The 144,179-nt window shown below is 45.4% G+C and overlaps 2 protein-coding genes across 3 annotated transcripts; one reads left to right on the forward strand and one right to left on the reverse strand.

Moving 5' to 3' along the window:
• The first annotated feature begins 1,282 nt into the window (after positions 1 to 1,282).
• Positions 1,283 to 24,703, forward strand: LOC133340433 (beta-1,4-galactosyltransferase 5-like). Its single transcript, XM_061548656.1, has 8 exons — positions 1,283 to 1,556; positions 10,205 to 10,327; positions 12,479 to 12,595; positions 13,808 to 13,932; positions 17,755 to 18,059; positions 19,800 to 19,922; positions 20,394 to 20,495; positions 22,235 to 24,703. Exons 1-8 carry the CDS (start codon positions 1,463 to 1,465, stop codon positions 22,380 to 22,382), a joined length of 1,137 nt encoding a protein of 378 aa, XP_061404640.1. The 5' UTR covers positions 1,283 to 1,462; the 3' UTR covers positions 22,383 to 24,703.
• A 2,348-nt stretch (positions 24,704 to 27,051) lies between these two features.
• On the reverse strand, positions 27,052 to 65,823 carry SNX16 (sorting nexin 16). Of its 2 annotated transcripts, none has more exons than XM_061548657.1 (7): positions 64,939 to 65,823; positions 60,377 to 60,836; positions 46,484 to 46,570; positions 42,519 to 42,667; positions 39,567 to 39,636; positions 33,803 to 33,960; positions 27,052 to 30,364 (listed from the first exon to the last, which is right to left on the reverse strand). In XM_061548657.1, exons 2-7 carry the CDS (start codon positions 60,797 to 60,799, stop codon positions 30,325 to 30,327), a joined length of 927 nt encoding a protein of 308 aa, XP_061404641.1. In that variant the 5' UTR covers positions 60,800 to 60,836; positions 64,939 to 65,823; the 3' UTR covers positions 27,052 to 30,324. The 2 variants fall into 2 exon arrangements, with proteins under 2 accessions (XP_061404641.1, XP_061404642.1); XM_061548658.1 differs by lacking the exon at positions 64,939 to 65,823 and adding an exon at positions 64,680 to 64,842.
• Between the last annotated feature and the right edge of the window lie 78,356 nt (positions 65,824 to 144,179).

Raw genomic sequence — 144,179 nt, forward strand, 5'->3', positions numbered from 1 at the left:
GAGTCAGCAAAATAATTATCGGTGTATCTCGATGATCAGCCCACTGTTGGATGAAGGGTTTCCCAAGCCTTTGCAGATGCAGTTAGCTGTAAGTCAGCTGGAGTAATTTATAATAATGAGGAATGGGATATTGAGTGCCATCATATTCAGGATTTATAATAATAGAAATGATGGATTAAATATGATCGCAAAGCTGAAAGGGGTTGACAATGCTGTCAATACACATAATTGCTTCAGCAGAGCCTTGGCGTGCTGTTGAAACGCCATTGGTGCGACTATGTACAGGAAATCGACTGAACAATGAAGTGTTGATTTAAAACCAAATAATGGTTAAAAATTTAAAAATTGTGATTTCCCCCCCAAAAGTTTTAATGTCAAACGGTTGTAATAAACCGTTTATTATTTTCCCAAAAATCATAAATCAGTCGTGCTTTCATGAAAACTGTTGCACTAAGCTGGTCAATCTCATGTCAAATGTAATATAAAACAATGCAGTGATGTTACAGTAGTACAATCTTCTGCGGTGACATGGCTTAGAGGTTGTTGCAGGGGGGCGGGTGGGGGCGCGGTTCGAATCCAGCGGCCGACCCGGTCATTAGTGCGGCCGCATCAACCACAAAACACTACACGCCGCCTGCTTCACATCGGATGTTAAATGTCCCCTTGACGTCATGCACAAGAGCGGGCTCAATGTGCGTCGTTGCCACATTTGTAAAGTCCCCGCTGGCAAGCGAATGGTCCATGTCACTTTTGCATGAGACAAATCCTAGTTTTCATGTAGCTAAGCAGAGCCGTCCCGACGGTACGGCGAATCGGGGCGACCGCCCCGGACCCCGCGCTTTGGGGGGGGGGGGTGGCGCTTCACTTTAGTTTGAAGGCGTCGAGGGGGGCCCAATGAGGTGGGATTTGTCCCGTGCCCCCCACTATGGACGGCCCCGATTTTCAGTTACCCATTTTTATTGTGATTCTGCATTGTCAGTGGCGCACAAATAATACAACTCAAACACATTCGTCAATAACACTGCCCTAAACGAAAGGGCCATTGCCCGAAACGTCGCATTATAATATCCCTTTGAGGAGTATGGGTGTTATTATTGCTCATCAGCCAATCGGGCTGCGTATACTTATCCGCGCTACGAAATACACCAACGCGTGCAATCGCATTTCATAACACGCACGCGCATAGGGCGCTCCGATTTGGTAGTGCGCGTAAGCGGTGGCGCCGGTCTGTGATTGGCTCACGCGGGCCGTGGTGCCGCCTATGCGCGCGATGAAATGTAGTCGTTCTGGGCGACTTCCCCCTTCATGGCAACGGCGGGAAGGCGGCGGCGGTGGCGGCGGACGAGCTATCGTCGCTTGCGCTGAAGAGAAATACATTTGTACTAAAAGCATTAAATTAAAAAAAATTACAAACAGTGGCGAACGTTCAAAAATATATACGCAAGATCAAATTGCAACTAAGATGAAGAAATCGTCCCGCCGTTTGTTGGCGTTGCTTTTCCTCTTCAGTTTTTCATCGTCTTTTATGTACTTCATTTACGTCGCACCGGGCATAGGTGAGACGAAGGGGGATGGGGGGGCCCGGCCCGCATCACGGCTCACATTTAAATATAAATTAGCACGAAATTATTATTTGCAAAAAAAAATACGTGCGTGTTGAAAGCTTTGCGAGGTTGTTTTTATATTTTTTGTACGTTAACGCGTCGTCAATAACGGTCGTGGTTTTTTTTTTTACATATGAATGCATTATATTTTTTTTGCGGAGAAATATTCCAAAGATTGTATTAACAAAAATGTGTTTGGTCCTCGTCCGCATGTGTGTGGGTGCGTGATGGGGGTGGAGAATTGCAGCCACCCTCGTTTGCCAATGAATGGGGAGGGGATTCTTTAGGGTTTTTGTGGAGAAGGGGGCACGTTTGTCAATTAATGAGGGGGGCTCTGGTTTATTTTAGAGGGGTCGTTAAATTGACGAGGTTGTATTTCGTTGCTTGTGAATTCTGTTAAATTTTCTCGTTTTGTGCGATTTTTAACGTTTTGCAGATTGTCTTGCCAGCAGCAACCTTTTAACGTTTTTCCACAGGTTTTTTTAATTGTAATTTAGCAAGCATGTTTTTGTTTATGTATGAATGCTGATGGTTGATCGTTTTTGGCTTATTCCATAAATACATTATCGAGATATAAAAAAAAGATTTAAAAAATGATTTCATGAAATCGAAATGTGCACCAATGCTCTCCTGTGCAAATGTTGATCTGTTTTGCACCATCAATATTATCACCCCAGGGCAGAGATAAGGTTTATTGAAGACAGGTCCACCCAATATGCTCATAAGAATATATATGAAAAAATCTATTTTAAAGCAGACGTAATACAGGTACAATGGAAATAGGCCTCAAAACCAATTACATCTCGGCTAATTATATATATCTGATTTGTTATTTACCAGCGTTTGATATATTTCCAACTTGGTTTTACCCCCCTTCCATGCTAACACCAATAACTGTCAGAGCTGCTTTCTAAGCGCCTACCAGATTCTATTCCCCAATGTCTCGTATTGGCTGACAGCGACCGAGCTGTGCACACACTGATAACAAAATGCTTGTCTGCTTTGTGGGTGGTAGGCAACCTTTCTATGTGGTGGGCCACGTGCTTTAAATAGGTTTGATTTCCGGCAGCACCCAGCACCCATCCATTGATTCCTGCTGGGGGAGTATGATTGAATGACACAATTCATAGTGTTAAAAAATGGTCTTCACCTGCTAATCTTTCATTGGAAGTTGCATCTGCACAAGTCAGTCGTGTACAAGGTCAGAATTATGAAATGGCATATTGTTAAGATATTTATTGCTTGGGGCTTTGGGTACGATCTTTGTGTTTGGAAAGCCATGCCAAAGCACCAAAGGAGATGCGGATAACATTTTTTTATACCAATGAACATGGCACACAGCGAATAGAGAAGGTGATTGACTGATGGTGAACTGTCTATATACAGAAGGTGATGGACTGACGGCAAACCGTAAAATTGCATAGTGGGCATATAAAAAAGGCAGAGGAAGGAATGGAGAGAGATGAGAGGTGGGATACAAGGGAGTGGTTTGAAAAAGAAGCCAACAACAACCACTTTGAAATACGAGATGCTCATGGGTGGAAATATGGTATATGGTGTACATTGCGAGCTTGCTTGTATTGACATTTGCCGTCCCAAATTGCTGAATTGACCGTCAGCGAAATGGTAATAATGCAATATACAGTATTACGGTACAGAATAAAACCACACGGGCCTCCTTGTAAATGAACAGTTAAACAAGTTATTGTATCTAGCCGCTGCACATGGACATTTAAATATAATAAATAAATAAACATCAGCAGTACTGTACAGGACATAGGCTATTTATCTTATTTGATGGTTCTTATTTTTCTGTTCTGTGACACTGAGCCTTATGTTTGCCTTTTGGCACTGCCTGGTGGCTGTACTCTAATAGGCTTTGTAGTTGCCACCTTTCTCTAGGACTCTCAGCTGGGAACATTCGCTACCCTCATGTTGGCTGTGTTTACAACAAAGTGGCGTTTGCCTGGAGTGCATACGTTCCTCTTCCCATCAGTAACTACAGCTGGTTACACGAGTGCTTACAAACAGCATACCGACCACATTGTTTGCCTTAAATCACACATTTATTTCAAAGTTCATTCTGAGGGTTGTGGTAAATGCTCATAATTGAAATGAATTATTGATGCTAATGGGTTTTTTTGCCAAACCATTACGTTTAAAGTAAACATCTGCCACTTCATGCATATATCAGTTTTTGACAAGAGCCAATTGTATTAATGGATAGTAGTATAAAACCTCAAAACATTGTAAACATACCTTCCTGGCCTGGAGATATGCATAGGGCAGCATGGGCGGAAGTTAGCAGAGTAAAATACAAAATTACGGAATGTTTTGGCTTGAAGTGGAGCTATTGGCTGTGTTTTTGCATGTCACCATTAAATGAAACTGAAATATGTAAATAAAACAGCTGATGTGCATTGCGGGCAGACAGGTTTTTCAGGATGAATTCAATGTTCACATTCAACATCGGAGGTATTGCCAGAGAAGAAGACATCTTTTTGTGCACATTGGTATACTGTGCACAAAAAAAAACATTTATTAGCACATACAATTTGTGCGTAGCATATCGATTTTGCGTTTCTGAGCGCTCAGTTTAGAATTACTGTAATGTGAATACGAGAAAATTGAGGCCTGGAATTTCCATAGTTGCAAAGTCAGGTGTGTTAAATTGCAATAGATGCTCCTGAACCGGATTCTGGATAGATCTGTCAGCTCATAAATTTTCCACTGTAATTTTAGTTCACTATTTGTATTAATATGATTATTTTATGCCACACTTTAAGTTTACAGTGTGCTTGTTCTAATCTGTGCTTTTGGTGGAATTTTAAGAGCTACATGCACATATATTGGCATGATTATGGTAAGTCATGGCTTTGTGACTGCGGAAGCTTAGTATTGTGGAAAAAAATATTTTTTTTAATCTTGTGGCAGCTTGCCTGATCGCTATAATGTCATAAAATGTGTGGCATAATTTTAAATTGGAGCATGCAAATGTGGCCAGCATGCCGATGTATTCCAGACTGCGGCTTGCTATGAATAGTTTGTGAAACAGTAAGGAGTTGTTAGACGAAATTTATTTCAAGGAGACCAAATCCATTGCTCAGCTGCCATCTGACAGTTTTATAATAATGTGCTGAAGTGGGTAGTATCCTTGGCCCCATGTACAATAACATACAATGAATGTTCGCAGACATTTTTTTACAACAATACAGTGGGATTTCACGATTTAGATATATACAATACATAGCACCAAGCATTGTTTTTTTTCATGCCCCCAGTTTCCATTAGCATAATTCTGATGCCATTGGCTTGCATTTTATAAGTGGCACTTGATGAAAGATTTATGCCTTTCCAAACCTTATTATATTTTTGCAGTCCTTGCACAAAGCAGCCTTATACGGTGTATTTGTTGAAGTGACATATCTCAGTGTATTTAAAAAAGTACCTACAATAGTCTAACAGACTGTACCGTTTGACGTTGGTTTCTCAGTGTTATTCATTACAGAACTTGTGTAGAAAGTAGTCATCACTTGTCATTGTTCTTCGTTTAAACATTGAACTGCATGAGGGATACAGTAAAGGATATGTTTTCTGGTGTAGTGTATCTCTGACGCAGAGTTGAAATTATGTCACAATAATGATTTGTAATTTTAGAAATGCACCGCATATCTGGTTTCAACTGCCATTTAAGATAATGAGTAGACATGTGGTAGGGTTTCAACCATTTGAAGAAGGTTCATAGTTTTTGGTTTAGAGACTTTTTAAAATTTAAAATACTGTGGTAATTTTCATATTTAATATATGTAAAATTAGCTCAGTTGGGCCATCCCATTGGGAAGGATTACTTGCAGAAATGTTTTTTTTACAAAATGGCAAGACACTAGAAACAATATATCATAAATATATTTGCAAAATCCTGTATACCATTGTGGTCATGTACCACTTTTATGGTTCGTTTAGTCTGCATGTAACCGTACCTTTGCTGTTTAATGTGAAGAGCCATTTGTTGTTATAAGAATACAGTTGGTTGACTTCGGTGCTCATAAGCAACAGGAGTATGGGACCATGTTGTGGCTTTAACTTTAATTCAGGAGGCCATGTTTGAGACCACTTAGACTTATTTTAGAAGTCAGAAAATTGGCCATTTTATATTTTATTATTCCCTTGGCAGGGAATCGCCAATTGCCCGATGCAATTACCAGCGAAACGTCGTACTCAAAAATGGTAAATGTTCTGGTTTCACTCTTCAACACACCGGTGGGCTAAAGTAGTGAACTATTTGTCTTTTGTCAACGTGACACTTTGTTGCTGATTGGCCGTGTCGGGTGGTGGAGGGTTATGACACATTTATAAATAACGCGATCTAACCCAAAAACGTTTATTATGAAGCCTATTTTTGCTACATGAAAGTTTCCTTGCTCCTGAAATGGACTTTTAAAGCCATTGAACCCTGAAAAAAATTAACCCGTAAAAACAAAGTTTTTCACTATAAATCCTTTATATGCGTGGCGGCTAGAGTCCTCTCGTCCTCTGGCTTGAGATGGCTGCCACCTATGGGTCAGATGATTGCCTGCCACCATTAAGCAATTGGTAATTAAATATAATTTATTTTTTCCTAAAAAGTGTAAATTTTTGGGAAAAAAATTTCACGAAAATAAATTGTCACGCACAACGAGTCTGTGTGCAAAATGTCAGCGCGATTGGATCACGGGAAGTGGGTTAAAAAACGACCGAAAGAATTGCACGGTCGTAAGCATGCAAGCAAGCAAGTGAACTTAATATAAAGGATTTAAAAATGGCCTCTTTCCCCATGCAGGTGTAAATGATGTCACTTCTCCAGTATCACATTTATACATTGCCACTGGCATCATAATAATTGGGAAAATCAGGTCATCAGTAATGCATAGATGTTTGGTCAGAGAAATGTTCACTCCCGTGCACTCGGGTAGCATCTGACGCTGCAAAATTTTCTCTAAGGGAACAGCAGCCACATGCTGCTACAGAGCTTAGCAAATGCCCTGGCAACCATGTGCAGGCCAAGTGGCTCAGTGTTCTTTTTCACCTTTAATTTGGTATTCAGAGGCAGATGTTATTCCTGCTAGTAGCTAATACACTAACATGTAGCCAAGTTCATGAAATCTGTTTTTGGAAAGTACATCTCAGTTTAGTACAGAAAACGATGTTGACAATTTCACACTGGGAACAGCAACATAGCCCGTGTTAAAGAAAGACAATATGTAAAAAAAGATATCCTCTAGCATTACACAAAAGCAAACATATCTTTAAACTCCTTATTTGTTTGCATGTTTTATACAGACACCATTATTTTTTTAATTTGCTTCTAGTTTAGAGATGCAAAGAATTAGAAAGTCTCTTTTAAACACCTCTCCTCAACTTAAAAAAAAATGTGAGATAAAAAATACGGCTAAATATATGTCTTCCCAGAGAAGAAGTAAAGCATGTTTCAGGTATCTTGGTTTATTTTTTTGTCTGTACGCTCTTTTATTGGCTCAGTGTTGCCAATCAGCGATAATGAACTAAAATTGTTCAGGGTTGATGAGAATAATTTGAGAGAGAGAGCTAGAGTATTGTGGTCTGAAAGAACATTTGATTGCCGTGTGAAATCAATGGAAAATCTTCTCTGGACCACCCATTTCATTCTTCAACTCATCTTTGCACATCCCTGTTGTCTGCTTGTGTAATTATGTCCTTGCTGCATTGGCCTTCATTATGTTGCTCACTTGCCATAGGATGTCTCATTTTGAGTCTGTGAGGCACTCTTACCACAGGAGCTGCAAAATGGTCACTTGACAATTATTCTGTGCAAAAGTGAAAAAGTTAGAACAAAAAATTAAAACCACTTTCAGTACTCTCTATGAAAGTGTTGGGCAGATTTGTTATATCTTAACATATTATGGTTAGCACACTTACTGCCAAAATTATAACTTCTGCTTTCTCATTGTTTAGTGTCACACTTAAAAACAAACAACAGCTACGTTTTGTGATTGTGACATATGGTGATATTTTAGGAAGCATGCTCAGAATAAGAGCAGATGTCTTGAAATTAAGAGAAAAATCTGCAATGTCCATTCCTGCTACGTCTTTTTCAAGTTGATGATCCTTTTTCTATATTGAGGATGTGCTGGTCATATATTTTCCAAATGGCCAGAAGAACATTAATGGCATATGAATGACAATGGTATAATATTTATGCTGTTATGCAATTGTTCTATTGCTGATGCGATTATTACCTTGCATATGTGCAAAACCACATGCACTACTCCGGGGGGTATCTCCAGCTCGCCACTTGATTTAAGCTGTTAAATGCGCCATCTCGAAAAAATAATGAGCAGCATAATTGCCTGGAGCTGAGCTATCCAAACTCGAGTTTTCTTGCCATATTCATTTGAAATAGTTGGATAATGCAATTATAGCACGAATTTTTTGCCTTTTTTAAAACATTTCTTGAATCCTTTGAATCAGAAAACGTGGCCAAACTCTTACATTCAGCATATTTAAACATGCACACTTCATACCATATTGTGCAAAAACTAATTTAGAAGATTGTGAAACTGTTTTTGTAAAAAAAATGCTTAGGTTTGTGTAAACATGTGAACATAACCACACCCACCCTTTTAGCATGCTCACATATTTAACAATTTCACATCTGGTGTATTTAAACAGTCTCATGTGAATTCATATGCATTGTTCAAGTCATAACATTGAAACAGAGCTTGGTGTGTATGGAAACATCATATGGCTGTAAAATTATGTTGATAGAAATTAAACATTGGCCAACATATTAGCCGTTATGTATATTGTCATCTTGAATTATTATTGTAAACACGTCTCGGCCAAAGCAATACCTGTTGTAATTGCGTTTTTTCTTCTCATTTTAAGACTTATCCCATGTTTTATTCAAGGTTGATTGGATATCCAAACTATAAATTTCATACTAAGCTACATAATTGTTCCAACAAGACCTGCCATTTTATTTTATTTTTTATAAAGTAAAAAAACATGTCTGCCAAGAATGAAACCCTCAGCTGCCACTAAAAAGCAGTGTTGTGCAGTTTCCCATTTTCTCACAGTTCTGCAAAAATGTTTGCCGCAAATTGCTTTCTTTAATACGTAAAAGAAGCAGTCGCCTCACATAGTCAGTTTTAGCCATCGTCGCTCGGCATGGCGACCGGTCGCAGTGCGGGGATGGGTTTGTTGCCATGGTGAATCTGCTGCGCTGCACAAATTCAGAGGCAACGGAGCTAAAAATGAGCCTCGTGAGGTTCTGAGCCAGCTGACGTGTATGACAACCAACCATTTTTTTTATTATTCCACCGTGTATACATTATTTTAGTGACTCATTTGACGAGAGTGCATCCAGTGCTACTTGCGCTGATGGCCAAATTGATCCCATGGGTGCCGTATGCACATATAGCTCACATGAATTGAGTGAAAGTTGTATAGAAACAAGCACGTATAAAACATTTTCCATTGATTTTTTTAAGTTTCATTACATATGTCAATTGTGATGCTTCGTGTAATTTTAATTGTGACTGCCCCCATATGCCGAACACTCTAATAGATTAATACCACGTGTAAATAAAAAGTCTCAGAACTAAATCTGGCCATCAATAAATATAATCAGTAAACTTGATGAACAACCTGAATTAATAGAAACATTGCTTACAAATCCTGGAAGTAATGCTAGCTTACTGCAGCTGATAGTTACTTACTTTTCACATGCCTATAAGGTAACGCTACAATTTGCGACATTTTAAAAAATCGTAAAAATACTGAAAAAGATCATGGGTACTTCAAATTATGTCTTGCATAACATGGATTATAGGTAGGAAAATTGTAAGCATGTTTTCTCAATCCCAAAATAACACGCAGCCCAGTTTATAGCAAAGAAAATGTGTTTAAGACATCATTGGTTGCGTGCTATCTATTGGGACTGGGGTACAAATTGCCACTTGCAGGCCCTCAGGCAATTGTGCTTACTCCACATTCTGGTACCTATTTTCCCTGGATTCCTTATGAAATATCTTCCTTTGTACGGCGTGCTTTTTTACATCAAGGCCATTGGTGCACAAGGTCAGTTTGAAATAAAAAAATTAGATTAAGGATGGTCTGTTCTTGTCCCAGTAATTGGTTTGCTTTAGTTATCAATTGGGATAGACATCACATCGTTGATGAATAATTGTAAGCATTCATGAAGTAGTGATGATGTTAATTAATATTTAAGAATAATGATGATAATAATGATGAGAGCATTATGAATGAATAATGATGCGGATGACAATGCATATGCTTAGTGAAGCATATTTGGAAATTAATCGAGAAATGACAATGTTCACGGACAGACATTGTAAGGTCTGATTAAAATCTTCACGAATGTTCGTTTCCTTTTCATTTTAAATAGTCTTAACACTAACACTTTTGAAATGTTTTACAAGGGTACAGGATTACATAATCCAAGGCAGTTTACATGCTTGTGCAGTGTGTGTTTAATAATTAAACATGCATATACAGGTGTTTATTTGACATGGTACACAATGATTCATAGAGAGCACCTTTACTCTTGTCCTGTCTTGCAGCAAACACGTACCTGTTTGTGATCCAAGCACGCACCAGTGAGGTGCATCGAAGCCTGGGGAATTTCTACGCACAGGTGATCCGGGTTGGCATGAGGGCGCCAAACTCGTCCCTAAACGATACTGGTGAGAGGTCAACTGGTCTTTCTGTCTATCGTTTGCCTTCACTGGGCAGGAATTGTGTGGGGTAGAAAAATGTTTCAGTTACCACGAAGTACGAGTACCAGAGGTCGCAAACGGGTTTTGATTCCTTACCCGTACCCGGCCACACCAGGGTCGCAAACGGGTACCCGTACCCGTACCCTACCCGTACCCGGCCGGGTACGGGTAGGGTACGGGTATCGGGTACCTGATTGCGACCTCTGGGATGAAGCCATGTTGCAGGCGCGGGTGGGTTGATTATAGGAACTTGAATTGTGAGAAGAGACAAGACGTTGGGAAATGAGTGACAAACGGTGACTCACCAGTGACTCACGGCCTACCCGTACCCGTACCCGGCCGCACCAGGGTCGCAAACGGCTACCCGTACCCGGCCGGGTACGGGTAGCCGGGTTTCGGGTAGGGTACGGGTATCGGGTACCCGGTTGCGACCTCTGACGAGTACCTTTGAGACTGCTCTCACATAAGTAGAGTGACATCGTCATTACCAAGTATTGCTGTTAACATTTACAGGTTTCCCTCTCTTTATGCGGTTTCAGTTTGTGCGATTTCGCATGTATGCGGCTAACCCATTTCTACCCAAAATAAAAAAATATGCGGTTTGAATTCACTCATGCGGCTACGAGGTCTGCTGTGGGACAACATTGTGTGTACTTTTGAGCTACTCGGTAGGCAGCTGTCTCGTGCGACTTTGCTTTGTGTGCTTGGTTGGAATGCGTCGACCGCATTAAGCAAGGGAAACCTGTACATCGTTATCATCATTGTTTAATCATTATTAACACACAACTTTCTCATAACCTGTCTTAATTCACCATCAATGGTTCACCATCCATAGTGAATTAATACATCCTTTGGGAAAAAAATATATAACAAGCAAATACACAGTGAATCACGTGGTATTTTACGTAGCCAAATATGTTCTTTACTGCCGGTTGGTTGGCATTTGACGTGTTGTGTATGGACAGAAGGTGGCTTGTTTTCAGTGTTGGTGTAATCTAGCAGCAATTTAGATTACTTGGTGACTGAGTTTTAAGACTGCTGCATTAATGCCCCGCAGTGCAACTTCATTACTGCTGGTGCAGGAAACCCAGTAAATGGACTCCATTTAATTGCGGTAGACTTATTTATGAAGTGAAAAATATATTTTCCCCAAATTTCTTACAGTTGTCACGAGACAAAAATACATTCGGAGATCTTGCAGAGCAGTGGGGCCCACGTCAAAGAATGCCCCATGAAACATATTTTTCACAGTACTGATAAATACTTTGGTTGACCTTTTTATCCTTTACGCAGTCGGGGGGAGCATTTTTCCATAAGCTCTACTTGAAATTATTAGTTACATGACAGCCATACCGATATATATTTCTCATGTTGACATTTTGCCAAATGAAGTGTTAATCCATATTTATATGATTCAATGGTAACGGGCTGCGACAATCAACTCACTCTACTTGAGAACCTGCTTTTAATCATTGGCAGCTGTTTGGGTTCTAATCTCGGCTCAGCCGTGCCAGCTCAATGCTCTGATCTATATCCCACTTATAACCGCCTTCTATTCACATTAAATAAAACATATCTCACATGTTTAGTTTATATCATATAGGCACTGCAGTGCTTTGCAAGTTGTATTTGTAACACTTTCAATTAGGGTATTTTTTCGATTTAAAATCCCCACAACATTTCGAACTGGGGAATAGGGTAGGGTGGTCGTGGGAAGAGACCAAAACACTCAACACATTTGTCTGTATTATTGGATCAATGATTTTGTAACAAATTGACCCGTGTGTGTGATGCATACTTTAGTAGGTGGCAGTTTTTATCCTTTTTGAGAGAATTTGTGCTATAAGTTGGAAATGTTTAAATAGAGATGTTACTGGTTGTATAACACGACTACAGTGTGCATATTTAAAGAATGGAAAACAACTCTCCAAACATGCTGCTAATATTAGCAGTAATCAAATCATGAATACATTTTGAAGGTTAAATTAGAAAATACAGTCAGGGTCTTGGCCCTATTAGGGACTGTAGTAGTGTGTAAGAGCACAAAACAATAATTGTATTCAAAATTTTCATACGCTAATTTGCATATTGTATTACCTTAAAATGTTTCCATTACAGAATCGACAGCGTACCGGATAAACTCGAGTGATTATCAGATGGAGATGACCACTTACCTGCCAGCAGGATTTACTTATCGGCCAGACCACATTTGTCCAGAGCGACTGCCATCCATGAGTAAGAATTCATGCATATCACTTCAGCTATTTTCACCCAATGGCCCAATGGCATGGCTGAATGCCCACTACAGTTGAAAGCATAATCCATTCTGGCTAAATATTCCCAACCTAGTCAACCACCAAAAGAAATTCCAGAAATGATTTTATTCATATTTTATTTGTCAAGAGTCGGTGACCATGTAGGTATAGATATTACTGACAGGTAACAGCTTCCCTACGGCAATTGCCACTGCAGAGCGGGAACATGAAAACTCGGGCAGTCTTCTAGTAGTAGAGGGGCCTTGGTTCCTGACCACCGTCCTTTTTTTTGCATATATTTTTTATGCTTTTGGGTTTTTAAAGCAAGTGGTCACATTTATGTTTGCCATATTGCCTACCATCATCCTTGTAAAGCAAAGTGAGGGAAAAAGGGCTTGTGCAGCTCAACTCAGCTATTGTGAGCCAAGGATATGTTTTCGAAAAGCCAAATTTCTATAATTTAAATGTGGTCACCCGTTATAATTTTTGGTATTGCATCAATTTTTGGTCTGAAATGCATTCGACCTTCAGAAACCACAACCATTATTTACACCTTGATAATACTTGGCTACATACATAGTAAACATACATATGAATGATTAAAACGTAGATAACACATACATGTTCAAAAAAAAATCTTCATTTAAATTTTACCTATTTTACCCTTAAATTCTGTAATTTTAGATGTTCTTTTTTATTAACAGTTGAGTTAACTTGTTTTTAAATGTATTTATGAAATATCTCATTTCATTTTGCTGAAAGAAATTTGCATTAGCTTTTTTATTATGCATTTGTTCATTTTCATTCTCATTTTGTTGGTTAAACCGTACGTTTAATGCATACAAACACGTTTGCATGTTGGTTACAGTGAATAATTTGTGACTAAAAATGCACTCTAAGATGCCACATCAACGTTTCATGAAGGCTAATTGCATCCGCTCACAATCAGCTCAAATAGCTCCCACAGGCAGCATCCCACTTTTGCTTTGTAAGCACTAAAGACTTAATCGCTCAACATTTGTAAATGGGAAAAACTGCATGCGTACAAGATCCCTATTTAGTTGAACATGTTTTAACTTGCAACGGAAGTCGGGCATAATAAGCACAGGTGATACTGTTCTAGTCGGTGGCACTCGACCTTCAGCGCAAGCATTCGGTCGTGTGTGTGTGTGTGTGTGCACGTGTGCCACAGAGGGTGAGATGGAGGTGAATATGAGCGAGGTGAGCATGGGGGAGGTGTCTCGCCAGCTGGCGCGCGACATGCATATCGAGCCTGGTGGATTCTGGAGACCCTCGGATTGCCAGCCTCGCTGGAAGGTACCATGTAGGGTGTGGCCGTTTTCTTTTGCTCGCAGAGGCTCAAGCATAACGCAATGGTTGGAGAGCCCCACGCAGTTGTTGCAAGAGCCGGTGGTGCCTTTCTTTCACTAAAATAATATTGAGCCATTACAAAAACGCTCATGAAAAACCGTGAACTCTTTCACTTGTGCTGCTTTGTGTGTGCATGCTTGTGTGCGTGTTTGTCCCTGTTGTTTGTATTTGTATGTGTTATATTTGCTAAGCTTGTCACGGAACATGCAAACTGGAACATTTTCATTTTTAGTATTTTTGTTGCTGTTTCAGAATAATACATTTTCATGGACACTCTACATGGATACACACTCGTCGATAAACTTGAGAATTTGTATTGTCACTCTGAGGTAGAAATAAGGGAAGATATATGGTTTATATAGAACAGATGGTTCCTCTATACATGGTTTGTGCATCATTGAGTCAGTGATCCATACCCAAAAGGCTAAATGCATGAAGGCAAGATATATTGTGCTCGCAAAATTAATGCTCACAAAATCAGTGCTCATTAGAAATAAACAGGCACGGAACAACGGTGGATTTTTTTCGGACAGTGTCCACTTTGTGAATCTGTAAAACAAGATGGAAGTCCCTTTTGTTGTGACCAATAATGGTTGTGAACAATTGGCTTGTAGTAAGATAGTACAAAAAAGACCATTGACAGCTACAACTGCACATCCTGCCATGTAGCATGGCATTGTGAAATCTTGCCCGACTACCACAGGCATTCATTTTACTTGCAGTTAAAAAGCCTTGTCCTGTGGTATTCAATGTGATAAATGGGCGAAGTGGCAAAATTTGACTGACCATTATTTTTTATTCATTGGAAGAATGCTTCAGTGCTAATTATTTAATTCATAAAGCCATTTTTAATGTTGTTTTCAATATAAACCAACAATCGGTTTCACAATTAAACCATTGTTATCTTCTTAAATTGTTCATCGTGGTGTATGTGCTCAGACTCGTGCATGCGTTCGTTAAATTTGCTTTTATAGAAAGAAAAACACAGTTCATCTGCAAAGCGTTGGCTGCAAACAGTAATTGGAATTGTAGATAATATTGCAATTTAGATTGCAGTTTAGTTTTATCTTTCTTTAAAATATGACGTTTTAAACAGAATATTTAGAATAATTATTTCGCGTTGTTTCTTTTGTTGCATTTCTGTTAAGCCAGAATGGGCATTTTAATTAGTCAGTGAATGTGCATGGGAAAGTAAAGGATTATAGTATTGGTAATGAAGATGGATTGAGTTAATTCTGTTACATGTACAATTTATTAAAATTCAGGTGGCCTAGTAATGTGCACTATGCTTCTGGATTTAGAATTACCACCCTGTCATATGTCCACCATCTGATAATGCTAATTTATATATGAAATATCTGCTGCCTTTGTTTGCATAGACGGACTTTTTATGGCAAACTGTACAGTGTTACTTTCAGTTATAAATTTAAAAAAATTCTCACTATCTGAATATTTTACGGCACCTGACAGCCCAATACTAAGCTCTGTGGGTTCCTCCTCGACTTGATTTACGGTATTCAGAATCACCACTCGTCAGGCTAAGCCTTGCCCTACCGTCTTGATTCCAAAAATGCAATCGCAGTCCCTGACTAGGAATTACGAGAATCACACAGCTCTACTCTAAATATATAATGTTTTTTGTTCATGATGATGACACTTGGAATAGAATACATGCATATTTCATTAATTCAATGTTGACAGTATTTTGTATTACTTTGTTACAAAGCATTTTTGAATTGTGGCATATATCTTACGATAATAATTCGAGCAGACGTGTAGCATGTTAAGTTAAATCAGTGGATGCCTTGTTCAATGTCCAAATATTCTAGCTCAGGAGTTCCAACGAAGTGTTCGTGGCTTGGCTGTGCTGCCCTGGGTGACCCTGAATTATAAAGGAGGTTGCTGCTGGCATTGGCGTGTGGCTTAAACAAATAATTTTATGGGGAGCCAGAAAGTGTTTGCACGACAGCCTTATGACCTGTTAATGTTTTTTTGGTAACATTTTTTGTTGGCCACGCAAAAAACAGATCTCACAATGAATCAGCGTGTACTCTGAGATTTAAAGTGTAAGAGAATGAGCACTTTGTGTTTCGAAGCACGTGTGTTGCTTGTTAATAGCCTGTAAAGTAGATAATGGCTCAGCTTTGTGAATAGAGTACTCTGTGTTATGTCCGGCCTATGCAGGATATTTTAACAGTTGAATGGATGAGGGTTGCTCACTGCAGTAATATACAAAAATTGTGGCAATCTATCAATAAAGTGTGCACCATGCGTACTCTTTGCGTCTCAATCCTCGCCTTGGTTCGTATCACCAAAAAATCTTTATTCAATTACAGCTGCTTCCACGGTGACAGCTTGTGTTAATGGCTGTTACTGTTTAAGCTGTCATAGTTATCCAGATAATGTCAGCGTGTTACATTTTGTATGCTACTGTATTCTGCACAAGATGTGAGCGTGTTCTTTGTTAGTGGATTTTTTTTTACATTGTCGACTCATCTCTCAATGTAATTTCAAGAGAATGACTTGTTATTTCTAGTTTCATCTCCCTCCCAGTTAGTGTAATCCTTTGTCAATTCTATTGTGGTTAGTGACAATATATACAGGCATAGGAACACATTGGATATGAAAAGAGGAAACTTTCACTTCTGCCTTACAGGCCTCTATGTGATACTTTTTAACAGTTAACTCAGTGACTTTCAACACTGATTGCCCAATAGTAAACTTATGAATGCTTAACAATGTTTGACCACATGTACTGCTGTCTGGAAAATGGCACCAATAGCAGAAGTTGATACAAGTTAGAGGTTGCTTCTGATAGTGTTGTTTATAAAGGGAAATGTATTTATCTTTATTTAAGTATGATGAAAAAGCTATTCATTGTTTTGTATATCTATAGTTGACCTGTATGTCTAGTCTTTAAACACAATAGAGTTCCTTCAAAAATCTCAAAAGAAAGGTTTTCATGGTGGTTATGTTTAGCTGTATCCTAAATTACTTTACCATTATATGTTTAACCATGATACAGATTGCATTCTAATGAAAACGCTTAACGTTTGCAATGTTCGCACAATTATAGTACAATTAAAATTGCTACTCGTGGCTTTGAAAACAATGCATTTGCTTACGTGGCGCTGTATTAGCTTAGTGAGCAGAAATGAAATTAAGCTTGTTGAGTTGTGTGTTCATTCACATGTGTGATTTATGTGCTTTGTATTGACCAAGCATTGCTATTGTTTTGTATCACAGTTCTTACTATCACCATTGAATACAGTTGTGCACTTTTTAAGCCAGTGGTCTTGTACAACACACTTTTACACTGCTATCATGTTTTTGTATTGTTGTAACGTTCGGACCTGCCCCGACTGGACATCTCTGAAAAAGAGCTGTGTAGCTCATCGGATTCCTCCAGTAGAAATTAATATACTGATTCTGATTAACTTTTACCACTGGTTTACCAATAAGTGAAACACTTCAGCATTTTCTGAAAACCATAATCACTGCTTTAAGACATCAGTCTTGAACTATTTGAATCTCAGAGGGAAGGTAGCCACCTTGTTAGCACTGTTGTCTCGATCATTTGTGCTTGTTAGTTCATAGTAACCATGAAACACATTTTTTTCATGCGCCTGATTGTCTGAAATTGTGCCTGCGTTGCAGTTTGATCTCACGCGCACAGGATTACCTGCTCAATCACCCACCTTGCACACCTCCTGTCCTTGGTTCCAATTATGAGCCTTTGCGCTAATTTTTATTTCTGCAAACTCACAGGTGGCAATCCTGATCCCCTTCCGCAACCGGCATGAGCATCTGCCCATCCTACTCCGGCACCTGCTGCCGATTCTGCACCGCCAGCGGCTGGAGTTTGGCATATTTGTTGTGGAGCAGGCGGGTAGCCGACTCTTCAACCGTGCAATGCTCTTCAATGCGGGCTTCATGGCTGCACTGCGCTCATACTCCTGGGACTGCTTCGTGTTTCACGATGTGGACCATGTGCCTGAGAATGACCGTAACTACTACGGGTGCAGCGAGATGCCTCGCCACTTTGCTGTCAAGCTGGACAAGTATGCCTACAAGTGAGTGAGGGATGTGGCCGTTTGTGGAGCACTGCGTATGTGTATTCTTGGCCTGTACTGTTGTATCATCATCATCACTACCACTGTCAACCACGAACAATCCACTGCTGGATGAAGGCTTCCCCAAGCCATTGCCATCTCTAATGGTCCGTTGATACAACAGTCAACGATATATTGCTTCATCAATTAAAACATTGATGCTAACACATATGCTCTTTGCATTAAATAATGCGGGAGCGAATTGTTTATGAATTCTCTAAATTATATGCAAGTTATCTTATGTTACATTTAGGCAAATTAAGAGAAAACAGCTATAGAAATTCGATAAAAAAAACACGAGGTAAAACATTGTCACAAGGACTCTTGGAATACAATATGACCCCGAATCTGGATGATTAATCAAATCACTGGTATAGTTACATGCCCTTCTGTCTTCAATAACTAAAACTGAATTATCATACTTTTAGAGTGGTGATTGGAAGTTGATGGTTACATTGTTTATACAATGTACGGCTTTGATATCCATTAGGCTGATTTGTTTGAAACACTTGTCATGCTGAAATGTTGACTACCCTCTAACAATCACATCAATAACAAATGGTGCAACCCATTTATATACATATACCACGTGTGTTTTTGATATGTACCAAACTTTGTTTGAGTTGTTATATCATATGAACATTGCTATGGCTTTGAGAAGCCTACACACAACTTCATCGTACATATACCATACTAGCTTTACTACCCAGCTTCGCCCGAGACTTGGATTCTTGTCTTGGATTAATACACGGCCTACGAGGATGGTGGGGGAGGATGCGTGCCGTCAGCAGGCACACTGCGTAACGCTGCTACACGCGGGTGACATCACAGATGTGATGTCACCGATGTGACGTCACCGCTCACTTGCCACGGAAAATATATCCATTATTGCGCCCCCCCCCCCAAATACAAAAATAAATTTTTATACTTTTTGCATTGGGTAGTCTGGAAGCTACCCACATGCCAAGTTTCAAGTTTGTTGCATGTTGGGAAGTATGCTAAACATTTTGAACAGACACATTCACAAATTTCCCTTTTATATATATAGATAAAAGCAATTTTTTTGAGTTTCATCTTTAAAAAATGTTGTGGAAATCTATTATTATCAGTTTTTTTTATTCAATTATTTTACAAATGGGTAAACGGCATTACAGCGGATAGCACGCTGTTATATTTGAACTGGTCCTGGACCACCCACTTCACCAACGAGCACTTCCAAATGTGGTGAAGTATGGGCAAAAAGATCCTTATGACTATATAGCAGTGAACTGACAAAGGGCTGTAATTTCTTATGATCCAATTTTTCTATCCCTGTCATTCCAGTAAATGAGGAAATTTCCATTTGATGCAATAACCTATCACCAGTTGTTTAGAGAATGGTTCTAGCAAATAATATGGAACTACTTCTGAAGTCAGTTCAATATTTATCTCTTTATGCTAAGAGAACATTTCGGTATTTTTTGTCATCAATATGGTGACCCTGGTCACTCTTGCAAGTGAGAATATCTTTGTCTCTTGAGTTCTCATCTGTTTAAGATATAAATGTGACTTTACTTTTTCATACACTGCAAATACTGTTCATCTCATGTCATTCAAACTCAATAATCTTTTTTTAAATCCTATTTCTAAAAGAGTTTTACAAATATTTTTAAATTGTATATTCGACAGAAATGTGTTTCTTTCCTTTATTGTTTCATTTAGGTTGCCGTACACTGAATTTTTTGGCGGCGTGTCGGGCCTTACTACAGAACAGTTCAAGACTATCAATGGATTTCCCAATGCCTTTTGGGGCTGGGGTGGAGAGGATGATGATCTCTGGAACAGGTGAAAGTGGCTGTCTGAGCAGAACATTATTTGGTGTCACATTAGTTAATGCATCAGTGGCAGTTATTACTTAGGGTATCTTTCACCTTGATTAATTTAATATTGAACCAGCATATTTTTTTTACCATTAGCAAAGTGATATCACGTTATTTTCTATCAACAAACACAATGTTTTCAACAATTCTAAGTGCTAAGAAATAGATTATCGTTGCTTGTTACTGTCGGGAGATGAGAAATAAGATCGTTAAGTTTATAATGCCACCTGGTGTCGCATTTCTGTGGAATAAAAAATATATATTCAACTACGTGTACTGTAGATACTCATGTAGATATGCAGTTGAGCCAGTCTGTGGTATTTCTCACCTGGATGTTTGAGAAATTGAACAGCGGTGCCAGCACTGTGCCTTAGGTAGTGAGGGAGTGGGATGTGCCTGTCGCATGAATACTTTGGTGCATATGTCTTCCGTGCAGGGTCACGTTTGCCGGCTACAATGTGAGCCGGCCAGAGGGAGAGATCGGGAGGTACACATCCATCCCCCATCATCACCGTGGCGAAGTTCAGTTTCTGGGACGGTCAGTTGTTCGTGTTTTTTTTAAACACGCTGCCACACCAGCCAAGCTGCTTTGCTTTGACTCCAGCTCTCCTTCAAGTAGTGGAAAATTGCAAAAAATTGGCCATTTAATATATTAAATGTATATCCATGCTTTTTGTGATTTTTACTTTCTACCTAAGTTTTGTACGAGTGTAATAATACCTCTTGAAAGGAGTTGCATAACATTATAATAATGAATGACATGTATCCATAAAAGCATCGCCAAGTCTCTATAATGTTTAGTAGAAGGATCCTGAATGCAGGGTTTGACCAGTTCAACATTTTAAGGAGTGTTTTGCATTTGAGAGGAAACCGCATTATCTCGAGAAAACTCTTACATTACAAAGTCTTAAAAATGTGTGTTTCACCATTACACCAAGATTGTGCTATGTTACAAGTATATGCCAACAAACGCAACTATAAACTTTACTTTGTTTGGTAGATGTGTACTCATCTCCGAAGTCTACACTGGTCGTATTGAACATGCCAACAAATAAGTTGCCTAGAAACACTTTGCTGCTAGGTGTCTTTAAAGCCACACATTCATTCAGAAATGCTTTATATTTTTTTCGACAATGCCCAGACTGCTTGTTTTCAGTGAATACTACACCTGTAAAGTTTATATTTATACTTCCGCTTTTCATTATTGAAGCATACACAAATTCGTTATGCTTTGTTTTGGAGAATGTTTGGGTAAATACCATCTGGTAATGCAGAATTGTTTGTTTAACAAAGCCCAACTGCTGATATGACCTATAATGTCAAAACCAGTGCAGAGTTTTGTTGCTTAAACAAAGCTGCTGAATAATATTTGTTTGGAAAACCAATATGTACATATAATGCAACATATTTTATTCACGTGGAGACACAGAATGGGTTTCTTCCCATATATGCTTTTACCCATAACGCTCCACAAATATGCATTGTGAGTTTGTATACAATAGTATTGTTGAGATGAGGTGCTGTTGCCAATAACAACTGGTAACACGGCAGCATTTGTTTAAAAAGCCTGACTTGTTCAGAGTTTGTTTTCGTAAACAAATACTGCTGGACGGTCTGCAAAGCCGAGGGGCCGATTAAGACGAATTTTTTTTCCATAGAGGGAGATGGAATAGAGAAAAATATTTTTTCAAGAAGACTCCTAGACTGCTCCACCAATTTCAATGAATGACGTGTCATTTGAAAGCTGATGTGAACAAGGTCAAGACTATGAACAATGCGACCGTGTACATGATAGCTTGGTTTGTCTGCTGGGTGCTGTTCCTCACAATAACCCGGCTTGTAACATGAACCTCATTTTAAAATAATACAACGGATAAGTGCCATTGAGGACCTGTGTGTGTTGGGATAGGTGGAGCTTGCTGAGGTTGGCGGGGGCCAGAGTGACGAGTTACCTGGGAGCCGTCGAATAATGACAGTAGTTGATTACCATTGAATCTCAATTGGTTTGCCGCTGGTTTATAATCATTCGGGAGACACGTTTTTAAGGTTCAGTCAAAACAGGACCCGCCAGACAAACCATAGATTTTGCACACAAAAAACACACGAACAACCTCATTGTAAGGTGACAGTGTTATGTTGCAAATTTATTACAAGGCAGCTAGGAATAAGCACATTTGTGTCCCATTCAAGCCAAGCTCCTTTCGCAGTACATGTTGGTTATGTTGTCAGTTGTTTAGCTCCTTTCCTTCAAGTTGTTTGTTTTGGTCGCCCACACAGGTACTCTCTGCTGAGACGTTCGAGGGAGAGAAGCCAGCTTGACGGCCTCATCAACCTGCGCTTCGAGCCCACAGTCAGTGTGGAGCAGCTGTACACCAACATTTCCATTCATCTGACACCTGACCTCGCGCCTGTGTCGGATTACTAAGACGCATGCGCACGTTCGGAATATCACTTATTAAAACGCGTCTCTTTACACGTCACCTCTAAGCAGAAGCAAGCGTCTAGTTTTCGTGGCAGCTCTATTTACACGTCAATATTTGATGAGTTGTACTGCACAGTGCTAAAGTCCCAAGCTGGGCCAACACACTTCTGCAGAACCGCTGGCTTCCTTAGCTCTTTATTTTCAAGTGATGTGGAGGGTATTGTTGAACAAAAACAAAATTAGCTCGTCATCGCTGATAATGCTGTAGATTATAGTGGTCTAGCTCAAGATCTATCGTTTTATTTTACTTCAAGCTATTCAAGTCATCTAGCTCAAGTGCATCTAAAACAAGTGTTTCCCCATACCTTAAAAAATTTGGAGGTCAATATTATAATTGTAAAATGTTGTGTGTTGGCATCTCAGTGCAATTGCATATGTATATATTTCTTGATGTCTTAATTTAAATACAATGGAGATAGTGGCTGGCAAATTGGTGTAGTTAATATAACTACCTTTACATTTATGGTAATTGACTTGACTATTGCACTATGCTTTATAATGTCTGATTCATATGTTGTTGTGATCTGGCTATGGTTTGTGTAGCTTTGGTATCTTGAATTCACTGGTGTTTGTGAACTTGGGGTGAAATTTGTATTTAAAAGTAGTTGCTTTCTAAATTAGTTGAATCGGCACAATTTTTTTATATTAGCAGCTGTTCATATCTCTATTCAGAATTCATGGTTTTGCCTTGTTTATTGACATTGACTTGCCCATTGTGAATAATGTTGTGAGGCCATTACCAATGGTGTCCAAATTTCTTACAAAGAGTGATCTGTCATCTGACCTACTAAGAGGCACCGAGTTAAAATCAAAACTAAATACATCAAAACTATATTTAGTAATAAAATAAGACGAAAGTTTGATAAAGGAAGTTGGTGTGTTAGCAGATTTATGCTGAGCCCCATCACCGGTTTTTAATTGTTTGATTCAGATTTTCCCGACTGGCTTGGATATGGTGCATGTAATTAAAGTGCAAACAGAAAAGATACACAGAATGCAATTAAGTACTTTGTTATCAAACAATTAAAGTAGCATGCCGCTAAATGGTTTGCAAGTACAAAACCTGGGCAATATTTCACGATGCAGTACAAACAAGGTACATTGTGCACAATGTGCATTTCAGTCCATTCATTTCTGGCCACTGATTGAATGCGGCAACGTATCCAGATGCGCGCTCGGAAAGTGCAGAGCCCCACTGCTGCCACATTTGTGTTTTGTATGATTTGTTGTTGTTGCTGTGGGGCAGTGTCGCATCGTCACATCGACAAGCGCGCACAGAGCAGCAGTGTGAGAGACTGGTGTGCGTGCCCGTGCGACTGGTTCACACCTCCCACGGTTGGTTGACAATGTCGAGGGTGAAAAAGCTTGTGTTGGGGGCTCAAAAGGGCAGCTCGGAAATTGTGGGTGCGTCGTTTAAAATTGAACGACAAGTCCTCGTGTTGTTTTACTGGAAGCCCCACTCGACAAAAACGGCTGCAGTGATTACGCACAGATACTGCGTCTGTCACTGGCAAGTGCGCCTGCCCTGCAGCACCCTGGCGTGTTGTCAGACATGCTTTGTTGATGTGTTGTAACGTGACAATAGCCAGAGGTTTTCTTGAGGGACAAAAATATTTTAAGCTTTCACCTTTAATGTATGGCAGCAATATCTAACATTTCATTTTCTGTATAGCTTGACACATTTCTGCTGCATATTAGGAGTTTACTAGTACACCGATTCTTACCATATCACAAAAATAGAATGTTTTGTCATGTTCTTGTTAGCGAGTAATTTATTAATTTATCATTCTTATTCAATTTGCTACTGTTATTTAATATTGTTTGGCAGTTTTTTTATGACACTGATTTTTTTTTAATATTCATGTTTTTGCCTTTTTACATTTGAAATAAACAGTTTATTTTGTTAGTTGTGGATTTATATTTTTTGAGCTTTATTTATTAACGACATAAGACTAGCTGACATTGATGTTAATTGCTGCATGATGCTGGTCATTGTGCGCCATTCTTGAGCTTTAAATTTTTAGCTTTGTTTAAATTTTCGTTTCAGTAAAATTTTATTTTGTCGGGACATAGCGTAACGTACTACTTACAAGGCTACACAGGAATTTTTAGCCTTAAAAATGTATTCTGTCACTTGCTATGAGCTGAATTATATAAGATATGCACATTACAATTTTGTTATGCTGTATGATTGTTTAAACAACCTGTCCATATGAAAATGTGAATCATACAAATGCAATAAAGCAGTGATGAATTAAACCATTCACATTCTTTTGACTCGATGGGAAATTTGCATTTGTCTTCCCATCTCATAACACTCGTCTAGCAAGTAATTTCAGGAGAAAACTGAAGGTAAATTTGCTTGGATGTTGTCAATGAAAAGTTCAGTTGTTGAAGTTATTCCCATTGGCACTTCAAGGCATTCATTTATTCCCTTTTGTGTGACGTCATGCAGGAATACCCAGATGTGCATTAAGTATAATTTGTGTCTTTACATGAAAAGGGATTTGATTGTAGAGGCACTTGCAAGTTTGGTCATAATTCCTTAAAACGACTGCTGGGAATCTTGAAGATTTTGCATAATTTCCATCCACGCGTTTTAGTTTCAATAACCTTGTTGGATTGGAGGTTCTATCAAGACAGTTTTGGAAATATTGTACATGGATGTTTTTTGTTACAAGCTTTAGAAGCGCTGGGAGACCTTTAACATGTGTGAGCATATGTGATGGCGAGCTCGGTGTCATATACCGAGGAGGGCGCGCGGGGTGTTTAACATGGGGGGAGCTCGCGCTGAATTTAGAGCCGAGCACTCTGTCTGCACCTGCTTGCGGGCATCTCTTCCCCATCCTTTGCAACGTAGAGATTCAGGTAGAGCCAGTTCACATTTATTTAATTCAAAACACCTCACATTAAAATATACATGTTGCAGCTTATTTATCTTGCACATGGAATCCACTGGGGTTTTGTATAATTCCAAATTGAAGATGTTCCCCACGCCTAATTAAATGGATTGATAAATCGTTAACAAAGGGGCGTGAATTATAAACCGTATCTCGGTTTACTAATTTGTTATGCCTCTTGCATTAATAGGTAATGATTATTTGGAGTACCTGCCTTCTTGTAAACCATCTTGAAAATATTCCTTTGAAATGCTATACACCAGGGGTCGGGAACCTTTTTGACTGGGAGAGCCATAAAAGCCAAATATTTCTAAATATATTTCATTGAGAGCCATTAGTATTTTTAACGTATAATAAATTAAATGTCTTACTTTTAATGCGACTTCTGGTCACGGGACCCGTGACCCGAGAAATTTTATCTTCAAAACTAATTTCTGTTTACTTTAAAATGACACAGTATTATTAAGCAATATCACAAGTATTTTAAAATCAGTTCCAAACTGATTTTATTTTATTATTTTTTTCAACTCAAATTTGTCTGGGAGCCATATGCCGTCACCAGAAGAGCCATATATGGCTCGCGAGCCATAGGTTCCCGACCGCTGCTATACACACTAAAATTGTACCAGATATTGCACAAGTCCTCGTAATGGGCGACACAAAGGTACACTTCCAATTTAAAGACTGGAAGTTTAAATCCAAGCTGGATATCGACCTGTCAACATTAAAATCTAATCCCATATTGTGGGGAAGGCAAGAGTGGTCGACTTCAACGTCCACCACTGGCTCAAGGCTGTAAAGAAGGGGAGTCCAGTAATACCCCGATTTACATCTACCCCTTTTACATCATTTCTCAAATACGTCGTTACTATTAATACTGCTACCTGATTTGCATCGCGTAAACCCACATGTCGCCGACAGCATTGTCCGTCCTTTCTCGTATCCGTCGCCTCTCAGCCTTCGACTCCACCTACCCTGTGAATTACTTTGACGTAGTTTGGATAATCATCGTCGCACCTTTCAGGAACGCATCCCCGACAAAAACCGCGATATTACTGGACCACCTATTCTCAATTGAGTGGGGAATCAATCGGACTTTTAAACTTCACTAAGATGTTTTACCAAGCGTGCTTCCCATAAAAAACATTCAATTATGCAACCGTACACCAATTTAAGTTAAACAAATACCACTCAAAACACTTTACTGCAAGATTGTATGTTAGCAGCATGTCTGAAACAAGCAGCTTTCCAGATATTTGTTGCATCAGCATTCCGTTCACATGGTTAGCTTTTATTAATAAGTTGTCATGCAAGTACATGTGTCCATTCGCACTTGGTTCATGCGATTACGTTTGTACAGCAAAGTGCATTAATGCCACAGCGAGTGGTTTTCAGAACGCACAAATTAACACGTGGCAGCCGCACTTCACTGAAAATTGTGCTCAAATGAAAAACTGCAAGCCATTACAAGAATTTCCAATTTTCACATTATTGTCCAAACAGTGATTTAAAAGTGCCAAGAACCCAGAGAAAAACAAAAACACAAAATAACTGCTTATTTTAAGTGTTACAGCAATGCTCAGGATTACGATAACTGGTGCTTTGGCTGCTGGAAGCAGTCTTTATTGTACTTGTGTGAAATGCTTCAAGGGGCCTTAATACAACGCCACTTTCTTGTCACACTTGGGGAAAGGAGACTGCGGACCACGGCAGCGTGTTGGCATTACGAGCCCAGTATTTTTTATTTTGATTACTGCAGGCTTTGCCCAAGGGGCCATCGCTAAAACTCAAGAGCACACGAGCATGTTGTTCATGCGTCACAGCGATACCTCAAGACGGGAGAGCAATCGTTGTCCTTGTCCACGAGACTCATAAGTACGCGTTTTATCCCCGAATTGAATTAAATATACGATTAGAATATGTATCACAGAAGCGTGTAAACTTAATGATACCAGTCCACCACTATTAATGTACTTCATTTCTGAGCCATGCCATTGCACAAGTACCCATTTTATTGTTTCAGCATTATATATGTGCAGCTGTAATGGCTGGGACTGTCACTGTATACGTGATGAATATTTAATGTTAATATTCTATGCGTGCAAACTCTACGATGACAAACATCATATTTGCATGTTGCGTGTGTTATGTTTTCGCGGATACGCCTTTATAGTTGGCAGATAATGTGGCAATGACCAAAAGAGAGGATCAACATAAGAGACCAGGGCTTCGCACATGATACTCACCAAGGAGATACAGTGCTCATTTTCCCAGGAGTGTGTCTGATCCTTCTGCATGAGCAGCCAGCATGAGCAGCCAGTAAGCACCACTTGAACCCAAGGACAAAATACACCCACGAGTATACAGCCACGGAGATGGAGGTAAAAGATCACGTGCGGGAGTGAGATGTGTTTCGTTGCATCTCACGGTACAGAGAGGCCTTCATTCAGCAGTGGATAGATCATGGCTGAGAATGACCACGTGAACCAGACACTTAATTATTCATGAGCAAGTCTCCTTGAGCAAATGAGACAACGCAGCATGCAGCATTCGATTTTAAAGTATAACTATCGAGTATCAGAGGCATTCGCATTATGGTACGATGGGAATGCCCCCAATACTGGATAAGTGCCAAAGTTGAAAAAGTTAACGTTTGTTTCTTGAAGTCAGCTTCAATTTAAAACACAAGTCATTCAGGGAAGCTAACAAATGCCTTTTCCACTCTGTGCTCTTATAGTATGTTTTTCAATGCCAGCATATGTACCGATACCAGTGACATTTAAATGAACCCTTTGTGTCAGCTTTGCATCAATTACATTTTCATAAGGTTGATACAAAAACATGGCATATATGCTACAAGCCTATATCCAAATCGCCCGGAATGATCTAGCTAAATCTCGGAAGCTCAGCAGATTGAACCTGGAGATCGCTGGGTTAGGCGAGCATCGTGTATGACAATGCAGCAGGCAATACCTAACCTTCGATTTAAAGCTTTCGTGACTGCAGGGATTCATCTTCTTGGTTCTTTCGGTGACTTCACCGAAAGAACCAAGAAGATAAATACCTAACCTGTGCAGCGGTGTTGTGGACAGCAGAGGGCAATGCAGCAAACTCTATCACACTGCATTTCTATGCGCCCATGTATACTAACCTGCATTGACGGAACATAGTGAATTACGCTCTATTAACCCCCATGACTTGTAACGCTGTGAAGAGGCCCTCTCTCAGCACTTCCAAAGGGCTGAATGACAAAGGGCGGTACATGTACATAATGTGTGCATCCCCAATGAATCCTTGGTGGTTTCATGGCCTTTGATGGTGAATGCAACTTATACCTCTATTGAATGTAATGTGAATGCATTAATCTCTGAAAGCACCAAGAGAAAAAGGCGAAGAACACAAACAGCCACAGCAAACAGATAACCTTCATTGCACTCTACTCAGGAGATGTTTCTGCGATGCCTTCAGGGTTAGACTTCATCTGCAATAGTTTGTTTTTCTTAACACTGGTGAGGAAAGTCTTTTTGAAGAGTAGTTCTTAGAAATAGAATGGATTTGGACAATACAAGACTGGTGTCATAATTAATTATTAGCGTGCAATGGCAACGCTGGCATAACCAACAATATATTTTATTTACACAACACTTGCAGATGAGTAATGTTGACGGAATAATAACTGGCGAGCAATAGCCGTTGACTTTAATGCCCAACTGGGACAGAACTGCTCCCAAGCTTTGTGAAGAACACTGCGGGAAAATGATAAAGGCGAAGGAAAATGAAAGATTAATGGCACACTTGTTTTGTTCGCTTGCACATTAAATGTCCAATGTTGTCCACTTTTCTCGTTAAAGTGACTTTAATTTGGCTCTCGAAGCCAGAGGCATTTCTGTTAAATTCGGAGTAAGCTTAAATAAAAAAACCGATTGCAATAAAACTCACAAAAGGCACATTGCTGCTCTCAGCTCTGAGATGTGTTGCAAAAAAAAGTAAAATTTTTGTATCACCATTCTCTAAGTTCCATGTCATTTTATACGTATTAATGCTATCACACACACAACCGTTTTACATTTCTAAACTACATTGTGCTCAAGTTATTTTTCTTCAACGCTAAATAATTAAAGGCTACTGATTGTATGATATTACTTTCTTCAGTGTCCAGTGCACAACGCTAATTGTGGCAGCTCCTAGTTTAACAATTGCTGTGAAGATTCCTCGTGCTTATTATTTATCTTGCCAATAATAATAATAGCACCAGCACCTTGAGATGGCTGCAGTGAGATCACGTTGAACATGTGTGTTAAGACTACTGGCTTTGCTTTCACTCACCATTCCATATAAGTGTCGCATCGAAGCTATTTATTTCTTTAGCTTCACTGTCTCGCTGTCATTGCTGGAAATATGTTAATGTTTCATTTCTGTGTTAAGTGGATGATGGCAAGCCAAGGCAGAAATAAATGGACGATCCCCTTTGCTCGCATGCGCAGGCGTAAACACATCATTCTTGCGTTGAGAAAAGTGGGTTTGGGTAGGACACATCGCTAGAATAATTACGGAGTGGCAGCCAAAGCCTGAGAGGATGTACGCCGAGGTTACGGAGCGATGAAATTAGCTCGCGTGGAGGTGCTCCGTGGATTATTGCATCGCCAAGGATCGTGAGGGATGGCGGCCGCTTGGGGAGGCCTTCATCCAGCAGTGGATTGTTCATGACGATTACGCTTACAAACTTACGCCATATATGAACCTTTGACATTTTAAAACTCATCAGGGGAAATCGATAACAAAAAAAAAACTCATAATTTTTTTGCAATCCCATTGTTTTTGTTGTCGATGACAGGTGACATGCTGCTTTGGGAGGAGCTTGTGGGTTCTTAAGCACCGGGAGACCTTGGTGTCCCCCCCCCAAGGCTGCCGTAGGGAGCACGAGGGGGTGTGGGGTGTGATGGGGGAAGGGATGGCGTCGTCTGCTAAACATGTCCCTCCGGTTCTCATGTATCTCTGCTCCCGTCACCATCCTCCTCCTCCCCCCTGCAGTGAACACACGGAAGAGACCAAACATCGCTGTTGCACCTCACCTGTTGCACCTCACCTGTTGCACCTCACCTGTTGCACCTCACCTGTTGCACCTCACCTGTTGCACCTCACCTGTTGCACCTCACCTGTTCATCAATAACAAGTCACTCGTTCGTCCCCCAAGCACGCACGACTTTCATCATTTACTTATATTTTCTTGGTTCTTTCGGTAAAGTCACGTAGAAGGGAAATAATAAAATAATAAAAATAAAACATTATAAAATAATAAATACTAAAATAATAAAATACTATACTTTAATATTATTATTTTTATTATTTTATTATTTCCCTTCTACGTGACTTTACCGAAAGAACCAAGAAGATGAATCCCTGCAGTCACGAAAGCTTTAAATCGAAATTTACTAACATTGTCAATAATAATTAATAATAGCTGTGCACATTGACAAAATATATATCAAGGGTACCCTTATGAGTGAAATAGTTTTCTCAGTTTAATGAGCCTGCCTACAGCAATGCATGGTGGCAATGTTCCCCACATAATAATAAACGGAATTCATTCGCAACATTCTCTGTCAAAACGAATTGCCTCTGGCCGAATAACGTAACACAATTACGTATGACAAGATCGCGGCCAAAACAAGATCATGTAATAGCACGCCTTTGTCATTTATTAATATTTGTTGCCTTCCACCCCATCCTGCCAGCAAAATTAACTATTTGTTCATAACATTGTTGTATATTTTCCCCGGTATGATCTGTGTACACTCCCAAACACACCGTTTGGTCGCGAAAAAAACGACTTCACCTTCAGCGCCGATGCCTGCGGAGCAGTTCGCGAGCGCTAATTCAAGCAGCCGAGTGATTTATGGCTTGGACCCGACACGAAGAAGCCCCTTGCGGGGTTCTTGCGAAGTTTTTTTTTTTGTTTAACGCCATTCTCTTTAGATTTTTTCGCGTTCACCTCGGTGGAATGACTTTCGACACACAACGGTGAATGGAGCAGATAGGGCGGTCCATCTCTTTAATTATGCGCAGAACCACTTCGTCGTTTAATTTGTCCGAACCACACGGCGAATCGATTGCGTTACCATTGTAATATTTACTATGGCGCCAGACCTAAGAGGAAAGCGCGCGGTGAAATCAGGCTCTTGCCGTAAAGAAATGTCGTAATCATTGCAAAAATAGTCAATATCGGAATATATGTACACGTAGTGCACAGTGTATAAATATTTTAATAAACTACTGCTGCTTCCAGGTCTACATGGGTCAGTGAAATATGGTTTGTGAAAATCGCTCACGAGGGGAAAAATCAACATTACGGTTTGTGTGCCTTTGTCGTGACATCTTGGCAAGGCATGTAAACCGGAATACGCACGGACTGACACACTGTCACAAAGTTTATTATTCTTCTGTTGTAATAAAAATGTTTTGGTAATTCTATGCGTAGGCAGGGGTATGTGAACACCGTAGGACTTGCAGCGGTATGCTGTAACATAGACAGTATGCGGTGAATTTTTATACGAGCAGCGTAAAAAATATTTTTTTTATTCCACAATTTTATCCAGATCGTGCTTTCGGATTCATGTCAAGAGACGGAATATCCATTTAGATGTCTCAGAGCCGTGCAAAATCCTTCGTGTTGGAAAATGGCCCACAGAAGCCAATGTCACAGAGCTCCCTCTGAGATCTCTTTATGTGACCTCTGCTGCACACGCAAACGGGCAGCACTATCCCATCCATGTCCAATTATGTATTTTTTTAAATTCCCAAATTTGAAATTTAGCCAAATTAAGTGCAGAACCATTGTTGTGGAATTATTTGAGATAATTTATGTTTAAATTAACATTTTTACTTCCATTGGCTAAAAATTGTGATGTTTAATGCATTACACTGTATATTAAAAGTTAAGCAAAGAGTAACCGAATAATGAATTCAACCCAAACAACACACCGTTATTAACTTGTACATACACATCGAGGCTAGGGTGTCCTGGGTTGTCTGCCACAAGCGACAAGCTCCATTAATGATATAAAACAAGTATAACCCGTAAAAACAAAGTTTTTCACTATAAATCCTTTATATGCGTGGCAGCTAGAGTCCTCGTCCTCTGGCTTGAGATGGCTGCCACCTATGGGTCAGATGATTGTCTGCCAGTATTAAGCAATTGGTAATTAAATAAATCATTTGTTTTCCCTAGACAGTGTAAAATTTTGGAAAAATTTTTTTAACGAACATTAATTGTCTCGCACAACGAGTCTGTGTGCAAAATGTCAGCTCGATTGGATCACGGGAAGTGGGTTAAAAAACGACCGAAAGATTTGCACGGTCGTAAGCAAGCAAGCAAGCACGCAAGCACGCAAGCAAGCAAGCGAGCGAACTTAATATAAAGGATTTAAAAACTATTTAATCAAAAGTTTCGGTCAGGTACACTCCAAAATGTGATGTCACCCTAGTGACGTTTGATTAGCAAACAAGTTCGGGACACTACATTGATGTCACCAGCACATTCCTGATCATACTGGTAGAGTCACGTCAAATCAATGCCATTTTAAAAACTCGCCAAACCATGTCGATGATTATTCGGATGGCTTCTATAATTCCACGTTGAGAAGTACACACCCCAAGGGCGCTGTACAAATCCACGGAAGAGATATGGTAAACACGCGCATCTCTTGCCGTCTTTTGAAAGACTCTCGCACGGACACGAGAATGTCGGTGGGTCGGCTGTTCCATGCCGTGGGACTGGTGGCACCGAGTGCACGTTCGCCGACCGCCTCTGATGACGCTGATCGTGGCATTGGGGGAGTTACAAAATTAGAAAAAAAAATGTGGGTTGAATTTTCCTGTTTTGCAAAAACGACGGCTTATATGTACAAAATGTATATATCTAACAAGCACAAGGGACTGCGCATTGGCAGTGCTGTGCAAGCAGGAATAAAAAAAACCCCACCACATTCACCATCACCACCACTGCATTTTAACAGGAAATATAAATAATATGCTGACATTTTCAGGTAATGACCGTTCTTCAGAGAACAGAGGCAGGACAGAGATTGACCGACTTTACACCGTTGAGCTCTGATAAAGAAAAATGGGAAACGTTAAGGAAAGTGACGAATGAACGGTTTCAAATGCACTTCTACCGTGCTTCTTTGTGTTTCGTTCGGCTTTTGTTAAATTTCCCTTGTGAAGTGTCCACGTTTCTGAACCACGCATCATAAAATGGAAAAAAAAATGCAAAGATTGAAAATGTCCTCCAACTGCTTGCCGTCAATCCGCCACTATTCCGCCACTGCGTAGGCTTCCGCGGTTTGCGCCGTATCGCTCCACGCGTGTGACCCAAACACAGCGTTTTTTTTTCTTTGCGTGTGCGCGTACGGGGTGGTGGTGGTGGTTGTGCCGGCGTCGTGCGACGCCGTACGGTATATTTACCGCCGCGTGTCCTCCAGGACGCGGACGCGAGCCTGCGCCGCCTCCAGCGCCGTCCGCAGCTCCTCGCACTCCTGGCGCCACGACGCCAGCTCCCGCTCGCGCTCCAGCAGCGATCGCTGGAGCCGCGCGTTGGCCTCCTCCAGGCTCTCGCAGAACGCCTGCACGCACACGGGCACGCACGCACGCACACGGGCACGCACGCACGCGGGCACGCACACGGGCACCCACGCACACGGGCACCCACGCACGTGGGCACGCACGTGGCGCACAGACCGGGGGGGGGCAGGGGGGGCGCAGTGGTGGTGCCGTGAGATGATATCCTGATAAATCCGATGAGATGCATTTCCTGATCACTCCGCGTATCTCTGCGCCCGCGCGTGTGTGGGCGCGTGCAGTGCCATCGAATGCCGTTCACTTTCATCGAGGTTAATCTTAGTGACACCCCCATTTCACATGCACATTGATTTCACTCGAGTATTATATTGTGAACCGTTAAAATACGGACCAATGCTAACCGGTAGCTTGTATCTTCTTGGTTCTTTCTGTAAAGTCACGTAGAAGGGAAATAATAAAATAATAAAAATAAAACATAATAAAATATTATGAATCCCTGCAATCACGAAAGCTTTAAATCGGTAGCTTGTAGTTTTGGGTAATTGCGAGGGGGTGAATGTCAAGCTTGCCTTTTGAAACAGTGATGGATCACCCCGCCCCACTTTTTGACTCCCAAAAAAATCCATGAGAGGTTTTTTTTGGGTTAGATCACGTAAATAAATAAATGTGTTGTTAAAACCCGCCACCACCTGACACGGCCAACTAGTAAGGGTTGTCACCTAAACAGCACATCGGTGATTTGGAGAGCCAAGCCACAACATTTACAATCTAAGTATGACATTTTGCCAGTAATTACAACGAGCTTCATCAGGCGACAGCCAGATTTGTGGAGAAGTCCACCTGTTTCGTAGCTTATATAGAGGCGCAGATGTGGTGACCACCCTTCTTAATGAGCCAACGTACATGATGCATGCGCATTATGCGAGCCCTTTGATCCTGTCCTTTAACGACACATTTAAATATATTTACGCAATCTAACCCAACAAAAACTCTATTATGGATATTGGTCGCGAAAGCCTACGTGTTAAACCAATCCAAAAAAAAAGTTTTTTTAAATTAAATATAGGGACCTATTTAAAAAGCTTGAAATTTCAGGATTGCTCCATCCCCCCCATCCTTGGAAGTTTCCAGATCCACCTCTTTATGGATTTATCTAGTTTACACCACTGTCTCAAATACCCAGGAAACTACTTTCACTTTTAAACTGTGAGTGTCAGCGCAATATTATCCAATGGCTGTCACTTTGATAGATCTCGATGGAAGTGTATAATAAGTGCCGGATTAGACACAAGATAAGTAAGCTACAGCTTAGGGCATTACCTTATGAGTGGCCTCTAAATACGAAGAAAAAAATCTAACGGAGTTTCAAGTTTTACAAAATCGATTGAAAAATAAAGGGAGAGAAAAATAACTGTATAAAATGGTTCATTTTCATTCTGACATTACAACAATATACAGGCATTCCTATATTTACGAACCGTGAACTTGACATAGCTTAAGAGCCCCAGCATATCATCCTCCGTCCCTGTGTATGATACATGTACAACTGTCATTATTTACAGCCCTTTGTCGATCCGCTGCTGGGCGAGGGCCTCTCCAGCCGTGTTAGTCATGGAGGGGTTTGTTTGACCCTGCCTCAACATGCTGGTCAGGGCGAAGGTGAGCAGTGCACTGCCACCAGCAAAGGGCCTTCAGCACCAGGCCATCGACGTAGCAATGGGTAAGGGGGGGCGGGCAGCACATGCCGAACCTAATCAGAAAACAGTTGTGATCTTCTGTTGGAATTTTGACTTCAAGATCAGGAACTTCGAATATTAGTTTATTTCCCGTATTTTATTCACATATTTACATTACTCTGGTGTGTATTTCAAAGCACTGCTATCCAATCGCGTCGAGTATCTGGCAGAGTATTCTGAGTATTGGTGAAATGCTGCATTGAACATTTCAAAAATCAAATGCCAGCCTTAGTACTTTTTGCGTGTGTTAAACCTTGATATTGTTTCATGTCAGTGTACATGGTTTGACTGCCTTGAACTATTTACTCAAGACAATCAAATTTAGATCCAGGTGGTTTAATGTAGTGTTGTAAAGTCGAATGCAGTGTTGTAATACAGCACTGAGGCATTGCTCATCTCCTGTTTACAGCCCTGGGCCAATGGTGCAAATTCCACATTCAAGTGGCAAGGGTGGGTCCATCCACAGGACAACTACTAACACTACGGACTAACGCTAACTGGTACTGATTTTATTGACTACACAGGGACCATGGGCAGAGTCAACCCTCACCGAGGATTTGAACTCACATCCTTCCCCATGTTTAGCCACTCACTCCACTGCCGAGATACTTGGCCGGATAAATATAGTAAAGTGGAAATAAGCCAAGATACACCAATGTTTACAGACAATAGTCGATGCTGTAAAACTACTCACAAATCTCACCTTTCCTCCCTTCCTCCGCATGTTGTCTAAAACAAAGTTTACAAAAAGCCCCAAATAACATATGTATACAAAATAAACCTTTTAGATATGTAAATAACAAAAAACTGAAAACTAAGGGCCGATGTTGGCAATGGTGCAGTAACTACAAACACCCCGCGTATTTTTCATTAACACTGACTTATGGCAGAAATACACATATAAATATAAAATAAGCTAACGCTTCAGGCAATGGAATAACACTGGCATGAAAGGGATTATGTTAATACCAAATCCGTTTCACAGGGGGAAGGCATACTTAAGAGTTTACAGTTATAGCCCTCCTTTAGTTGTGGGTTTCAATTCACACCGCGGTGCCCCGAAAATGTTGAAGTGTACAAATTAACGGCATTGATGCGAGACATGCAGTACTGCCCATAGCGGTCGCTTATTTTATAAATATATATGTTATAATAAATACGATAATTAATCATGATAATTTACGGCGCTCTTGTCAATACACTGCTGGAGGCTTCCCCAAACTGATGTTGGTCACTGGGGGGTTGTTTATCCATACTTCTCCGTGAGAGTTGGTGAAGGAGGGGGCCTAGGACCTATTTCAGACGTCAATCACCTCTCATGTTAGCCATTATTTATAGAAATAAAGCTTACGTCACGGGGGTTCGTAGTGTTGTGTGCCAACCACTGCACCACTCCTCCACGAATATGTTAAACAATTTGCGTTTTAGGTCAGTGTTGACGACGTGCAGAATTATTTATACAATAATTGGGCATATTTGTACGTCTCCAAAACAAATCAGAAAACAATGGAGCTATTCAGCATTGCTTGGTACAAATTTATCTCTCTATTCTTGGGATCGTTGCTAAGTTGCTTCAGTTTTGGCTGTTGGGAGACTTTGGCTTCCTTGTAAGAATCTGAACCATGGTCCAGTGTGACTTGCAGCGACCCACAGTTTGTTTTACTACAATGGTTGTGAAGACATTTATTGTAACTTTCTTAAACTTATCGTCATGATAATTATCAGAAGTTGTAGTAGTCGGTTAATAGAGCGAACAAAACTACAAATGTGATAGAACAAACCAAAAATACACGTTAGATAGCAAAAAGAAAAAAAAACAAGATAATCGATGATTAAATTGAACCGTGACCCTTAATCATGACAATTCACCAAGTTGCTAGTGGGGTGTAAGCTACCATACAGCCACCAATCACTTAATGCATGCAGACCTCCCTTCTGTGTCTCTACTAACAAATAATAAATGGGCTTCTTGTTTTATCCATCACCGTACTGACTTTCCAGGCCAATAATTGCCAGCAGCCTTGGTTGAACTAAACGAACTCTGTATAGGTTTCAACCTTCCGGGTCTGTTCCACAATAACGTATGAGTTTGGCTACGTGATTTAGAGGCCGGGGATTGTTGGGTGTGAGGTTATTGTTGCGATGTGGCTGCATTCATGGGGAGGGTAGTGTGGTTTATCGTGTAATTAATAAATTCTCAAGTTTTCTGATATTAAATTGGATGTAAAAACAAGTGCGGGTACCACAAAAGGAGATTTAATTCCACTTTTGCTCGCTCTTGAAGCGAGAGAATGATTCAGACGCTCGAGGGAGAACCACAGACAAGCGGGAAAGGCAGCCAGGCGGTGAGCTGGTGCGAACAATTGCCCGAGCTCTGCGATCCTCTATATAGTACAGTTTTTTTCGGCCAATTAATGAGTGTTGACATGCAGGAGGATATCAGAGCACCCAGAGAAAATCGACACGTGGGAGGGGGCATCAATGTACCCCATACAGATGGAATAGGTGGGGATTTGTCCACATTATGTTGCTACCACCATATACCCTGGCCTGCCAGGGTATATGGTGCCAGGGTATATGGCACCTCGACGCTCACGGGAAGGGAGTTTCGCAACCTGTGTGTGATGCAACAGCTCTCGCCTCCACAGTGCTGGATTTACAGGCCAGGTGCATAGCCACCGCCGCCCGGCTGATCGGGAGGTTCCGCTTGATGTAAACCTTCCATGTGTATATAATGCACGATGAAGGAGAAAGGAACACGTGTAAACGATATGCGATTGAATAGAGAAGTATCTGCCTGAGGTATAAAATAAAAGTGAAAACAATAACTTTTCTAATCCCCTAAGGTGACTTTTACAAAAAAATATCTAAAAAAGACGTTCAAATTACTTTTGCAAAAAAATGGCGGTGATGAATGCAGACTCATGGCAAGTTCAAATGTGAATACAAATATGTTTTGCTCCTCAGGCGATGTAATACAAAATCTAGGTATTTACTGAGTGAATCATGTGCCTTTTAAACTAGTATATTTTACACGGTTTGCACCCTCTAATAAGCCGCCCTCCTTGTTTAACAGTGACCAACGGTGTTATTAATGGAGGTGTGTGTGTGTCAATTATTCTGCAAGCGATGAGGTCACGTGACTTCCCCAATATTTCCGGCAATTTGTGTGTTCTGAGGCCTCGAGTCAGGCTACTTGCAAATGGTCAAAAGAAAACTCACGCGCTGAACAAAATTGGAAATGCCTCTTCGACTGACGACGAGCGACACTACAAGGATTTCTCCACCAGGTGGTACCACCAATCTGTTCTCTGCGCAAGATCCACGATCGTTTGCAACGAATTTTAAAATCTTGGTGTTTTTTTTTCTTTTTACACGTGGAATTCATCCGAGTATAATGGCTTTTTGCCACCGATGGCCTCTTTCCCCTCCATTCTGATTGCATCTTTTCAGAGCTGTCCACCTCTAACGCCACCGCACATTTTCAGTTGAAGTGCCACTCCGTGTGACGGAGATTGGCCAAGGCCGGCCCTTGGGGGGGGCAAGTGTGGACAATTGGGGCGCATTGGTTTAAAATGTGCATTCCGCACTGAAATGATCAATTATTTAGCTGCAATGGTAGCTGGTGGAATTTGCACACACGTTAAAAAAAGTGCTTGTGCGCACACACACGCGCCTACATGCGGACACACAATTTGCTCTCTGGTTTGACCATCTAAATAGGTACTGTTTTGTGGGCATCTATTGCAACTAAAACACAAAAACACACACCTCTGCAACTTTTCTAGTGGACCCTTAAAATTGAAATCTCACAAAAGCACAGTGTGTTTTATTGACTTCTTGTCCTTCCCGCCCTCGCCCCCGACCCCGTCCAATGTTGAGGACGGAAGCAAATTTGACCTCTGCGACCTCACCCTGCTCTCCTCCAAGCTGTCGAAGGGTCCGGGAGGCTCATCGAGGCACAGGAACTCTCGCACTGCAGCGCTGCGCGCTCGCAACAGGGAAACAAGAACAGCGCTGGAAATACTGGGAATCGTTAAAAAGCCGGCGGATCTTCAGACACCGACCACCATCCCCCCCCCCCCCCCCCCCCCCGGGGGGAACTGAGGATTTAGAAGCCACCGCAACGGTGCACAGCTGGCTCGTTATTTTATTTATACATTTAGGCATTTTTGTTACATGTTATTAATAATGTATGTGCTGGTTTGAAGAGGCGATTGGTTAATTATTTTTCTGCACATGCTGTGCACATCAAGTGTGACACAGACAAAGATGCCCACCCTAAACTTTTGACCCAACGCGCTGATGAAAGCACCCCATGCCTTAAATGGGCGACCCATTTAAGTGCAAATGGCTCGCACACAATGGCAAATGTGACCTGGCACGGCGATAAAAATGTTCCCGTTGAAATATTTATCACGGGGTGTGTTCAAAACACGTCACACTGTGCATAAACAGCACGCACCAAAGTAAATTTGAGCCGTCTCATTTACAAAGATTCGTTTCATCACCCGTCTTAACAAGTCTGTTTTGTGTTTATTTTGTTTTTAGCTCTACCCATTATTTTTTATTGCCAACATTTACTTATAATTAACTGCAGCACGATCAATTGCTGTGCCTTTGCAACTGGCTGCAGATTACGTAGTCTGTGCTGCACATCACGGATTAAACATCGCTGAGCACGTACGCACGGACGGACGCACGCACACACACACACGCACACTCTGACCTGGGTCCCATGGCCATAGGAAGTGCGCTCAATTCCACTGAGATGCAGAGTCTGACTCGGTGTCAGCGGTGTCAAGGCACATCATTTTTCCCGACAGCTTGCTTATAAAACCCAATGTGCCCAGTACGACCGACTAACAGGACCTCGCTGTGTCCCGGGCGCAATCGCAACGCTCGCAAACACGCTCTCCCAGCGGGAAAGGAAACTGTCGCTGCTCTGTGTGTGTGCGCGCGTGTGTGCGCGTGTCGGTGCCAGGTGCACAGCCTCCGTGGGTATCTGGACAACCCCGGCATGTTTAGATATGGCTAAGGGACAACCCGCAAGATGTAGAGAACAAAGATTATCGTATTCTCGTGTTATTCCGGCATTGCCTAAGTCACACTAGATCAGTGTTCTTCACTGCAGGGCCCACGGGACACTGACGGCCACTGATGTGCCACTCCCCGGCGACACACAAATGGTGAAAACACCCCCAGCATCATCATCGTCATCGTGCTGCTGTCAAACCCCAATGGATTCAAATGTGTGGCGGCCCGCATACACACTGATGATGTCTTATCAGCGAAAGTACACCCCCTCTCCCCCCCCCCTCGGAAAATTAGTGAAGAACACTGCTCTAGCTAACACAATGTCTCCTGGACATCTGCGAAAAAGAGCTTCATAGCTCATCGGATTCCTCCAATCTAAATAAATATTCTGATTATGTATAGCTTTTCTGGAGATCTGTTAACCCTCGGGCATTGTTGCATTCCGCTGTCCGGCGTGCACGCTGCCTACACCCAGCACTGGCACTGGAGCCACGAGTGATCCCCCCCCCCTCCTCCGCCCCCCTGAGTGAAGAACACTGGGCAAAACCACTGGAACCTCATTTGCCAGTAAAAAAAATATGACAATTGTTTTTTTACCCTTTTATCTGGCAACAAAACTGACACCTTTTATACAAGGAGTCATGTTTGCATAGACCACAATACCTGCAGTCATAATGCAAACAAAAAACATAACTCTGATAATGTATGGGCTAAACCGTGGTTCGGATTCCCGAGCCCTTCAAAACAAGGCGGCCGATCATGCTGACGACGGAACCTTTTCATCACTCGGTAGCGCGCTCGCACGGCAGGCCCAGGACTGAGTCGCTAGCCAGTAGTTGTGTGGATTTTACATAAATTGTGGTGCAGCTGAACTCCTCTTGTCTGTGACGAAGTCGGGAGGGGGAGGGGGCAAACTTTGCAGATCCTCTCTGCAATGTAACCAGTGACCACCATGAGCCATTAGGAAGTGGAACATCCCCAACTTCCCACGTGTGTTCTGCACCTGCACATTGAGATCTGCAGGCTAAAGCGAGCTCATTCACCTCCCATCGAGGTCTGTTCGCTCAAGTGATGGCATTCAATCCCACAGAGATTTGTAGACTAAAGTGACATCCGTTGACTGTCACCAGAGATATGTAAGCTAAAAGCAACCTCATTCACTGTCAAAGAGATCCGTTAGCGAGCGTGACCTCCATTCGCTCCCGCAGAGGTCTGCTCGCTAAAGTGATGGCATTCAATCGCACAGAGATCTGTAGGCTAAAGTGACATCCATTCACTCTAATGTTATCTCATGTGACCTCATTCACTACCATACGGAACTGTTAGCTACAGTGCTCAGCCCGAGCTACCAATGATTTGATACTTGCATTGCCTTTGCCCTGTCCTCCTTTTGGCGCCGTTCTCTGGCCTAACACTGGTGGTGAGACAAGACCATGAAGGAGGCCTTCTCCGGTGTAGCCCAATCAGTTTCAATGACAACGCGTGCATCATCAAAGTACGTGTGTTTGCATGTCTTACCACAAGCGTGATGTGGTTAATGCAGACTACTGGTGCTTGAACATCTTAACGCCTCCTGCGTTATTGACGGAAAGGGTAAAGCCTTTTTTCTTACTACTCGATGAGAGTGAATGAAATATCCTGAGATAACCTGTTCATATTACGCTGATTATCGTACGGTGCGAAAGAAGTTCAACACACATACATAGTGACCCGCCAGCATGAGCAGAATACTGGGGGTTCAACTGTGCGCGTCCGCGGTGTGAATAATAACCTCCGCATCCACGTCGCTCGTGAGCGGGCCGCCCTGCAGGGCGTCCACCGTCTCTCACCTGCGCGCCGCCTGGCTGTTGAGCACGACGCTGTACAGGTACGCCTGCAGGCCTCGCTGCCGCACCTCCAGGAAGCCGGGGTGGAAGTTGTCGCGGAGCCAGCGTTTGGGCGGCAGCTCCATGCGCAGCTCGGGGAAGCTCTCGCGCAGCTGCCGACACCGGTTGTCGACGTCGTCCGAGTGGTTTTTGGGCCAAAACCGCGAGGAGCGGAGGTCAGATCGGAAATTGAAAAGCGGCCGCTCGTGAGCCCACGCGCCACGGCTCGTCGTTTCCGCTCCCCGCCCGCACCTCAAATCGTGCTCCGTCGCGCGTCGCAACAAAAATCGGATCGCCACGTTCCCCACAATGATGCACCTGTTAATATTCAGGCCACGCGGTCGCGAGTTAAAGCGCCGCTTGTTGACCGTCCTTGGGTACGCGTGCCGTTCGATTCGGTGAACGAAATGTCATGATGAAGAGGCTGAGAACGGTCATGCATATGCACGGCTTACGTAACGCTTTCCAACTTGGTGTGTTTATCTTAGGGGGGGGTATTTAATTAGCCGTGCAGATGCCGACTGGCAGCCGTCAGGGTATGACGTGTCTCCATACTTGTAAACAGTCCTCTGTGCCTTGGGTTGTGTTTCTAAAGTTTGGGAGATCCTTTGATCGATGTGGCCAGTTTTGAAATTGGGTCAGTCACTAATAGCAATTCAATATTCAACTCCAACTTTATGCATATTGGATCACCTACATGAGAGTTACAGTGATGCTCTCACCACATTACCGATGGACGGGCGGAAGGGTTGAACAGATAAACAACCTTAGTTTGAAAATGGTTAAGGGTGAAAAACCCAGAGCAGCATACGAATGCGGTTGCTTGCATTCTGTTTTAATAAAGCACAAATAAGGCAAAAATTATTAATATAATTTTAGCTTGTCTATGTCCGAATAGGATTCAGAATGCCTTGAATTGGACATTTTCAGATATAATATGAAATTTAAATGTAAATTATAAGGAATCAGTCAGGGTTTTATTACTTTTTATAATTTAATTTTTTTTGAGAATATGGATGGTAAAGGGCACTCAAGGCAAGAGATGGAATGAAATTACGAGCAATATATTTTTAAAATGTGGAGAGGTTAAAAGGCTTATGATGAATTTTGACTGAAACAATGTTCCTTTTCTAATAGATGCTACATAATTTAATTGGAATGTCCCAGTGCTAATATCACATTACTATTTAATGATGAACCATTTGAGAAATGTTTTCAAACAGCAGAGGGAGTGCGTGCGGGAGCGTGTGTTGTTCTGGAATTTGTACAGAGCGACTTCAACGTTTCGTCAGATTCACAGATTCAGACGTTCGCTGAAAATGCCGAAATACATCGCCTTGGCAATTTACCCGATCGTTGGCGACAGGGGCGATGACACATTTTCGCTAAAAGTCGGACGAACGGGAACATTCACAAACACGCAAATTGGGCCGCTTGTCATTTGATGGTGCTGATCAAAGCACCATCACACGAACACTGATAAGCATAAAAATAGACAATAAAAACGATAATTACATGCACGGTTGGCTACGTACAGTGTGAAAGAAGTTATACATACGTAGATACATCATGAATGTGATTTATGAAAGGCGAAGGATGAAGGTGCAGTGCGGTGACTGATTTCCCACATCCCCTATCTAGTTGGAAGCTACTCCACTGGAGGGACATCTGAGGAACATCTCCAAAAGGGTGTTTTGGCCTACTCTTTTCCGCGCTGGTCAGACCCCTTGAAAGAGGTGGGAATGCTCACAATCTACCCCCACACCAAATACAACCACGTGATTTACAAACGTGCGGTGTACACTGTTATACTGCTGTGTGTACATGAACAACAATCACTTGCGAACACATGGCATTTTCTCACTGATAATAAAACATTTTTTTTTACAAGCCATCTGTTATTGGAGACAATTTTGTCGAGTAATTTTTGAAGTCACAAAATTGGAACTAATAAGGTTGAAAATTCACGTGAAATATCATATTCGTTGCGCTGTTAAATAATAATGTTTCGCTCTGCTGAATAATGACAATCGCTTGTTAGCTCCGAACGTAATTTCTGAATGGCCAGGGGGATCAAATCGGTCATCGGTCGTACACTTTAGAAGAATTGTAAGCGGCAAATAAATAAGTAAAGCTTCAGCGCAAAAGATAATGGAGGCCGACCAAGAAAAAGCGAAACGTGGCACTGCACGTGTGCAGCGGTCGCGTAGCGGCGTGCACACTGCAAGTCGAGCCTCACATCGCACCGATATCGGAAACCAGTCCTTAGCTACTCCTCATTACAAGACTCGCGCTGACCAGCGTAGAGAAGTATGGTCACAAAACCCCCATGACCGAAAGGACGCGAGGTCTTCATTCAGCAGTGGATTGACAAAAGGGTTGCGCATTATATTACATAGTCACGTGCATACATGGCTTAGCCCTTTGGATCTATTGCCATGTCAGATGTAAGGAGCGAGATGCATAATGCCCCAGAGATTTGAATGCCGGAGATGACGAAAAATAATCGAAAGAGAGATGTTCGCAGGTGAATTGAGTTTGACGGTCACAACCCATGCAGATACGCCTAACAAATGGAAACAGATTTTAAACAATATTGAAAAACACACTCCCCCTTCATGGCCATGATTTAAATACATTTCTCTGACCGGCATTTGGGTTAGGAGATGAGATGCGTAGAAGGGGGGGGGGGGGCGACCGATAATGTCGACACGAAAAGTGATTTTTCCAGTTGTGTCCAATTGGCAGCACAGAACCGAGAGCGCACAGTGTGCAATTTACATTGGCCAGGATGTTCAATGAGCATTCCTGATATGCTCCACACGATACACCGATTGGTTATTCAGCTATATTGCATAAAAAGGCATTATGCATTGCGGAGCAATATGGGTGAAAACCTATATAAGCAAAACTCCCATTCTACATCTCCACATAAGAATAGCCCACGGGCTTACTTGGATTCCAGACCAGTATTATCCAGCAGTATTTGTTTCAGCAAGAAAACTTTGGAACCTGTTTCACACTTTTGGGTCTCATCATCAAGCAGGCTTGTTAAACACATGCTTCTGGGTTATGACGTGTTGTTGGCAGGCACACTATCTAGAAAGGTCTGTTTCGCTTAATAACCCTTACCTCTCAAGAAAGTCCGAGTCTAAACAATGGGGGGCATGAGGAGCTAACTCAGCACTACCCTGTCCAGCCATTGACTGTTTTAAGTAATATCAGAGAGTGTTTCAAGAACAGAAGATACTCGTCATCTGTCAGCTGTCGGTGCGAATTTGATTAAAAAATAATTGCCTAGAGAATTGGCATGATAATCTGATTACCATGTGCAATTTGTGTCTCTCCAGTTTTGCTGCTAAGTGCCATACACATCGCATAACCAAGGACAGCAACGCCCTTGCGCGTGTGCATATGAGAAGGGCATCGAGTGAGCGGCGTGCACAACACCAAACGCTCAACTCACCTGACTCTCACTGGACACTGGCCACTCGCCTTACGCCATTGACCTGGGACTACTCACCACTCGCTTAACTGTCACTAAACACCGACGCTTATCACTCGCCACTCGCCACGCACTCGGTGATCATGCACCAATGGCCGGGGAGTGTCAAATCGGCCGTTTACATTTCCAACTTCACAAAAGCAACTGCCCAATCGACATATAACATTCCCCACTTCATATAAGTCTCTTTACCCACTGCCCACCCCTCGCACCTGAGCTGAGTGTGCCGGCCGGTCCAGCGTTTGGCGCGACTAAAGAATCCAGCCAATCGCTCAGCGCAGGTCACGTGACTTTGAGTGACGCCGGACAACGCCAGGGGCCGTTCCGATTGGTTGCTGACGACGAACATTCACCGGATGGACGGCATCGTTCGAGCGCACGCCGGGTACGGTCGAGGTTCAAAACGAGCGGATGAAGCGCCTACCTTGTCGTGCAGTCGGACGAAGTCTGCGTACCTCCGGAAGACGATCCAGCTGTCGTGCGCGTTCCGCTCCACGCGCACCTTGTACACCTGCAAGCCACGTGACAGGACAGGGTTGTCTGCAAACGCCCAGTTACCCGCGGGGTCATCTGGTTTTTCCCTCCAGATTTAAAATGAACATGCGTTCAAGAGCACTTTGCTGCTATGAATTTCCACACGATGATAAGCCAACTTCGTTGGGCTATCATTTGCGGGCCGCTTCTGAAACAAATAGCTGTGTAGCTCAGTGGGGGCCTTACCCAGTAAAATAAAAAAAATATATTTTAGTTTCAATGGGTGACCGTGGCTTCTGTTGTGCGGCAGTTGTGAAAATTCGGTCACAGTTCCTAGGACCACTGTTTCATTGCTTTTATGGCTTTATTTTGGTGATTTTCTAAAAGTTTTTTGGTTTGGCCATGTTTGTTTGTTGTAGTACAGAGTTAGACTGATGGCCTTAATCTAAGTTGTCTTGTGGTTGTTGTTGTTTAACTTGCATCCCACTGGGATATTTGCACAGGATTGGTGTACGGTGATTTTTTCTGCAATATTTTGCTGTCTTTTCTTGGATTTTCTGTTTGCACAGTCACTTTAAGATGTTTTCTTGTTCATGTTTTTGTTTTTTGTTTGTTGCGGTTGCACCCGATTCAAGAGCCGAATGGCTCACAGGGCTATACCTAATAAATGAACTTTGAGTTCCACGGCTGTGTAACGAGCGCCCTGCCCAGCGTCATTCGGGGGGCGAGGGCGGCGTTCAGACCCCCGACTCTGCACGCGCTTTATTCTCTCTCACTTTGTAATCTCTGAATTAGCATCTATTTATTTGCCGTCTTAGTTTTTCCTCCCCTTGGCCTGCCATGTATTTTTATTTCCGTGACGTACAGCGCCTTGAGTAATGAGCAGAAAGGGCGCATTTTTATAATGTAATTTATTATGATTACGAATCTTACTCTCAGTCGCATTACATTTCCGTGGTGGCCACTCCATCTAACTCGGAGTGACTTATCAAAGTCACTAATCGTTATGCACCCTTTCAGAAAACTGTTAACCCGTCCGGGCTTCGCCACTGCGATGGGGTTTCCATCAACTCTGTCGGTGAAGGAAAAGTTACTTTTGTCATTTGAGGCAGTATACGACTCCACCAAATGCTGCGCAAGGCGCAGGCACACACAGCCACTCAGCGACTATTACTATTGCATGTGACGCATTGCAAGGGCAAGCAAAGGTACACGCCTGGTTTCATCTGACCCAAGAGTAAAGTGTGCAGCTGCAGTCAGCATTTACATCACGCCCTGATTGATACAATTCAATATATATATTTTTTATAATGATAATAATAATTATAAAACGAACCACAGCATGCCACGTAGTCTATGCAGTCTATGCAGCATTCCATCGGCAGAGGCATGTGTCGCAAATTCGGTCACAGATTGATTTTAACGGCGACAATTTGGATCTCATCGCAACTGCATTTCAGAGACACCTGCAAGAATGAACTCTGTTATCCGACTTGTTTTGATGCCATCGAGTTTGCGCTTTTCCCATTTTCTCAATCTCACTCGTAGTTTGTGTTCGCCCGGTTATCCAAAGATGGAATGTTTCCGTACGAGCTCCGTACGTTTTGCGCCAATATTTAACCGATCAATTCTCACGCGCACGATTCGATGCGCGTGTCACGAGCATCAGACTCGACTTGAATCAATCATTCAATGTGTCATTACATGTCCAATGACGAGCACATCGTCATCATCATTATCAGCCATAGTTAATCCTCTGCTGGATGAAAGCCTCCCCAACACGTTACCCATCTCTCATGACCCTACGACGTAATAATCCACATAGCACCTGCAGATCCGCTGATTTCGTTGCTCCATCTCCACAACAGAACTCCGAATCAGAGGCGTTTCATTATTTGGTTACCACTCCGTCGCTTTATGTTTAGACCATCGGCCGTCATCCCTTCTAGTGACGCACCCTGCCCAAGCCCACGTTCTTTTTCTCAGCGGTCTGAAGGGCGTCGTTAACCTGGGTGTCTTCTCAAATCCATACCTTCCACTTTCTGTTTCTCGACATCATTTTACAGGGTGCACATCTCCTTCATACACTCCGTGCTTGGGTCCACTTTTTCAAAAAAGTTCTTAATGGTCACGTTGATTGTGAACCGCGTCTCTCGCAGAGGGCAATACATGCCATGATTAAAACCTTTCTTCTACAGGAACATTTGTAATTTACTTTTCATTATTAAATTCCGCTCTTCAAAATCACTCCAACCTTCTCTCGTCCGCCTCTTTATTTAATCATTTTACTTGTGCTGTGCTTTCAACAGCCATCCTTGGCGCGCGCACACACACACACTCTCAAGCAATGTGCTACAACGAATTAAAATACAGGCTACGGACTCGCCGCTAATTTCTAATTAATTCCCACCTCATTATCAATTCCGAGCACCACTGCGCGGCGCGGCGTTCGCACTTAACGCCGTCCTCGACTCGACAACGAAGCCTTTGCCGCAGCATATGCAGCGGATCGCGCCGGGCAGTGGCGGTGATGGAGCGCGCGTGCGCCGGGCGCGCGTGCGAGATCACATGGCCCGGTTGCTTTGCGGTGGGCGGAGAGCCGGAAGATAGTGTCAAGATAAGCAGCGATGGTGGTGGTGGGGGCCGCGGGATGAAGGCAGCAGTTAAGGGAAAAAATGAGGATGAAAAAAAATGCCATTACCATAAACTGCCCGCTACGCCACCCCGCACTGCTGAATCTTTTAGAGGAGAGACGATGACCCGGATGGCTCGTGACAACAGTTTAATCTACGAAATGTGCTTATTGTGTTTTATATATAAGTACATACTTACGTGAATAAACAAACAAACGAATGAATGCACGCACAATCCTGGGCTGTGGGTGTAGCAAGGAGCTCGGTGATATCGCAGGTACAATGAAAATGTTTAAATAGTAAATAGGCGTCTCTGGCTATTATCTAGACGATGTCTTCCATAAACATCCGCTTGCTCCCCCCGCACCCTCCCATCCACCCTCCGTGTTTCTCCCCCCCTCCCGCCCGTGCCATTGAATTTACCCAATGTAATTAAAAAGCACACGGTCAAGCAAACGTTATTTGCAAAAACAAAAATAAATCCCAACTCCGTCAGAAGACAGGGATTACTAAAGATTGGGACTGCTGCAAAAGCCAGGCGGGGGGGGGGGGGGGTAGAAGTAAAAACCAAAACCCCAACATCCACAACGCTTTCGATAAACCCCTGGCATCCTTGCCCAACAAAAAAAAAACACGGCATTTTTACGACAAATAACTGATTTGTCGGAGCGGGGACGATGTATTGTTGTTGTTGGCGATGCCGGGCACCACCGTCACAGGTCCCGGGAGAGGACGAAGCCACGGCGGTGGAGGGAGTCGCGTCTTTGCCCCGCGGTCCGTTTGATCGCGAGCGGCGCACACAGAGGGCCCTCGGTTAGACTTCACAAAAGCGGACAAAGAAGTACGGGGATCCATCGGGCCGTTTGATGTGTGGGCTTTCCCAGAGGGCCGTCTGCCGTGCCCGTTGAATCAGAGTCTTAGATCAGCTCTTGTGCGATCGAGCGCGTCCGTGTGGGTGAGTGTTCGCGCGTGCGTGTGTGTGTTCCCACGCACATTTAAGTGTATCGTACACGCGGCACGCCCGCGGTAGATCTCTGTCTCTTGATTGGCACTCCTGTGAGCGACAGAGCGGTGTTTCGCCATCGTGCAACTCCAAGCAACCCGTCTTTTTTTTTATCGACTTAAGGAAAATAAAAAAAATCCACCCGTTCGCCTCGAGACATCAGAATGCAAAAACGCGGGGAGCCACACGAATCGCAGCTGTGCGCGAAACGTGTTCCTGTCGATATTAGCTATTTTTTTTTTGTCCCTTTTCCCTTCGTTCAACAAAACTCACCCGCCGTTTGAAGCTCTGAACTGACCAGGCCGCACGTAGGTCAACTCCTGCCCACCTCTGCCCTGTCTCGCTCCGCAAATCGCACGTCCGCTTTATTTGCCTTTGGGTTGTAATTATACCCCCCCCCCCCCCCCCCCACGTGGAAAGGAGCACAATTGACGCTTTTCAAAGCGAGCGTTGGTTTTTTTTGGGCGCTTTCAGAATAATCCCACGAGGTTATAGTGCAGTTTTAGAGCTTCAGCTTACAATTAATGGCACTCCCCAACAAGGAATGCTACTTCCCACCTCACATTGTCGTGTAAACTAATTGGGGGCACGAGCCCTTCGCGATGGTGCGCGTGCTCACGGCACTTTCTGCTCACCACGGAGCTGGTACCGGCGGCATCGGCTTAAACCGTCCCCGATCGCGTGCGCACGTTTGTTCACGCCGGTGGTTCCGCATGATGCGCGTTCGTAAATCGAAACTGCTAAATTTTCCGTGCCTGCTAGTTTGTCTCATTCAAGTGACCTCGGGAGAACGGATCAGCAAAGGTCATCGAGTTTGTGCATTTTCACAAGAATAAATTCCTCCCTGCTTTTTCAAAACCTAAATTTTTTCACCCGCCCCCCCCCCCCCATCCTTAGGGTTCCATAAGCTTACACACCGACCCAAAGACTCGCACGCACTTACGTGATCCACATACTGACGTACAGATTCAGCAGAGGCTTACATTGGGACCCACGTCTTCTGCTTAGGCTGAAGCCACATCACTGCAATGGGGTCGGCTCCCCAGAACGTCTTTCGCCACGCGCTGCCATTCCGCGCCTCTCCCTCCGTCGCATTCGCTGCGTCCTCGTATCTCATTCTGCCGTGCCCCTTGCACGTCACCCTCGGGCCTCCCTCTCCTCCTCCTCCTGCCCCGTGGCAACGCAAACGTGCGCGTCGCAGGGGAGAAGCCGCACGAGAGATTTTCCGCATCGCGACGGTGCGCCGTAATATAATTCGTGGCATAGAATGCGACGCATTCCCAATTATATTTTTTCCAAGCACCTTGGCGGGGATCTTTTGTTCACGTTATGCTCCCAGGTAGCATTACGGGGTGTCATTTCGCGAGGGCTTTGAAGGACGGTTCCACGTACGAATGCCACAGCGCCGCTGTTACACGCCGGCTCTCGACATTCAAAAGCCGACGCGCCACTTTGATTCTCGAGTGGGGTGGGAGGGGGGGCTTCAAGGGCCTCAACGTGAGGTTTATAATTAAAACAAAACATTATAACACGTTTATCAACGTCCAAGGGAGTAACCTCGAACTAATTTATATATATTTTTTTATCAATATGCAAAGCGGGATGTTACAATGAGCATCAGTCGCCCGGCCTCCTGATGGGTTAGTTTCCCGCGCGTCGCGTGACCAAAGATTTCTTTAAACGTCGCGTTCGAATGGTGCGGACGAACCGCGCTACTCTGGCTCACACGTGAGTCCAACCCTGTGGCATGACCTTGAATAAAGAGGGGCGGGGTAAAGGGGAGGGGGACATACGAAAACTCGGGGGGGGGGGTCACGCCTGAGTCGATGCTATACAAACAAATGTTAAACATTAAATGTAATGAGTAACGATACGATCTGCGCTTGTCGATGGTGCGTTTCCCCCCCGAGCTCTCACACGCCGCGTGAGCGTAAGAGGACAGGTCAGCGATGCCCGTCGCTTAATTGCATTAATTGCGGAGAGCCTGCACGTTGAAGAAGCTCACGCATTACGAGGATCCCTCGGAGCTGCAGCGGATGGGCGCGGGGGCACGGTTTCCCGCCGTTACAACTCGATCCGATTTCAACTTCGCGCAGCCCTTAATTGCCTCGCTTACAAACTACAAGAGGCAAGAAAACGTCGTGATGAAAACCCTGGCGAACTTGGAAGCGATTACGAACTCGTGCAATTTTACTCCACCCGAAAATGAAGCTGAAGTGATTGCCACCAGTGCAAAATGTGAAATGCCGCATCGGCGTTTTTTGTTTACAATACAATAGTACGGGGGGGGGGGGGGGGGGGGGGCATTTAGCAGATCATCTAAACCAGGTAAGACCCAACAAAGTGACCTATCGTGTGGAAATTTATCGCAGCCAAATCCTCAAAATGCACGTGGAAAAAAAACGGAAGACCCGGGAAAAAAATCAATGCGACCGCAGGGAGAGAGAGACACGCAAACTCCAAATATACAGCAGCAGGCGTCAGGGTTTGGATCGAACCCACACGACCTCCTGCATGCCAGGCGAGGTAGTTGACATCTTGCCATCACCTCGAGAACCACCCCCCAATCCCCCCATGCTACACGGCTGTGTGGCTGGTGAGCTTGGTGCGACGCGCGCCGGCCAATCGAGCGCGAGTCTTCTGGTAAGTTGCGCGACCAACGACGCTTGCTACCCTAACAGTCCTCCCCCGCCGTCGCCACATTTTTCGTGAAGAGCATTCCTCCTTTTCCCTCTCGGGTGCCTCTGCGACAAAGCGCGCTAAATTGATCTTTTTTTGGGTTTAAACTAAAAACGTTCTGGCGCTGCTAGTTTGTCTCATTTAGACGATCCGACAAAGTTTTCCGAGTTTGTGCTTTTTTCGCGAAAATTACATCTCCCGCCCACTCACTCTTTTTCAAAACCGTACCTTTTCCACCTCTCCCCCCTCCCGCACCACACGGTTCTGTTCCCACTCGTTTTCAGAGCCGCAGTTTGATCACGGGAGACAGAAAGGTGGACGTTAGATCTGCTCCGATGTCGCATTCACTGCGCGCTCGTGTTTAATCATCAGGAAAGTGGCTAGGGTTTTTTGCGAGAGAGACTTCTGTAATGCGCACCGTCGATTTTTACCGTGGAATGTGGTCTTTTGCTGAGGTGCTGCCATCTCATCCAGAAAACTGTGAAAGTTGGCCTTTCTTCTTTTTTTTATAACAAAACCCACAATCCACATTCCATGAAACCATTACGTAAAAATTCTTCCCAACGCTCCTGAAACCAATTTCCTACTCTTCCATGCAAGCAGAATACGGTGAAATCCCGAGTGGCGTTGAGATTTGAAACATTTTATATTTCCTGAATAGAATTTCCGTGAAACCCGAAGCGATGTGATTTTGTGTGCACACGTGTGTATTTATCTTTGTGCGTGCGTGCGTGCGTATGTGGTGCTGGAGCGGGAGTGCATCGATTAGCGCGCCGCGCTATTAATCCGGCGACCCGAGTTCGATTCTCGCTCACGGCCAATATCTGAACCAGTCCTGGTACTCATTTGAGCCTGGTGCGGTGTGTTAACATTGCCACTGGTATGACAAAGGTGATTGTGTGTGGGACTGGCCACCCACCCCTCTCATGCACCATGCTGACCTTCATAAGTGCTCGTGAACAGCACCTGCCCCAACAATCTGTTAAGGCTATACGGGAGATCTTTGTCTGTGCAGGTGCTTGAATACATCCATACATGCATGTTTTAAAAAAAAAATTTGCCACCAACCCAGCTCTGCAGCCCGCACTGACAACAGCGGTGATCGGCTTTGTGTCCGGGGGAGCAACCCTCGACTGAGAACATCTCCCCAAGCGTCTCGGTGTCTACTGGACATCTGTGAAAAAGACATCTGTGAAAAAGCTCATCGCGTTTCTGCAGGATAAATATTCTAATTCTGTCTGGTTTTTTTTTTCACAAGCCTCTCTCTCTCTCTCTCTGCATGTGCCAGGAGGTAAGATTTTTTTTTAAATCTCTGCCACAATCACTTCCCACTCTCAAGAGCTGACGTTGACAGATTGATGGAAACCGGCAATAACGCCACATTTACTTCTCTCAGCCTTTAGCACTCAAATCAGGACCAAAATCTGCCTACGACCGAAATCACTTGGAATGTTATCGCGGCTCATCAGATCTCGGAAGCTGAACAGCGTTGAGCCTTCATAGTGCTCTGACGGGAGTCCACGCGCATAAAACAGGTGCAGTGCAGAGCAATGCACCGCGGGACCGCACTCCGATGCTTTCAAATCTATGCTCCCCACCGTCGCCGACAGAGTGACCATGGTGAAATTTTGTCAGCCGACTCCTGCGACCCACGAAGACGTGTGGGAGGCTTTCATCCGGCAGTGGATTGACAAAGTGGGGGGCGCGCACGCCTTCCGTGTGGCGCCAACCTTCACAAGCTGCTCGCTATCGCGCCCTGGCGCACGCATTTCCCGCTGCCAGCTCCACCACCCTCCCCACTCACCAGCAACCCAGCTACCTGGCTACCCCCCTCTCACAGCCTACATTCTTCGTGCGCTATACGCAGGGCATCCTTAAAAGCACTCCGCTGTTTCCAACGCTGAACACGTGACGATTACAGGCAGCATCGCGGCACTCGCGGCATCTCTAAGTTTTTTTTTCTTCTAGATTTGAAGCTTTCGTGACTGCAAGGATTCATACTCTTAGGTTTTTTCGACAAAGTCACGTAGGTAAAAATAATAAAAAAATTAATAAAAGTAATAATAAAAAAAATACTAATCACGACGTTTTCGGAGGCAACACAAGTCTCCGTCATCAGGTGGGACCGTCACAGCTAGATTTACTGTGTGTTGCCTCCGAAACGTCGTGATTTATTATTTTATTTTTATTATTACTTTTATTAAATTTATTATTTTTTTACCTACGTGACTTTACCGAAAAAACCTAAGAGTTTGTCTCTGGGTTTGCCAGTTGCCAACCCGGGAACCATCGGGCGGTTGACGCGATTCCACCCCCCTGCGCGCCGTGGAAAACACCGCGCGGGAGGGCCGGCGGGCCGGCGTGCGGCATTCGCGGAAAAAATAATAATAAAACACCACCACAAATACCCGGTGCAATTTAACGGCAGGCGACCAGACGGTGGGGGGGTGGGGGGGGAGATTCATTAACGCCGAGCGACAACAAAATCGGCGCTCGGCAAGGCCCTCTTTAAAAATTAGCATTCAGGGGCGGTATCTCGTGCAACGTTTTCTGGGAGCTTTTTCGCCGTCCCCTTCGCGAGCGCGCTCTTGCATTATGCACCGTCGATCAATAATACATCAGGCTCTCCTCCGCACGGCTGCTCGCCGTAGCTCACCGTGCACCGCGCGCGTGGGACTGCGCCTTGGGGGCACGAGACCTACAATGAGCAGCCGCACGCTTCGGGTCTCTCCATCGGACGGGCAAACGCGAAAAGTTTGCACGGGGGGAGTTGCGCTCGTCGGCGGTGCACGAGTTGCTCCCTCCGACGATGCGCTGCGTAATGCGCGCTCGGGCAAGGTCGCAGGAAAACGATCCTCGGAAACTGTCGAATATGCCACAATTTAGTTTTCATTTAGATTTCATTAAAAAAATGCGGGACTGGTGCATCATGGTCTGTGGATTATACGCAGAGGGCAAGACAGTGGTCTGTCATTCTGGTAAGGTTGAGAACCACTGATTGATGGTATAATATTCGTGCATTATCATCACCTCCAGACAATTGCGACCACAGATATTCCCACCTCATTATCTAGTTTTGTGGGTGTACTAATTGGAAGATCTGCACTGTGAATCAATTTACCTGACGTGTTACTGGTCTGTTAGCCACGACTGCAGGAAGCCAGACTCTCTGAGAGACCATGGCCATGAACAGCCCTCTGTGTCAATCTACTGCTGGATGAGGTGCGCTGGTTGTGGGGGATTATTTGACCATTTCACCGTGCTCATCGGTGCCAGTTGGTGGATGTGCGGAGACATTAATTATCTACGTCTGTGCTCTCAGGTTTCCTGCGTGGAAAGTGGGCCCCGTGGCTTTGCATAAAACTTGACAGCTGGCTCGAAAGATAAAAAATAAAAAAAACAGCAGAGGTAACGTGGCACGGAACTACAGCACAACAATGGATGTTGTTGCACCATCCTACGCTGCCCACAAAGTAGCCAAGGCGGCAGCCTACTAGACATGTCGTACATGTCTAGTAGCGCTATCCAAGCGCCAACCTGCTTAGCTCGACAGAACTGATGCGATTGGGTACCATCCAGGTTGTTTGGCCACAGGCTTGATCGGGCTGGGTTCACAGCTCCTCTCAAATCGAGGAGGGAGGCAGCAGAGGTCTTGTGTGGGCCACCATTGTGGGGATACATCCCTCAGGCACGGTCAACTCGGTTAGGCCAACGGTACATTTCGTTGCGCAGGGCCCCACGTCAGCGTCTACCTCGTTATAATCATCATCACAATCATAATTTTCACTCATAAAGTGCATTTCACCCGGAGATCACAAGGCGCTGTACAAAATATACACACGCAGGCACACACCAATAAACATCCAACCCCAAAACAAAGGATTCGAGAAGTATAAAAAGCCCTTAAAAATAAGTTGGATTTTAAGGTGCGATTTGAATAAAGTGAGGGGGAGGGGAGGGGAGTCAGCGGAGCAAACGTCCAGTGGAGGTGACTTCCAAAGCCTGGGGGCCACGGGAGACAAGCCCCGCTGGTCAGCCGTCACCGTACAGAGGCGGCGACCTCAGAACACTCAACAGGCCTGGCTCGGAAGACCGACATACTCTCGTTGGAAAAAAATGGGGCAAAGGAGATCCTGCACATATGAGGGAGCAGCATCACCGAGGGCCTTGTAGGTGAGAAGAAGAATCTAGTGGCGGCCCTGGGCTTAATTTTAGGTTAATCAGAGGTCATGTCGACTCTAAAATCAGTTTCAGCTATTTCCCAATGGCACACACTGCGGTATTGCTGGCAGGTTGGTCGGACGGCTGAATGGACATTGAGCTACACTACTGGCCGTATGCACACGACGAGTTGATTTCCGACTTGTGGAGAGAGGCTCGGGATTTGTGACCAGTTGTGCCGATTGCTCGCCGGAGGAATTTGAAAAGAAAAAAGTGTTCATCACAATTGGGTTCAGATCGTAAAAAGTTTTTCACTATAAATCCTTTATATGCGTGTTCAATGGGCCACAACCCAGCCCACATTGGTCTTTGAAACGGGTGGCTAGAGTCCTCTCGTCCTCTGGCTTGAGATGGCTGCCACCTATGGGTCAGATGATTGCCTGCCACCATTAAGCAATTGGTAATTAAATATAATTTTTTTTTCCTAAAAAGTGTAACATTTTGGAAAAAAAATTTCACGAAAATAAATTGTCACGCACAACGAGTCTGTGTGCAAAATGTCAGCACGATTGGATCACGGGAAGTGGGTTAAAAAACGACCGAAAGATTTGCACGGTCGTAAGCGCGCAAGCAAGCAAGCAAGCGAACTTAATATAAAAAATTTAAAAATAGAAACGGCTCGCTACATGTGCCGACTTGATTGAAACACGCCAGAACCGAGGAAAAAAAACTGCAACAAGGATTTCTAATGGCTCTAAATATAGTCAAAAGCGGCCTCGGGCAAGGGTAGTTTTTTAAAATAATTTATAATCCGTATTAATACGTAATATGTACTTTTTGAGGGATGTGTGCTCAAATTCCTGAGAGTGAAATTAGCTGGCGTCCGCTCGAATGTGTGAGTTGTCCAGAGAGTGTAAATAAATAACGGGCCAAGGCATCGACCTCGTGCATGTTGCATAACTCGTAAATGCACTTATACTGCACGGATTTGTCCACCATTTTAAAAAGAACTTTCAAGCACAATGTTGATTAAGCGACACGGCTCGTTTTGGCATTAAAATCTGATTAAGTTAATAATGTATTGGTATTAAGCCGTTAAAAGTAACCAGCAGTCACGATGAAAACCAAATAATATATGGTCCAGTTGTTGCTATAGCCGTGGCCATTTTAATAATTTGTGAGGGGGAATATTAATGAAGTGGATGCTGATGGTTTTACTCGGGCTTTTCTATTTATTCATAATTCATTAGTGTTCAGCGTGTGAAACTTATTGTTGTTGTTATACCTGCAATGCTTTCTGCCCAATTTTTATTCTAAACTGCCAATTTTCTTACCCTCTCTCCGTACATGAAATGCCCTGCACCCTCTGCACGGGCCCACAATCGAGAAGCTTATTTTATAGTTGCTTTGTTAAAAAGTCCAGCTCCGTCACTTGTAGGTCTGTAAAGTGAATGGATATTACTCTGGCCAAAGAGGTTGACCTTCCCCCTCAGCTCTTCCAAAGTGTTTTTTTTGTAGTATGTAAAAAAACAACCCACCCTGCTAATGCAGTGTGGCCTCCCTCTCTCCCTCCCTCGTGCCCCCCTGCTCCACCAATCCCTACATTATCCGCATTACCACTCAAGTTTCCTTCCTCTGTTCCAAACCTTCACATTCTCAGCTCCGATTGACAAGGTGCGAAACAAATTGCAGGAGCGTCATCACGAGTCCTGGATCACACTCCTCGTGGCACATTCGCGAAGCCGTAATTAAAATGGACGGAAGCCAACGACGGCTGAAGAATCATCCCTCAGAATCAAGACAGAGCGTAATCACAGCCCCAGTTATTTTCGTCTGTCATTCTCTCTCCCCCCCCCGAAACTTACAATTAGCATGCATGAAAAAACACGCTGTCGAAATAACAATCAAGTAATAAACCGACATCGTGCCTCATCCACTTGTGCTGGGTTTAAACGGCAACAGGAGATCACCCCTGTGCCGGCACGCTTGCACGACCGCGTTTAAATTCGATTTTGCAAAAAAGAAAAGAAAAGTGCCAGTAGATGCTTTCCCACAAAAAAAAACAGCGGTCTACTCGTGAACATAAAAAAAATGTTGCCATGTCCCTTACGTTTTATGGGAACCTGGTGACTTCAGTTCGATCGCTGGCCACGCTTAAAAGTCTAAACCAGTCCTGGGCTCCCCCCCCCCTTTACCAACCCGCACTGACCATGGTCAGACACCCCACAGACACCCCCCCCCTTCTCCCCACCGCTGGCCGAAAGGAAGTAGGGATGCATTCATCCAGAAGTGGCTTGACAAAGGACTGTAAATTAACTTTTGCAATATAAATACATTCGTGGTTCAGTAAATAAATCATAGGTGGTCGAAGTAGAGCTACATGTTACAGATTCCACCCAATTACAGACCGTTAGAAAAAGGTTACGACTATGAAAAAAAAGTGTAAATCACAGCGTGCAGTGCAGAGTCGTGGTTGTTAAAGAGTCATAATTCAGTTTTTTTTCCAAATGGTAAGTCACTCTACGTATTTATATGAATGTAGATTTAAACAAGCCGAGCTATTGTCACTTACTCGGTAATGACAACCCAAAGTATGCTGCTAAATTATATTATGCTTTATAAAAATATAACATTTCAGGGTCAGAGGCAGGTCAGACCTGTCAAGACACGTTCATGTCCGAATTTAATTAAATCAGTACCTTTCCAGTGATCGTCATTCGCTTCGTGATCGGTCCAGTAGTTTTTGGCAGAGCATAATGTAGACACCTAATAAACCCTGACCTGATCCATCCCGAGTTGGTAATTTTTCTTACAGATGTTGTTATGATTAGTGTCCAATACGTGTGCAACACCGCATAGATTCTTCGATGTAAGTAAAATTCCTCCACGCACGATATACATATCGAATCGTGCCTGAAAAAATCCATTATTTGTTGAACACATGCATTGGTATTTGAATTTTTTTAAGATACAGGGATATATTTTTAATCATAGCCTGATCAGGTTTTTTTTGCCAAGGCCCTCTGCCTGGCTCCTGGGCCTAGACCACCTAGGTGACAGGAGAAGGCAAGGAATAAGCCTCCCTGTCTCTACTTTATTATACATGGATGGTGATTACAATCATTGGCTCTGGAATGCGTAAATAGTGTCGGAAAAACAGAATCAACCCAGACACCCATCAGAATATGACAATAATATTTGCATTTATATTGCACCCGTACTGATATTAAACAACTCAGAGCAATTTTATTAACCACGCGACATCGCTCAACAACATCGCGTGGAACAAAATTCACTGTTTGGCTCCCATCTTTCCACGTCCCGGTACCCTCTCTCTCTCTCAAGAAAACGGTCGAGGACGACTTACTGTAAACTTGGCCCTCTCCTCCGTCACTTCGTAGCCGACGATCGTCGGCGTGAAGGGGCTCGCTTCTCCCTCAGGGCCCTGCCCCGGGCCTTGCCCTCCGCGAGCCGACAGAGACGCGCTCCGAGGCCTCACCGAGAATTCCACGCTGGGGCAGCCTCGCCCCGAGCTGAGCCGCGTGCTCAGCCGCGGGCTGTCGGGTTGGGGGGCCGTCTCGGCGGACCCCCGAGAGTTCGCATCGCCCGCGGCGGCGGCGGCGGCGGGGGGCCGCCAGCCCCCCGCGGCCTGCATGTCCCAGACGAGCGACTCGGAGCCGCAACGCCGGTGCTTGGTGACGACGGCGGAAGCCGCGGTGACGGCCGGCCGAGACGCCGCGACGTTGGCGGAGTTGCGGCTCAACTCAGGAGCCTGGGAGGGGCTCGCCATTGTCAATGCGCCCCCCTGCCCCCCACCGTGACCTGACCTGAGAAAGGGCAACCCAAACAATTCCACAGACACATATTGAGTTTCATAGCTATGCTGGAAAACACCTGTGACATGTCACCGTTGAATTCTCCTGAAACCCATAAACAACTCAACAAAGACAAGTTGGTCCTGTGGGATATGCAGCTGCTATCGTCATCATAATTATGCTAACAGCCTGCATCGGCTATACGGGCGCCTATCCAGGCTGGCACGGCACACGAGGGGGTGGGTGGCAAAAACGCCACGCCTGCCCGTCTTTGTCTCCCTCGTGGAGATGTTTACACACTGCATCAGGTGCACATTTTAGGCTGAGGGGAGGCCCAAGACTGCTACAAATATTCATCACCGATGTTGGCCGTGAGTGGGAATCAAACTCGGCTCGCTGGGTTCATAGTGCAGCCCGCTAACTGCTTCACTCCTACTCCCCTCGAAGCTAAACAAAGACAACAAATAAAGACAGAGATGCCCCCCCCCCCCATGGCTTGAACACACTATTGGGGCAAGTGCGGCTAGCAAGCACCTATGAAGGCCGCATGGCACACGAGGGGACGGGTCGCCAGCACCACGCCCAGGTCAAAGACAAACATCCCCAACAAACCCTTTAATGACTTTTCCGGTAAATGCTTAAAGCAAACACCGATGAAGGCCGGTATGGCGCAAGAGGAGATGTGACCAGCACCCCGCCTGACCGGCCTTGTGTCCACCATAGCGCTGATGTTTACTCAACTCTAACAGATACTCAATTAAGGCCGAGTCGACCTAGGAGAGGGCCAGGAATGTGTTCAGAAATCACTGAGGTTAGCCGTGGTCGGGAATCGAATCAGCTCACCAGATCCGTAGTGCGGTGCGTTGCTGTTTATCGGATGGCGAATCACAGAAGTTTTTTGTCGATCACTTTGTGGCCATAGATAAGAGAGAGTCGTTGATAAGGGGGGGGGGGGGGCGTCACAGATAAGAAAGTTTCTCTGCACTGCTGATTCCCAACTATCTTTCAGGAGTGAGGGACACAAATCCTCTTGGTGGATCACCAGCTCCGCTGAAATCGAGTCGATTTGGACGTGGCTCGAATATATTCGCCCTGTTCCACAGCATCCCGACAGTAACGAAGTCCTCTATACATCGACACATTGTATAACGGCACACATGGCATACACACGTAAATCACACGCTGCATACCTAACCCGTTGTAGAGTGTGCACGCAGTGCCATTCATACATCCGTGCATATAAAACATACGTGCTGTCACGCACCGTACTCAAATACACGACAAGTCACATTTGCACGTCCATGCACTATGGTGCACTAACCATTTGCCCCATCACATGTTGTATATATACTACACGTGGAGAAAATGTTTAGTGCACTATGCTGCAAACTCAACGACCGGCGACGGTCAACACGAGCGGAGAGCCGACTGGTCCAGAGGCCCAGTCGCCCACCACCTCGCGCCCTTTCAACAACCCACACCGACCACCACCACCACGGTGAAATGTGGCCAAACGATCCCCGTCGTGACGGACGTTGCGTGCGGTGGCCTTCATCCAGCAGTCTGGCCACAAGCGGTCTCGTGACCAAAGTTGCCAAGAGCCCTGCCGTGCTCACGAGTAGGATCGTTGTGCCCAAGTGCACATCGGCGATCAAGATCACCTCTTTGCAGGGCACATGAGGACAATTTGCCTCGAGGGGGGGGGGGGGTCTGCCCCAAAGCTTTTCAACATCTTCACCAATGACTCGCCCGCCACAACGTCCCAGATACGCATTAGTCTAGCAGGCCAAGCCTGTGACTTTGCCAGCCTCGAGACTACCCCAATGGAGGGTGCTCAGATCATCGTCGAGGACTATTCAGGAAGGCGGCGACTTCAGCCGAGCACGAGCAGCAGCACGGTGTCCACCCCCCACAGTCGCGTGTGTTCCGCCCAGCCAAATGGCGCCAGAGCCGGACCAGAGGCTCTCGGTACGGCGGAGCGGACGTGAACTCGGGCCCTTCCTCGCCGTAGCGCCGGATCGAAGGCTCACGTTCACCGACGCCACCTTCGAGAAGCCTGCTGGGTGAGCGTCTGCCCACGGGAGCCGCCTCGCTTGCTCCGCTGGCTGGCTCGACGTGGGTGCTGTACAGGACTCAGGGGGGGGACCCCTCGCATTCGAGTGACGTGGCTTTGGAGCAGGGAATCCTACAGCTGGGTGGACCCGGTCGGGCGGAACTCGTTTGGTCGACGCTCGACGGGCCGAATCTCTTTGTGAGAATTATCTCTGGTGCGCCGAGGCCAACACTACCGCCGTGGCTCCCGGTGACATTGATCAAAATAAGAATCTTTATTTAGACGAGAGGCGTTTGATGGGTGACGAAGAAGCTCTTTTTTCACAGACGTCCAGTAGGGGAGGGTCGGCAATTTACAACAAACCACCACCGCCCCTCGCCACCGATTTGACGCCAAGCTGTGGTGGCAAAGACGTCGGGCAAAGTTTTTCCCAGCACCTGAATTGCCACTTCACACCGTGTTCAAGTGACAGGAGGAGCACCCAGAGGGCTCCAGTGCAGGTGTCAAAAGAAGCCTCCGGACTCAACGCCGTCACATCCGCACTAACCTGTGGCGTGGATCGAACGTGCTGCGATTCCGTTCGCACAATTACCCAACATTGATCTTCTGTGTCGTGTCAACCGTTATTGTTGTAGTCAAGGTCTCTTAGATAGAGGAATGATCCATGCGGGCTCTGTGAGACAGAGGTCGCAACCGGGTACCCGATACCCGTACCCTACCCGATACCCGGCTACCCGTACCCAGCCGGGTATGGGTACGGGTACCCATTTGCGACCCTGGTGCGGCCGGGTACGGGTAGGCCGTGAGTCACTGGTGAGCAACTGTTTGTCACTCATTTCCCAACGTCTTGTCTCTTCTCACAATTCAAGTTCCTAGAATCAACCCACCCGCGCCTGCAACATGGCTTCATCCCAGAGGTCGCAATCAGGTACCCGATACCCGTACCCTACCCGTGTACACCGGCCGGGTACACGGGTAGGGTACGGGTACGGCCGGGTACGGGTACCCGTTTGCGACCCTGGTGCGGCCGGGTACGGGTAAGGAATCAAACCCCGTTTGCGACCTCTGCTGTGAGATAGGGGGGGGGGGGTATCACGTGGTCTCTGTGAGACAGCAGTGTAAAAAAAATACTGCAAGGCGTAGCAGTACATGCTGAAACACATGATAACATGTACATGCTATGTACATGCCATGTACATGTTATCATAAACAGTACACGTGTGACATACATGACACGCATATTCCGTGGTACACGCGCACATTTAACGATGGTGATGTTGAACAGCGTCATGCAGACATAATCAGTGTTGTTATAAATCCATTATATATGCAAATTGTATTCGTAACACGATACTAAGCGTACATCACATCCACATATACATACACAAGCGTCACATCTTCTCCGCACGTTGTCACGGATACAACGTAGACATGTTAGAACTACCCACATACACACATTACATTTACAGTACTTCACACCGGACATAATCACATCCTACAATCTACACAGCACACGTGCTGCCGAACATAGCCCCCGCACATGTCACACGCATGTTACACGCATGTTATACACACGGTCACGCAATCACATCGCGTGCCGTACACATGTTGGGTGGATGAAATGTATCCGGAAGCCTGGACACAACGCACACCCTTTAAACAATGGACAAATCGTATCATCATCATCATCATCACACACGGTGCAATGTATGCGATGTGTAACACGAGTGAACGATTCCACCCTTGTCAACCCACTGCTGTTAAGACGATGGGGAGGGGGGTGGTACAGTGCACGTCCATACTTCACCACGCTGGTCAATGCAGATTTGTTGTCCCAGCAGCGGCGTAGCACAGTAACAATAAACGATGTCGATATGATGATGATAATACTGTATATATATTAAACATAAGATGTGCGAACACGCGGAGAGGAAACCAGCAGGTGTCGGGACACTATCCGGAAATCCTTTTCGTCTCGATGCCGGCTTATTAACATAACCACACGAGATAATTCACGATGCATCATCATCATCATCACCACATCATCACCACCATCATTACCTTCTCAACACCACAGCGGATGCCTGAGATGCACCTTCCTACGTCTCGCGAACGGCATCACAGTCAATAGCAGCAGCAGCAGCGGCCTTTACAACGCAGCGGCGGTAGTGGTGGTGATGGTCGCGTGTGTGTGTTGCACTGTGCTCCGTGTGTGTGTGTGTTGCAGTGTGAGTGTGTGTGTGTGTTCCGTGTGTGTGTGTTGCACTGTGTTCTGTGTGTGTGTGTTGCAGTGTGAGTGTGTGTGTGTTCCGTGTGTGTGTGTTGCACTGTGTTCTGTGTGTGTGTGTTCCGTGTGTGTGTGTGTTGCACTGTGTTCCGTGTGTGCGTGTTACGTGTGTGTGTGTGTTGCACTGTGTTCCGTGTGTATATGTTGCACTGTGTGTGTGTTACACTGTGTTCCGTGTGTGTGTGTTGCAGTGTGAGTGTGTGTGTGTTCCGTGTGTGTGTGTTGCACTGTGTTCTGTGTGTGTGTGTTCCGTCTGTGTGTGTGTTGCACTGTGTTCCGTGTGTGCGTGTTACGTGTGTGTGTGTGTTGCACTGTGTTCCGTGTGTATATGTTGCACTGTGTGTGTGTTACACTGTGTTCCGTGTGTGTGTGTGTGTTGCACTGTGTTCTGTGTGTGTGTGATCCGTGTGTTTGTGTGTGTTGCACTGTGTTCTGTGTGTGTGTTCCGTGTGTGTGTGTTACACTGTGTTCCGTGTGTGTGTGTGTTGCACTGTGTTCTGTGTGTGTGTGATCCGTGTGTGTGTTGCACTGTGTTCTGTGTGTGTGTTCCGTGTGTGTGTGTTACACTGTGGTGTGTGTGTTGCAGTGTGAGTGTGTGTTGCAGTGTGTTCCGCGTGTGTGTGTTAGAGCCGGATCTTCTCTGCCACTCGCAGGAGCTGTCCAACTTATCCGGAGCGGACCCGGTTCCAATCACGACGGTCGCTGTTTATCCTTTCGGTTTTTTTCTTCTTCTCGATTTGTTTGTGCTTCTTCCTTTCCTCCCCCATCCCCACCCCAAGCTAAGCAGGCGTTCAGCCTGGATTATATTACTCTATTTCTCGGACGGGGGATTTTACCAACCCGTACGAAATACAACAGCGACAACAACTAAAAACTCACCACATTCGTCAATGACACTGTGGCCGTAAAATAAACTAAATGTGATAGGGCGACGTTTCGGGCAATGCCCCTTCATTGTACCTGTGCATAAAAAAAGTTATTTGTTATAGGCTACTGCCGTGGGGGGAGGGGCAGAAGGGGCTTGTGTGCAGTGAAACAAAATCAGTTGTTGTACGATACCGATATGCTCCCGCTACACGTTTCACCAACCAGCACTGGACCAGCGTGGTGAAGTATGGTCATGTAACATCCACGATCCTCACGGTGTTTGGGAGGCCCTCATCCAGCAGTGGATTAACAAAGGTCTGATGTACATGTACTCGACTTTCATACACGGTTATCAATGACCGCACCACGTGCTTTCAGGTGTAGATTGTGACGTGTGCATTAGGGGTGTTGCAACTTCTAGATTTGAAGTTTTCGTGACTGCAATGACCCATACTATTTGGTTCTATAAATAAAATGAAAACAACTAAATTTGTAGTTGTTTTCATTTAGATTTTTTAGATTTCATTTTTATTTTATTATTTTCACCTACGTGACTTTACCGAAAGAACCAAAGAGTATGTGTTGCAACTTATGCATCGATCCATTGAACACTGGTATTGTACCGTACTATAATATCAATTCGTAAATTGATGCTATAAATCCTTTATTGACACTATAAATCCTTTATATGCGTGGCATCGGTTTTATTTTATTATTCATTTCTGTTTTTCTTGAGTAAGAGTTTCATTTTGATCACATTGGTATTTTAAATAAAATATGAAAAAAAAAATTCCTAAAAAGTGGAACATTTTGGAAAAACATTTTCACGAAAATAAATTGTCACGCACAACGAGTCTGTGTGCAAAATGTCAGCTCGATTGGATCACGGGAAGTGGGTTAAAAAACGACCGAAAGATTTGCACGGTCGTAAGCGCGCAAGCAAGCAAGCAAGTGAACTTAATATAAAGGATTTAAAAACATAATAATACAGTCTCCATAGATCGAATTGTACATTTTTATCGGGGGCAAATGTAAAGGTAACTTAAGGTGTATAATACTACCGTAATTGTTTTGATGCTATCCATTTGCAGCCCTCTGTGTCACTCATGCGGGTTGTTTGACCATACTTCACCACGCTGGTCAGTGAGGGATGCTGAAGTCGGGTTGATCAAGGACTGGTCATATCTCTAAATGACGAGAACCCCCATCATAACAGAACAATATTATCGGCCGGAAAAACATGAGATTTAAAAAATACTCAATAGTTCAAAGTTATCATCCACCACTGACATTAGCCCTGACCGGGCATCAAACTCGGTTGGAATGGTTCATAGCGCAGTGTTCTTAAAGAAGCTCCCAACACGAGGAGCGAAACGTCGGACATCCTGCCGAAGAACACTTGGGTACAATTCCAAAACACGCGCACACAAAGGGAGCCTCACAATACGACCGTTACGTGCACTCCAGCGTTACACTTGTCGATTAAAAACCGGGGACACATTAGGACAACGGCCTATTTTTGGATTGAGTTATGGCTCAAGATAAGACATTTGAGTTTTCAGACCCGTCACAGATAAGAGGCGTTTCGCTTTCCTGGCGATTACATCAATGCGACAGTGACGAAAATGCCGATTCAGTTTGAAATGTGCGGGCTCAGCTGAATTTCGGATTAGATTCGGAATTGGCACTCGACTCGTATGCACGCCCCACACACACCCTCCTCACCGCAATGCCAGAGGCCTCCTGTGATTGGGATGTTGGGCCATTTACAAGCACGCGTGTTTGGCTTTTGGGAGGACACTGGAGAGAGAACCCCACACACGAGGGGATAACGCTCAAAATAAGTTCAAGTAGACATCACCTGCAAAGCCATCTCTTGGCCACGTCGCAGCCAAAGCTTACTACACCTGGACATTTGAGGTAGCATTTACAAGTAACCGTACTCTACGTCGCCAGCTTTCAATCTGCTTGGCTTCTCTAATGAGATGGGGGTGCATGCAGCGTGGATTGTTCGTAATCCACTGGCTGATATTGATCAGTCCCCAGTCCATGAATGCAGTGTCTTCTGTGCATTATCTTGCATTTGCATTGTACTGTACATGCAGTGGGGTGTCTGGATACCAGGAATGATGAATCGTTGGGTGGAGTTGGATGCTTGCCTGCTGATCTGTGTGCTTTTCTGTCTGAATGTATTATACCTTGCAGGCGAGAGTTTGAATAACTGAATAGCGAAACCTTTTCAGTGTGACATTCAGCAACTGAAGATTGTGTGAGTTGTCACGTTTTAGGGTCACAATTCGATAAAAAAAAATCAACAATTGTTATATTTTTATTGTATCGGCCTCTGGTGGATGCAGGGGTCAGTGAACCTATGAGATGAAAAACATGTTCGAATTAAAAAATGCGATTTATTCTATGTATCATTTCACTTAAAATCTCTTATATAAGCGCACAATTTTATCGATCTGTGATGAACGCTGCACTTTCCGTCGTTTTCATGCAGGGGGCGCTGCAAACCTACGCGCCCCCTGCATGAACGACGGAGGCGCAGGGACAGACGTTCGATCACGTTGGAATCGATCTGCAGACGGCGGTCTTCTCGCACGGCCAGCTCTGTGTCGCCTCATCTCGATCCCGCAATCCCAACCAGGTGAAAGTCCGCATCGAACCGAACCCCCAGCAAGGCCATCTACTTAACGACGAGAGAAAATTCACGCGAAATGTCGTTTTCAATTAAGTCTTCCAGATGTAAAATGATTTAAGCTTTTGATGAAGAAATACAATTATCTAATTAAAAACAATACAATTCTAAGATGTTTCATTTTAAAACTTCAAAACGGAGCATTCGGTGCTTGTGTGAATGCATCGTTCGTGTGAAGCCTGCTCTCAATCGAAGGCCGTAAATGGTTGTGAGGGGCGCCAAAGACGCCCCCGAACAACCCCTAACCGATAATAATTGGTGAATCGATGCATTTCTACACCAATATCGAATACTAAACACATAGCCTATTAACCATTTATTAGAAATCAGGCGGTGATGACCACTTGCGTTGCGATCGAAACGTCGTGATTTGTTTTATTTTATTTCTAACTACGTGACTTTACCGAAAGATACAAAGAGTATGGATTCCTGCAGTCACGAAAGATTCAAATCAAGATTGATCCCTAACCACTTGAAGGTAAGCTGGAGTGATGAAGTAAGAGGGGCGTTGACATTTATGATTGCAGCTATTCTATCCTTGCGTATGTTAAGGCTCTGAATGCCAATGTCAAGGTTTGCTATCAACGAGAAGGCTTTAGCAGACAGTTCGAGAATTGTGGTTTTTATATATACCAACCAATACAAGAAAAACTTTTAGCAGTACAGAGAGAAGGGCTGGTTTATTTCAATGCAACTGCAAATGAATGCGGTGCAATGAATGGACTAGTGATGTCATGTACAGACACACACATGGCCTTCTCGAGTGAATGGATTCACAATAGTGATGGCACAGGCACGCGGTGGCGAGCACGTGTGAGCAAAGTATTTACGATCTCTAGGAATTGTGGAGGAATATACTGAATATCCACAACAGTCATTTCCCAGCCAAACAATGCTGATTAATTTGGCATGGGCATAAGCAACGCGTGGATCCCCATCATATCTTCAGGGAGGAAAAAGTTTACCTTAATTAAGTGAAAATGTTATTTAGCGTCCTAATAGTGTTGTAAACGGTACTTGGCTGGAATGACCGATGCGCTGTTACACGTGCGTTGTCCACGTGGCACACCATCCTGTTTAAATCGAATTAGTTTTTTTTTGGTCTCCGCATAGAAGTAAATAAATAAATAACGGTTGCCCAAACAGGCAATTGGATTTCATGCCCAGCATTATCCCGCAGTCGTATTCGATTAAGCGACGCGCCCAGTGTTTTGCTCGCTTAACCAAATGCCGTTGGATAATATTACTCTGGAAAGCCAACAGGCTGATGGACTGACGCATCATTGTTTTGTGGAGACACAGATTTGAGTTCTTCTTCTTCTATGTACGTGCTCTGCACGCACAATGTGCCGCATATATGCATAACGAGTTTGTTATGTCCCATATAAATGACTTACTGTGGGGCTTTTTGTACCACCCATTTCTCCATCGCTGTGATGAGCTACTGCGTTCCATTCTGATCACAGGACAAGTAAGGACGTCCTAATTATCTAACTAGCTGGCTATTTCTTGCACTACGTAAGTGTACATCTGCAGGGAAAGCGTGTGTCGGTGGTCTGAGCGAACACAAATACACTGCACCATACATCATCATTACTGGTAAGTTGCCTGTATTGTGATGGATTTAAAGTACCTTAATTGCCATTTTTCATTCATTCTGTCCAGCCTTATCATTTGAATTATCACGTTAATCAATGCCAGGGTTTCAGGAAGTTTCGTATTTATAGGTATGGGGTCTCAAGGCCTCAAGAACATTTACTGCCATTTGTATCTTCCAGATTTGTAAACAGTGGAACTCTCGACCTAGAGTCTAGGAAAAAAATTAACGATAAAGCCAGACTCTTGGGACAAACTTGCTCAATATTAGCCCCTTCCTTATATGTGAGGGCATAACAATTGGTAAGGTCACACAGACTATTAAAATATTCATTCAAAACTAGGTTAATTTGTTCATTTCTAAAAACGTAGCAAATATTCACCGACAGGAGGTAGGTTTAGCTGACAACCAAATTAACCATACGAGTGTCCAATCTCGATTTAACGCATTCGTGACTGCAGGGATTCATATTCTTGGTTCTTTAGGTAAAGTCACTCAGAAAGGAAATAATAAAAAAATAAAAATAAAACAATAAAATTCTCACGACGTTTCGATTGCAACACAATCAATCATCATCAATCGAAACGTCGTGAAAATTGTAATGTTTATTTTATTGTATTATTTCCCTTCTACGTGACTTTACCGAAAGAACCTCGAATATAGTGTCCAATCTCTGTCATATATCAGAAGCTGAAGCCTTGTTCGTACTCAGCCAGGCCATCACCAGGGCTTGACAGGTGTTGCAGGTGTGAAACTGTATCTGTGTGACTTTTTTTCTGGATACTTTATTTTACTCCCACGTGAAGGCACACTGCTCATTAATGCTATTTGCCACATAATCCAATGCAGGGTCTTAATGAAAGCTCATTCTTGGTAGTTAATGAGGCATTCCAGGGAAGATAATTGCCATTATTGTTATTGTAAAATATTTCAACTGCTTGAGTTAAACCTGTGACTGTCGTCTCATGTAGGCATGTAAATACAATACGAAACATCCTTGAATCCCCGTTCACTTTTCAAAATACACGCGGCGACTTGAGACCCTTTCACGTGCTCACGCACCGATGTGTGTGTGTTAAAAAATGACAGTGCCACAACCCTGGACATCCGAGTTAAATTCCAGTGACAATGATATGAACCGCTCCTGGGCCTCCCCTAGGTCGACTTCAGCATCAAATCAATACCTAATGCAGTGTGTAAAGGTCGCCTCTGGGAAGACAAAGGTGGCTGAGCATGCTACTGGCCACCTACCCTCTCGCGTACCTTGCAGGCCTTTCATAGGTGCTCGCTAACAGCACTTACCGCATCAGTCTGTTCAGACTATCTTTGTCTTCATTGAACAATAGGGAGGGAGGTGTGGTGAGACGTTGGGGAAACACAGGAATGCCTGCTGGGTAGGACGCAGAGTCGTATTTGACTTTTTTCCATTCGAAAACCAACAACAGCTGCTGCTGCTGCATTTGATAGTGTTTGAGCACCAGCGCTGATGTACACGAGGGAGAGAGAGAGAGAGGGCAATTAAGATGACAACTGGGGGTCCTAAATAACAAGTTGAGCAGGGAAGACCAATGCAGTGGCGTGATGTGCAAAGGCGTGCTTCTCGGTTCTACAATGGACAAGCGGTTGTCAGTGAGGTCTGGTTATGTTTTGCCGTGCACTGCTGCTAACAAGGCCCGAACGACTGTTGTTGTCATTGTTGCACGTATTAAAAGCCAAGTTTGCGATAACAACGACAAAAACCTCACCAGCAATCGCTAAGCATTCCTGCTCAGCATCCGATGTGGCCGGGTTCCTGACGATGAGAGGGGTTCGCAAATGAGATCCACGATTGGAAGGACGACGGCAAGGAAGCGAAAGAGGAAACTCCAGGGAGATGAGTTATTTTACTGGTAGAAACCTCCTGGTTACACCAGCCCACAGGGGATTATGGTGTCCGTCCGTCCGTCGTGCATCCAAAAATGGGAGGGGTGGGGCTGGGTGGAGAGGGGAGGGTGGGGCGGGGCTGGGTGGGGAGGGGCTGGGTTGGGGTGGGAGGGGTGGGGCTGGGTGGGGAGGGTGGGGCTGGGTGGGGAAGGGCTGGTCACCCTGTGGTGCCCTTATAAAACGCAACGTTTAACCTACTCACGCCGGCTTGTGCCCGCCCTCACAGTCGGGCATATTTGCGGAATACACCACGCCGCCGTTGACCCTGGCCATTGACCGAGCAACCCAACGTTCCTGCCAGCTCCCTCCGCAGGAATGTGTTAAATTAACTCGGTGCGGCACTTTGGCACTCTCTTCACAAAATGATGACTGAGGCAGATCTAAACGGGTGAACATCGCTCTTTGGTGGGTGCCGTTTGTTTATGGTGACATCAAGCACGCTGGCAGCACTTGGTTAAACATAAAAAACACACACACACACCCTGCTAATGAGTTTCAGAGAAGTCGAAACCAATCCGGAGTTTCTCTCCTTTAATACTAATGATGATCATTTACATTTGTAAGGGACATTTCATCCGTAGATCCCGATGCGCTGTAAATGCTGGCGCTAAATGTACCGTATATGTCACGGCGGTTTAATCATATACGCCTGTGTTTTATATACGGTACATTGCACGTGTGTCTCGCTGGGGACTGAGGTCCAGCTATAGGACGGATATGTGAACATCTATCGACAATAGCAGGTACACGCCGTGCACAAACAGGTGACTGGACACAAATTGAGAGCAGGCTGCCATAGCCGTGGAGAGATGCTTCACTGTGCTTCGCTGTGCTTTAAAAGTGAGCAAACGTACGTGAGATTAAGAACACATCACTGCACATGAAAAGGTCAAATTTCACAAAATGTGAAATGTGTACAACGTGGCAGGTACATTACGAATACAGTACCGAGTATGTGCAGTGAATTGGTCAGGGCGGATATGTGACGTTTTGGATATGCGGTGATCGACTGTATATATGTAATGGTGTATTCTTCGTCCTCATAATGAGTCAAGATCATTCCACTGCTGCCTGAAGCCCCCCCCCCCCCACCCACCCAAGTCACTCTGCGTCACCTCTCATGATTTTGCAACGAATCCATCCAGCACCTGCCCCTGAACTAACTACAAGATCATCGCTCTGTATCCTCCGCAGACATCCTCTTGGCCTTGTTCAAACTCCTTGACTGCTATCCGTCGTTGTTGTTGTTCTTCTTCCATCAAACCCTTCCACGTGGATGATTGCCATCAATCCGCTCCTCTTTCTGCATCTTCAGTGCAATTCCAAACGTGCACATTCATTGTCACAAAGTATTTGGTTACCGGTATTTCCAGCAACAACAACAAAACAAGTCTATTCAATCACAGCGGACGTGATAATTGCTTGTGTTTCGACCACACTTTGCACCCGCTATCGACAGCTAACCTTCGAGCTGTGAGAACTCTAATCGAGGCGGTGCAGTATTCCTATCCATTGGTGTGAATGACAGCTTTTTAACAGCTGCGTTGAAATATTGTCCTTAATTTCATGTTTCTTAGCGCCTGGCTGTGGTCGACCCTATTTGTTTAACAACGTATGGATTTTTTTTCTCTCTCTTTCTTTGCCACCCAACCCACAGATGTTACAGGATGCCTTTTATGAAGAATGGAGTGCAGTAATAAAACATGTATAGAGTAGAACCACCAATAACCAAGTTATAGAGTGGTCCTTTTTTAATAAAATACAATGCAATTTGGATTTATATAGCACCTAAATGTGACCGCATCTCAACGAGCGCTGCGCGGAAATAGTGGGCATATTTATTTTATAGAGCGAGGCAGTCAATCATAGGCAGAGCTACAAAAATAATGGTCTCGAACCTGAATAGGAACAGAGGCAGGGAATCAACAGCGCAGGTGGCTGGGTGAAGGCAATTTCGGCTTGTGGAGGCGACAGAGGAGATTTTTTTGAAAATTGAGACAAGTGTCATTCAGCGCAGAGCTGGTCGTGATGACGCTACCTTTGCATGGGGTGGCACAGATGGAAGGAATAATGAAGTGAGCATCCGTCCCTTCAACGGATGAATAAAGAGAAAGGACTGTGGCACAAACACGAACGTGTCCATATGTAGCTGTGTATATTGTGGGCAGGGTCCTCCATGGTGGAAAGGGAGGGGGGTGCAGGACCCAGGGAAAATCTCACTGTGTGGGCCCTCCCGAAGCCTTCAAACTAAACTGGGAGGATTACATCTGACACCGTGACGTCGAGGTCGCGGGCCCCCTAAAGCGCGGGGCCTGGGGCGTTCACCCCGATTCGCCGTTGCCCTTAAGAGATGTCTCTGATTGCGGGGCTATGTATGGATGTACCTGTGAAATAAAACGGTTTTGTTTCCCACATCTGATGGGGGTGGTCTAACCCAGCGTGAGTTCGACTTCTCAGAATGTCATGTCGATAAGATCACAGTTGTACAGTGAATGTAAAGGCTGGGCTTGAAGAACCTGTGTGAGATCTGCCAGAGTGTGGGGCCGCACATATGATTAACCGCTCAGCTCTAAGGGCAATGCGTGATTAATCACAGGCAATGAGATTGAGTAAAAAGCGGATAGACTCTAACTTTAATCACCAATTTGCCATTATTGACAATTTTTGTTAATGGAAAAAATGTCCATCCCTGCTGTGTTTAACACGTGTTAATGTTTAACAGAATCATTTTTTTGGTTCAAATTAATAAATCGGCTGCCAATCATTCCATACTTGAATTGAAATTACGGTATAAGAAATCACTGCTATTTTCATTACACACGCGATAGAGGCAAGTGCCGTTGGACACGGTGACACAGAAGACAATTATGTCTTCACTGTCTCACCTTGCTCAACTATTTCAGGTGAGAATATCATTACTTATATCATTGTATAATAGCCACACACCTTGTGTCGGCTATGTTTCATTATTCGTAGTTGCACCACACCATCGGTGATTTCCTCTAAACACGTGGGCTACAGGAGGAGAGGACATCCTTAAACATGACATAAATAAATCACCCAGGTAGCCCGAATGTCGTGTGGGATTATTCTCACTCGTTTAGAAGAGCTGTGAAGCTGCATTGTAAATATCACAACACTGACACCGTGGCTGTACCGGCAGAGATGCTGTGGCAAGGGTATAGCACGTCTAATTTTGACGACGATTCTGCCCGATCGTGCTAAAACGCTCACAAATATGCAATCTCCGTCATCAACAACGAACCAGGTACGGTACTGCAATTTGCCTTTCATGACTGTGACGCCAAAGCCGATAGGCAGCGAGAGAGCCGGCCACCGTTTACTGATGATAAGCAAAGATGATGATGATGTTGTTGATTACATAGACTTACATACTGTATGGGCACGCGTGTATCCAGAACAAGATGCTACGCGTTGACTCGTTACCTAAGAATCGTCGGCTTTTTGAGTTGTGCATGTTAGGTACTGGATGGAACATTGCTCCCACTCTGCACGGCGTGTGATTCCCGCTCAGGGCCAACACCGGTGACGGTTATCTGCAACCGTGATCACCCTCCTCCCATAGGTCCACTCGGCCTCAAATGAGTAACGGGTGCGATGTGTAAAACATCGCCACTGGGGAGACAAAGGCGGCCGAGCGTGGTGCTGACTACCCAGCCCCTGGTGTGCCCTGCCGGCCTTGATCGGTGCTCGCTAACAGCAACTTTGCCGCAAAAGTCTCTTGTGATCTTACGGGATGATCTTTGTATTTTGTTTTTTAATCCTCAAGCTGCCATTAAATCACCAATCTCACACATCAGCCATCGTCTCTTCGTGCCATGGCGTGTCCTGCCCAATGAGTTCCAAGATCCACGTGTCCGTCTAACCATCGAGCACAGACGATCACCGTCATTGCCCCCTTTCAGATGCGCTTATGCGAACGTCTGGAACGCTCTCCCTTCTGATGTCAGGAAAACCACTGGAGCTAAGCACTTTTAAATCTAAATTGAAAACTCACGTCTTTAGGACTGCCGTTTGTGTCTCGTTTGTTGTCTTTCGCCCGTACCTCCGATGAGTACGGTTGTCCACGTGTGGAGCGAAATAAGTTCAACATACACACATTCACTTGTTTCACGTCAGCATTCCACCAAACGTGAGTCTCTTGTCGTGTAAATACAATCTCGAAAGTGCCCCGTTTACTACAACAACAACCACCAGCCACTAAGTGGCGATGACGTCACCACGGCGCTTGTGCCAGGCTATGTGCACTTTAAGGCCACGTCAAGTGTCGAACGCTCGCTGGCAAGGAGGTCACGGGATAGACCCAGGTGCAGTGGCGTAGCAACGACATTATCAGCTCAGTGTAGGCAACAATTGGTCAGGCGGGGCACCAACTTTTGATTTCCCTTGCACGGTCGCACTTCGGCTGCTATATATCTCGGCTCCTCTTGCCCTAATCACAGTCGTCACGCTCACGGTCTCGAACATTGAACGCTGTAGGGACGCTCCGTTTTCGCAAAATGTTTTTTTTCCACCGTTGAATACACACCGCATGGTTATTGTCAAGCAGGAGCCCCAAATCGTAGCCTTGGCCACGAGGGGGTAGGGGGGCAAGGCACCCCTCTCCTGCCCCCACGCTAGTTACGCTGCTGTCCAGGTGCCATGGGGTTGACAGACTGAGATGACTGACAGATGCAGCCAACCTCCGCTGCATTTTGCGTACGAACGGTCACCACGCGCACGTTCCCGCGTGCGGGGTTCAGCCAGCAGAGGGCGGTAGCGGGTTGCCTGTCGCTCAAGAAAGCGCCACGATTTCAAGAAAGCGCCACGATTTAAAACAAGGGCAGCAGCAGCAGCATGTAGCGGCGGTGTCGTCGCATGACTGAGCGTGGCTTTGGTGTCCCGGCGTAGAACGATCGCCGTCTCGCACATTCGCAGCAGCGGGTCGCCTTGAGTGCTTATCAACTCGTTCGCACGTACCGTTTGACACACGTCTACGGCCAACAATCACACGCGCATATGCCCGTGCATTGTCGGCCTGCGATCGAATTGGCAGGGTCGAGCCTGGTTCGTTACTTGGATTGGGAGGACTGCCGGGAAATGCCATTGTTGTTGCGGGCTCTGATTCTGCCAAAGTGGTAAGGAGCTGGCAGTGCAGCAAATGCATTATTGAATCAATCTGTGCGGAGCTCCGTGTGTTGTGCTATTATATAGGTGTGTATCTTTTTTTGGTGGGGTGTAAAATATGGGTGGCTCCAGTAATCCTCCGACACTCGGAAATGATAATTAACACTTTTCAATTGGAGGGCAGCCTTGAGACTCGGTGAGGCTGTACAGGATATAAATAAATAACATAAATAGTACCTTAATGTGGGACATCACTCGAAAAACCGCCTTGAGACTGTGAATCTTTTCTAGCTAATTAAAGGGAATTATTACACTCGGTTATAGCTTGATCGGATGACACGCGTGTGTGTGTGTGTGTGTGCGTCTTTGTTTGTGTCTTTGTATTGTGGAGGAGGCTCGTGAAGGACGCTACTGGGCAGCTGGAGGCAGTCGCCCTCCAGCAAATACTGCAGCAACAACTGAGGGCAGAGGAACGGCGCTCACATTTGCCACGAAGTAGCAGCATCACCGCTACTTAGTGGAAAATCGCGGCTGTTCTTGTTGAGCCGGCCTTCTTATTTGACCCCGAGCAGCTCTTGCTCCAACACCCCGTGTCGCCTATCGGGGGGATCTTTGCCATCTGGTGAGCTGGGTGATCCGTGCATGTGTTTCCACAGTGGACAACTCAACAGTAAAAAAAATAAAATAGACATGTTTGTTCACGCGACCGACAATTTTGCTCAGCCCACACGGCCTGGAGTTACCGATTTCTGATTTAGGTCTGCTGTGACATATACAGAGATTATTGAGATAGGGGTGCAGGCCCTTTCAAAGCTAAGAGAGGTTATACCCCAGGCAAAGCCGCATGCAGAAATAAGATTTAATGCACTTGGCCTACGCTGTCTGATAAGGTTAAGGTTTCGGGGACAGAGGAGAAGGGGCGAGAATGAGGAACGAGTATTGTGGTCGTGTTGTTGATGATGGGAGTGAGAGATGGGATGAGATGGTGTGGAGCGAGCAGTACATATATATAAAAAAACCCGCATGAAATGTGGCTTAGTCAGAAGCCCCTGAGCCCAACAGCAACTATCTGTTCTGGCCGTCCATCGGAGCCCACGTGAGCTTGTGTCCCGCGCGGGCGCACCACGCGTTGTCAAAACTCATGTACAATTCGATGACAGGCCGTGGAGGAAGCAAAGCAGGAGGTTAAATCCGAAGTAAAACAACACACGCTCTTTCCCTTCTTGTCTTGTCCGTCATCGTCGTTGTTGATGTTGTTGTGCTCATCAAATCCCCCCCTCCCCCACCGTTTTCACCGGGTGTCCATTTACAGGCCGGAGAATGACGACAACAATATAAATACAGCAATGACGGCGGCGTCGAGGGAATTCATCAAATGCATTTTTACAACTTTCGCCGTCTCTTTGATCTCAGCGATCGGCTGACACGGAACGGCGGGCCCCTAGCAGTGGTTCGTGGAAAAATAACAATATAATAATAATCGCCGCGGCACGCTTTTTTTCATCTCTTTCTTTCGTTCTTCCCTCCCACCGGAACACAATTTGTGTGTTACAAGGCGCATCTGATGTGTTGCGAACGCTGGGATATCTGTTCAGATGTCAACAACCCCTTGGAGCCCGTTTGGATGGGGAGGGGAGGGGCCTTATTGTCGTGCCCTCTATATTTCTAGATTTACATGTGCCGCAACGCCAACGCCTCCGCGCCGTCCGCTCCCCGCATTTATTTCTCTAAGTCAAAACGCCAAGGGCACAGCACAAATCACAAACCAATTCCGCGTGGGCAGCGGCTAGTCCGACTCGGGTGGCAGTCTTTAAGCACGCCACACAAAAAGCAACAACGCGCGTGGCAAACGTCTCCTCCCATCGTGTTTTCCCAGGCAATGTACAGCTGCTCTCAAATCTCTTTACTCCGTATACAAGACTAAACTAGAACTAATTTTAAAAATGTTACCAGGTAAAGCCCGCTGAGCTATATAGCTCTTTTTTTAGAAGCGACACTGGCTATCAATAACGGATAGCTCAACGAAGTGGGCTTATCGTGTGCACATTTATAGCAGCCAAATACTCCAAACGAGTGATGTTGATGGTCAAATGTGGAGGGGGGTGGGAGGAAACGGAGGACCCTTGAGAAAAATCCACGTGACCACGTGGAAAAGATGCCAACTCCAAACATACGGCGGGCGTCAGGGTTGGGATCGCACACACACGGCGTCCTGTACACCAGGCGAGGTCGTTAACATCTCACCACCACTACCACTGCGACGAACAAACATTTGGCGTGAACTCCTGAAGGGCACAACAATACGTCTGAAGGGCGTTTCCCATATTCAGTTATTAACTCGCAACCGCGAGCCTTCTTTTCGCGTGTCTTTGTGCGTCAGACATGATAACGAAACGCGTGCCAATGGGCCGCCCATAAATGATGTCACGCGATTTTGGACGATTTTTGACCCCCCCTCCCTCGTCACACGGCGTCACAAAAAGTCAGACCCCCCTCAAATATGACGTCACAAAGCTTTGCCCCTCCCCACCGCCAAAACCATATTTCCATTTTGAAAATAAAACATGCTTCAAATCGCTTTGAACTATGGTCATTGAAGTGCGTATTTAATGTGGCGCTGCACTCCGATGTTGTAGGAGTGTTGTTATAACAATTAGTGTTGTTATAACAATTCTATATTTATTTAAAGTTGCGCATTTTGATGTGACGTCACATTTCTCAAACTCCCCCTCTCACACATCGTCACAAATGTCTGACCCCCCCCCACCCCCTAGGTGCGTGACGTCATTTATGGACGGCCCCCAATCGGTATTGTGGTTACTCTACTTTGTGTCCCGCACAACAATCCGGGAGACGTGGGTTCCAATCCTGGCCATGCTCTGCGCCAGTGCCAGGTGATCTCAATCAGACGTGGGCTTCCGCCAGATCTGCTCGGCCTAAAACGAGTAGCTTGCTGGCGCTGCTGTATGCATTTACTCACAACGTGGCCGGAAACAAGCGTGGATTCGGCTCCATCGCCCCCTTGCATGCCTCTGTGGCCTTCATAGGCGCATCTGATCTAAGCATATTCAACAGTCTACATCGATTCAATGGAGGAGCCTACGCTGTTAAGTAAAGGAGGGAAACGTAGAGGTCCAGCCCTGCAATTGCACGCTCATGCTCCTGCTGGCAGAAGGACCTCTATTAGGGGGAGCTTTTAAGAATCCCTTTAATTGGGTATTTGGCCTACTCTTCCACACTGGAAGGACGTATGGAATGGAGGTCGGAGTACCCACACTTTGACTCGCTCGACGCGACTTTCCAATGGACTATAGCTGTGTTGACGATAGCTGTGTTGAGCTGTGTTGAACCCAGTGGCGGCTCCTGCAAAATCTCTCAGGGGGGGGCAAATGTCTGGATGATTGATAAGGATAACGTCCACCCATGCAATGGATAAATTAACAGCTTAAGCATGTAAAGGCAACTTCACTTCTTTAATATTAATGAAAATTAAAGTGACTCTTACAATACATCTTGTTTGTTTCTATACTCACTATTAATACAATCCACTCAAGTTTCTTTTATTAAAGATTCCACTAGGTGGCGACAAAATATATTGTTGGATGAAACGTGCTTACGTATGATGACGTAAGCACGTTAGGGCGAGCCCTCCCAGAAGCCATAGAGAATGCATTGCAGCGCCCCCCGGTCGAAAAAAAACATCTTTGAATGTAAGTCTATGGGGCCACTCGGGGCGATTCTCAGCCGGAGTGAAATCAGCCCAAAAAGAGGCGGTACTCCACAGAACGTGACATGACGCTGATTGGACTATATCCAGAGGCTGCAGTGACGGCTAGCGTGACTCTGTGGTTGAATGACATTGGTGGTGCGTCGCCCAATCGCCCTAATGAAGAAACCGCCCCTGGTTGAACCACACTTCTCGTTGTGCTTTCACCACACGTTTGGCTACGTACGGTGCGAAAGAAGTTCAACATAAATACAGCACCTCCGATCAGCACGGTTGACTATGTACGGTGCATACGTATTACTCGTACAACTTGGTAAAGAGCGGCCGTGGCTATTTGCGTAATTAAATTGGGAGAGCCATCTCGGCTGCAAATTATAAAGTTGCGATGCACACACACGCGTCCCACACGAACCTCACACACATCACCATCTTCGTGAACAGGATCGCTTACATTTCGATTTAAAGCTTTCGTGACTGCAGGGATTCATCTTCTTGGTTCTTTCGGTAAAGTCACGTAGAAGTAAAATGATAAAATAATAAAAATAAAATAAAATAATTCTCACGACGTTTCGACCACAACGCAAGCAGCCGTCTTCAGGTGGAGAACAGGTCTGTCGAGAAGACAGTCTGCGTTGTGGCCGAAACGTCGTGAGAATTATTTTATTATGTTTTATTTTTATTATTTTATTATTTCCCTTCTACGTGACTTTACCGAAAGAACCAAGAAGAGGATCGCTTACATTTGTTATGGGCGCCAGTGCAGATACAGCTGTGGCCGTTCACGTAATTGTGTACGGATAACTGTGGAGTGAGTACACGTGCCTCAAAATCCTTCCCCGAATCTTCTCCCCCCTCCCCTCCTCGCTCTCCTCCAATCTGTCCCAGGCCATGTTCCCAGTCCTCAATAGTGACCCTCCTGCAATCCGAGCACCCACGGTTGTAATAAAGGGCAAGCAAGCAAGCAAGCGTGTGCGCGCACGCTCCTAAATGTCAGGCCTTTGTGCATAGTAATTTAGCCGCGTGTGAAATAAGACGGCACACGCACGCTGCTTGCGCCTCCTCCTGAGTGATTCATGCGGCCAGCGTTTGGCCACCGCTGTCTCGCCTCCAGCTCGCCGTGCACACCGACGCCGAGAGCGCGACCATTCCGTGACGCGTAATCACCAAGACGCTCAATATGTGTACCCGTCTTGTCGCCGTTAACAGATCACTTCAAATATACACAACGACAGCAGCAGCAGCCGTTCGCCACTGAGTGTCGGTGACGTCGCTACGGCGTTCGTGCCAGGCTAGCCGTGCACTTTGAGGCCACGTGAAGTGTCGAAGGTTCGAATGGCAGAAGGGCGCATGACAGACCCAGGTGCCATGGGTTGACTGACTGATATGACTTGCAGATGCACCACCTGTGTCCCCCTACTGTGCCCAACTGGCTTCGTTGTATTTACCCCTGACGCTCCGCTCATTGTTGTGAGTGTCGCTTCTCTGCCCGTTGTCGGAGGGCGACTGCCTCCCAACTGCCCGGTAGTAGCAGCAGCAGCAGCAGCGTCCTTCACGACCCCACTCCGCAGAGGCCGACCCTGACACCGCCTTCACCAGTCTTCGGCAAGTCCACTCAACTCCGCACCCTCCCGAACCACATCGGCCCATTTCTTCTCTAGCCATCCACCCATCCATCCAAACGCACCCAACCAACCACAAAGACAAAGATCCCCCCCCCTATAGCCTTAACGGACTGTTGGGGCAAGTTCTGTCAGCGAGTGTCATTGAAGGCCGGCTCGGCACACGATGGGGTGGGTGGCCAGCATCACGCCCCAGTGTGTACACACAGCACCAGGCAGATGCAGTACCCATTTGCGGCTGAGTAAACCTAGGGAAGGCCCATCCATCCGCATACCGTCAGCCCACCACAATACGGCACGCATATCTCCCCCTCGAGCACCGCCACGCATCCCGTGCACCGCACGGCCTCGTTCTAAAAAACACATGGCTAAGATTATTATAATTCAAATGACAACCCAAGACTTGGAAAATACTCTGACCGAACGTTGCTTTATGCACTTTTTGCATATGCGTATATTTGTATGCGAAAAGTGAAATATGTATTGGTTGTAAGCAGATTAAAGGGTCGTCCCTTTATCAGCCGACACTAACCGGCGGGGAGAAGTATGGTCGAAGAGCCAGCGTGACGGGCAACGGTCGTACGGAGGCCTTCACCCAGAAGTGGACTGACACATTGTTCAATACTGTAACCTTCACTTTGTCAGTTGAGAGATGATAGAGACAACAAAGTATCGTTGGCAAGGTAGACCTGGAAATATGTTCTTAATCCTGCCAATATTCGCACTCTTGTGCGGGAGGGGTCCTCCTTCCTCGTCCTCTCTCCCCCACTCATGCCTGCCCTGGGCCATCTTCACATCCACTCCACCGACCTTCAAACCCTGGTTTCACCACTTTGAAACACCTCTTTCTCGACCAGCCATTTGTTCTTCGCCTTCGTGCTTGGGGCGCTACGGTGGCGAGATGTCATCTCAGTTTAACACGTAGGCTTTCGCGACCAATGTTATTCATAATCAACGTTTTTGGGTTTAGATCGCGTTATTTATAAATGTGTCGTAACCCTCCACCACCCGACACGGCCAATCAGTAAAAATTGTAAATGTTGTGGCTTCAACACACCGGTGGGCTAAAGCAGTGAACTATTTGTCTTTGTCAACGTGACACATTTTTACTGATTGGCCGTGTCGGGTGGTGGAGGATCACGACACATTTATAAATAACGCGATCTAAACCCAAAAACGTTGAAGATGTCATCTCCCTTGCCTGGTATACAGGAGGTTCATGGGTTTAATCCCGACCCTGACGCCTGCATTTTTGAAGTGTGCGTGTCTCTCTCTCCCGTGGTCGCGTGGATTTTTCTCCGGGGTCCTCTGGTTTTTCCATCCACATTTAGAAACATGCGTTCAGAGTATCTGGCTGCTATACATTTCCACGTGATAAGCCTCTTCGTTGAGCTATCACTTGTGACCAGGTCGCTTCTGAAAAATGAGCTTTATAGTGTGGTGGGCCTTACCTGGCAAAATAAAAATAGTAGTTGGAGTGTCGTAGCTTCCTTCATTAGCCTTCGTGGGGTGTGGTTTTCCTTTCCTTGCGATGACAAATCCAAGCCACCTCAGTCGGCCTTCTTTTATCTTGCCCGAGAAGGGTACCACTTTTTACCTGGGTACATCGACGATTCAATATTCACACCGTATGTTGTACGAGTAGTTTCTGGTGGACTTCAACTACTTTATTTCAACTTGAGCATCACACATCATCCGATACTAATTACTTGGTTTCGACGATGAAGGTAATCTTCTACACGTGGTAATCACGAGACTTAAAGCAATTTAGAACCTTAGGCTGATTCTGCCCTTTGCGTGAATTCAAGCAACGAACGAGTGCCAGTGCCGGATTATCCTAGTAGCGAAAGTAGCATATGCTATGGGCCGCGCACTTTAAAGGGCCCCGCGCTGAACGCTTTCAAGCTATCAATTCCGGTTCAGTGATTCTGCACTTGCTCTATTACTATAGTACTATACTGCCTTCAACTTTTATGAACGAATGGGTGTTTAAGATGAGCGATTTGTCATATTATCTGGCTGTATAGCAAATGAAAAAGTACAATGACTTTACTATGCAAGTTAATAATGAGTGTTTTCATATTTACGTGTTTTTTTTTCTATTTCGGGCCCCTTCTTAACATTTGCTACAGGCCCTGCATTAGCTTAATCCGGCACTGGTTAGTACACCTGGCGATGATTGGTGGCGAGTGTCTTGCACGATCGTGCCACCTCAATGCTTTCATTCCTGGCCATGTGCCAACATTGATCGCAAAAAAACTATTGAGTGTTAACTGTATCGGTTCAGCCACAGCTGTCTGTTGACCTCTGTCCAATATGAACACTGTGGAGATGAACCCGTGTGCGGTTCTGCCTTGATATGGGCTCACTATCAGTGCAGTCTAAATAATATCGACAACAATAATTGACAGCCCTTTTGTCAATCGAATGTTGGATTAACGTCCCACCCCCCCCCCTTGCGCCATATCAGTCACGGGGGTTAATTGACCATACTTCACCACCTTGGTCAGTGTTGAATTGATCGGAGGGTGGGGGGGGGGTTGAGATGGGACATGACCTGTCAGAGTCTCCACAATCTAGCCGTGCAAAACGAAGGGGCCTGCGATGATCATACCCAACTGCACCTGGTACACACATTCATAGCGGGTGATCTCTTTACCACTGCCAAAATAAACACTAAACCGACAGCAACGGAAGCGTTAAAAATGCAGTCTGTGGTCGTGAATGTGTGGATGCTTTAATGCGGACCTGGGGACTGGGCTGTATGCATTTTATTTGTAATTTGCTTACATGTAAATACGCGGCCCCAGCTGCGCTGTTAGGCATACTAATGAGAATTGTGTCCCACTGCTCTGATTTAGGTACGGCACACACGCACACACAAACACACGTGCCACAAGTTATGCATGACAAACAGCCTCTGCGCCTCGGACGCGAGGTATATATACAACGCGCATGAGGGCGATCAGGAAATTAATTGCTTAATTGATTTTGTTGTTGTATTATTCAGCAGTCTGTTGCTGCTGTTTGTGTAATGAATGGTTCGGCGGTGTGGTAAGCCAAAAACCTAAAATAAGGGGGTGGTTAGGAAAAAGCTGAGCTGTAAATAAATAAAAAGCAAATAATAAAATAAACATCACCCCGAGGATACATGTATATATAAAATAGATGTGCAAGGCCCGTTTTTGAATGGCTCTCGGAGAGGGCGGATGATTCAAGTCAGCTTCGCTCATGCATACTGGGAGTTGTGTCACGCACCGATCTGAACCATTTATACGTTTCCAATTTGCAGACCGTTGTAAGCCTTTGTTGTTGTTTTTTTGGGTGGGTGGGTGGGTGAGTGTGGAGGGGGGTTTAAATCTCAAAGCTGCCCTTTCTTCTTTGTTTTGCCGCGTTCATGGAGAGACAAAGGGGGGAGGTAGGTGAGGCCACGTGCTCAAACGTGACGGCAGTGGCGTGGCTAGGATATTTTGCGCCCGAGGACGAACTATTAAATTGGCGCCCCCCCCCGTTTAATCACATACAAAAATGTAATTACATGACATGTAGGCTGTGTGTGGCGGGATACATCAACTTTTAGGTTGACGTATAGATTTGTGCAGTAGTTTCAGGCTGCCGCGCCCGCCGCAATAAGTTATAATGTCACGTTGTAAGCCTCATTTTGGCGCCCGTTTACCTTGGCGCCCGGGGACATATGTACCCCCCTGCCCCCCCTCCCCTAGATACGCCTCTGCGTGACGGGTTGGGGCGGCGGGAGAGGGAGTTGCTCGCCAGGTGGGAAACGCCAATCGATGTTCTACTTCAAATCTGTAAATGACGAGAAATACCCCATCACAGCAGAATAAGAGTGGCAGGCCATGAAATCAAACAACACGCAGAAACGTGTAAACAACAACAAAAAGCACATACACAGCGTTTGTTGCAAAATGCAGAAACCATCAACAGCTCCTGAAGACGTGAATTGTGGTCCTATTATCTGAGGTCACCATCAAAATAAATTCGAGCAAATGTGACCGACTGACAGCAGCAGTGATGGACTACTGTGGATCTGTCTCAGCCCTTGTCGGTGACCCAAAGACGAAATAACCACAGAGCACTTGTTCAGGAAATGCTGATGGCTTGTTTTGCATGATTCACAGAGGAGCCGTGCACTCTTTAGCACGTTTTGCTAATGTTGTTTGCAACCGATGCCAATGTTGTTGTTGTTGTTGCTGTTGCAGTGTCATCCCGCGCGAGCGCTCTGCCTTTCCCCGGCGTGGCTGGCGTGATGCATGGCGGCGCAGTGATACATAGGGCTCTGACCTCGCTATCTCTGCCCGCATTCGCACGAGTCGTAAAGTACGGACGGTGGTCGTTTCGTGAGGACGCTTATTGGAGCCACTCAGAAAGATGTGCGTTTTGCGGGACTACGTTTTTGTTTCTTACATACGTCTGCTAAGCAGAGCTGAGAACGATTGTTTAAAGCAGCTTTATAAATGTAGAATATTATTATTGAATGTGTCTGTGCGTCCCTCCTCCCTCCGGACATGTCCTGCCAGCCAGCCAGCAAAACGTGTTTTCTCCTTAATATAGTACAATAATACTGGAAATGTTGCTGGGATTACAACGAAATAATTCTGTTGTCAAAATGAAAACTCACCGTCTTCATCAATTTCTTTGCCCTCCAGCGGAAACAGTTATATAATAGGCGATGTTTCAGGCAATGTCCCTTCTTCATAACCGAGAGATAATCTTTATTTTATGATAATGTGATGGCAGTGGTGAGAAAGAATCTCTGTGTTGTGAGGACAGATTATTTCACTGCTACGAAGAAGGGACGTTGCCCGAAACGTCATCTCTTGGGTCTGTGTTATTGACGGATGCGTTGAGTTTCTCGTTACTTGTGCTCATGCACCACCGCCAACGCATTCTGACCAACGTGCCGTGTTTGCTGTGGAAATAATTTTGGCCTGCGTAAGATTGAGGACTTTCGCCTGTTTGTTGTTATTATTGTTGTGTTACTAGTTGTTATTATTGTTGATATTATTGTTATAATTGTTGTTATTTTTGTTGTGTTGATAGTTGTTATGATTTGTGTTCTTGTTGTTCTTAGTATTGATGTTAATATTGTTGTTATTATTGGTTTATCATTGTTGTTGTTATTGTCATTGTTGTTATTCTTGTTGTTATTATTTTGGTGTTTTTGTTGTTATTATTGCTCCCATTATTGTTCTCATTATTGATAATGTTGTTGTTTTTGTTATAAATATTGGTGTTCATCTTTTTGGTTCTTTCGGTAAAGTCACGTAGAATGGAAATAATAAAATAATAAAAATAAAACATTATAAAATAATTCTCACGACGTTTCGGCCACAACGCAAGCAGCTGTCTTCTCGACAGACCTGTTCTCCACCTGAGGACGGCTGCTTGCGTTGTGGCCGAAACGTCGTGAGAATTATTTTATTATGTTTCATTGAATATTTTGATTATTTTATTATTTCCATTCTACGTGACTTTACCGAAAGAACCAAGAAGATGAATCCCTGCAGTCACGAAAGCTTTAAATCGAAATATTGGTGTTATTATTGTTATTGTTGGCATTGTTGTTATTTGTGTCATTATTGTTGTTATTATTGTTGTTCGACGTCAACAAAAATGTGTCCCCCCACCCGCACGATTGATACGTGTAATGTTATGACAAGAGACGCCGCGCTGTTGGCAATTCAGCAATGGGATTCATGATGATGCAAATTAATAACAAGATTGATGGCGATGGCGATGATGTATTGCTTTAATTTATTTACCTAATGATGTTTTCTCTGTGAGCCAGCGATACGTACAACGTACAAGTCCCGTGAGGTTGCGGGAAACTCCACGGTAAAAAGCAAGGACATCAGACTCCGCGGAGTGAACTTTACCTCGCACAGCGCTCGCAACAGACCCACTGTGCTGTGATGCCTGGATGTTGCTCAATGAGCTTTTGCCATTTGTTCTGCCATCGCATTGCACGCCATGGAGAAAGCTCTACCAATCGTGATTTACTCAGCGCCAAAAGAGACTTTGGTTTTCTAAATGCGTTTTGTTTTTTTAAACATCATCACCATTCCCGTACGATTGAATGCAATGTATAAATAAGATACGGTGAGAATGCATACATATTTACCGCATGAGTGAACGCAAGATTAAACTTTCAACGAACGTGACATCGCCTGTGATTTTGAAATTTGAGGGCTATGCAACAAGCCCAATAATGACGCAGTTTCGTGACATTAAAACTTTTCTCCGTGCATAATTCCCTCCTGCGCGCGATCTCTCCACCTCACCGCTTCCTCCCCACCAACCTCGTAGCGTCAACCGTTCCGCTCAGACGACGAAACAAAAAATTATGCCAGTTGCAAATTCGCAGCGAGCGCGGTGGCTTTGTAAGCCCTGCGGCGGACAGCTTTTGGTGACTGACTGCGGAGACAACTCTAAACGCTTGAGACATTTGCGCGCCCTCTAATGAGCTTCCGTTTGCGTCCGGACATGCGGACCGTGAACACTTTCAACGACAGCTTCAACACACACGCCGCCACGTGCGAGTCGCCATCTTGGCACCGTTGCCGCCATCCCGTTTAGTAATTTTCTTTCTCAATTAAACGTTTCAAACTTGATTTCTTTTTATTTTTTGGAACGCGGGCTTCATCTGCCCTCTGGGTTGTATGTAAATCTCAGACTTTATAATTGCATTCATATTCCTCTTCGTGTGTTTTAAAAAATGTATTTCTTCCGAAAATGCAGCAAAGCCCCTCGATCCGCCTCATGCGCTCTCTGAGCAACCTCAACGCATGATTAGCCGTGGCTTGTGGATAACGGCCATGCACGGCCATCAATAGGCAAATACTCATATTCCTATTACACGAATCGGTGAGCCGTCGATGCGGTCCGCACGCACACGCGCACGTCGACGCGCGTGCGATGCATTCCGACTCCTGGAGTCCCCCGTTCCTCGGCTCGCGGCCCCAGTGGTCACGGCAGCGGCGAGCGCTTTTTCACAGCCGGACAATCGACAGCACGGCGTGCACGCGCGCACGCACGCGCGTGCACGAACACGCGCGTGCACGAACACGCGCGTGCACGAACACGCGCGTGCACGAACACGCGCGTGCACGAACACGCGCGTGCACGAACACGCGCACACCGGAGCCTCAACGGCGACGTGGACGAACCGAGTGGCATTGCGGAGGCTGCGATGTTTGACGTTCGCGACCGGCAGGGCTGACGGCGAAACTGCGACGAAGCGCGCCGTTTCATTTTTCTTTCATTTGGCCCGCGACGAGATGACGGCAAAACCGACGCGGATTCGGAAAATCGTCCCACTCGGCTTGCCCCAATACACGGGCTGAGATGCAAGCTGAGACGCAAGTGATTCCTCGCATGACTTTCGTAGACCGCACCTGGCGCAAGGGGAATTGGTAAAAGGCAAGGCAGGTCGTTGTCTCCACCGTGACGGAGGTTTTGCCCGGCGCCCACGGCTGAGCTGTCCTCAGATTCTCCCATCCCACCGGTGGTCCCTCAACCTCCCAGGCCAAACCACCCCCCCAAAAAAACCACTTCGCTCACATATGGAATACTTACAGGACGACGTGTCGGTGGCTTAAGAGGTTGATTTAAATGCGAGGTTAAGGTGATTCATGTGAAGTTAAATCTAACACGGTATAATTGTCCTGCGTTGAAGCGACCTCATCCTTGATATTCTAGGTTGCGAATAAAAGGATAAAAACCAGCAAGTAAGCATGTCACGACTACGCTGTCAGAACGGGAAAATTGAAATTTTGCTGGAGCGTTCCTTTTTTCGACCCCCATCCCCCTTCCGATTTTTTTTTGCAGCGTGATGCAGTTTTTTTTCGTGCGCTTCTAATATCCAACTAATGCCAACCGAAAACGACAGGCGCCGGCGTGCGACTGACAGACGGATTCATGCCGTCTCGTTTGGGGGCCTTCTCCCCCCCCCTCTCTCGCCGAGCGCAAGCCGAGACGTTTGGGTTTTCATTTCACGTGCCGCACGTCCGCTGCCACCGGGCCCCCCCGACCATCTGCACACGTAGCCCCCGCTTGCCCTGTCCCCCCACCCCCTTACCCCACCACGTGCCCCCCCCCCCTCCAACACCCCCCCCCCCCTGTGGTGCGACGGGTAACATTATAGCGCCCGTACGTTCAAGATGCTCTCCCTTGGCGGCAGAGCCGGGCGTGGTTAGGGTACACGATTCGGTCATTTAAAAAAAAACGTGACCACACGTCGACATGCAGGCCTGCGGTCACGCTAAATGGATCATACGATATCTATTGTGTTGGTTCATGTGCCCGATGTTTGCGTGGTCAAGGTTGTCGTTTGCTCGTCTGGTGGCGTGAGCGTGGACATTCTCTGTGCACTGTTGAATGAAGAGCCTCTGAAGGCGCGAGGGCTTCCTGCCATCTCTGTGCAGCTTTGGGTAAACATTCTATGGTTTTGTTGCTCCATCACTCTTTTGAATGGTCTCGAAGGCATCTCCCCCCCTCTTGGCTTGCCGTTTCATCGCTAATACTCTCCCAAAGCTGTCGTTCCTCCGAGCAAGATGTCTTGGCCTAAGCTGTGTGATTTTCTTTATAGCAGCTGTATTGTCTCAGATGTGTGCACGCTCTTTATAATCGGATATCAATGACAAAATTTAATCCCTTACGGATGATTGGAAAGTGGTGCCACAGACTGTAAAATCAGTAATTGAGTGTTATCGACCAAAACAATAAGTGGTGTGTAAGATGCATGATGTTTTTTTTCTTCTCACAACCATTAACAAACACGATTTGTTTTTGTGTTCGAACATCCTTAATAGCATCCATCATGACAAGCAAGCCGAGGCACCAAACCACGACGAACGTTTCTCACCGATATCGAAATATACTCATCGCCGAATTTTTTGTAGCGCCAACAAGTAACGACGCCCGCTTTTGGCGGCGTCGATTGAAAAACAAAATGGATTTCTCAGCAAAACGACAAACTCCCCCAGTTCCCACATCCTCCCTCTTGACGGTGACACAACGCCATTGCGAATAACTCGAGCGTGTCTGCGCGTGTCCGGGCGCACGTGTGCGTGGCGCTGCCATATAGATCGCATAATGCCTAATGCCATCCCATCTGTATGGTAGGTAAGGTGATAGGAGGGTCGCGCTCCGCGTAATGGGCGTGAATCGGAAATGGCCCTCCCATGTGGCTTCCCCTAAAGGTCTCGAGTTGCTTGGAGCGCAGATGCGCCCTGACACAAATCAGATAAAAGAGCCACGCACGCAACTCGGCTCATAGCGCCCCGAGCGCCTTCTCCAGATGCAATAGCGGAGGCGAGGGATGATGAAAGGGGGGTGGGTGGACTGCCCGTGTCTCTGAGGGACGGCGCAGAGAGAGAGAGAGAGCCGTCTGCCCTGCTTTCATACAGCAGCGGGGCATTTAGTGGCGCTATCTCTTGGCGATGATGAATGCTCTGTGGGGGGGGGGGGGGGGGGGGGCCGCGGCTGGAGGAGAAGAGGTGCAATCACGGCTGCCATTGTGTGTGTGTGTAGGGGGGGGGGGGCAGATTGCCTTACTGCGGAGTCTGGGATAGTTATTTTGGAAATAAATGTATGAGTGCAGGAGGGAGAATTTTCTTCGGTCGTTGAAAAAATGGGTTTTCTTTTTTTTGATAGAAACAAAAAAATGTTCATAGAAAAAAAAAATCTCAGGAATACTGGCGTGACGTCACGGATGTGGCGCGCGCAGCTCTCTGATGCGTTTTCCGTTTCCACCGCGTGCTGTTCGGCACGACGTCCGACGTTTCGCTCCGCACGCTTATTCCTGCTCAGAAGCTCCGAGCACTTCGAAGCGAAACGTCGCGCATCGCGCCGAACGAAACGCATCGGAGATGTACATCACATTCGCAATATCAGGCAGCAGCTATTCACACCAGCCCAGTATGAAAAAAAATAGGAATTTTCACGTCAAAAGAGTTTCAGTAAATCACATTTGACAGCTTCCTCCTACGAATGTACGAACTGTATATTGAACTTCTTTCGCACCGCACTCCTAGGTCAGTGGTTCTTACACCTTTACTACAAGCAGCCTTGCCGCCCTTCGGTTCTCATTCGTATAAATAAATACATGATGCTTATAAACACATCGGTTTCATGTAACAAAGTAGTTGTACTTACGCGCCCGTGCTTTATTTGTGCTTTCGATGATTTACATTCTTAAAAAAAAAATTGCCCATATCTCTGCCCGGCAGGTTTTTATTTTTTTATTTTACCCGCATGAATATTCATGCAAGCGGGAGAATGCCCAGCGCTGGGGGTTTCACAATCTGTCCCCTATCCCCCCCGACCCCAACCTCTCTTGGGCCAAACGCCCGGGCGTGCGAGTTCAACGGCGGGTCCCGACGTCAGGTGTAGCCCATTAAAATTTACTGCGCAGGTGGCGAGTGGCGACGTCCATCGTTCGTTTAATTACCCTCCCTCCCTCCCTGCTTGCATCGGACTCATCGCCGCTCTGGGGGGTGGCCACTGCTTGCCCGGATGCTGCTGCCAAAGCGGGGAGCAGGTTGTTCGTGAGCCAGGGCAGAGAATCACTGCAGCTTGACGACATCACTGGGGTGTTGGGTTTGTGACTCGCCGATGGTCTTGTAATTGTGGCTTGCCTCGACGGTAGTGTGACCTGCCTATTGTAGTGTCTGCACGTGGTATTGTGACCTGCCTATTGTAGTGTCTGCATGTGGTAGTGTGACCTGCCTGTTGTAGTGTCTGCACGTGGTAGTGTGACCTGCCTGTTGTAGTGTCTGCACGTGGTAGTGTGACCTGCCTATTGTAGTGTCTGCACGTGGTATTGTGACCTGCCTATTGTAGTGTCTGCACGTGGTAGTGTGACCTGCCTGTTGTAGTGTCTGCACGTGGCAGTGTGACCTGCCTGTTGTAGTGTTTGCACGTGGTAGTGTGACCTGCCTGTTGTAGTGTCTGCATGTGGTAGTGTGACCTGCCTATTGTAGTGTCTGCACGTGGCAGTGTGACCTGCCTATTGTAGTGTCTGCACGTGGTAGTGTGACCTGCCTATTGTAGTGTCTGCACGTGGTAGTGTGACCTGCCTATTGTAGTGTCTGCACGTGGTAGTGTGACCTGCCTATTGTAGTGTCTGCACGTGGTAGTGTGACCTGCCTATTGTAGTGTCTGCACGTGGTAGTGTGACCTCCCTATTGTAGTGTCTGCACGTGGTAGTGTGACCTGCCTATTGTAGTGTCTGCACGTGGTAGTGTGACCTGCCTATTGTAGTGTCTGCACGTGGTAGTGTGACCTGCCTATTGTAGTGTCTGCACGTGGTAGTGTGACCTGCCTATTGTAGTGTCTGCACGTGGTAGTGTGACCTCCCTATTGTAGTGTCTGCACGTGGTAGTGTGACCTGCCTATTGTAGTGTCTGCACGTGGTAGTGTGACCTGCCTATTGTAGTGTCTGCACGTGGTAGTGTGACCTGCCTATTGTAGTGTCTGCACGTGGCAGCGTGACCTGCCTATTGTAGTGTCTGCACGTGGTAGTGTGACCTGCCTGTTGTAGTGTCTGCACGTGGTTGTGTGACTTGCCGATTGTCGGGTCACCTTCATGGTGTCGTGACCTGCTGATGGTATTGAAACTCAACCTACGGTGTTGTGATTTACCAATGCTATTTGCATGCACCTATAGTTTTGTGAGTTGCCTGTGGTCTTTGTGACTTGCTATCTCAGCGATGACTCGCCTATGGCATTGTGAATTCCCTATGGTCTTGTGACTTGCCTATGCTCTTTTAATGCACTTGTACGTATGTTGAACTTATTGTGCACCGTACATAGGCAACCGTGCTAATCGGAAGGGCCGAATGCTATCGCGAAACTGACCGTGGAGTCTTTGGGTGACACTTCCCACTCTTCACTTACAGTCATCGTCATCATGATCACGATCCACGGACAGATATCCCGTAGATGTCCACAGCACATTTGGTCGTTTGTTTCCACTTTCCTACTCTTTGTTTTTTTTGTCCGGTAAAGTCACGTAGGTAAAAAAATTAAACTAAATTAAATCACGACGTTTCGGACGCAACACAAGCGTCCTTCTTCAGGTAGGGACAACTTCGTGAGAGCACAACCGCTTAAGTGTGTCTCAGAGGTCTCAGAGGTGGCTTTCGCTAAGTTGTCCGCACCTGAAGAAGGACGCTTGTTTCGATTTAAAGCTTTCGTGACTGCAGGGATTCATCTTCTTAGTTCTTTCGGTAAAGGCACGTAGAAGGGAAATAATAAAATAATAAAAATAAAACATAATAAAATAATTCTCACGACGTTTCAGCCACAACGCAAGCAGCCGTCCTCAGGTGAAGAACAGGTATGTCGGAAAGATCTGTTCTTCACCTGAGGACGGCTGCTTGCGTTGTGGCGGAAACGTCGTGAGAATTATTTTATAATGTTTTATTTTTATTATTTTATTATTTCCCTTCTACGTGACTTTACCGAAAGAACCAAGAAGAAGAACGCATGTGTTGCGCCCGAAACGTCGTGATTTAATTTATTTAAATGTTTTACCTACGTGACTTTACCGAAAAAACCAAAGAGTATCAATCCTTGCAGTCACGAAAACTTCAAATCTAGAATTCCACTTTCCTCTCTGTCGTGTGCCAATATGCCACAAGTAGTGGTTACATCGTTCTGGCACCAATCTTTTGTGATGTCGTCGTCAAGTCCTTTTCTGTTAGGTCTTTTTTTCGAACAACGCACTTTGAATGTACGTGCCATATACTTCTCAACGCTACTGATGTACTCTGCCGGCTGCTGGTTTTCAACCCCCTTTTACAGCACACAGCGTTTTTCAAAAGCTAAAATTGCAAATTACGAAGCGCTATGAATAACTCGTAAAATCGGCACGGCACTTAAAGGGTTTCAAAATTGGCAGCCTGCCCCTCAAACATGTCGGGTTGGCAAGCACCCACGCATGCCTGTACTATAAACACGTGTGATGACCGAAAATTACCCCAAGCCGATATGCAGCCGAACGGCTATTTGAAAATTAACAACGGTCTCCGATTGGAGGAAAGAGGCCTCCACGGTGATTGGGCGGGAGGCAGACTTTTAAAGGACTTGGAGGAATAAGGGTTTGAACGAGAAAACGGGAAAACAAAAAGGATCCGTTCGAAGGGAAGAACAGGGATTGGCTCAAGGCAAAAACAAGAACAAGAAGGTTCGAGAAAGGGGGCTGAGGAATTGGGGGCGTTCGGTGGAAGATACAAGCTGGGAGACAAGCCCCGAAGTCTCGGGACCCTCATTGTGGCAGCATCCACATAAAAGTGCCCCTTCTTTCTACTTCGTCGTCCGGTGCGTTACACGTGTGTACGAACGGATGGAACGATGCAACGATTCAATGCACTCGAAATCGATTATTTAGCGCAAACTATGCACATGGCATCACGCTCGATCATATGGGTCCACGTGAGCACATCCCACCCACAGACAGTACATTCCATACAATGTAATAACGAACAATAACAACGGCAATCATAATAATAATAATCTGCTCTTGAATCAAATTGTGATCTTGAATGACGGCAATTCATTGACAATGGGGGTGTGTTGAGAAGGGATTGGGTCGGGGGTCCAGAGAGTGAGCAACACATACACCACGAACGCACACACTGCACGTGTAGCCACACGTGGGTCGTGAGGCTACGTTGGGGGATCTTTGTACTTGTTTTTTTTTGTATAGATAATAGAGCATAAGTGAAGATATATTAGAGATGTTTGTCCGTTTGTTTTTCAGCAAAACCATAACAGGTGACAACAGAGACGGATCGCATGGGGGGCCACTATCAATGATAGATTGCATTTGCAGAATCCGAAATCCATTGTTGCAAAAAATAACAGGTGCAGCTTAAAGTGTTCTCAGAATACAACCGCAACCGCGAATTTCACTCCCCGAGGTTGGAATTGTTTACAGATTAATTCGCTGCGTGTGTCTGGCTGCGACTTGGCCTGTCAACTCGACCTTCAAATGAGTGCCCAGCGAGGGCTCCCCTAGGTCACCTTGGACTGAAAGGAGGGCCCAGCGGGTTCCCCACGTAGACTGAACCATCCTGAGACGAATACTAAACGCTACATTATCAAGTGCTGCGTTCAAGATGGAAGGATATCATTAAGCTGCGCTGGCTACCTGCACCTACAATATATCCAACTTGGCAATAAGTGGCAGCCACAAACGTGCAACACAATGCGCGTGTGCGTGTCTGCAGCACTTTTTACGTGGCGTAAAAACAATCCTGAATGGTGTTGTGATCTCGCCCGATCTCAGAGGCTAAGCAGTTTTGAGCCTGGTTAGTAATTTGGAGGCTTGGGATCCGAGGCAGCCAGACGATGTCAGTCAAAAAATGGATTTACTTGATTCCATTTGTGTGGCGCTTTGAGCTTTACTTTGTTACGCTGAATACTGCAGCTTTCTCCTGCATTACAATCATTAATTGGACAATCGTCGGATTGGAGGAGCCTCCTTGAGGAGTTCGAGTTTTGAGACTCGGTGAGACATTCCTGGGTAAACGATCGGTGCTAATATGAAGAGGTAACACTCATGCATAGCTCCTTACAGAGAGATTCAAGCATCCATTAGTTTGTCATTTCAAAGTACATGGTTCCTGTAAAGTGGCAAAAAAGAAAACCACAATAGTAATTGGCAAGACGGTGCTGTCTGTATGCTTCACACATCGCCCATGCCAGGCCAAGGCAAGCCCAATGGTGTGGAGGTTTCCTTCACCACAGCGTGACTCAGCCTACAATGAGCATCTGCCACTGAGTAGTTATGTTCCAGGAGATCCCCTCGTGAGCTGCCCCAGCCGCCTTCGTCGGTGGTTGCTAACAAGGCTTAGCTCTGACGTTCTGTTGGCTAAATAGGGTCCTTTTTGTGATTTAAACATTTTAATGGAAAGTTTAACTAAGAGCCTAGTATGTGTGGAAACACAGGGGGGAAGCCACCACTACTTCCCCCCAAAAGCACCGCGTCAACATTGTTCCCACGTGCATTGACCAATGGTGCGATACGGAGCTTAGCGTTTTGAAGCCTCTGGCTCAGAGGGGGGTGGAGAGGGAGGTGGGTGGACGTGGGAATGGGAGCGAAGAGATAAGATGGATGAGGTTACATTGAGTGCCAGTGGGCGCTGGGTGGCTCGGGCTAACAGGGTTTAATCACCCCCCCGCCACCGCACCCCCCTCAGTCCAATTATCAAGCTTCGCCTTCAAACACAGCCCACACAGTCAAACTTCTCAAGGCCGGGCTCGGCGAGAGAGGCCCAGATCTCTCCGCTGGCAGAGGCTCGTGGTTGGGTGAACTCCGCGCCCTTGGCTTTGTGCCAGTCGACCAGGCGACCTCTGCTCGTGGCGACGAGGAGCTGTCGTGATTGTTTTTTTTTTTAAACGCGAGGTTTTCTTACGCCCCGTAAATATTTTTCACGAGTAAAGGAAATAATATATATACATGTTTCATTTTTTCGAAAATATGTATATTGAAGAAAGCAAAAAGTTTCAGCCAACCCAAACGGATGTTTTCACTCGCTCAGAATTCCACTTACTTTTTCCTGAGCTTCATTCTGCACCGCTTGAACGTCTCTCACATGGGCCATGGGCCTCAGCGGACAATAATTACCAGCCCAGGTAGCAGAACAATAGTCATGTCGATTTATTTATATGGCGATTACAAAGTGAATAATTTGATATACCCTCCCCTCCCCACCCCCGTGACTCATTTCGAAAGGTTATGACGTTACCCACTGCTGGTAATAATAATTTACATTTGTAAAGAAGGGAAATAAGACAGAGCCAGCAGCCTAAACGACCAAAACTATGAGGGGGGGGGGGAGGCCATTTTAAAATAGGTGACTTTTCAGGGAAGATTTAAACAGCTCCAAAGATTCGGATGGCCACTGAACGAAATTGGAACCGCACTTGAAAAAGTTAGCTCCACCTCAGTTTGGTTGGCGCCTACGAGTGAAAATATCTCGGTCTCCCGGGTGAGGCCCCGTGGGCTTGGCAGCTTGGCAGCCAAACGCGGCCCTCACGTGACGCGGCACCGTGGCACGCGCGCGCGACGCCAGCGGCACGCGACGCACGCACGCGCCCGGGCACAAATGGCGCCCGTGGCAAATTTGTTTGAAGAGTTGTTACACGTGTGCACGAGCGGGAGGAACGATGCAACGATTCCACGCACTCGAATTTGATAATTATTTAGCGCAAACTACGCAAACTACACAATTTAAAACTTGATTTGAAGCTTTCGTGACTGCAGGAATTACTCTTTGGTTCTTTCGGTAAAGTCACGTAGAAATGAAATGAAATAAATAATGGAATACGACGTTTCGATTGCAACGCAAGCAATCGTCATCAGGTAGAAAACCAACCTCGTGAACTTATAAATACAATGCAATACAACACAGAGACTCGGCTAACACAACAGTCAACACCCTACCTGGTTGATTGCGTTCTTACAAAGATTGCTAAATTTGAGAGAGAGACAAAACACATACACGGAGACACACAGACAGACACACAAGCAGAGAGAGAGAGACAACACAGAGACACAGAGAGAGAGAGAGAAAACAAACTGCAGGATATACTAGAGAGAGAACACAGAGACACACGGAGAAAGACACACACATAGACACACAATCTAACTTCGTTGTTCGCCGCGATGTTTTTTGTGTGAGCACTTCGCTCGTAGAACGCGCAGCCTCCCTCGGCTCGCTCGGCTCTCTTCTGCCCATCACTCACGCGCTGACCCGACCAAAAACCTCTCCCCTGGTGTTTTTTTTAGTATTTTGCGTGTTTGTTAAATCCGTCTCCTCCCCCCCACTCCCGCCGGCCCGCATCCGCGCGTCAAAAAATTATGAATTTGAGAAAAGGTGTGCCGACATCGGCGAGCGCTTTGCCGTGACAAATCCCGCGATTTTCCGAATTGCTTGCGCGTTCGGAACAGAATAGAGTTGGGAGGGAGAAAATGGGGGGGGGCGGATTACACTTCGAATGCATGCAAAAAAAAATAATCCGTAAAAACAAAGTTTTTCACTCTAAATCCTTTATATGCGTGGCAGCTAGAGTCCTCGTCCTCTGGCTTGAGATGGCTGCCACCTATGGGTCAGATGATTGTCTGGCAGCATTAAGCAATTGGTAATTAAATATTTAATTATTTTTCCCTAAACAGTGTAAAATGTCGGAAATTTTTTTTACGCAAATTAATTGTCACGCACAATGAGTCTGTGTGCAAAATGTCAGCTCGATTGGATCACGGGAAGTGGGTTAAAACACGACCGAAAGATTTGCACGGTCGTAAGAAAGCAAGCAAGCACGCAAGCAAGCAAGCAAGCGAACTTAATATAAAGGATTTAATAAAATAACGGATACATGCAAAGCCGAACATGTGTTTTAATGTCACGATAGTAACGGGACTATTGGCGCCGGTCGAGTTGACAACTCGGTTGTCCCCACGACAACGTGTGGAACTTCGTGAGCGAATTCCATTTTGCGGTGCGTAGATACAGACTGCGTCAGAATCGACCAGGGAAAATGTTTATTAGCTGCTGTGGCAGAGGGCAGCTGTAATGGTTTAAATGTTTAAACTGATGAATCTTTAATGGTACAAAAGTATTTTTTTGGAAGTGCTTTTTTGGTGTTCTAATGATTATTATTTTAGGTTTACCGTTTTACGCGCTGCCTTATTTATGTTGCATTTTGTTTTATGTTCATGCCTCGCTTGCGTTTGCTGAGGTAAGTACACCTCACTTTTTGGGATGTTAGAAGCCACTGCAGCAGAATCTTTAATTAAATAAATTATTTGTTCACTATTAATTATTTAAGCGCTAGTGTAACCGTATCCTATCGTGCAGCTCAAAAGTATCTCACATTAAATTTAGTGACGTATATTTTTCGTTGAACTTTGTGCAATTTTAGTTTTTAATTGTGAACGAATTGACACGCTCACTCTATTGCTCCGTGACCCAGCTCTCTCTCTAAAGGGTGAATTTTTGTCCCCAGGAACTCTCAAGAGCATTTAAATAAAGGTTTCATGGCAAATAGAGTGAATAGACATTCACAAATATCAAATCTGAACGGACTCCCTGACAGCTCTAATGTGGTCGAGCGGTGGCCCGTTCGCTACTGGTCGCAGACGCTCGCGGTTCGAATCCAACGAGCCACCCTGATTAATACTGCGCGTGTAACAATCAAAGACACCACGTGCCACCTGCTTCGTTGTGTGGCAGTGTCAGGGTGCACTTTTTTGCCGTTTTCGATAATGACAACTCGCGGATTGTTCAATTAAAATCACACAACAGCAATCATCGCCCCAGACTGGCAGACGCATGTCCGATTGCAGGCCAGGTACCCGAGTCAGTTTTTGTGTCCACGTGGACAGCTGCCACAAAAATAAAGTGTTGGGATGAGATGCGACGTAAAGCCATCTGAGACGCCAGGCCATATAGGGGGGCGCTATATCACAAACAAATCGTCGTAATTACTGCTACCTGGCGAGTGTCTTGACACCCAACACTCCAGCTAGATACTTTAGTGATATACTTCATCATCATCATCATCATCAGCCATGGTCAATCCCCTGCTGGACGAAGGCATCTCGAAGCTGTTGGCCATATCTCGTGATCCTGAGATGTAACACTCTACCGAGCATCTGCGCAAGGCGCCGATTTCATCACTCCATCTCCTCGGTCTAAGGTCTCACTCAGGCTCATGCCATCCCTTTAGGCTGCCACTCTGTCTTGATCATTGACCGTCGGCCATCATCCCTTCTAGCCGTGACGCCGTCCTGCCCAGTTTGAACTCCCCCTAAAATTTGTGCCTATGTTTGCTCTCTCTCTATGTATCTCTGTGATATCTGTCTGCTTATATGTCTGTCTATATGTTTCTGGTTCTGTGTTTTATCTCTCTCTCTCAAATTTAGCATTTTCAGGAAGAACGTAATCAACCAGGTAGGGTGTTGACTGTTATGTTATCCGACTCTCTGTTGTATTACATTACATTTCTAAGTATACTAGATTTGTGTTTCTATTTAATTTATACCTGATGATGATTGCTTGTGTTGCAATCGAAACGTCGTATGCTAGTTTTTAATTTAATTTATTATTTTATCTTTATACGTGACTTTACCGAAAGAACCAAAGAATAATTCCTGCAGTCACGAAAGCTCCAAATTAAATTTGCGCATATTCTCTAATCGTCCCTCCGTCTATCCACGCCTCTCCTGCGCACTCCTTCGCGAGGTGTATTTCGGCGTCTTCACCACCTGCGAGAGGTCCCCAACGTGGCTGCGGTTGCGGGCATCGATGTCGACCCCCCCCCCCCCTGCGTACGGTCCCGTCGCGGCGAATTTTGAATGTCACGCTGATTTTCTGTTCCCCGTCGCCCCACACACCCCCCTCCAATGTTTATCGGCGCATTGTACCGGGGCTCGCGTTTTCTCGTAATAAAAACCACGAGGAAAAATACATGTTTGTTTCGCCAGAATGTTGTGTGGGTGTGTGTGGGCACGGCGATTCTATTCCGATCACCGAGACTCAATCTCAACCTTTGTGTCTCGTGCACGCCTTTCTCTCTCTCTCTCTCTGCTGGACGTCATCTCCGTCGAAAGACGACAACAAATGAAAAATAACCCCTCTCCTCCCCTCCCGCCTCCCCCGACGAGGATGGCAGCAGCCCTCGAGACCACGCGTGGTGACCCCACCCCACCCCCAAGAACCTTCGGCGTGGTATGGCCAGGAGATCGGCGCCTCGGCTCGCAGCGCTCGTCATGGTGTGGAACGGCAAGGGGCTGTCCGTCCATGGCTCCGCCATTTCACTCACGTTTATGCGTTGAGCAAATAAATCAAATGAATGGATAAATAAGTGCCCTTTTATTTGAATAGAAGCTTCGGTAAAAAAAAAATCAAAACGCATTAGATGAAACTAAAAATAATAATTCGAAGGAAAACGAGAATCTAATACCAGCCAGCGCCCGTTTCACGGTGACAAAATAAATAGGTTTTCGATGCGTTCCCGTCATTAAATAATTGTATGTTTTATGTTTATCTGATAGCCTATGTAATGCACATCAATGTTGATGTATCGTGCACGCGCGCGCGTGCGTGTTTACAAAAGAGACGACTGAATTTCAAGATCCGCCAAAGGTGACGCTGCTGTAGTTTAGATAAGGGATACGTCTTCCTCCTGTAACAAACACGGGTGGAGGGGGGCAGGGTGATAGGGTGGTCGGGTGATGGGTGGGGTGGAGGGGTGGTGGAGTGATGGGTGGTCGGGTGATGGGTGGTGGTGTGGTGGAGTGGTGGGTGGGGTGGTTGAGTGTTTGGGTGGTGGAGTGTTGAGTGGTGGTGTGGTGGAGTGATGGGTGGTGGTATGGTGGAGTGGTGGCGTGTTGGTTGGTGGGATGGTGGAGTGATGTGTGGTGGGGTGGTGGAGTGATAGATGATGGGTGGTGGGTGGTGGGGTGGTGGTGGAGTGATGGGTGGGGTGGTTGAGTGTTTGGGTGGTGGAGTGTTGAGTGGTGGTGTGGTGGAGTGATGGGTGGTGGTGTGGTGGAGTGATGGGTGGTGGGTGGTGGGATGGTGGCGTGTTGGGTGGTGGGAGGGTGAAGTGATGGGTGGTGGAGTGATGGGTGGTGGGGCTTACCACGACGTCAGCCCCCTCGTCTAAGATCGAATATTTAATTCAATAAATATTGTGGCAATATTGAAATCAGTGGCAATTACCCAATGGGGGTCGCAGCCTTTCCTCATAAGCACTGGGGGCGCTGAGAGCTCGAGTAGCAATGCACGATAGCCATACACGGCACTCCATACCGTTATGCGTTCTGTTCAGCCTTTAACATTTGTGTAAAGTTTGTTTCAGAATCAGAATCTTTATTTATACTGGATGAATCATGTATGGCGCTGTGCATCCCCCCGACGCCCACTGCAAGTATTTGAATGCACCCTCTTATTTAACAAGAACATGTAACGAGGCTGAAGGGAAAGAGGCACATTATGTATAATTCTAGATTTGACGCTTTCGTGACTGCAAGGATTCATACTCTTAGTTCTTTCGGTAAAGTCACGTAGGTAAAAAATGAAATTAAAATTAAGAAAAAAATAATAATACATTTTTTTAAAATAAAAAATAAAATAATTTTATTAATTTTAATTTCATTTTTTACTTACGTGACTTTACCGAAAGAACTAAGAGTACATTATGTATATATTTATTTTTCAGCTCCCCACCTCGCACAGCTGGAGAGACCCTTAAGGGGCAGCAGGAGATTGGCAGAGAATGCGCGAGGTGATCGCAATGTTGTGTTTCGCCGGCCTCCACCTGGCGAGTGGAGATTTGAGAGACGGGGACGGGGAGTAGCGAGATGTGACAAGAGGCCATGCGTCGAGCGCAACAAAGACAAAGGTCCCCCGTGTAGCCTTGGCATACTCTCGGGGCAAGTCCTGTTCGGGTGCCGCGATGGCGAGATGTTAACGACCTCGCCCGGTATACAGGAGGTCGTAGGTTCAATCACGACCCTGACGCTTGCTGTATATTTGGGATTCGCGTTACTCCAGTTTTCCCTCCACATTTAGAATCAATGTGCGTTCAGATGATTTGGCTGCTCTAATTTTAACTTGATAAGCCACCTGATTGAGCTGTCGTTTGTGGCCAGATCGCTTCATACAGCTCAGTGGACTTTACCTGGTAAAATAAAAACAATACTCAAATAGCAAATAGTTAGCGAGCACCTATGAAGGCCAACACTGCACGCGAGGGTCTGGATGGGCAGCGCCACGCCCGACCGCCTTTGTCTCCCCCGTGATAATGTTTACACACCCCACAAGCGTACTCATTTGAGGCTGAGTCGACCTAGGGGGAAGTTCAGGACCGGTTCAAATATCAGTCACTTGAGTCGAGCGCCCGCGCGCGCGCACGGTCACACACACGTGGCACGCCGATATTGAAAGCCCACAGCCCTCGCGTGAATTAAAAACCCAGACGTGACCTCACCGCTGGGCTCAGGAGGCACATTTTCTCCGAGAAATTGTCAATGACGACACATTGGCGACTGGGTGTCCGTGGCGGTTTTTCTTTAGCCCGACAGCTGATCTCCAAAGCCAAACTATGCCGTATGAAAACACAATGTCTGGAAATGTGATTTCCCCAGCTCCTCTCTTGTTGATTTTTGTTAAAGGGTGAAATAACCTTCACATTTTTTTTCATTTTTTTTTCATCCAAAGCAAGCCTCGGTAGGGTGCGGATGGGATGCAACCATAAACTACACCAGCGTATCGTATGTATGCCTCGGGTAGTTATTGAAGAAGGACCGGGATGAAAGTTATGACATAAAGAGGCGAGCTTGACCACGTTCGGAGCCCTTTTGGACATTTTTATTTAACGAATGAAAAGCGACTTTACCCATGTGGCATGAAGGGGTAAAAAAATGGTTTTCAATCAGCGCACATTTAATTGCTATGATACACGAGTTCAAGAAGACGGAACATTGACAAAACAAAAATGGGACAAAATATGAAAAGTGTACAAGGAAGACTGGGAATTGTACTGACACAGAGAACATATGTAAATTAGAGACGTGATATTGACTTAAACGTTAATAATATTGGGCAGGACATCACTCGAAGGGTTGATAGTCAATGGTTGAGACTGACAAGAGGTAAATTATTCCACCTCTACTCCCCTCTATAACATATATTGCATTAAGAGTGCCAGATGCGGCTAATGACATTAACCTTATTACCGATTTACTCCAGCGCTCTCCGTTTAGCGAGGTGAGAGAGAGAGAGAAAGACCATCACGATTCATTATTTCTTCTGAAAATAACATCTCGGAACGGCCACCAGCGCTCATGAAGAGTTGATAGTACCGTGTTACCCCCCCCTCCTCCTCCCAAAAAAATTTAAGAAAATTATTTTACATTGATGCCTCGCTTTAATCTCGGTGAAAGCGCTGCCACCCCTCCCCAAGGAAAGTCCACTTATCCTGCAACAACTGGTCAAAGAAGACCCTCTCTTCCATTTGGGGAATTAAAGCCCCTTGAGTATCTGGCTCAACAGCTGGCAGTCGATTAACCCTCCTGCCCGGATGGGAGAAGACAGGGACACACAGATAAACGTGCTTACATTTTTATTACACTTTGCTACAAGAAACACGCCATTGAATTGCCGTTCGTCATCGCCTTACGCGCCACACTAACGTCCACAGTCGGCTCCTTTAAAGCAGCGAGCGCAAAAAATGTTGTCGTGCCGTTTTCAGGGCCGAGTGTTTTGCTGCTGTTGATGTTGAGCGAGTACAATCACGCGTACGTGCAGAGATAGTTCTTTGGTCAATCGACTGCTGGACGGATGAGGATATCCCCACACAGCGCGGTTCTTTGAGGCTCTTTGACCAAGCTTCACCACGCCGGCGAGTACGGCTTGGTGAAAGCGGGGACCGAGTGTAGACGAGGGAGCATCGAAGTACAGTACAGCAATGGGATTTACCCCCCCCCCCCCTACGCTCTCTGATGCCCATCGCTATAGCCCCACGGCTCTGTGACAACCTGGAGTGCGTGGTGGTCACCCATCCAAGCACCATACAGGCTCAACCCTGCTTATCGAGCGAGATCTGACAGCAGGATTGAATGCATTGCGGATGATTTGGCCACAGGCGAATTGATCACACTGCGATCAAAGCCAAGACCGATGGCGTGTGCATAATGATTTGCTTGGCATTAAACATGGCATGCTGTTCAGCTTGAGTTGAGAGTTATAAATAATTATAATTAAAGGAAGCTAACGCTAATAGTTTAAATCACGAGTGTGTTTCAACACGTGGACGTGCTTTTCATGATAATGATACAAGCTTTGTGAACGGTGCCATGACTTTGACATTCTACTCTGGTGCACCATTTTAATGTCCAGTCGGGAGACGTCCCGTGCGATCAAAGATGTGTGGCACCCTTGCTCAACGTCACATTAGAACCAGACGCACAAAGCCATTATTTGTGTGTTGGTGCTCTGACAGTGGAGAGACGAGTAGCACAGTTTCGTAGCATGAACCTGCATTACAGCTGACTGCTGCGTGAAAGGTGGAAATGTTTGCAAATAGGAGCAGTGGCTGCAAACAGAAGTGGAAGTCCACTCGACGCTTCAACTCCAGCCAGCTTCCCTCATTTGCAAATTAGTCGAGAGGTGGATTTCGGGTGACATTGTGTCAGTAAGAAACATACCAGCAGTCATAGGGATAAGTGTGGGTGCAGTTTATTCAACAACTCACGCAATAATCCAGCCGGGATTTGGCTCTTTCAGACTTACATCTGCTGGGAGCTCTGATAGCAGCTCGACTGAGAACTTGTTTTTGTTGTTGTTGTTGCAGTGATGAGGCTGTGAAAGCCTCCTGTGCTGCTGGCATTCGGACACTTGTGGGCCGATGGGACACACGCGTTTAAGTAAAGAGTGCCTGTGGAGACGTGTCCTGTCATATTGACGCTAACAAATGTTCTCCCTGAAAGAAATAAAAACGACTTCAGTCCCTTTTTAAACGACCCTTGTATATATATAAAAAAATCGTTAATATTCCAGTAAATAAAAAATATCGCGTATCCAACTGGTTTATTCATACTGGAAATCGAACCTCTCTCTCCAATCTCCAACCAACCCATCCACGCACTTAAAGTCGTGGAGACATGCTCGAGATTGAATTTCCATTTTTTTGTCTCCTTCCTTCCCGCAACCCCCACCTCCACTGCCCTACAAAGACAAAGATCCCCTGTATAGCCTTCAACAGACTGTAGGGGCAAGTGCTGTTAGCGAGCACCTATGAAGGCCGGCACTGCACACGAGGGGGTGGGTGGACAACACCACGCCCGGCCGCCTTTGTCTCCCCAGTGGCGATGTTTACACATCGCACCGGGTACTCATTTGAGGCTGAGTCGCCAGGACGGGTTCAGACAATCGTCACCGGCGTTGGCCGTGAGCGGGTAATCGAACCCGTGTCGCCAGGTTCGTAGCGCAGCGCTGACCGCTGCACTTGCGCGCACAGCGACGCGCTGCTGGACTCCCTTGCTGCTGCCAGCAATGCATTTGTGCAAACGCGAGCGAGCAAAATAAGTAAATAACCGCACGAGCAAAAAAAAAACGAACCGACCCGCAGGGGAGCTTTGTAAGAAACGCGCGCGCGCTGCCACCACCACGACTGTGCACGGAGGGCTGGGACTGGCGCGGCCCCCCGGGACAGGCTGGGGGGGGGGGGGCGGCCGCCGTCTCGCCTTGAATCCCGCTGCGGCACAGCGGATCTGCGGGCGGAGGGGGCGACCCGGTGGGCGAGCATGTGGCGCCGTGAAATCACAAATCTTAGGAGCGCAATTAGGCGAGCTGATGACATCTGCGGCGCGCCTCTCCGCGCCGAGCTGCGGAGATTGCTGCCCGCGTCTCCGCTACCCAAGCCCCGACGATGTCTGCGGAGACGAGGCAGATCATCGACGGGTGTAACAATGGTTACACGTCTTTGTTGTTGTTCTTGTTGCTATTGGTGAAAATTGATTAGATTTCTCCCCCCCCCCCCCATTCGCGTTCCAGCTACTGCGATGCGCGAATGTTTGTCGCATGTGTTACGTGATTGGGTAGGCTGGACACGGCTCTGAGAGCCACGTTTCGCGTGACCAGGCACTGGACACGTGTGCGCAGCGGTTATGCAGAGTTGATAATGGGACATTCGGCTCTGAGCATGTGACGTGAGGCAACGAGTCAAGTAAATGTCCGTGTGCATTCGTATTTACATTTGAGTGAAGGAAGCAGAGTAACGTGTATCTCGTAGGGCTTCCCATGCTCACGGAAGGATTTTTTTTGTTTGTTTTTCGACAATTTAGGTGCCCCAACAGATTGAATACATGGAGGGGGGGGGGGGTCTGTGCGTGTCTGTGTATAACATGCCATGGAGTGGTGGCACAATGGTTGGCGTACTTTGATATTGCCCCTTGGGACCAAAGTTTGATCATACCTTTGTTTAACACGTAGGCTTTCACGACCAATATTATTGTACTCGCATTGTAAATGTTGTGGGTTTACTCTCCAACGCACCAGCGTGCTGAAGTAGTAACTAATTAGCGCGTTTTGTTTACGTGACAAACCTTACTAATTGGCTGTGTCGGGTGGTGGCGGGTTTAACGACACATGTACGCGATCTAAACCCAAAAAACCTTAATTACTAATCATTTTTTGCCATGGCTATAACGTCAATAGCACATTGTGGTCACACCCCCCTTCACCAACCCACACTGACCAGCGTGGTGAAGTATGCTTAAACATTTTCCATCGATTGACAGAGGGCTGAACGTTGTTAACTGTACATATATTCTTTATGTATATAAAACATGCATTAAATGATGCGCTCTACGTAATGCTGCAATATACTGTGGTATTAACGATTTAGGGTGTATTAAATATAACTTGAGCAATCACAAAAATGATACATTTTGGTGCAATTAAATGCTAAATTAACGTGCCATATTTGTTCAATTAAAGTATGCTTGGGTAAATGGCATTTGTTTGTGTATGTATCTGCAAATGTGCAGCTTGTAGGCGTGGGCTTGTGCATATACGTATGTGGTGTGTTTACTCCAATACCTGAACTTTCATGGCCTAACCATTAGCCCTGTATGTTAGATCAAATAGCCCTAATAATAACGAATGCCTAAATAATGCAAAGTATTTAAACCAGATGTTGGCAGACGAAAGGTAGGTAACTCCATCACCGCTTAATGTACTTAACAAAAACAGAGAAAGTAATTGTCTATAATTTACATATAAATGATACCATTATAATATAATTAACATGGATTTCTACTGCAATAACAGCTTAAGGGGAAATTCCGCGCCACCGTCACTTTGTGCTTAAACTTTTTTAGTCATTGTAATTTATTATGATTATTGCTTCATTGCTTTTCGTCATTGGTTACTGCAAGCTGGAGTGGTCATGGTCGTGAATAATAATAAAAATGCCCTCTTTACTCAGGAAAAGCCTCATTGAGCTTTGAGGCTTTTTTTATTCGGGTCTTGCGTTGAGATGTTGGCCCGATTTTCATTCCTGAATGTTTGGCTTCATCTGGGAGGAAACTGACATTACCATGCATGGGTTGGGGGGGGGGTAATGCTCGAAGCTCCGTTCAGATGGATTCAAGAATTAATTGCTGTATTGCTATTTCTAGATTTGAAGCTTTTGTGACTGCAAATATTCATATTCTGAGGTTTTTTCGGTAAAGTCACCATCCCCCCCCTCAACCAGTATATATACGGGGTAGTATCTCTTGGAATCTCTCATTTACTTGATACAGCAAGCGTGCTGTGACGGTTCCACCTGAAGACGGAAGCTTGTGTTGCCTCCGAAACGTCGTGATTTTTATTTTATTTTTATTTTACTTTTATTAATTTTAATTTTTTTACCTACGTGACTTTACCGAAAAAAACTAAGAATATGTATTGCTATTTCCTAAATCACTTTGCAGTTATAGTCTACAATACCTTGGATTTCGAGGCAGTCTCCCATTGAAGTGCTAACCAGGCTCACACCTCCTTAAATTCTGAGCAAATCGCTGATTTGATTGTAATCAATTACAAACACATATTTTCCCTGCAATAAATATGAGCCTAAACCTGCTGACATTAAAGCATGAATAGGCTTTGGCAATGTGTAAATACATACAACAAGATATATTGCAATGTACAGCACTGCATCAGTAACTAGGAATATTAAACCAATCCTTGGTTAATCCCCACTTCACTGACACGCACTGACCAATGTGGTGAAGTATGGTCAGACATGTGCCCCCATTACTGACACGGCGTGGGTAAGTCTTCATACAGCAGTGGATTGACAAAGGGCTGCACATTAATATAATAATAACTAACATACTACATTTTGCCCGGTTACTTATCTGCCAAAAGTTTGTTTTGTAGTGAATTTAATTGGCTTCACCATGCACCCTTGCTTCTGATGGAAACCGGTTTAATCACTGTGGATTTATACAGAACACAGTTTCTCAGCGCACACACAAAAATTGGCATCGTGAGTTTTGACTCTCTCCAGGGTTGATTCCTCCCCCCTCCTCACCACCCCCCGAGCCATTGAAACGTAACATCATTACAATATTTAAATACCTCAAGAAAATGTCAATGCGCCTTTTAATAAGAGCGAAAAGTTGCCCGGCGTACGTATTATGCAACCACGCCGTCCGTATATAGATGTGCGCGCGTGCGCTACGAACCTGGCGACCTGGGTTCGTTTCCCACTCACGGCCAACACCAGTGACGATTAACTGAGCAGGTCCCGGGCCTCCCCTAGGTTGACTCAGCCTCAAATGAGTACCTGGTGCGATGTGTAAACATCGTCACTGGGGAGACAAAGGCGGCGGGGCGTGGTATTGGCCACCCACCCCCTCGTGTGCCGTGCCGGCCTTCATAGGTGCTCGCTAACAGCACTTGCCCCAACAGTCTGTTACAGGCTATACGGGGGATTTTCGCTTAAATCTGCAACGTGTACGACGGGCATTCTTTGCTTTAAATGCTGTGAGGTTGGACAATTTTGCCCAGCTTCCAATGTAAGAGCCGAGTGGCTTGGCCACGTATTGCGTGTGTATACACACACACATTCTGGCAAGCCGCCCGATGATGCTGGATGTAATTGCCCGCGAAACGTCGTACTACTCAAATTGTAAATGTTGTGGATTTACTCTCCAAGTAGTAAACTAATTGGCACGTTCTGTTTACTTGACAAACCTCACTAATTGGCTGTGTCGGGTGGTGGCGGGTTTAACGACACAATCATGCTTACGCGATCTAACCCAAAAACCTTGATTATGGAGAGTACAAACTGTTTGTCTTGGTGTGTGTCTCGCTCGGTGTGTCTTTGTGTGTGTCTCTCTCTGCATGAGTGTCTACCTATATTGTTCCCGTGTCTGTGTTTTATCATTCATTTTTACCTGATGATGGTTGCTTGTGTTGCAACCGAAACGTCGTATTATATTATTATTATCTTTTTTTATTTTCTACGTGACTTTACCGAAAGAACCAACCAAGGATTACGAAGAGTACATTTCCTCAACGCCACATTTGTTTGTTTTCTGCAATCCCGGCACGGGCACTTCTTTGCATTCGAGCTACGCGAGTTCTCAATCCAAGCCGCAACAAAGTGGCCGGGAGGGGGGCGCGGGGGGGCCGCGATCTGCGGGACTCCAGTCTGCGAGTCACCCTCTTGTTTCGCGGGGTTTGTTTATTTTATTTTTTTAAAGTTTTGGCTTTTCGCCGCTTGCGCCCGCGGGTTTCCCCGCGTCGCCTTCTGCTTCCTCTCCCCAAGCAGCGGGCGGAGGATTCAGGCGAAGTTTTTTTTGCGAAATCTTCCGGCGAAATTTGCAGGGCGTACGTGCAGGGCGCGTGGGGGGGGGGGGGGTGCCGAATCGTGGGGTTACTCTCTCGCTCACTCTCTAGTCTGTGATTGCTTTGAAAGTTTAAAAAAAAAACAAGTCGGGATGGCAGCGCCGCCTCGTCCGTCTGCCCCTGCGATATCTCTTGATCCGTTTGGCCAATATTTATGAAACTTTCTCGCCGCCAAAATATCTCGCCTGCGCTTGATTTTTTCACGACAGTAGCGATAAAAACAAAGTCAAGGTCACATTGTCCCACACCTTCCCCCCCCCCACCCACTGCCCCGCCACCCTCCACCCTCGCCCCCCGCCAAAAAATACATGTTGCGACGTATGCTTAATGTTTAATGTCTCGCGAAAAAGCAGTCGCGCTCCCGAGCCTCGTACAACGTGCCTGATGAAGTGGCGCTTGTGGAAATAATATTATATTATTATCAAGAGAGGGAGGTGACCTTTTGTGGGGGGGGATCTCATCCGGTGTGAGAGCTGTTAATATAATTCTTGCGCACAACTGTGAGATGAAAAATATATATAAGAATAGGCTTCATACCCTTTGTGCCAATAAAACAGGCGTTAAGATGTTCAAAGACCAAATAGATACCAATAACCAAGGCATTAAGTCTGCATTAACCACACATACGTGTGGAAAAAGACATACAAACATGCTCTGATAATAACATATGCACCGTCTTTGAAACTGATTGGCCTCCACCGGTGTTAGAAGAGAGAAGAACGCCAAAAGGCGAACAGGACAAAGGCGCAATAAAAGTCTACAACTATCCATAGATATCTCGGGTTGAGCAGTCAATATATCTACGGCACAAAAAAAGTCCCATAGATATGACTGGAACACTTTAGAAGTTGCTCAAATGTCGGGTGTCAGGGCTCATTTCGCAACAAGGTGAGCGTACAATTTTATCCGCATTGCTCATAACCAACGTGGCGATTATTTTTGTTTGAATCCCACACGCGGTGTGCCCATTTGCGTGCCAAGGCCCCACGCGATGTGCGCGTTTCTAATCTTCAAGCACTATTCCCAAACTCCCTCTTAAGGAGAGTTGGCTAAGGGGTTCTGAGCACCGCGCTGGCAGAACCCAGAGCCTGGGTTCCAATCTGGATTTTAGCCAACCTTTGCTTAATCTTTGCATTTCAAGTGCAGTCCTGGGAATTCTGGCCCGTCTCTAACAGCGTGGACGGAGGCGACGCACGACGGCTGTGCAGGAGTTCGCAATGGATACTTCACCTCGTGACGTGATGCCGATAGCACAGGTCTAATACGGTTAGGAGGTGGGTGGTGAAGGGAAAACGCCGGACGTAAAATCCTCTGAAGAATAATTACGGGGCCTTCGTGTGATTACAAGCTCCATACATCTCAGCGGAGACACGCCGTGTGAATTGTCTCCTAAGGGATCGTGACAAACGGGACTCTTGGAGGAAACACCTTGGAGACGTTTCAAGAAGTCCGCACGCAAATCACTTTCCGTCTTCATCGTCGCCGCTGTCGATACCGCTGGCACCACTCGCGACTCCACATCAGTCGCAATAGGCGGCAGGTCACTGGAAACCCTGCCAACTTTGACTTTGCCAACATAGACCCACGCACCCCATCACTCTCTCTCTCTCAATTGCTCTCCTCCACTCTCACAGGCCCCCCCCCCGCCCGCATCCACCCACTCCATCCTCCCGTGCTGCTCATCGTTATCCTTTCTCTCTGTCTTGCTGGAGAAACAAAGACAGCCCTGATTCGGTCGATGCATCCCATTAGGGTTCACTTCCCTGAGGGCCAGCCGCCACCATTTCACAAGTCAGGGGAAGGGGGGAGTCAGGGGGGAGAGGGATGCAACTGATTCTATGGTGAGGGACAGGAGTGGGGGGGCATGAGGGTTGTGGTCACGTGAGTAAGGACGGGGGGGGGGGGGTGCAATGTTTCAGAATATGCTGAGTGGAGGAGTTGTACCCGAGCAGATAATAAACTAAACTTTTTATTTAACTAAGTAATGCTCGTTAAGCTATATAGCATCTGTTTCAGAAGAGACCTAGCCACAGATGATAGCTCAGGGAAGTGGCTTATCATGTGGCTATTTATAGCAGCAAAATACTCAAAACGCACAGGCCATTAAGTGGCTTTCTTTAACGAGTGGGGTTGCCGGATGATTCAGACGTCGGATCGCCGAGCAAGGCACCGCGAACGGAGACCCTGAGGTTTCAATGCAGGTTCAATCGGGGTTCTGCGATGTAGTAAATTGATAGTCTCAGAACGATCACACATTGACTGTGCCAAAAAAAACACAGGAAAAATACAACCCCCACAACCAAATTCAGTAACGCAAAAAATTGCACTGTTGAGTGCAAAAAAAATCTCGCAGACTTCAGTGTATTGCAAAAATAAAATCCGTTCGTTCCTAAAGAACGGCATTGTGGTAATCTTGTCTAAAGTTGCCCATCAATATGCTGAGCAAATGGGCAGCAGAGGAAAAGAGAGTCCACTGTAGACCGATTTCATTTTTATTAAGGCTCATCGGTAGAATACAGACACAATGCTGTTATAAGTTCTCAATCGTGATGGTTTTTTTATTATCATTTATACATCTGAACCCACATCCCACCGCATAAAAAAATTGCTCCTTCACTTAATTATGATAAATACAGCTCTAAGAAATAAAAATAATAGTTTGACTGTTACGAGACCAACATTATTCTCTATGATCTCCTCTTTCATGAGTCTTTCTATTATACCAAGTGTTGCCCTGCTCTGCCATAGACTCACATAGACAACCACACAGACTCAAAGACTCACATAGTCTTACACAGAGAACCATAGACCCACACGGAGACCCAGAGACAAAAAACATAGACAAAGATCCCCCGTATAACCTTAACAGACTGTTCGGGCAAGTGCTGTAAGCAAGAACCTATGAAGGGCGGTATGGTACACGAGGTGGTGGGTGGCCAGCACCACGCCCGACCACCTTTGTCTCCCTAGTGGCGATGTTTACTACACTGCACCAGGTACTCATTTGAGGCTGAGTCGACCTAGGGGAAGCCCATGACTGGTTCAGATAATTGTCACTGGTGTTGGCAGCGAGCGGGAATCTAACTCAGGTCACCAGGTTCGTAGTGCAGTTCGCTCACCGCTACACACGCATATACAGTATATATACCAACACAGACCCACACAGTCACACGCAGACCCAATGATTCATACAAAGACCCACAGACTCACACAAGAGAGCCGTAGATTAGAAGGGCTGTGGAGATGGCACTGGTGCAGGGCAGAAGGAGAGGAGGGAGAGAGTGGAGGGTGAGATGGGAGGGTGCGGTGGAATGAGATAAGAGGAGAGTGGATTTGACTTGAGACAAGGCACAGAATAGAAACAAACCGACGAAGAAAATGCGAGCAGCTAACCCCATGCAATATTGGACTTTTACTGGAGAAAAAATAAGATATTCCTCACCTGAAGACGGCTGCTTGCGTTGTAGCCGAAACGTCGTGAGAATTATTTTATTATGTTTTATTTTTATTATTTTATTACTTCCCTTCTACGTGACTTTACCGAAAAAAAACCAAGAAGATGAATCCCTGCAGTCACGAAAGCTTTAAATCGAAAAAGAAAAATAAGATATTCTGTTATTTGTTAAAAATATACCTATAATATGTTCTTGACACAATTGGTGTATATCTTCCCGTTCACAGTGTGTGTGTGTGTGGCGGGCGTTAGGAGGAGGGGCGTTCACGTGTATTGTGTGATCAGTAGGTGTACAGGTGCCGGCTGGACTGGAATATCTCATCGCAGGATCGTGAGAGCTGACAGTGGCCTGGGGGAGGCCTTCATCCAGCAGTGAATTGACCGTGGCTGAAGACGACGACGACGACGACGATGATGATGATGGTGGTGATGGTGACGAATGTTTATTGTTTACAGCCCTGGGAAAATGACGCATGCCCGCCCTGGCACCGCCTCCCATACAGCACCGGGAGCCGTGTGACCTCAGCCGTGCACCGGGGCCCGACATCGCAAAGTCGATCGTTCCTTGTCACATGGCCGCGGGGGGCGGGGGGGGGGAGACGAGCGTCGTTAACCCAACGTCAGTAAAGACGGGCGGCCCCGTTTGTCGGCTTGGACGTGACCGCCATACCTTTGGGCCCCGCGGGGATTGCGCCGCGTGTCGCCAGGTCAGAGGGGTCAAGGTCACATGGTGCTCTTTGTCGCTGGAAGCGGCGGGAGGGGGGCCCGTGCGCCAAGCTTCTCTCGCTTGTTGAGGATGTCGCGGAGGGGGGCTCTGTTGCGTTGTGGGGGGGGGGGGGGTTGCTTAATCTTGGGATTTTGTTGTTGTTTTTCTCAATCACGCAGGATGTTGCAAGAAAGCAATTCTCTCTTCATCGGGGTAATGTGAACAGGTTTTTTTTTGGTTTTCGTGTCCTGTGTCGATGCTGATCACAATCGCCCAGGGATTCATTTGGCCGCGAAGATATGTTTTGCAACTCTACTAGATCGGGGCTGCTCGGAGTAAGAAATTATAATCAATGTAAGGCACTACCAATACATTCCAAGGTATATATATATCTACCCATACTAATCCCGTGCTATTTTAACCCTTAAATCCTTCTTCTTTTAAAAAACAATTTATACGTGACTTTAAGCTTTCGTGAATGCAGGAATTCATATTATTTGGGTCTTTCGGTAAAGTCACGTAGATAGAAAAAATAATAACAATAAAATAAAAATAAATGTAAAAAATGAAAATAAAGTTAATAAAAATAATTAAAATATCACGACGTTTCGATCGCAACACAAGCATTCACTTCATTTAAATTTTGATTTTGATTCGTTTATTGTCATTATCTTTTCTATCCTTTACCGAAAGACCAGAAAAATACACTTCTAGGTATATCAATCAAAGTTTGACGACGTAATGCAGGATTAATGTGGTGTGTCGAGTGTCATTTCCGCAACGGTTGTCCGCTGGACCTGTTTCTCCTGCTGGCATTCAGCAGCGCCGCAATTAACGCGCTCGAAGTTGAGGGTCGCCGTCGGTCGTCGGTTTGGGAACGCGGTTTTTGGCGGTGGATGGGGACCGTCGTGCGAGCGAAAAGAGACTCTAATTGCGACTGCCGCAGCTGTTGTGCACAACGGGCGCGACAGACGAGACGTCGCACCCGCACTTCATTGAACTTGTGGCCTCATTACTTGAGTGGTCTCTTAGCACAGAACCCAAGGGGCAATCGATGCATTGGCGCGAGGTGCATTGTGAGACCACGAGCCCGTTGATCAATTAAAATACAACAACAACACAAACAACTTGAAAATTCCTCTTTGTTCGTTTTCATTTTTGCACCTTTTTAATTGATGTGTTCGCTTGCACTTCTCAGGAGACGCTATCGTGGTGCGATGGTTCACACTGGATTTGCAATCCAGAGGTCGCCGATTCGATATAACAGCAAGACGGTTGAAACATTGACGCAGGGTTATTTTATATTGATCTGTCCCCCCCCCGCGCACACACATCTGTCCACGCAGCAGTTCAATAGATCCACCACAGTCAATCGATCGGCAGGTCGTGTGTGGTGGGGTATAGTGTGGGTATTCCCACCTCTTCCTGGACACCTGGCAAGCGTGGAAGAGTAGGCCAAAAATACCCCCTAGAGCGGCTGTGTTGAGCTGCCTCTCGCTTGGAGGCCCTTCATCCAGCAGGGGCTTCAGCAAGCAATTGCATTGCTGCACCTTTACCGTTACGCCACTCAGCTGTTTAATCACCATACAAACCGGTGTTCTTCACTCAATTTTCAGAGGGGGGGGGGCACTTTCGCCAATAAGAAGACATAATCAGTGTGTGATGGCCGCCACACGTTTGGAACCATTGTGGTTTGGCAGCAGTACGACGATGATGGAGGGTGGGGGGTGTCACTCTTTGTGTATTGTCAGGGACCGCACTGAAGGCCACCAGCGACCTTGCAGTGAAAAGCCACCGGTGTCACCTGTCGTTGAGTTGATACCATGATGCCAAGAAATCATCTCCCAAAATGCCCCGCGCTCAGCAGCGCATTGCACCACGATGACAAAAAAAACCCACGTGACGATCCCCGTAAGGTAACTTTCCACTGGCCTCTCTTCCCCAACACCCGAGGGCGCCCCTTCTTGTCCTGGAAAGAGGGGCGCACTGTTGTTGTGCGTTTAAGCCGTCGTATAGCTGGGCTAGAGAAACGAAAAGTAATCACATTGGTGATGGAACGGCAGACAACGGAGGAGAGGAGAGAGCCCCACCCCCATCACCCGCCTTCAGGGACTGGCTCCGCGGGGGATGGAGCGATGAGATGGTTTCATGTGCAGGAGTGGGATGGGTTGTGGCACATAAGGGACGGTGATGATAGCACAGATTGGCCTTCATCTGGCAGTGGATAGACAATCGCTGGTGGATAAATAAAAAGACGACGATGAATTGTGTTATAATATTGGTTGTTTTCTGCTGAGTAGGTATGTGATGATTCGTTTCCCCAGCGAACCGGTGTGTCGTGCCGATTCGAGGCGCACAGTTCAATTCATGAATTCAGACATCTCATTTTCACCGACTAATTTGCGGTGTGTCCCATTTGTCCTGTTTGCTTTGTGCAATTTTGATTGCCCCATTATCCTAAATGTAACATTGCCATTGCGTTTTCATACGTATGGGTTAAATAATGAAACGTTAAATTCTCACATATAAAATCCGTAACACACATATCTTGAGTGTAAGAATCACCTCTTGAAAACTGATGCTTTGCTACATACCTCCTCACTCGACTGAGACCATGAATCTCACTGCACATGGAAATCTGGCGCAATCATCCGGTGGCTCCGAGATCAGGGGTTCGAACCCAACACTTTTAGCAGCGCTGTTGCAGCGATCCAAAAAGGGAATTAGCACGATGAATCACCCCGCCGTTTTAGTCCACGCCGCCTCTCCGCATGGCCACGCCGGGAATGTTGCTGCCACTGTCAAGGAACGCCATGCTGCAATGCATGCACATAAACAGGCTTAAGTGGTTAATTAAAATGTAAGCCTGGGGCTTATAGAGGAATCCTACCACATACTGGTGGCATAACACGCGTGATACGGCACGGCACACAAGACTTGGTTTTGGCACGGCGTCGCCAGGGCATGCGCGCCTTAGCGTTACGCGAGTTTACACAAAGAAAACATTGGCACCTGCACGCTTGACACCCGCCAGCAATTGACGTATTGGTGCGGTGGCCTTTCCCGTAGTTCGCAATGATGAATGTGCCTCTAATTGGCACGAACGATTGTTTCCGCAGTCAATGGTAAAGTGGGAAGAGGAAAAGTCTGAAAAATAATTAAAGATCCCATTCAATCCGCGACAAAAGAACAACTGTAAGCCGTGATGCTCAGCAAACCTCTATATCATGCGGTGTAGCAAATAGCTTTGAACTCTAACTCCTTGCTGCTGCCGATGATGATGACGGCGGTGGTGGTCGGCTCAGGGCAGCTTGCTGCGGTGGCTTCTCTGTAAAGGACAAAAAGCTTACGCACACTTAATCTGTCTCCGCTAGTCCTCATTACCAACATCATTGCGAGGCTAATGTTTGCAGCTGTAAGTTTGCCGCAGCCTGACTATTAAGCGAATTAGCAAACTGGCGCACGAACCGAATGTTTCAATGGTTTTTGTTTGTTTTGCAGTTCGCGATGTTCGGTGGCCGCAGAAATTTTCCATGAAGTCGGGAATATTTTTGAAGATCAAGCAGTACATGAGTTAACTGTATGATGAGCAAGTTTTAGTCAAAGCACTTTTATTTGTCTCATGCTGACCCTGCTTCCAATGACAGGGAAAGGAGCATTATGAATACATTGACTGCGGATCATTTTAGTGTCATTTTACCCATCTTTTCATCCATACATTCTTTCTTCCATCAGTGTATAGACCCACATTAGTCAGTGCATCCTTCCATCCATCAGTCTCCCCCGTGTATTTATCTACCCATCCACCCATTCGTCTGTTAATCCATCTGGCAATCAGTCTGCTCGGTCTTCTATCCATCAGTCCTGACATCCATCTATCCATTCACCCACGAGTCCATGCATCGACGTAACCATCGGTCCGAGTCAGCTTGTCAGTCTGTCCTTCCTCGTGCCCATCCATCCGTCCTCCACATCCACAAATGTATTTCTCCGTGTGCTCATCTCGCTAGGCCGCCTTTAGTCACAGACGCCAGGCTTTACGAAGCATCTGTGTCTTCCTCGAGGGTGGGGTGGGGTGGGGTGGGGGGGGAATCACACTATTTTAAAATAATTCTTGCATGTTTCTTTAAATCCCTGGAAACTCGCCTCTCGCCCGGCGCCTCTTACTTTGTGCACAGCTCTCGTCTTTTTTTACTTCTCAACCGTCGGCTCGAAAGCGCGCCGGCCGAGGCAGGGGCATCGATCAACGCTGCACCGTTGCGGGCGCGTCTTGCTGCTCAAGGTGCTGCCTCCTGGCACAGAAGACGCCCCGTGTCTCGGTTTTTGCCGTAAAATTGGTCGGATTAAGTGGCATCATGGCATTAAACAAACCAAAACCTCGATTTAAAGCTTTCGTGACTGCAGGGATTCATATTCTTGGTTCTTTCGGTAAAGTCACGAAGAAGGGAAGTAATAAAATAATAAAAATTAAACATAATAAAACATAATTGTTTTATTAAATAATAAAAATAAAACATAATAAAACATAATTGTTTTATTATGTTTTATTATGTTTTATTTTTATTACTTTATTACTTCCCTTCTACGTGACTTTACCGAAAGAACCAATCAGATAAACCAAAACCAATTTTTTTGTTTGCTTGTGGCAAGCTCCTCGCCGGCGATTTCCGTCTGCTCGCATTGTCGTGTCGCGTTGTCGTTCTCACCTGCGGTAAGGGCGGCACGCGGGGGTGGTGGTGGGGGGGTGTTTCCGCGAGCCGCGTCGCGGCGTTGTTGTACAGACAGAGGAAGGTGATGACGTCACCCTGCTGCTGCTCTATTTAAGACCGGGAGCAAGAGCAGAGCCCCTCACCATTCTGGCGAATTGCCCGATGATGCTGGATGCAATTACCAGCGAAACGTCGTACTCAAAAAATTGTAAATGTTGTGGTTTCGCGCTTCAACACACCGGTGGGCTAAAGCAGTGAACTATTTGTCTTTTGTCAACGTGACAATTTTTTACTGATTGGCCGTGTCGGGTGGTGGAGGGTTACGACACATTTATAAATAACGCGATCTAAACCCAAAAACGTTGATTATGAAGGAAGGTGATGAGTTTAGCAGTGCACCGCCGAAACAAAATCGAGGTGGAAACAAAAATGCAACCAACGGCTAAATCTGAAGAATGGCTTTCGTCAAAGAACAAAATGGGTTTGGGAGATCTTGACTGATCGTGCTGAGGACCAACGGGATGCCGCGCGTTCTTGGGTTGGAGCCAGTTCCGTTCCCGGCTCCTGAATTCAAACGCGGAGATGTGAAGACGGGAGGAGGCTCACTGCTCACGCGTCCCGCCAAGAACGATTGTATGAGACGGACGTTGCATCGTTCGCCTTTTTTTTAAAAATGGAAGACAATAACATTGAAGTGTAAATTGCGTTTCAAATTTCTGAAAGCTTATTATCGAAGATAAAAAGAAAGATAAAAATGACATGTAATTTAAAAAGGACAACGTATGTGAAAATGTAAACTAATTTTAAACACATGTAACTTTTAATAATATTGACATTTGATGACATTATTTCATCTCAAATAGCATATTACTATTGGAAATCAGTATTTCCATTTCACATTATTTGTTATCTTCAGGCTGCATGCAGTTAGAAGGGGCACAATTTAAATTGCATTACTGCATAAATTGAGGCTCAGTCAAGACTGGCATTTCAGCTCTTGGATGTTCAATACTGTATCTTGAGGATAAAATCCATTGCAGTTACATACTTGTGTGTGTGTGCACTTAAAAATAAACCCGCGATTGCTTACGACGCAAGTGACCTTGTTCTATGTACTACGGTGCATTAAACTGTACAAATAACTTCGCAATGAACACGAAACGGGGTTGGGCAACATTTCATTCTCGACAAGCAACCCTTATCAGTACCCCTGTGCGCCAGCTGAGTGTGTGAAGTGCACGTGAGTTGGGGGCTGTGATGCTCCCCTCCGTCCTGCTCCACCCCCCACGCACTTAGAGTTGCCACCTCCAAGGGGGAGAAAATGCACAAGCAGCAGCAGCAGAATTACTGTATCTCGGAAGAGGGAAGCACTGCACCTCACATTGCCTTGAATGGTGACAAATAAATAAGGGGGCCTACTCTCAGGTTTTTTCGGTAAAGTCACGTAGGTAAAAATAAAAATAAATAATACAAATAATAGAAATAATACAGTAAATTTTGCTGTGACGGTCCCACATGATGACGGAGACTTGTGTTGCCTCCGAAACGTCGTCATTTATTATTTTATTTCTATGATTATTTCTATGATTTATTATTTTTTATTTTTACCTACGTGATTTTACTGAAAAAACCTGAAAGTATGAATCCTTGCAGTCACGAAAGCTTCAAATCTAGAATTAAGGAGGGCCTCTTAATGTGCCGGGAAATACTTAAGAGATGTTCAAATAACAACTTGCAAATGTATGCTCACAAACAAGCGGGAAGGCACGGCCCACATTGTGCTTTGCATGCGTGCCTTGTGACCACCCCATTGCGTGTAAACATCCTGACTTGGGGAGACAAAGGCGGCCGGACGTGGTGCTGGCCACCCACCCACCTCGTGTGCCGGCCTTCATAGGTGCTACTCGCTAACAGCCCTTGCCCCGACAGTCAGTTAGGGCTACACGGGGGGTCTTTACCTTTGTTTACATGTGCAATGCTTTCGGCCTCTTCTTCGAAATGAGTTCAAACGAGCAGCCCCATCATCGTTTAGACCACTGACTCGTAGAGTTGACAATGTGGCAAATCCCCATTGATTTGTTTGCAACAGTTGTTTACAGCCTGCACGCATTTTATTGTCATGGTTGGGTCTTCTCATCATTCACTGAGAGAATTGCATTGGGATTTTTTTTCCTCCCCAGGACAGCTACCGCCAAAATAAAATAAAAATGAGTAAAAAAAAAACTACAATGAGGCACAGGATCAGCGAGACCTGGACCGGTTCTTTAAATGGAAATCTCGAAGTGCCACGTGAGACGAGGCTATGCACAAAATGTCAGCTCAAGCTTCGTAGATCCATATATATTAGGCGTCAAATATTTGTATGAATATAAAAGAAAAAAAAACCCAGAGCGGGTTAAGTAAAAGTGTGTGAAAATAATAAAAAGGGCCGATCCTGGGGGAGACCAGGACCGGTGGCGAACCTAATCGGACCTTGAATTCTGGGAGCGGATACTGCTGTTGGGGACTCGTGGCTGAACGTGCCCGCGTTCCCGTGGCCGTACGAGGAGCAATGGCCTCAGTTTGGTTACCCACAAGCAAGCCCCCACCTGGCCAGCGCCATGCCAAGCGGGCTGCGTTGGCTCTCTTACAGAGGCCGTCATGCGCTTCGCTTTTCTCAGGGAGCGTCGTGATTTCAGCGAAGCCCCTCTCGTAACATAAGCCACGACAGAGAGAGAGAGAGAGAAATGAGTGGTCACCGGCGACTATCGTATAGATTAAATAATAATAAACAAATATACGGCAGAACATGACAAAATTCAATAACTAATTACGAAACAACTACAGTAATATATTATTGCTTGGAATAGTGTATCCCAACCCATTCATATATTAAACTTGATTGAAGGTGGTAAAGAGATGATATTACTGTACTTTATCTGGGTACTCGGTTCTCTTCCCAAATAGTAATTCATGCATTAGGCCAAAGATCCTGGATGCTCCATGGGGAAGATGGTGGGGGGGGGGGGGGCAATTAATCATATTGAGATTCATTGAGGCTCTACTGGGTAACTAATTGACATTGTTTTTATTAAACATACATGCGATCGCTTCCCCGTGGCAATGGATGGAAGGGAGGGGGAAGGGTGCAGAAGGGATCGAGTGGGGAAGTAGCTGAGCACACAGAGCAGAGAGCTGTGTGCACAGCAATAAAGAACGAGCCACGCTTTGGCATTCTGGGATGGGAAAGGCCCAGGCCTACAAGCTCAGGCCTGCTTCCAGTAGCCATGGAGACGTAGCAGCCATAACAAGCTAGAACAAAGTTGCCGTGTGATTCATTCATGCGGCCCTCGCAGCGAAGTTTTTTCAAAACGGCCAGTGGCAACAAATTAAGCTCAGACGAAAAGGAAAAAAAAGAAAGTCTACCTCCACAGGCCACTGGGTTGCTCAAGGGGATGGAGGCTCTGTCAGGCTACTGAGCAGCAACCTCTGAGATTTTGGCTTCATGCCCCTTTGGGATAAAGTATTATAGTCTCCGGTTCTCTGCCCAGCCATGAGCAAGTGCACTAAGAAAGCCCTCCGTCCGTAATTTGTACTTGCACTTTATTGGCCCGTGCTCATGGTATGGTCCTGCAGACTGAGTGAAGCACAGACTCGACCACACAGCTCGAAAACTGTGCTCTTTTCAAGGACGATAAGGGAAGTTCAACGGATGCGATTCCCAAAAAGTTTTCTTCTCGTGCACATTGCCCTGGCCTTTGGTGGAAGGCTCAACAAAATAGAATTTCACTTTGTGGCCAGCTCTAGTAACCTCTAGTACCGCTACGTGTAGGGGGAGAAAAACTATATTAATGAAGAAGGGAGTGACGGGAGACTTAAATGCAGACTTCAAATTAACCTTGGGACCTTCGATTCAGCGAATAAATAAATGAAATTAATTTGGACTCGGGTAGCCATGGGCTTTTTTATTTAGTCATCTATTTAGCTGCGACGCAGTGGGTGGTCACAGTGTCTGGGGACGTGAAGAATGGTATCACGGAAACAATGTTTTCTAAATGCTTCTTAAAAAATAATTCCGAATCCACCTGAGAGCCAAAGGCGGGTTTAAAAATCAGGGTGCACACCCAGCGGCGATAGGCTTTAAAGCACAACGTGTGACATGTCATCTGCTTTCCTGCAGTGAAGTAGGCTGCGTTGTGGAGCAGGGTACATTTGGCAGCTAAAACAAGATTAATGGATGGAGCAATAGGTGATTTTCAAGCTTTCAGTTGGCTAATGGCTCCAAGCAGTGGAGGCTTCTTAATGGCTTGCAAAGTCGAAAAAAAAACCTTTGCGCTCCCTAATGCAATAACGGCCGGTTGGATGCTGAGCAAAAGTTCTCTTGTAGGCGCACTCAATCCCATGTTAGATGGATTGAAAGCCTATGCCAATTAGACACAAACCCAACTGCCAAAGCCACTGGAAGGTGTCTGCCTCCAATTGTCGACGTGCAGAACACGCCACAGAATTCATAACACGTCGGAAACTTTTTTTGTTTAAAGATATATATTTTTTGCTCTCGACCGACCACCTGTCCATAAAATAAAACACCTCTGAATTTCTGGAGCTGTTCCGTCTCTTTTTTCTGCCCGGTGCTAAAATAACCAGAAGTGCTGCACCGCGCTCGGCTGACCAAATGTTCAGGATAACGCTCTGCTTGCCAGCGGCGTGGCATCGCTAACTGTTCACATCGTCTGACATTATTTTGGCAACTGAGCAGCCGTTTCATTCGAAGGGATCGTTTCATAATTTACAAAGGGCGCCATGGTGGTGATATGTTAACTACCTCGCCTGGTATACAGGAGGTCGGGGGTTCGATCCCAACTCTGACGCCTGCTGTATATTTGGAGTTCGCGGTGTCTCTCTCTCATCATCACGGTGGCGCGGAGATGTTAATTACCTCGCCTGCTGTGCAGGAGGTCGTGGGTTCGATCCCGACCCTGACGCCTGCTGCCGTATAGTTGTAGTTCGCGGTGTCTCTCTCTCATCATCACGGTGGCAAGGAGATGTTAATTACCTCGCCTGGTGTGCAGGAGGTCGTCGGTTTGATCCCGACCCTGACGCCTGCTATATATTTGAAGTTTGCGTATTCTTCCTGTGGTCACGTGGATTTTTTTCCGGGGTCCTCTGGTTTCCCCCTCCACATTTAGAATCAGCATGCGTTTAGATTATTGGGCTGTTATAAATTTGCACATGATGATACGCCACTTCGTTGAGCTATCATTTATGGACAGGTCGCTTCTGAAAAGTAACTATATAGCACGGTTGACTATGCACGGTGCGAAAGAAGTTCAACATACATACACAGTGGGCCTTACCTGGTAAAAAAAAAAGTTTAATCATTTAGTTTAATTTGGCAGTGGTTTCGTCTCTTATATCGCCGCTTTGCTCTCACGATCATCTTATTAAGGCTGCTGTTAGCTCCAACGGATGCAGAGCTCAACTGCCCAACTTGCTGTTTGTGTGGGCCAAAGTAGGGCCCGATTCATGCCGCAGCATTTGGGTCGTGGTGGTTCAGCAGCACCTTCACCCGTTCTGCTTACACCCGTGAAAGCAACAGCGCGTGTGTATGCACGCTTGTTTTGTTCTGTTATATTATTAATTGGATGTCCCCCCCCCCGCCCGCCCCGAGCCGTGTTGAAACGAGAGACCTTTTTAGTGCAGATGTGGAATGGCCTTTTGGCGGCAGTGACGTAAAGCGAATAATGTGTTATGATTGCCGTGCACCGGTGTGTTAGACCCTCGCGATGAGATGCCATAAGCAACCAAATTAATGGATTTAAATCTCGGATGGTCGCTTTACAAAATTGCAAAAAATAAATACGAAAGCCCACCTGAAGAAAGTGATTTTTTTTCAGCGATTTTCCAGGATCCTTTCAAAGGGCAAAAAAAAAACGCTCAACACATTCATCAATAACACTGACTTTTTTTTAATAACTCAATAATGTGTATAGGAAGCGACGTTTTTCGGCCAATGGTCGTTATTCGTAGCACATGTGGGTTATTGATGAGTATTATTGAATTAATGTTGGGGGTTGTTTTTATCGTAAGTTAATTGTGGTTGTGCACCCCTGCCAACGCGGCGGCAGCAGCAGCAGCATCACCAAGTATTTACTTTGCTTGAGCGGTGGTTCCCATGCTGTGGTCCGTGAATCACTCACCGGTGGTTTGCAAGGCCGTAGGAAGTTGTCCTCCGGCAAAGTGTGAAACGTCACGTGCTTTGCTGCGGTGCGGCAAGGGTAAATCTGGCAGCTGAAACAAGACGGATGGACGGAGCAACATCTGCAACTACAATGCGGATATTTGTTTGAATGTTTACTACAGGCAGAACTGATGCCTTGTAATGATAGGTCGTCTCTTTGGTGTTTACAAATTTGAATACCTGTATTCTCGCCAGAAAGGATAACGCCTATTATATTTGTTTCCATCAACTTGATAGTGGAAAAAAGAGGTCCCATCGACAGATATTACAATGTATATATTTTTTTTACCAAACACCATTTCCTCTACTGCTACTGGTGGTCAACAAAAACCAATGTTTTTGAGTGTGGTCAGTAGTCCACGGAGGTTCACAGAGTGGGGAATCGCTGTGCTCAAGGGTCGGACAGCATTGGTTACAGATCCATGGCTGGAAAAAGGTGCACAGAGAACTTTACCGCACTATTTCACATCCGTGCTGTTAGGATTTGTAGTCAAAAGAGTTAATTTATTACCATTGCAGCGACAGGGAAAGAGCAGGCGGTGGCAAAACCAGTGCGAAACATTGAGCAAGGCACACATTTGCTTTGGCATGTTGCTACAGACTGCGGCATATATTTTTTGGTTACTTATAATTAAAATCATATTTCAGATTTCAGGCTGCCGACAGCTTTGTGGCATGCTGCAATTTGTAATGGCTGGGTTTTTTTTCTCCCCCGAACATTTATTTGGACAGAATCCGGGTAGAAAGAAAAGATCCGTCGATTCGGTATTTAAAAAAAAGCACTTTCATGTTTATGGATTCTACGTTATGCTTCAGAAATTAATTCCACTTCGTTATTGTGCTCAGATTATTGTCCTACAATTTGTATTCGTATTGTTACTTTACTTGAAAAACAATACTAAAAGCACTGTACAGTGGTTTTTATTGGGCGTATATTAAAGTTCGAGCCGCTATAACTCCTAGACCCATGAGACACATTTTGAAGTACAGAAGCTGTTTCAGAGGCCTTACACTTAAAGTAATGATCATAATGACATACATTTACCCATGAAAGATTCACTTAGTACCAAGACCTTTATTTGTTTTAGAAGGCTATTAATGCATGTGGGGTTCTACGGCCGACTCCACCCAAAAAAAAATAGAGAAGTCGAAAGGAAAACGGAGAGCCCAGAGCAAACGCAGAGACGCATTGTGAGCGGGGTGATCACTCAGCACTGCCATCTCCTGGCCACGTCACAGCTCCTACGTCACGTGGAAGGTGACGTCACGGTAGTCGCCTATCGAAATGCTCAACCAAGCTCGAACTCCTGCTCAGCTTCTAATATCCGACAGCATTTGGGCACATTGATGCTGATTTGGCCATGGACACGTGTCCGTGACCCTAATTGTCTTTTCTTCTCGACATTTAACAAGACAAACTAAATCAGGCTACTTTAGAACCCTCGGATTTATACAATACAGAACTGCTCTTTGCATTGAATCGGGCTGTAAATATTACATGGAGTGCCTATGCCACTGACTTCTGGTACGCACAGCAGGATTTCTGTAAACAAAACCTGACTGTTAATGAGTCAAAACATTGTTTTATACACGTGGACACGGAAATGCGGTTTATAGTATATGTCCGCACGTAATGCACCACATCAGCGAAATAGTGAGTTCGTGTGTAAGCCTGCAACTGGGTTAACGTATCTTCTTATTTGTTCTTTCGGTAAAGTCACGTAGAAGGGAAATAATAAAATAATAAAAATAAAACATCATAAAATACAATTCTCACGACGTTTCGGCCGAGGCTCCACCACGAGGCTGGCGAAAGCCGCGTCTTCAGTCTGGTATCCGTGAACGGCGGCGGTGGTGGGGAAAAAGATGCTGTCGAGTGCCGTTCACTTGATTCGCAGAGACAGTGTTTAGACAAAACACTTCAATACTCGGAGTTAAGAAAAGCACGTGACATCCTCAAGGCGTCAGTCTCGCCGTCATAAACAGTCGGGCTAAATTACGCGCGCGAGCGTGTGTTTGTGTGTTTGCATGTTTGTGGGGTGTTTTTTTTTGAGCTTGTAAAATATATTGACCGTTTATTTCTCTTTCCTCGACAATGGCATCCGAAAGTATTTATTGCAATATATTATATTTATGTATTTCACCCAGAATCACCCGTCCCCCCTCCCACGAAAACAAAATTACGTACCTCGTGCAATAATTTACAGTCTGTAAGCGCTCATAAGTTCCCCAGGAGTACAAAAAATAAGAATAAATAAATCAGCTGTGCCCATTGAACACATCCCTCCGTCTCAGATTACCCTGCCACTGTTTTACGACAGCGACAGCAGCAGCAGCAGGGCTGGTTTCAACTTCCTTCGGTCGGTGAAATCCAACGCGGGTAGTTGCCACGGTCTGGGACTCTCCCCCCCCCACCCAGCCATCTGTCCTGTGGACTCCTCTGCCACTTGGTCAAGTCCAGGGGTCGGCAACCAGCGGTTACCGGAGCCGCTGCTTCGTGACCGTCATTTATCAAGAGCCCACCCTCTCGTGTGTTCACCACGCAGTGCATTGCGGCTCTTGATATGTTGATACGGTTTTTTTTTTGTTTACCGAAAATGAATAAGTATAACCCGTAAAAACAAAGTTTTTCACTATAAATCCTTTATATGCGTGGCGGCTAGAGTCCTCTCGTCCTCTGGCTTGAGATGGCTGCCACCTATGGGTCAGATGATTGTCTGCCAGTATTAAGCAATTGGTAATTAAATATTTAATTTGTTTTCCATAAACAGTGTAAAATTTTGGGAAAAAAATTTCACGAATATTAATTGTCTCGCACAACGAGTCTGTGTGCAAAATGTCAGCTCGATTGGATCACGGGAAGTGGGTTAAAAAACGACCGAAAGATTTGCACGGTTGTAAGCAAACAAGCACGCAAGCACGCAAGCAAGCAAGCGAACTTAATATAAAGGATTTAAAAAGAAGCTTCTTCTTGTGTTATTTTGGTTTCCATCCCCTGGTCCAGTCCAAGCTCCAAATCCTCCATCGATGACCAACTGTCCCCCTCTCTCTACACGAAATAAATATGCCAACTGCATCGCTTATATGCTCCATGAATCCCAATTGCGTATCGTATGATTATTCGTTTTATATTGGTGGGGTAAAGTGTGGCTCAGGAATAAAGGAGAGGTTGCTTTTATGTATTTCGGGCTCTGCAAATGTGGAACTCTCTACCCGATCGGCTCAGAGGTTCACTCACTGTGGCTACGTTTAAATCAATGCTCAGGTCTATTCCTATAGTTTAGCCTTCTGATTTTATTCTGGCAGCTCATTATTTTCAATTTTTTTCACTTATTTTACGAGTGTCTTTGCAACATACGTCTTTGTAAATTGTTTTCTTTAATATGAACTTGCGCGAAAGTGGCCTTTTACCCTCGTGGTATGAAAGACGGCCGTTTAAATCAGCACAATCATTAATACTATTACTCTACTGCCACCGCTTCAAACACGTCCGGCGAGCGTGAAAGAGTCGTCCAAAAACAATATCCTCTCGACGGGACCCCATAGGCGCTCCCTCTAGCGGAGGGCCTGCTCGTAAACGCAGTCAGCGGCGCTCAGCACGCGGCGCTGACCGTGCTCGATGTCCATTGCCGACCTGCAGGCTGCACGCACGCACTCGCACTCACTCGCACGCACTCGCACGCACGCTCTCCCGTGTGAAATAATATTCCACGTGGCCGGCGCCGCGCGCGCTGTGCGATGCGGGCGGTCGCAGATGCAGAATGTGCGCGTGCGATGACGATTCGCAAAGCTTTCCTCCCGGAGACCCACCACCACCACCACCACCCCGCGTCCTCTGCCAGAGGTCGCAACCGGGTATCCGATACCCGTACCCTACCCGACAGCCGGCTACCCGTACCCGGCCGGGTACGGGTACGGGTAGCCGTTTGCGACCCTGGTGCGGCCGGGTACGGGTACGGGTAGACCGTGAGTTACTGGTGAGTAACCGTTTGTCACTCATTTCGGGTAGGGTACGGGTAGGGAACGGGAACCCGTACCCGGCCGGGTACGGGTACCCATTTGCGACCCTGGTGCGGCCGGGTACGGGTACGGGTAAGGAATCAAACCCCGTTTACGACCTCTGGCCTCTGCCATTGCGGGCTAAATTAGTCGGTCCAATGGTGAAGTCATAATCCCACATCACCTTATTGGATTCCTTGGGCTCTGAAAAAGGGGTGCTTTGGCGGCAACGCTGGATACATCACAGAGCAAACCGTCTTTATATAACACTATGATGATGATGATTGAGATTATGATGATAACGGGAGACAACTTATTGCTATAACTGAAGTGTTATTACGTCTGTCCAAGGACATTTCACATCTTTTTCACGAGCCAGACGCTGAGTAAATGATCGCGCAGCTTAGCAATATCGGGTTAAAATGGTTCAAGTGTATCTTACAAAAAAAATGATAGGACATTGTTCTGCATACCAGCAGGATCAGCGACAAAGGTAGCAAGACAGCGAAGCGGGTGAGTGTAAGTGCTCGGCAGACATGCGCGCGTGTTTGCATGTCTCAGTGTAGCAGTTGAACCTCTAAACAAAAGGAAGGGCCCCATGGTAGCCAGGAGGTTTTGTTGTTGTTGCGGTTGTGCTGTGTCGCTCTCGAATGTTTTTTCGGGAGTTGCATCGCATGCTGTTTGGCACGATGTCACACACTCATATACAAACAGAGATAAAAATCCCCCCGTGTAGCATTAACAGACTGTTGGGCGCAAGTGTTGTTCGCGAGCACCTATTAAGGCCGGAACGGTACACAATGGGGCAAGTGGCCTTTGTGACGATGTTTAGGATGAATGGACCTAGGGGAGACCCAGGACCGGTTCAAATGATCGTCACTGGTGTTGGCCATGAGCGGGAATCGAACTCGGGTAGCCGGGTTAATAGCGCAGCGCGCTTACCACTACATTACAAGGACAAAGACAAAGCTCCTCCATATAGCCTGGGAAGACTGTTGGGGCAAGAGCTGTTAGAGAGGCCGGAACGGTACACGCGGGGGTGGGTGGCCAGCACCACACCCTACCGCCTTTGTCTCCCTAGTGGCGATGTTATCACACCGCACCAGGTACTCATTTAACGCTGAGTCGACCTAGGGGATGCCCAGAACCGGTTCAGATAATTGTCACCGGTGTTGGACGTGCCTGGGAACCGAACTCCGTTCGCTGAGTTTATAGCGCAGCGCGCTAACCGCTACACCACCGCTTCCCACTACGCTACAACAACAACAGCCGCCATTCGCCACTAAGTGGCGGTGACGTCACCACGACGCTTGTGCCAGGCTATGTGCACCTTGAGGCCACGTGAAGTGTCGAACGCCCGCTGGCAGGAGGTCACGGGGCAGACCCAGATGCCACGGGTCGACTGACTGAGATGACTGGCTGATGCACCACCTGTTCCCCCTACTGTGCCATCTTGCTGTGCTTTATCCACCCGGCACTCTGCTCGTTGTTGTGAGCGTTGCTCCTCCGCCCTCCGTTGTTGTTGGAGGGCAACTGCCTCCAACTGCCCAGTAGCGTCCTTCACGAGCCTCCTCCACAGAGGCCGATCTTGACACCGCTGGTATCAGTCATTGGCAAGTCCACTCAGCTCCACATCAATCATCCTGTACCACATCACTCAATCTCTTCTTTAGCCCTTGCCGCGCCCGTTTAGCCCCCTCGATCCTGCCGAACAAAAGCTGTTTAGGCATGCGGTGGCTGGGCATGCGGGCTACATGGCCCAGCCAACGCAGCCTTGCCTGCAGGAGGAGCTCACCGTTGGAACGTTGTCCAGATCTTCCGAGGATTTGTGAGCTCCTCACGCAATCCAGCCTGGTTAAACCCAGGATGGATCGTAGGCAGGCCAGTCTAAATGTTTCTAACCGGCGATGATGTTCCATTAGGGGGGGTCCATTTTTCACAAGCGTAGAGAAGGGAGGGAATGACCGTGGCCAAGAAGACCTGAAGCTTCGTGCAGAGCGACAGACCAGGTAGCATCCACACAGCGTTACGCAACCGATGAAAATATAATGCCGCTCGACTGATTCGGAGTGAGTGAGACTTCTGCTGTTAAACCGGAGCCGGTCATGAGCACACTGCCCAGGTATGGGAAACTCTCCACTCTCTCTCCTACACACACACAAGCACACACGTGCAGACCCCACACGGAGACTATACAGCAGCACAGCAAGTGAGTCTGTACACCCATCCAATTACGATGAAGATGATACAAATTAAGAAAACCCAACAACGACAGCCTGAATACATCAGAGAGTTGAACCAATGGTCATTAACACCAACAGAAGCCGGAAATGAATGAAGGGAGAGCATGAGCTGCTCATTTTATTTTCTAAAGAAGCTCTCAGAAAATGAAGCGAAACGCCAGAAAGCATGTCGAACAGTAGGTGGTACCACCTGAAAACAGACTAGAGCTAAATAAGAGGGAGGCTCTATCAATTGAAGGCCTTTTCAGCTTGTAGTATATTGTAATGACTGATGATGTTAGTTGTGATGGTGTGGTAGTGAAGACATAGATTATTCACACTTCCGATCGCTTATTAATGTCCATGTCATGTGGCGCATAATGCGAGCCACGTGGGCATTTAGTTAGGATTGCATTTTTATTGATGTAATGCACAAACTGTTCATTAACAATTACCCAGGCGTTTAGTGCCAAAACTCGCAATGACAGAAAGGGTTTGCGTGCCTCTTTCACTCGGTATGATTTATCGTGATGTCGATTTGAAATATTCCGCGTTTTGCCCACGTCTCCAAATGAGGACGATGTGTTCATATTTCAAGACATATTCATTTGTGATCAGCATCACCATCATGAGCAGCAGCCGTGGTCACTCCACCAGCGGATGAATGCCCTCACCAAGTCGCCACCACCTCTCATAGTTCCTTCGTACCAATGGCGTTAGTGCTTACCTCTGAGATTATATTAATTTATATTTCGTTATCTCACTATGGCTGACACATTTTTGACGCTACCACAAATGTATTTTTATGGAAATTAAATGAAAAAAAATATGCAATGTCTTGCATTTAAATGAGGTCATTTTATAGCAAAAATATCAAGCGTGATCTCGCCGTAAAAATATCAAATTTGATTTTCCATAATTATTAAGCCAGCAAAAAAAAACAAATCTACCGAACTGAAACATTCAGAGGCACTTGAATGGGAAAAGCCACTTATCTTGAGCACACTTGCATTAATGCAAATAAATATTTATGCAAAATGCATTCGGCTTTAAGAATAACTAATGTACCATTTGTTCTCTTGAAAATAATATTTGTTTTAATGGTACGCACAATACACAGATGAACTATAAACAGCTTATAGAGGGCTATATATGGAGGGGAAAGTGAACTCAGTTTGTTAAAATTACGGATTATTATTTATTTTCCTCATATATATGTACAGACCACAACAACAGCAGCCAAGATTTACCACTTTCCAGTCCAACGATAACCACTTGGTCACTCAGTGGCTCGGCGTGTGGGTTACATGGCCCAGCCAAACGCATCCGTACTTGCCAGTGGAGCCCATTAATGGTGCTATTTTAATTCTCACGGCTAAACCCAGGAGGGATCGTATCGGCGTACCGTCGTCCTGTATGTTTCATGCCAGTTCAGTTGTTTGTATTTGGGAGGTCAACATTTGGCAAGTATAGAGGAGTGGGAAAGCGTGCTCAGACACAGACATAACACGAAATGAGGACATCCGTTGTAGGAGCGCCCGTTCTTGTCTGATGGTCCTTGAAAATGGCCCACTTCCTGTAAGCGATGGGGGACATCACCCCCTTTGACTCTGCCATTTTTGTGTCATTAGCTGTGCATGTCATTGGCTACTAAGCCAAGTGGAATTTGCGTTTTAAAAAGTCTTTTGAGAGCGACAGACTTGCCCCGTGGCGGGGGGGAGGGGGGGTTAGGAAGGGGTTGCGCTAGGGATGGGGTATGGTGGAGGTCAACATCCATGTCATTGTCCAATCTGCCCAGTCTCTGAGATAGAAAGCTGTCAGGATTGAGACAGTGCTTGCGATTCATCAGATGCAATGGTCGAGTTGTGTTGGGCGTGCACGCGAAATGGCCTCACAGTGACATCCTTTGTGGTGTTTCGGGTCTTTTTTTTTGGTAGCTTCCCAGTCAGCAAATGCTCGTAACTGGTGTTGGTGTGCCGTACGCTCATATCTGGTGTGCGCCCGCAAACACCACACCGTGTGGACTACGAGTGCTTTGCCCGTCTGTTCGCCCCCCCTCCCCCCCACGCCGTCCTGCCTTTATTAATTTGGTGAGAGATGCGGATAAGAATTTGGCGACGCGTTTTTTTTTAAATATATTTTTCCTTTCATAAATAAAAAAATTGCCGCAAATAAATGCTGACTCACATTTGCGGATTTTTTTTGTTTAAATGGAAAAAAAAACTTGCCATAAACAGAGCATGCGTACAGCACTCGCGAAAGGTTTGCTCACATCAAATGATGAAAGACAGTCCACTGCGCTGGTGTTGTTCTGTAGACAGTCGATGCGTGTGCGAGCATTTGTAAACACGACGAATTTGTGAAAACTATCCCAAAATAGAACTGCATTTCCGAAGCCCTTTGGTCCAAGTTCAACTCATCCATGCAATATGTTTACCGCGATAGACACGTGACAAAGTAACCTTTGAAAAGAACTGCTGGGAAATGTTTGAGATGATTCAGTGGAGTGTAAGAGTGGTGGCCCAGCAGTTAGGGCACTATACTTATAAACCCAGTGACCTTGACGATCAGTGAGTAGGACGAGGATGAAAATGATGAAATAGAAGCAACCAGGAGCAGGTTGAATTGGTGTTGAAAAGCAATATACTAATGTGCCTAAAGAAGAACATTTTCACTCGTGTCGCCTGCCGTGACCGAGATCAGAAATATGGACACTGATAATAAGAATCATGGAGAGCCACATCCTAGGAATTGCATTGACAGACAGAGAACATGTACCCCACCTGATGATGGACGCTTGTGTTGCGCCCGAAACGTCGTGATTTATTTTTATTTTATGCCTACGTGACTTTACCGAAAGAACCAAAGAGTATGTATTCCTGCAGTCACGAAAGCTTCAAATCAAGAATGTACAAATAACAAACATTGCATTGACTCATGCGAACACGTGAATGGGCTTGGGTAGGAGACATCGCTGGAAGAAAAGATGACGCCCAAATGCTAGAGACTGATGTCGGAATGGCAGCCAAATTAAACAAAAAAATACATTCCCATGATAGACAAGCGATATGGAGATGGAGCCATGCGATCAGCTTGAGGTGGAGCAAAATGGAGTTTAGCATCGCAATCCAGCACCGCGAGGATGACAACAACCTGGTCAATCCGTGACTCAGCAGTGGATAGCTCATGGCTGTGGATGATTGATCGTGATGAGCGAGGCTTAGCATAACTGAATAAAATCGCGATAGAATTGCAATAAAATCTATTTTCGATTTCACGAGTTTTGTACGGCAACAATCACGGTCCCGATCATGTTAAAAATCACTGGATATTTTAACGCGGGGATCACAATGCCTACAGGAATCATCCAGGGTGTGAATCGTAGGAATTAAATACGATTCGTGATTGCGGCGATAGAGGGGGAGAGAAACGTCTACCGTACAGCAGGAATTGCAAACACGGTGCTTGTTGTAATTACTTAACATCGCTTGGTAAATACTTGCTGAAGGAGAAAAAAACACCCACATTAAGGCTCTCTGGACACTATCCCAGCACAGCTGCACCTCCTGTCTGCGTGGTCTCCCAGCTGCCCGGGAAACAGCTACTCCTGTTTGTTCCAGGGTGAGTCACGGTGACCAAGGGATGTGCCTCATATCCAACTTACTCACCCATGCACTTCCCCCACTCCTCCTGCCAGTCCCTTTGTTCCCGGCCGCCCCCTTATATCTATCGACTCCCACCGACTCGGTTTGCGGGTGGGGGGAGTTGCGATAGCATCTGCGCTGGCTACGTACGGCACAGCGTCTAAGTGTCCCATTGTGGTGCGAAAGTCGAGTGGCAGTTCCTGCCAGGAAGGGGTTAAACAAAGACTTTTATATTTGCTTAAATGTTGAATCTCCGTGATGAAAAATTACATGAAGTGTGTATTACGTGAGTCGCAATACCAAAGTCACACTCTGCGGTGGTAAATACACTTTAGATTTTTGTGGGCATAATTTATTAATGCCTCGCGAATTTTAATTATTTTACCTGCGATTCCCAGAGCATGTGGCACAACGAGACGTGCTGCGTTCGTGGGTAACTGCAGGTGGTTTCTTTGTTTATTGTGACCCAAAGTAATGTTATATTGCCCATAGCTACAGTAGCAACAAAGTAATACCCCACTGTGACTGCATCCATTGTAATTGGAGTAATATTATGAGGCAAAGGGAAACTTAATGGGTCAATATAATGTGTGGTATAGCCAAATCGTTTTAGAAGAGGCACTAGAAAAAAAAATCAGCTATGGGAAATAACTCAAGAGGTCAGAGCACTGAGCTAGCATCACGAAGATCTTGAATTTGAATTTGGGTTCCAGCCAGTCATCATGAAACTGGGTTCGTAAGTGCAATTAATTGATGGTTTTAGCCTGCTCACCAGTGTTAGCCTGGCCACCAATGACTGAACATCTGTGAAAAAAACTTCATAGTTAATCGGATTTCTCATGGGGAAAAAAAACAAATATTCTGATTCTGAAATTGGAAATTTGAGTGGAAATTTCTCCTTGTCAGGAGTTGCCACCAACCGCCACGAGTTTGAACATAACTGTGAGAAAGCGTCACATGACAACTCTCATGGTTCATGCCGGGGAAATTAAAAGCAGCATTGAGCGAGATTTCCTGCCCTTAAGTGCCGCAAAATGTCAATAACGTGCATCATACACACGCGGCTGTTTACATCCCTTTGTAGTCACAAAAACCTTTTTTGAGGACAAAAAAAAACCGGCCACAAAAATGGCATCCTGCAAAACAAACCTATGGGCATCGTGGGTGCTAGACTTGCGAGATGAAATCTAAAAATGCCTTCGCTTTTTGCTTTCACTGCTCCAGAAGAATAAAAATTACCCCAAATGGTTTCCACAAGGAAAAAAAACAACAATGCCTGCTACCCAAGTTCAGAAACAGGACTTTAAATCAGGCCTGCAGACTCAAATGGGCCCTATTTTAACTGCGGTAATGACCAAGATATTGCTGCACTGGCAGCCATTCATTTAATGCTCTGGAGATTGGGTGGAAAGTACAGTATGCCCTTGAGAAGTAATTTTCTTGTTTGCTTCCCGTTAGTGTTCACAACGTGTCTTTACTTAAACGGCTGTGCCTTTGTCTGCCTAATTATAGGCCAGAAAAAGACGCGCATCATGCGAGCACACACACATACTGGCAACGTGGTGACATTTGTGTCTCAAGACACGATCAGAAGTTATGGGAACACCGCCGCATTAATGTTCGTTACGGTGTTTGTGTGCGGAGCTGCACGTTATGACGGCGGATATCAAGATAACGATGCAAGTTTCTTAATTTCCTTTCCCCCTGTCCATCGAGTAGTATAAAAGGGTTCACCACAGTTAGTCGATCGGGTTGTCAGATGTGGTGGGGTGCAGTGTGGGTAGCTACTACCTCTGCCAAAATGTTGACCACCGTGAAAGAGTAGGGCCGAATACCCTTTGAAAGTGTTGCACTTTTTTGTTACCTTTTGTATATTACCGCTCTGGGTGTAATAGTGATTTATCACATTTGTGATTGGATGAATTGTCATTCAAGAATCGGTTATATATATTTCTAATATTATAACGAATTGTAGTGCCTCTGGTTGGAGCAGGGATAATGTGAACTAAATTACAGAAACGATGTAGGAATACAAAAATAATGGATTCTTAGACTCAATATGCGTGCATCACAGGTGGAAGAATTGATGCGTTGTCACACCCCTAATTATTTATTTTCATCATTATTTTAAAGAAAACATAATTCTGATCATTGTCACAGGTAGTTCGTTTGGTTCTGTTCAGTTGAATTTCATTGTGCTTCCGTATCAGCTTCATGCTGACTATGGCACGTTATACACATTGTATTTTATTGTTAATGTATTTATCAGTACAGTAGTATATTTTAAATGTCAGAATTTTTATCAACCATGATCGATGCAATACTGGACGAAGACCTCACAAAACCATCGCTGTTTCTCGCGGTCCTACGATGCAAAATAGGTCAGTGTGGAGTCAAATTTAACCGTGAGAATGTGTATATATATTAAACTATGCACATATATTCTCTTTCTCCTTATTTTTGTTTGATCTTTTTTTCATTTTTAAACAATACTTTTATTCAACCATGGGAGCTCTTTTTGTAATCGGCTTCCCCCGAGTAATAAATTGAACTTATGAAAAGCTTTTTTGAGGACTTCCATCTGCAGTAATGAATTGGGCTTTCAATAAGTTATGCCCGCCAAGGATGTATGGGTGTGGAATGTCTGTGAGGGATGTCTGTGCATGGCTGAGAAAGCTAAGCCTTTCTTGATCTCTTTTTTTTCTCTCTCTCCTTTCGATGGGCAGAGAGAGGACCCTGCTGAGACCAAGTCAAGGATCCTTTGTTTACTGGAGCTTCCGCCAGTCAAGCAGAGATCACGCTGGGTGGAAGGGGCAAAATTGTCGCAGATCAAAAACGTGTGAACAGATCCCATAGTGCTGCGTCCTTTAGCCACACAACAAGTGTCATCATTCCACGTCTGATTTATGGTTGCTCTTAAGTGCATTCACTGCCTTCGCTCCAGAACTGCCACTTGCCAATTAGAGTATGTCATAATTGTGCCGTTGAAAGCGATGAGAGGGATGGTTTTATTTCCACGATGTAATTCGTCATGACGGTAAAACCGCTGTTGTGTCTCGCCGAGGAGCACAGGACTCAGACTTGATGTAGAAGCATTACCTGATATGAAAGCAAATATCTTTGCCAGATATCTAACGTTACGGTTTTAGCCAGTTGACTGTCACAATTTCATGGCCATGGCTAAATTCAACAGTGCATTGCAGAATGATTTGTCTCATTTCCCCTGGTCTCACTTGTATTGTTTTTTTGTTCTTTGTTTCGACGTGCACATTTTTTCTTTCGCAAAATACATCTATGACCATGGTAGGTGCCAAACTTGTGAGACTAAATTTAAAAAAACTACGATTTATTTTCTTTCGCTGCTATAAAAAAAAAATAAGAATGACCTCAAATAATTTCTCCTCCTCTAAGCCAAAATGGAACAACGGCCATTCGTTCGCATAGCATCAGCATACAGCAAAAAATGGTCGCATGCACATGCAATTCAAAAGCGTGTCATAATAGTCTTACAATTTGATGTTAAATTTCGATTTAAAGCTTTCGTGACTGCAGGGATCCATCTTCTTGGTTCTTTCGGTAAAGTCACGTAGAAGGGAAGTAATAAAATAATAAAAATAAAACATAATAAAATAATTCTCACTATTATAAAATTATTTTATTTTATTATGTTTTATTTTTATTATTTTATTACTTCCCTTCTACGTGACTTTATCGAAAGAACCAAGAAAATTTGATGTTAGTTAATGGTCTGACGAATAGTTAAACGCCTACTCTATGGGCACAATACCGTGTTCAACAGCCGTACAAGCAAGTGACTGGTTGTCTCTGTGCATACACTGTATCTGCTGCATATCAAATACCGTACACATTTAGCCTTCAAAGCCAGGCTAGGCCAAATGTGCAACCCCCCCCCCCCCCCCCCCACATTTCTCGAATAAGAAAAAAAAACTGGGCTTTTAATGCGACGGAGCTGAGACCATTAACTTGCTGCACGTGAAGACCAGGTTTTATCTCAAGTGGCTACCTGACATGAACTTGGAATTTCAAGAGTACTGGGTTCAGTGCTTCGGCACCCCCCCCCCTATCCCCCCCCCCCCCCCGAGTGAATCACCCCCAGCCACTTCGAGCATTGGAGTGTTCAACGGAAAATTGCAATAACAGCAGACATCTCTCTACGGGAGTCGCGCGTACAATGGCCTACTCTCTCAAGATCGGGAAGGAGTGGAAATCTTGTTTCGTCTATCGCGCTGTGCTTCTTTGCAGCCTCTCGTAAGCACATTAATCACGTGGGCCGTGGAGAGCAGAGGCTTGCTTCTTCTTCCTGCAGCAAACCAGGCAATTCTCTCAACTTATCCACACCGGCATTTGCTTGCTTATGTTTTTTTTTCTTTCATTTGAATGGACATTTCTCGCTCGCCATGGAATGCCGCGACACCTCCCAGAGAATGAATAAATCCACGTGCGCGCGTGTGCGTACACACACACGCGCGCGCGCGCAAACACACTCTTGATAGCAACAAGGAACCCTGTTAATTAACTTCGCTTGCCACTGGGAATGCTGTCAATAGAAGAAGGTTAATTAAATCCATTTTTATCCCTCCCCTCCGAAGGACGGCGGGGTTTGTTGCAGGGAGGATGCTTATTTGATGTATGACTCGAGTTTGTATGCAAATGTATCCATTAAACTTGGCGCGTGTTTCGGACAAGGGTTTTTTTTAACATCTAGTTTCTGTAGCCTGTCAGCAACTGTATAATGATTTATGAATAAGGACAGGACTTCAGCAGATATTTGGCAAAGAGGGAATCTTTAAAATAACACAACACTGAACACATGATTTTTCCTGTATTTCCCTCCCCACCTTAAACCAGCATCGCTTCCCAGCTGTATGTTGTAATTAGTGGCTACACTGCACCTGGACTCTAGACCTATGAGCGGGTTATTTGGACGAATCCGAAAAAAGAGATGTTTCATTCTGTCGATGAAGTGCGCTCTGACTGGTAATGCTCTTTGATTGCAGTAATCGTTTGTGATTGTGGCCGCAAAGAAAATACCAAACCTCGACCACGTTGGGAATACGTGAGAGCCACATCTTATTTGTACGCACACACATTAAACACATTCGAAAGGGAACTGCAAGCCTCCAATTATTGGTGAAATAGAATCATATTCCAAGAGACTTCACACTGGAAAAGTGTAGTGATTGATTTCGTGACGTACAATTGCATTTGAAGAAGCACACCGAATAGGTGGTCCATTGTTACAGGCTATTAATCAACATTTTATTACACTGAATATCCAAACTCCTGATTTCAAAATCTAGGAGTAATAGCAAAAAAATGCTATTTGTGACTTGTACAATATCTCACGGACAGATATAACCGTGACTCTACGGCACAGAGCCAGGCTCAGTGTTGCAAAGTCAGGCGAGGGAGGTGATGGGGACTTTAAGTGTCCCTTAAAATTCTGTTTAGATCGAATGCTGCGAATAGATTGATAGTACATATGACAGTTATATGGCCATGATCTAAGTGGAGTTCCGTGTATAGTAATTCTGATTCTGATGCCAGGAATTCATTCCTAAAAAGAAGTGTCGTACTTAGTTTTGTGGGTATACTCACTATGCATTTATATAATTGGGTCAGCGAGTCGTGTGGCTGGGTGGCTCAGCAGGCAGAGACACTGAATCTCCACTGCTGAGATCCTGGGCCAACATCTGAGCAGACGCTCTTGATGAAACGGGCTTCCCAAATATAGCGATTTGATGGTCTCGGCCTGGTCAACAATGCCTGCAACGCACATGCAACATCGATGTTAAACGTGTGTTTTCACTTAATTTGGCAAACAATTCCAGCTTTAGAATGTAAATGTTGTCGGTTTGATTCACAATGGACACTCTCTGTGGGGTATTGAAAGGAGCGTTGCTATAATGGCCAACGAGGCCACTTGTAGTTAATTAAGAAGCAGTTCTGAGACATCATCTTCCAATGCTACGCTCGAATACGGAGTGGGTCCTCCATCGTTAGCAGTCCTGAATATAAATTAATTTGATCCAAAAAGCGCAATATTAATGCAATTGGCAAAACAAATATTGAGCGGTTTATCAAAATAATCGGAGGCACATTGGTCAGGTATTATGCTGTATATAATAATGTAGAGCTCTTGTCAATCCATTGCTGGATGAGGACCTTTCCAGGACGGGTTGTTCAAAATGCGGGGTGGGGCGAGGGGATCACAGCCAGTTTAGATATCGCTCGCCACTAACGTTTGCCGTTGCCGGGAATCGAACTCAGGCCACCAGGCTCATGGGACGCACTTTGGCTCGGCTCGTTGTTGGCACCTTGGTCAGTTTCTGTGGCGAATCGTGTGACTGCGCACACAACGTATTGGGAGAGGAATACTGCGAAACTAAAACTACTTTCAATTTTTACCAGGTAAGGCCAACTTAGCTACTACGTAGCTCTTTTTTAAAAGCGAACCTCGCGACAAATGATAGATCAACGAAGTGGCTTGTCACGTGGACATTTTTAGCAACCACATACTTTAAAAGGCATGTTGAATCTAAATGTGGAGGGGAAAATCAGAGGATCTGGAGAAAAATATCTGTGACCACGGTCAGAACATGCAAAATCCAAATATACAGGCCTCAGGCCTGGGATCGAACCCATGAACCTCCTTCATACCAGGAGAGAGAGTTAACATCTCGCCACCGTGGCACCCTCAAGAGCTATGCCTTCACAGCCCTAACATTATAAACAAAACACACACACACACACGTATCCAAAAATATATAAAATAATGAAAATGTTAATCTATATATAAAAAACCCGCTAATTGCTAATGGGAAATATAATAACATTTTGAGAAAGCTTTTTACTATTCATGAACGATTTCACTCTGGAAAGCCTTCTAGGATTTGGGCGCACGTTTTTTAATTTCGCGCGATTCGCATGGTCTCCCAGCGCGTACGCCTTTACGCCTCCCCGCAAGAGGCCTGTGAGTCCGTCGTAAACATAGGTGCAGACAGAATAATGCGAATATATTTCTATTTAAAAAAA

Source organism: Lethenteron reissneri, chromosome 9 (genome assembly GCF_015708825.2).
Source record: "Lethenteron reissneri isolate LAM-NWPU_2019-01 chromosome 9, ASM1570882v1, whole genome shotgun sequence".
Classification (NCBI taxonomy): domain Eukaryota; kingdom Metazoa; phylum Chordata; class Hyperoartia; order Petromyzontiformes; family Petromyzontidae; genus Lethenteron; species Lethenteron reissneri.

Coding starts and splice junctions, on each gene's coding strand:
- LOC133340433 (XM_061548656.1), top strand. CDS start 1,463: ATGAAGAAATCGTCCCGCCGTTTGTTGGCGTTGCTTTTCCTCTTCAGT. Junction 10,328..12,478: donor CTCGTCCCTAAACGATACTG/GTGAGAGGTCAA, acceptor TTTCCATTACAG/AATCGACAGCGTACCGGATA. Junction 19,923..20,393: donor GATGATGATCTCTGGAACAG/GTGAAAGTGGCT, acceptor TCTTCCGTGCAG/GGTCACGTTTGCCGGCTACA.
- SNX16 (XM_061548657.1), bottom strand. CDS start 60,799: ATGGCGAGCCCCTCCCAGGCTCCTGAGTTGAGCCGCAACTCCGCCAAC. Junction 33,961..39,566: donor ACAGCTTGGAGGAGAGCAGG/GTGAGGTCGCAG, acceptor GTGTGCGTGCAG/GCGTTCTGCGAGAGCCTGGA. Junction 30,365..33,802: donor GTCCTGGAGGACACGCGGCG/GTAAATATACCG, acceptor TGTTCACTGCAG/GGGGGAGGAGGAGGATGGTG.